At 44.4% G+C, this 115,654-nt stretch overlaps 1 protein-coding gene, 18 non-coding genes and 1 pseudogene across 19 annotated transcripts; 13 read left to right on the top strand and 7 right to left on the bottom strand.

Moving 5' to 3' along the window:
- Positions 1 to 12,234: 12,234 nt before the first annotated feature.
- Positions 12,235 to 12,347, top strand: trnal-caa (transfer RNA leucine (anticodon CAA)). The gene is made up of 2 exons: positions 12,235 to 12,272; positions 12,302 to 12,347. It is a non-coding gene; the product is annotated as a tRNA-Leu (tRNA).
- A 6,334-nt stretch (positions 12,348 to 18,681) lies between these two features.
- Positions 18,682 to 18,763, bottom strand: trnal-aag (transfer RNA leucine (anticodon AAG)). The gene has a single exon. It is a non-coding gene; the product is annotated as a tRNA-Leu (tRNA).
- Positions 18,764 to 42,131: 23,368 nt separating this feature from the next.
- Positions 42,132 to 42,244, top strand: trnal-caa (transfer RNA leucine (anticodon CAA)). The gene is made up of 2 exons: positions 42,132 to 42,169; positions 42,199 to 42,244. It is a non-coding gene; the product is annotated as a tRNA-Leu (tRNA).
- A 2,398-nt stretch (positions 42,245 to 44,642) lies between these two features.
- Positions 44,643 to 44,755, top strand: trnal-caa (transfer RNA leucine (anticodon CAA)). The gene is made up of 2 exons: positions 44,643 to 44,680; positions 44,710 to 44,755. It is a non-coding gene; the product is annotated as a tRNA-Leu (tRNA).
- A 2,687-nt stretch (positions 44,756 to 47,442) lies between these two features.
- trnal-caa (transfer RNA leucine (anticodon CAA)) lies at positions 47,443 to 47,555 on the top strand. Its single transcript has 2 exons — positions 47,443 to 47,480; positions 47,510 to 47,555. It is a non-coding gene; the product is annotated as a tRNA-Leu (tRNA).
- Positions 47,556 to 51,881: 4,326 nt separating this feature from the next.
- trnat-agu (transfer RNA threonine (anticodon AGU)) lies at positions 51,882 to 51,955 on the top strand. The gene has a single exon. It is a non-coding gene; the product is annotated as a tRNA-Thr (tRNA).
- A 3,990-nt stretch (positions 51,956 to 55,945) lies between these two features.
- Positions 55,946 to 56,017, top strand: trnae-uuc (transfer RNA glutamic acid (anticodon UUC)). The gene has a single exon. It is a non-coding gene; the product is annotated as a tRNA-Glu (tRNA).
- A 450-nt stretch (positions 56,018 to 56,467) lies between these two features.
- Positions 56,468 to 56,540, top strand: trnag-ccc (transfer RNA glycine (anticodon CCC)). The gene has a single exon. It is a non-coding gene; the product is annotated as a tRNA-Gly (tRNA).
- A 4,491-nt stretch (positions 56,541 to 61,031) lies between these two features.
- On the top strand, positions 61,032 to 68,124 carry LOC148630308 (uncharacterized). Its single transcript, XM_088624063.1, has 2 exons — positions 61,032 to 61,661; positions 64,840 to 68,124. The coding sequence occupies exons 1-2, from the start codon at positions 61,274 to 61,276 to the stop codon at positions 66,822 to 66,824; spliced, it is 2,373 nt and encodes a 790-aa protein (XP_088480189.1). The 5' UTR covers positions 61,032 to 61,273; the 3' UTR covers positions 66,825 to 68,124.
- A 10,668-nt stretch (positions 68,125 to 78,792) lies between these two features.
- Positions 78,793 to 78,848, top strand: LOC148630307 (U7 small nuclear RNA). Its single transcript, XR_015935266.1, has one exon. It is a non-coding gene; the product is annotated as a U7 small nuclear RNA (small nuclear RNA).
- A 306-nt stretch (positions 78,849 to 79,154) lies between these two features.
- LOC148630306 (histone H4-like) lies at positions 79,155 to 79,460 on the bottom strand (annotated as a pseudogene).
- A 746-nt stretch (positions 79,461 to 80,206) lies between these two features.
- Positions 80,207 to 80,295, top strand: trnay-gua (transfer RNA tyrosine (anticodon GUA)). The gene is given in 2 exon segments: positions 80,207 to 80,243; positions 80,259 to 80,295. It is a non-coding gene; the product is annotated as a tRNA-Tyr (tRNA).
- Positions 80,296 to 84,075: 3,780 nt separating this feature from the next.
- trnal-uag (transfer RNA leucine (anticodon UAG)) lies at positions 84,076 to 84,157 on the top strand. Its single transcript has one exon. It is a non-coding gene; the product is annotated as a tRNA-Leu (tRNA).
- A 5,313-nt stretch (positions 84,158 to 89,470) lies between these two features.
- Positions 89,471 to 89,542, top strand: trnaw-cca (transfer RNA tryptophan (anticodon CCA)). Its single transcript has one exon. It is a non-coding gene; the product is annotated as a tRNA-Trp (tRNA).
- Positions 89,543 to 93,334: 3,792 nt separating this feature from the next.
- On the bottom strand, positions 93,335 to 93,407 carry trnaf-gaa (transfer RNA phenylalanine (anticodon GAA)). The gene has a single exon. It is a non-coding gene; the product is annotated as a tRNA-Phe (tRNA).
- A 1,028-nt stretch (positions 93,408 to 94,435) lies between these two features.
- On the top strand, positions 94,436 to 94,507 carry trnad-guc (transfer RNA aspartic acid (anticodon GUC)). Its single transcript has one exon. It is a non-coding gene; the product is annotated as a tRNA-Asp (tRNA).
- A 621-nt stretch (positions 94,508 to 95,128) lies between these two features.
- On the bottom strand, positions 95,129 to 95,201 carry trnav-cac (transfer RNA valine (anticodon CAC)). The gene has a single exon. It is a non-coding gene; the product is annotated as a tRNA-Val (tRNA).
- A 1,340-nt stretch (positions 95,202 to 96,541) lies between these two features.
- On the bottom strand, positions 96,542 to 96,614 carry trnav-aac (transfer RNA valine (anticodon AAC)). The gene has a single exon. It is a non-coding gene; the product is annotated as a tRNA-Val (tRNA).
- Positions 96,615 to 96,723: 109 nt separating this feature from the next.
- On the bottom strand, positions 96,724 to 96,796 carry trnaf-gaa (transfer RNA phenylalanine (anticodon GAA)). The gene has a single exon. It is a non-coding gene; the product is annotated as a tRNA-Phe (tRNA).
- A 3,272-nt stretch (positions 96,797 to 100,068) lies between these two features.
- Positions 100,069 to 100,141, bottom strand: trnaf-gaa (transfer RNA phenylalanine (anticodon GAA)). The gene has a single exon. It is a non-coding gene; the product is annotated as a tRNA-Phe (tRNA).
- Between the last annotated feature and the right edge of the window lie 15,513 nt (positions 100,142 to 115,654).

The following is a 115,654-nucleotide window of genomic DNA, read 5'->3' as shown; positions in this document are numbered from 1 at the left end:
ATTTTCTTCTGTAGTAATTTCATTTGATTTTATATTAATCCTGATTTACAATTTTTGGACATGGTTCATCTTAAATAATTTGTAATTAGTTTCAGTTTTGGAAAATCGCGCCCAGTAGCTACTAAAACTGGTAATGTTTGCATAATGTGTAATGTAATAGTAGCATTTTGGGTGGGAAAACAAAAGGCATTTCTTGGTATGAATCCCAACACTTCATAAGCGGCGTTCGAGGATTTCTTGCTTCAGATAAAGCTGTCAATACATCATAGATTTTTACTCAATCAATATCAGCAGTGTTATCGCTACCGAACGCTAAATATAGATCCTGGCAATACTTCGTGAGATCTTCGTAAGAAAATCCAAAAAAGTACAGAAGCAATCAACGTTTCTTTTGGATCGAGCAGAGGATAATTATGAGACTCAAAATATGCCTGTCTTTTCTTTTTTCGAGGACAAATGGATTATTGAGGTGTAAAGATGGGTTCAAAACCAAAATCATCTGCTATTGCTGCTGTTTCTTTGATAGTTTCTTCAAATCCTTCAATTGATCATTGATATCGAGGAATAATATTATACAAATTGTGGTTTTCTGTTAATTGCCAATTTTATTGTAATTACATCTTCGTTTACAGATGTTTTGCATGTATCACAAGGTATAATAGTCGGCGTGTGTCCTCAGCTAAAATGTTTTAAAAAGTACGACAAAAGTTCAATATGCTTAACATCATTTATGGTTATATCTATATTAAAATGAAGGTAAATATACCAAGATATTAAAAAACAATTTTACAGTCCTAACCTAATTATGCTTGTGAAGTTTTCCAATAAATCCGAACTGTAATTTTGAAATATTATTGCTCATTACTTGCCCGGAGGAAGCCGGGTGGGTTTTGCTCTTGTCGCCCGACTTTATGACCATGACCATGGAACCGACTGCACCTGCTTTTTCTGAGATGCTTCCCCTCTCATGGCGAGATCTCGACTTCTTTAACACCTCTGGATAAAGATCTTCTGTGGAGCAGGTTTCAGACCTCTGCGTACAGCACCCTTGATGTCATTTTATTTTTACAGCAGCCGCATCCGGAAAGTTGTGTTTTTTACTTTTTATTTGAACAACAAAAATACATACAATACAAAAGAGCACATAAAACGTATCAAGAAAATCGTCAGGGGTTCATGCTATAATACTGTACTGTTTTCAGGTTCCCTCAGGAAAGGACAAGTGGCGACGTGATAGTAAACCAGCGACAGCTTTATTCTTTTATCGAAACCACACAAAACCAAACACAGGACATACACACACATGAGGAGACTGATGGAACACATTCACATCGTTCGGGTGGTAATTACTTAACAACAGGCTATACACTTATAAGGCTACACAGGACACTAAAACTACTATAACACCATTTACATATGCAGGGTCAGTTGCTGGTCATCGAGCTGACCCTCAGACTCTCCCTGGCTACAACTCCCAACCTGCTCCGCGGTACCATGAGTGCCTAGGTGCGCTTCCTCCTCACCACCGGGCCAGGGGGGTTACACTGTCCCCACCTGAAGCGTCTGGTGTCCCGCCGACATCGAACACACCCTCAGGCTATACTCATACTAGGCTAAAGGCTGTGGAACTCTGCGTGAGCAGCTGTTACGAAGCGGTGGTGGCCGGCGGCCCACCGTCACCCCATTGTAGGCCGGCTCTGGCCCTGGCTGCTCCTCCGGAGCCTCCCCGCGGGGCTCCTCCTCCCGGTCCCAGTAGGGGGCCAGGCGGTCTTGGTGCAGAACCACCACTCTCCCCCGGTGGCAGACCTTGCCTACCACCCCTAGGACCTCAGCGGCCCCCTCCCACAAAGGCGCCAGCTTAGGTCTGAGGCCTTTGCGGCGGTGCGGGCTGTACACCCAAACCAAGTCCCAGGGCAGGAAGGCAGGCCCCCTGCAGCGCAGGTCGTAGTGCCGCTTCTGCCGAACTCCCGCCTGAGTCAGATGGGTCCGGGTAAAGCTGTGCACCCGCCCCATCCACTGCTGCAGGTCCTACTCGTAGTCCGGTCCAGCTGGTGGTGCCGACTCATCTCCGGGCGGCGGGCCGAAGACCAGGTCCACCAGGGTTTGCATTTCCCGGCCCAGCATGAGTGAGGCCAGGGTACACCCGGTAGATTCCTGGACTGTGGTAAGCCCAGAGCTCGAGGGGGAGGTGGCGGTCCCAGTCCCATTGGTGACAGGACACCAGGGAGGCCAGCTGGGTGGGGAGCGTCCGATTAAACCGCTCCACAGACCCGTCGCTCTGGGGATGCAGCGGGATGGTCTGAGTCTTAGAGATCCCCAGGCGCTGGCACACTCTGGCGAAGACCTGGGACTTGAAGTTACTCCCCTGGTCCCTGGTGTAACTCCTCCGGCACCCCCAGCCTGGCAAACATCCCCTCCAGTAGTGCATCGGCCACCGTGGGGGCACTCTGGTCCGGGATGGCGTAGGCCTCCGGCCACTTCGTGAAATAGTCCATTGCTACCAGGATATAGTGGTTTCTGGCCTCGGTGCGCGGAAACAGGTCCAAAACATCCACCCCCACCTGCTCCATAGGAGCCCCCACCTGGTGTTGTTGGAGTTGGGCCCGAGAGCACTCAAGGGGACCCTTCTGCGCCACGCACACTGCACACGTTTGGCAGTACCGCTCCACGTCCCAGTGGCAAAGACCCCAATAAAAATGGCCTCGGAGATGCTGCAGGGTTTTTTTACAGCCGAAATGCCCCATGCCCGGCTGGCCATGCACCACTATGAGCACAGCCTCGCGGAGCAACTGTGGCACCACCTGCTGCCACTGTATCTCGCCACTGGAGGGTACCTGCCACCCCCGGCGCAGCACCCCGTCCTTTTCCTCCAAGGCCTCCTACAGGACGCAGAGGGCCTTGACGGACTTTGGGTGCTGGGGGAGCTCCTCTCGCGCAGGCCGCGCTCCTGCTGCCTTCCAGCGGAGCACCGGCCCCACGTCAGGATCAGCTGCCTGTTGCTGTGCCAGGTCTGACATGCCCACCCCCAGCGGCCCCTCCAGGGCTGTGGCCGAGGTGCTCGCCTCCGTCACTGTGCAGACGGCTCCCTCACACTGCTCCCACCGGGAGCAGTAGTGGCAGTCCGCAACCTCACAGGGGCGCCGCGAGAGAATGCCGGCATTGAGATGGCGAGATCCAGCACGGTGCACAACAGTGAAGTCATACTCCTGCAGGACCTCTATCCATCGCACCATCTGCGCCTCCGGCTCCTTAAAGTGGAGCAGCCAGGTGAGGGACGCATGGTCGGTCCTCAACAGGAATCGGGTCCCGAATAGGTATGGCCTGAAGCTCGCGACGGGTCACGCAGTAGTTCCGTTCAGCCTTATTCAAAGCCCGACTGTAGTAGGCAACTACCCACTCCCATCTGGCCCCTCCTGTGCCAGCACCACGCCCACCCCCAAGTCACTTGCATAGGTATCCAGGATATACGGTAACCACGGATCGGGATAGGCTAGCACGGAGGCCCCCACCAGAGCTTCACGTAACCGACCGAAAGCCGTCTCGCAGCCCGAGTCCAAGTCAAAACAGCGGCCCTTGTCGGTGAGGCAGTGCAGCGGTGGAGAGATGCTGGCAAAGTCCCGGACGAACCTCAGATAATACAAAGCCAACCCCAGAAAGCTGTACAGCTCTGCGACGGTGCGGGGAGTCGGCCATCCCCTCACTGCAGCAACCTTACCTGGGTCTGTAGCCACCCCTCGCGGTCCAACAACATGTCCGAAGAAGGTCCCCTCCCGCCGCAGGAGCTCTCAATTGTTGTGGTTGAGCCTCAGGCCAGCACGGCGGATGCAGGCCAGCACTGCCTGGAGGTTCGTCAAGGCCTGGTCGAAACCCTGGGCATGAACCAACAGATCGTCCAGATACAGCACACACTGGTTCCACGGGACCGATGCCAACACCCTCTGCATCAGCCTCTCGAACGTCGCCGGGGCATTGCACAGGCCAAAGGGAATGACAGTAAAGTGCCAGGGGCCCTGGCCGATGGAAAAGGCTGTCTTCGAGCGAGCATTGGGAGCGAGCGGTACCTGTCATTACCTGCTTAGTGAGCCCAAGATCTCATCAAGAATCGTATCCAGCAACAGCATTTGGCGCATTGTTCCATACTCCGACCACTCTCGGTGTAAACAGGTCCCTCCTTGAAATGCACTGGTCTCTGCTTGAAATGCACTTTCCTGCATTTGCTTTGGTGTAACTGGCTTCCCCTGCATGGGCAAATGTGAAGAAGATCCTTAGTAAGTCATTGAAGAAAACCGAGAAGAGGTCGGAGTGGCCTCTGTCGTTCATCAACGATTCACTCAGGCAGTACTCCGCCGTTTGTTCACATCGATAGGCTTTTTTTTGCCTTCATTCATGCAAGTAGTAAAAGCAGACACCCCTATTCTGCCGTGACACGGATTCGAACCGGGGTTGTTGCGGCCACAACGCAAAGTACTGACCACTATACAATCACGGCGAGTTACCAATACACACATGCAGGGCAGAAAAGGCTATGCTCTCTTGTGACAGGAGTCGGAAAAGTCCTGATGTTGCATTTCAACTGAGCCCCAGTATACATCGACCCTTCGACACTCTAAGTGCAAACAGCAATTACAGTTTGCTTGCATGACACACGGAAGAAGGCTGCATGCTCCCATATGGGCTAGTGGTTAGGATTCCTGGTTTTCACCCAGGCGGGCCAGGTTCATTTCCCGGTATGGGAATGTGTCAGTTTTGCCTCCTGCTTTCCAAAAGATCAGCACCGTGTACGAATGAGCCACACTAAAACCACTCGATCATGTGCAAAACGTACAAGAAGAAGGGGCGCGTGTTTCCAACCGAGGACCTCTCGCTTGTGAGCCGAAGTGATCATCACTGCAGCTCGGAAACCTGCAGGAGGTGGGAGGGGTGACTCTGGTAGATAGTGTTGACCTTCGGCAATAGAATTTATACTCTCCAAGATGATATTTGCACTTTCTGGAGAGGAGATTTTCTCCACTTCAGTAGCCCGATTGCGTCGATTGCGTGGAGAGGGCTGTAGAATGTGGCGTAGCCTTTCCTGCTCCGTCCATGACAGGCGTGCTGGTCTCTGGTGAGCACGGTCAATCAGCGCACTCCAACGAAGGCACTGGAAGCAGCTGAATAGCATTGGCGAAGCTCAGCGCTGGGTCACTGTGCATGGTTTCCCATCGTTTCCGTTGTGTAGTGGTTCTCACGTTTGCCTCACACGCGAAAGGTCCCTGGTTCAAAACCGGGTGGAAACACAGTGGCCACGCTCACTGTTTGGGGATTCCTAGTGTGGGGATCTAAGGGATCTGCACAGTGCATGTCGCAAAGCTTCCTGCTGTCACTTCAATGCGCATCCTGATGTCGAGTCGTGTGCTGTGCACAGGCTCTGAAAGTGATGAAAAGGTGCACGACGCTGTGAAAGAAAATGCAGAGAAGTGAAAGGCAGTCCTTTCTCTAAGGAGGTAGAAGGAGAGCAACTCGCTGTCGGGGAATCAAACCACGGTCTCTAACGAGGAAGACATCGCTCTCTGTCTCCCGGTATTTCACATCTGAACGGAAAACACAAACGACCAACTCGGAATGACATGCTTTTGATGCTTTTCAAAGCCTTCTTTGTGCACGACAACTGCGCCGCCTAGCAGATACAGCTTCGGCTGTGGAGACTTGTTCGGCTGGCGTTCTGGGAGTCGCGTTTTTCAGAATTGTATTGAGATCGTTTTCCACAGAGCTCAGATGTCAAAGCACAGCAGCAGCTCTTCACAGCGATCATCTATAACGCCCTTTCTCCCGCAGCTCCGTCCTTATTGGAAGGAAGCAAGAGTGAAATAGTGCAGGGAAATAGACTGTGTGTAGTGTCTATGTGAGTATTAATGATCATGAGATTACTGATAGTTTCAGTATTAATGCTAGTATTCATGTTAATATTAGTGAGAGTATATCTGGTAGTTTTACTAATAATACAAGTATACATGTGACTTTGTGATGATAGATACTTTTAAATTTAGTTTTAATGCTAGTTTTCATGTTAAATTTAGTGATAATTATACTGTTAGTGTCAGAGTATTAACACTCATCATCATGTTAGGTTTCATGACAGTATTACTGTTATTATACATATTATTAGTCTAGTAGTTGTTTTTGTCAGTGTTAGTAACAATGATAGGGTTTGATGATAGTGTTAGTGTTGTAATATTGGCAGTATCTGCATTAGTGTTAGTTATAGTGTATCTGTACCTAAGAGTGGATGCGGTGTCTATGTGTGTACAGATGCAGCCATTCAAAGTGAGCGGTACAGACACGTACCGCAGGTAAGATGACACGGGGTACCGCGGTGCGTGATTGGTTGACCGACAGGGGCACTCGTGGTCCGTTGGTCTGTCGTAGAAAGACTTACTGTAAACGTCTTTACTGTGCCCGTTGTAGATATTGAATTTTACCACTGAAGGGAAATTTTAGTAGCTGAGCATAAAAAGAATAGGAGCATACTGTAACGCGTGTGAAGGCCATAAACGATATTAATTTTGGAACATAAACATACAGTACATGGCTGGTCTTGGTACTTTAAAGAAAAAAATACACACCAGTATTCCATTTCTCCCTAAACATTGTAAGCTTCGAAGTCTTTAACTAACGTGATACTGGAGTCAACAAGCATACTTTTAGAATTTGATTAAAAGGGAATATAATATGGAATCGCGTATCTCAAGAATTTAATAACGGTATGATTATATCCGAGTACTGCGGCAGGGCTGTGTAGGGCTGTATCGGCTGCCTGTTCATGCGAGCTGTCTTGTAGCCTACTGGTCTAGGTGCGTGACTACCAGCTTGCAGGTTGTGTGTTCAAATCCAGCTGGTGCTGGACCTTTCAGTTTTATTTATTTATTTTTTAATCGCGTATATGGCGCTGAAATATGTGTGACGCACTGGTGGCCTGACACGGTGAGGTGCCCTGGCGCCATATATTTCATGGATATTATGGAATATGGATTTCTTAGTTATCTTTCTAGTTCACAGGTTTGCATGCATAATTTAATTTTGAAAGCCACTGAGACATCAGGTACTACTGTTGTATTTATGAAAAAGAAACAAAACAAAAAACATACTAACAACTGTGCCATCCTACTCCTTAGTTAATACATTTTATTATTCATAAACAGTTAACATTGTTAGCAAAATATTTTGAATTATATTTAACCCTATTTTTTCTTTAGTTTTGTATTTAACTTATTATATGATAGTATATTTGAACAATGAAAATATATTTTCACAAGATTTTACATTAAGCACTTAAAATTAATATGGTTAATAATAGTAAACTGTAACATGCTGTAGCAAGATCGGTTAAACTGCGAAGAAAATGCTTTCAGAGAAAATGTTTCAGGTGTGAAGAACATAGATCTCCAATGCAATTTCAACCAAACCTGTTCCCACACACCCTGCCCCCACTACCATTAGAATATACACAAACATTTTAGCGTTTCATTCTGAGCAGAAGACCCTCACACCTGAAGAGTGCTGGCTGTGACGAATTAAACCGGTTTTACAGGTTTCAATCACAGACCATGTGAGTAAAGTAACACACAGCGCCACTGGATTTGATAATACCTAACCAAAATCCGCAATATGGAAACAGAACCTGTGTGATTGTTGATAGATGATGTACTCGTAACATTTTTTCAAGACGAACTACAACATTTAAAAAATGACTTGTATGTACTTGATATCTCTAATCAATCCACGGGTTCCAGCACAAAACGAAAGTAAAACGCATACCGTTTCGCGCTTCTTATTAGTTGCTCAAAAGTAATTTGACCGTATGAAATGCATAATAGAAACCTAGAAACATATACGTGAGCAGTAGTATCGGTTTTAAGACATACCTCTCAAATACTGTAAATCAAGTTAAAAATATCTCAAGACCGATTCTGGTCGTAATGAAACCATGCAAGGGAGTTTTTATGTCCGTTGCAGTTCTTTTGCAACATGAATATAATTATATCGTTATTAATTTCTTGAGATGCGCGATTCCATATTATATTCCCTTTTAATCAAATTCTAAAAGTATGCTTGTTGACTCCGGTATCACGTTAGTTAAAGACTTCGAAGCTTACAATGTTTAGGGAGAAATGGAATACTGGTGTGTATTTTTTTCTTTAAAGTACCGAGACCAGCCATATACATGTTTATGTTAAGATTTCCCTTCAGTGGTAAAATTAGATATGAATATTCAATACTTAAACGGGCACAGTTAAGACATTAAATATACATATACATATTGTATACAGTACAGTTTGCATACGGTAATATGTTTATGTTACGCGATTAAAAAATAAATAAATAAAACTGGAAGGTCCAGCACCAGCTGGATTTGAATACACAACCTGCTAGCTGGTAGCCACGCACCTAGACCAGTAGGTACAAGACAGCTCGCATGAACAGGCAGGCAATACAGCCCTACACAGCCCTGCCGCAGTACACGGATATAATCATACCGTTATTAAATTCTTGAGATACGCGATTCCATATTATATTCCCTTTTAATCAAATTCTAAAAGTATGCTTGTTGACTCCGGTATCACGTTAGTTAAAGACTTCGAAGCTTACAATGTTTAGGGAGAAATGGAATACTGGTGTGTATTTTTTTCTTTTCATGATAGGTGTCGCATTTTAAATCATTTTCGTAGTTAGAAATTATGAAACGCCCTGTTAAAAGCAAGGAAGTTTTTATGCCCGTTGAAGTAAAACAAAATGCTTGACAAAGTATGGCTTGGACAGATTCCAAGTGCTTGTACAAATGTGCTAAAGAAATTATACTTTGAGTATACAGCTTGTCCAAAGTCATCCATTATTAATACTATTAGTAATATCTTCAGTAAAGGCTTTGATGCATAAATATTTCTGATAAAGGTAGGTTGTGTACTTTTGTCCAACTGAGCAATCTTGCTTTCATAAAATATACCAACATTTTAATGACTGATGATTAACATGCTGTAATACACAGTTCAAAATTAAATGCTGTAAATGAGACGTTAAGCTCCCCCTGGCGGTTTTACAAGGCGACGCCGGATAGTTAGTCACGTGACACACGTGAACCGCGTGATACCCCGGTGGGCGTGTCGCGGTATGCCGCGAAATACCTCACCCATTTTGAATGGCTGCATCTGAACATCCCCGACATAGAAGGTTGTGGAAGTGACTTAGAGATGTGCAGGTGCTCACAGAACACAATCCATCTTTTGCATCTTTTAAGTGCTCTTGATTAAACTATGCATAGAAAAACAGCAGTACTGATGATTTTCATGGACTGATGCACACTTGTTCTGTACAACTCCAGTGATAAAACCTTGTCTGTAAATATTGTAGAACGTAAAAGGGTGAAACAACGCTCCAACCGCAGGAATGGTAACAGAAAGGATAATTTTCTTATTTAATACGTCCTTTTGAGATGCCTTGTCAACGCACACAGACGTTAGAGCTGAACAAATATTTTGTACACAAGACAGCAGTGCGATATTAGAATTCCTGTCTTCTTGATGGATTCAGACTCCTTCTCAGAGGTCCATGCTCACCAAATAAGTTTACAGCTGTAGCGGCAATGCTTGTTAATAAGACAGAATTAACCATTGCTGAGCTTTCCTAAATGAGGCCCCATCTCACTCTCCCTCTCTGTGGTGCAGCCACTGAGAAAGTATTCATGCAGGCTGATTTAAGATGTTTTCTTTTGATAAGGGACAGCTCTTAAACGGAGATGCACTTAGCTAAGCCTAACTATCATGATCAATGGTCATCCATTGGCGCCTATCTGTCTAGGGAGTGCTGAATGGACATCTGGACTGTATTCCTAAGTGTCAGGAGTAAGTGACTCATATCTCACCTTGATCAACCAATCAGGGATTGGCAGGGCGTGGTAACACCACGTGGGTCTCCAATGCCAGCCAAACTCTCAACCAATCAGCACACATCTGTGTCTTGGTCAAAAAGGGAGCGCAAGCTCAGATCGGGGCTCTCCTTGGCCATTTCCGCGCATCCTCAGAGACAATCACGTGACAACTGCTGTTGTCTGCACTGGGACTTGGAAGCTCAGATCGGGGCTCTCCTTGGCCATTTTCGCGCATCCTCAGAGACAATCACGTGATAACTGCTGTTGTCTGCACTGGGACTTGGACTTTGTTCTAAGCGCGAGGCCGAGGATCCCGTACGTACTCAGAATTCTACCAACGTGAATGCTCTGCTTGATCAATGGCAGCCTACAGTTGGACCCTCGTCGACAACCTGAATAGCTTATTCAGAAGCAGCGCTGGTCCGGGAACGAACCAGCTTCTTCCCGGGCAAAAGAGTGACTTCTGAGGACTTGCGGTCACACTCTGTGCATAGATACTTTCTACTAGCCAGCCGGACTGCTGGTAGATCCCCTCGGAGCAACAACTGCCCTGCACGCCGCGGTTAAATTCCTCCGCCCGTCCAACTCCGAGCTGCACCTCGACTGGTTGGCCGGTAGCCAGAGGACGCTGGGACAACGCCCATTGGACAACCGCTGGAACCGAGGCTGCAACAGAGCCTGTCAGCTGGTTTGGTGTTCGTGCCGGGAAATTCCAAATCTATACACAGTGGATAAGTAAACTCCATGTTCTACATTGCGTCTCGAGAATTCAATTGTACCTCAACACAAGTTGTTATCAATTTAATTCATGAGTATTGCATTTACTTCCGAGTTTAGAGTAACAGTGGGTAATAACACTAATTAGCGATTTGGTAACTGAACGATATATATTGACATATATTCTCTGTTGTGTATCTCTTTGTGTTTGCATCTCTTCGAGATTATATACCTTGTATATTGATAACCCTCACAGTAAGGTCTGCCGCTTGTATCCAGGCAGACTGGTATATTTTTGGAGCAAAATTTATATTAATCACTGTATCTCGTGTATTGAACCCGTGTGTGTGCGTTGTTAGTTGTTCTGACGATTGATTTTCTAAAAGCCACAACGAACCACCTCGTGATTACTGCTACAATTAATAATTGTCTCAGTAAACCCATCAAACCTCTACACAGCTAAGGAAGAGTAGCTCGGAAAATACCCAACTCAACAAGCGAGCGCGTTGGTTGCTCTTGCTCTTAATGCAAGGAGCTGTTTTTTATTTTGCATTAATTATTATTAACCAGAAACAGCTGCACAACTGGTCGCATTTGTGATTGTCACTTCTCTGCTTCAGCAAGGTCAATAAAAGACTCTGAAAGTAGTAGAGAAAAACTGAATTAAAATCATATTAGCAATTCTGAGCGATATCTGCATACAGGCAATCCAATAAGAACGTTGAAATCTTTGAATATCATCTCTCTATATATTGCGCTGCTTTTTACTTGGAGTAAAACTATTGGATTGAAGGGTTTAAATGTATTGTTGTTATTTGGAGAAATCAATGAACTCTTGATTTTATATGTTTTAAAAGACGGTCATGCGCACAGAAAAAAGACAGTGCTGATTATTTTTCTGGAGACGGAGCACTGATGGCCTGTCCGAGCCAATTGATAAAGCCCACCCAGTGGATACTCTAGCAGAACGTGGAAGAACGTTCACCATTGTAACCAAGGCAACCACAGGAACAACATCAAGAAGCACAGTCAATTCCCCATTTAAATCTTTCGTGTAAGGTATGCCATGTGAAAGCATGAAGTTAATCCCCTGATCTCTTTTGAACATGGACAAGGTATTTCTGATGGAGCGCAATGAGCAAAGATTTAATAAGCTACTCCTGCCGATGATTCAGCATAAAGAAGTAAAAGCTTCACAAACAAAAGCAGCTCGCTACCATAGCCAATATTAAATGTACTTGGTGGCACATTACCATTTGCACTGGCTCAAAAGTGGTCTCGGCAGACGTTGTTCCCTACTTTACGTAGCGCCAAAGAGCATTTCCATTGAGAAAAAAAAAAATCTTTCTTGATGTTAAACATAGAGAGCCTGCCTTTTAGAAGTTCTCCCTCTAAACACCTTGTGCAGCCTCCCGACAGACTAACAAAAAGCGACTTTTCACCAACTCAATTTATAATACGCCCCTCAAAACTCACAACCGAATAACAATCCATCCGTATATTTGATTTCCAAGATCCATTCAAGGCAACTTGGGTCTTCGCAAGCAAATAATTTCAGGGAAGAACCTCAGTTTAGTCAACTACTGGTGCATTCAGCACACCACTTGCTTTCGCTTGTCAGGGTGGCCGAGTGGTCTAAGGCGCCAGACTCAAAGATATGTGTCTTTCCAGCTGGCTTGGGTGTTCTGGTCTCCAAATGGAGGCGTGGGTTCAAATCCCACTCCTGACAGCTTCCTTTTTTTACCTCTCTTGAATTGTTCCAGTGCTAGCTGACAGTGAATGACTGAAATATAAAAGCAGCAGAAGAAAGCAAGCAACTCAGTGCAATTTGTGAGTATTCTGCACTGTTAAAATGCACAGGTTTTCATACTTTTTGGAATTCGTAGCTCAAGAAGTGACTCCTGTTTCATTTTCTATTCACCAACTCGATTTGCATTCCGCCCCTCACACCTCACAACAGAATAACAAACGGCTTCATGTGCCACAGCATTCCCCTGTAGATTCGGTTTGCACTATGAATTAGGCGACCCCGAATGAAATATTTTAGTGTTGGCTCAAATGTGAGGAATTTCATGAACCCTCAAAAAGGAACGCTTGCAGAAAATGCCAGCAATTCAAAGCGTGTAGGCAGCATGAACAGACCAATTCTGCAATTTCTTTTATCGCGGGCGGTGCTTTCCGAGTCGATGGCTCTGCATTAGAAATGAGAAGTCCTGAACTCTAAACACGTTCTTGCCATAACTGCTACTCCTGCTGCTACTCCTTCGTCCTCGAAAAAAGAAAAGACAGGCATGTTTTGAGTCTCAAAATGATCTTCTGGATCCACAAGAAACATGTAAATTTGATTGATTCCGCAGTATTTTGGATGTACTGTACTTATAACTTCCATCGAAGAGAGATTTCATCAGTTGCATGAAATTGAAACTTTCGACTTTTTGTCTGGTATTGAAAATATGTTAAAAAAATATAAACAATTTTCTAACGAACAACTCATGAAGTATTGCCAGGATCTATATTTAGCATTCGGTAGTGATAACACTGCTGATATTGATTGAGTAGAAATCTATGATGTATTGACAGCTTCATCTGAAGCGAGAAGTCCTAGAACGCCATCTATGAAGTTTTAGGATTCATACCAAGAAATGCCTTTTGTTTCCCACCCCAACTGCTGCTTTTGCATTACACATTATGTGAACATTACCAGTTTTGGTAGCTTCTGGGCACGATTTTCCTAAACTGAAACTTATTACAAAATTCTTTCAGATGAACCATGTCCAAAAATTGTAAATCAGGACTAATTTTAATATTAAATGAAATTACTACAGAAGAAAAGGTTTAACTGAAATATGAATAAGACTATGCAAGCCTAAAAAATAGAAAAATTCAATTTATATAACTTATTTTTTATTTTTTGAGAAATGGGCTCACACACTGGAAGACAATAACGTTTCTCTTCGTTAGAGTATGTGAATAACAGTTTAACCCCAAATGTTTGTAATTGCGATTCTGTTAAAATTATATAAATCGTAAGAAATTATTAAGAAAGTAAGAAATTGTTTTATTTCACAAACTATAAGACAATGAAGAGAGTTTACTTCGCTTTTGTTCTTTTAACTTAAGAGTTCAGGGTCCAAATCCATCTGCGGACGGTTATGTTTCTTGAATTTCTTGTAATCATCAAAAGTCGTTGTTTTGGGCTTCAGTTTTTTCTCGAGTTATACCATGGATATTTTATACAATCAATACTTTTCATATTCTTTTGCATTTTCCTTCACATACAGAAAAAGTTCAAGGTGTTCATGTCACTGTGCTGCACATTTACGCTGGACCATCTGTAACAGTACAGGACACACAGTGAGGAATTCATGCAGCTTTCAGCTCAGTGCCGAGTCCAGAGGGAGGACTCGCTCGCTGAATGATCTCTCAGGAAATCCCGGAAGAGATTCAGAAGGCTCTCTATGAACACGATCAAAGAGTTCTCACTCAACAGAAGATTGCGATGTGAGTACAGTAATATAAAACACCTGAAGATGCCAGGGATTGAACCCCGGACCTGTGGAGCAGTAAGTGACTTGTAGCGCTGACATAAGAAATACTTACATAAAGTGCTTTTACTGACCATATTACAAATCACAGGAAGTAAGGTCTTAAAACATTGGGCAGTAGTGGGATTTAAACCCACACCCCTGAGAGAGTGGAGCCTAAAATCCAGCATATTAGACCATTCAGCCACACTACCTCTGGCCCCATCTCCTTTCCTCTCGTTGCTGAGTATAGGTGCCTTCATGCAATTGAGCCAGGTTTGAATCCCAGCCAATGCATCTCCAAATCTTTTCAATAATAATAATTATAATAATTGCTTACACTTATATAGCGCTTTTCTGGACACTCCACTCAAAGCGCTTTACAGGTAATGGTGACCCCCCTCCACCACCACCAATGTGCAGCATCAACCTGGATGATGCGACGGCAGCCATTGTGCGCCAGAACGCTCACCACACATCAGCTATCAGTGGGGAGGAGAGCAGAGTAATGTAGCCAATTCATAGAGGGGGATTATTAGGAGGCCATGATTAGTAAGGGCCAATTGGAAATTTGGCCAGGACACCGGGGTTACACCCCTACTCTTTTCGAGAAACGCCCTGGGATTTTTAATGACCACAGAGAGTCAGGACCTCGGTTTTACGTCTCATCCGAAGGACGGCACCTGTTTACAGTATAGTGTCCCCGTCACTATACTGGGGCATTAGGACCCACATGGACCGCAGGGTGAGCACCCCCTGCTGGCCCCACTAACACCTCTTCCAGCAGCAACCTTAGTTTTTCCCAGGAGGTCTCCCATCCAGGTACTGACCAGGCTCACACCTGCTTAGCTTCAGTGGGTTGCCAGTTGTGAGATGCAGGGTGATATGGCTAAGTGATATGGCTAAGTGCAGGTGATAAGAATCTGTGATCTTGTAGCACATCCTCTGAAACAAGCAATCGAAATTGGAAACGTCTTCTTCAACACTGAAAAGCTCAATTAGGACGAAGCAGTTGTACACAGGACAGCAGTAATATAATAATAATAATAAACTTTATTTTATATAGCGCCTTTAAAGGTGGCTTCTCAAAGCGCTTTACAGGATGACAATAACAATAAATAAGAAGACTACAACAATAAATAAGAAAATTTCACAAGAGGACACAATTATAATTACAACAATACAACAATAAAAATAGAGGAGACCGTGGAAGATGGTATTAAGAAGAGCAGAGGGGTGAAGAATGGAACCAGTTAAGTAAAGGCTTTTCTGAAGAAGAAGGTTTTGAGTCTGGATTTGAAGGAGTTTAGAGAAGGTGACTCTCTAATATCCTTGGGCAAAGAGTTCCAGAGCTTGGGGGCATAGCAGGAGAAGGCCCTGTCGCCCATACAATGTAGACGGGCTTGGGGGACAGTAAGGAGGGCAGAATTTGAAGAGCGGAGGTTGCGAGGTGGGGAGTAGGGCGATAAAAGTTCAGACAGGTATTGAGGTGCCAAGCCATGTAAAGCCTTGTAGGTGAGCATGAGGATTTTAAAGTCTACGCGGAATTTGACCGGAAGCCAGTGCAAGGACTCCAGGATAGGAGTAATGTGAACACTTGTACTAGACCTGGTCAGGATTCTGGCTGCTGAATTTTGGACATACTGCAGCTTGTTCAGAGTAGATTTAGATACACCAGGGAGCAGAGCATTGCAGTAGTCAATTCGGGAGAATACAAATATGTTGATCAGCTATTCAGCCACAGTTAATGATAGCATAGGGCGTAGTCTTGCGATATTTCTAAGGTGAAAAAAAGATGTTTTGACAGTATGCTGTACATGTGGGTCGAATGTTAAGCCAGAATCGAATATAACCCCAAGGTTTTTCAATTTTGATTGAAGCTCTAGTACAGAGCCATCTACAGACAGGGTTACAGGACTGGCTTTACGAAGTTGATGGGGGGGTACCAATAAGCATGACTTCAGTCTTGTCACAGTTAAGATGAAGGAAGTTTTGAGTCATCCAAATTTTTATGTCAGAGATGCAATTAGATAGAATAGAGATTCTATCTAATAGAGATTCTATCTAATAGTACCATATGTGTTCTTGATTAATTCAGGCTCATTCTCAGTGGTTCTTGCTCACCTAATATCTTAAAAGCTGAGGAGGAATGCTACGAAAAATACTAATCAAAATTCAAAATAATAATCATTATTAACCAGAAATGCAGAAAAACTGGTCACAATTGTGATTATGTCGCTTCTCTGCTTCAGCAAGGTCAATAAAGGACTCTCTGAAAGTAGTAAAGCACTAAAGCACTGCAAAACTGAATTCAAAATCATATTAGGAATTTTGAGTGGTGCCTGCTTACATGCAATCCAATACGGATGTTGTCTTTAAATAAGAACTCCCTATGTTTCCCTGCCTTTTCCCTGGAGTGAAACTATTGGATTGAAGGAATTCTTATGACAGGTTTACAAGGTGCCGTTGATATTTGGATAAGTCTATGAACTCGTGATTTTTATATACTTTAAATAACGGCCATACACACAGAATAAAATGACAGTACTGATGATTTTTCCTGAGATGAAGCACAGCTTATCTTTCCAAGACTGCTTATAAAGGCAAGCCAGTTGATACTTTAGCAGAACATGGAAAAACGTTCAGCTTCGTAACCAACAAATTCCCCATTTAGATCTGACATGTGAGGTATGCTTTGTGATTGCTTGAAGTGAAACCCACAATCTCTTTTGAACTTAGACAAGTTATTTCTGATGGAGCGCTATGCGGAAAGACATAATCAGCTCTACCCCTGAGGATGACTCGACTTGAAAATGCAGAACATTAACGTTTCACAGAAAAAAGGAGCACAACCGACATTAAAATTGAGGGCGCACTGTGATTTGCACTGACTCAAAAGTGATCTTGGTAGACAAACTTCCCTGCTGAAGGTGGAAACGATAATTTGTGTTGAGAAGAAGAAACACTTTTTTCTCCCTGCTTTGATGTTAAGCTGATAAAGTAGCTTTTAACACATTGCTCCATTTGGTGGTTGTAACACAAAAACTCTTAGCATCAGTGGGATTCAAGCCCACACCCCCAAAGAGACTGGAGCCTTAATCCAGCACCTTAGACCGCTCGGCCACGCTACCCGCTGTGTGCTGTCTCTTTGTCTCATTACTTGCCCGGAGGAAGCCGGGTGGGTTTTGCTCTTGTCGCCCGAATTAGTGGCGTTATGACAGTGGAACCGACTGCACCTGCTTTTTCTGAGATGCTTCCCCTCTCATGGCGAGGTCTCGACTTCTTTAACACCTCTGGATAAAGATCTTCTGTGGAGCAGGTTTCAGACCTCTGCATACAGCACCCTTGATGTCATTTTATTTTTACAGCAGACGCATCCAGATAAAATGCCAGATAAAAGCCATTTCTCATCCTTTCTCTTAGTGGTGGAGCTATGGCATGTAAATGAGGCAACTTGCAAGGCGAGCAGGCTCGGTGCACACCGAACGCAGATGTCTCAGAGCAGTTGAGACGTGTCCAAGTGGCTGTCAAAGGACAACACTTTGCCGGTGCCGTGACTGAGTTGGCTAAAGCGCCTGTCTAGTAAACAGGATATCCTGGGTCCGATTCCCAGCGGTGCCATTCTTCCTGTCTTACTGTACATAATTTATCCTTATGGGCAAATCCCATGCCTTTTAATTCAGGTGAATGCAAGTGTTCGTTTCCTTTCTGGAACAACTTGTTTTGAAATAAATCTATACAGCTTGCGAAAGATGAAACACAAATCAGTGAAGAAGAGGTGCTCCCAGCAGGCCAGCTAATACCAGCAAAGTTTTTTTTCACCCTGACCCATAGAATGGAGAAAAGCGAGGCGCCTGTGGCTCTGCAGTGTAATCAGTTCGCGAGTTCGGCGGTTAGCTGAAAGAGTGGTAAATGGAGCTCACCCCAGCCCGTCCTTATTCTTTTAAAGAGGATAAAAAATTACCTTTGCCGCCATTACTACCAGCTTTAAAAGACTGCCATGGGAATGGAAAAAAACACTCTACAGATGACTTTTCAACTTTGTAACTGCAACCAAAGGAAAATCAGCAAGAAGCAGGCTCCATTCCCCATTTAAATCTGTCGTGCGAGGCATGCTTTTTGAACGCATGAAGTAAATCCCACGATCGCTTTTGAACTTGGACAAAGTACTTCCAAAGGAGCGCTATGCGCAAAGATTTAACAAGCTCAACCCCCGCGACGATTCGGTGTGAAGAAGCAGAACATTCAAGTTTCACAGACAGAAGCAGCACGCCAGCACAGCCAACATTAAAACGGAGGGCACACTACGATTTGCATTGACACAAAAGTGATCTGGGCAGACGTCGTTCCCTGCATAACGCAAAAAGTGGCAAAGTGCTTTTGGGTTGAGAGAACGCAAGAAGGTTTTTGTTTTGTGCCTTGATGTCAAGCTGAGAAAGTATCTTTAAACACTTTGCTTAGTTTCTCGAGAGACTGCCAAAAAGCAGTTCCCTCCCTTTTGTCTGAAGCCAGCTGAAAGGGGGTCTCGCCAGAAGCACCTGGCAGCGGTGGGATTCGAACCCACGCCCCCAAAGAGACTGGAGCCTTAATCCAGCGCCTTAGACCACTCGGCCACGCTACCCACTGTGTACTGTCTCTTTGTCTCATTACTTGCCCGGAGGAAGCCGGGTGGGTTTTGCTCTTGTCGCCCGACTTAGTGGCGTTATGACCGTGGAACCGACTGCACCTGCTTTTTCTGAGATGCTTCCCCTCTCATGGCGAGATCTCGACTTCTTTAACACATCTGGATAAAGATCTTCTGTGGAGCAGGTTTCAGACCTCTGCGTACAGCACCCTTGATGTCATTTTATTTTTACAGCAGACGCATCCGGAAAGTTGTGTCTTTTACGTTTTATTTGAACAACAAAACTACATACAATACAAACAAGAGCACATATAACGTATCAAGAAAATCGTCAGGGGTTCATGCTATAATATTGTACTGTTTTCAGGTTTCCTCAGGAAAAGGTCAAGTGGCGACGTGATAGTAAACCAAACGACAGCTTTATTCTTTTATCGAAACCACACAAAACCAAACACAGGACATACAGACACATGAGGAGACTGATGGAACACGTTCACATCGTTAGGGTGGTAATTACTTAACAACAGGCTATACACTTATAAGGCTACACAGTACCATGAGTGCCTAGGTGCACTTCCTCCTCACCACCGGGCCAGGGGGGTTACACTGTCCCCACCTGAAGCGTCTGGCGTCCCGCCGACATCGAACACCCCACTCAGGCTATACTCATACTCTGCTAAAAGCTGTGGATCTCTGCGTGAGCGGCTGTTACGAAGCGGTGGTGGCCGGCGGCCCGCGGTCACCCCATTGTCGGCCGGCTCCGGCCCTGGCTGCTCCTCTGGAGCCTCCCCGCGGGGCTCCTCCTCCCGGTCCCAGTAGGGGGCCAGGCGGTCTCGGTGCAGAACCATCACTCTCCCCCGGTAGCAGACCTTGCCTACCACCCCGAGGACCTCAGCGGCCCCCTCCCACAAAGGCGCCAGCTTAGGTCTGAGGCCTTTGCGGCGGTGCGGGCTATACACCCAAACCAAGTCCCAGGGCTGGAAGGCAGGCCCCCTGCAGCGCAGGTCGTAGTTCTGCCGGACTCCCGCCTGAGTCAGATGGGTCCGAGTAAAGCTGTGCACCCGCCGCATCCGCTGCTGCAGGTCCTACTCGTAGTCCGGTCCAGCTGGTGGTGCCGACTCGTCTCCGGGAGGCGGGCCGAAGACCAGGTCCACCAGGGTTCGCATTTCCCGGCCCAGCATGAGTGAGGCCAGGGTACACCCGGTAGATTCCTGGACTGTGGTCCGATAAGCCCAGAGCTCGAGGGGGAGGTGGCGGTCCCAGTCCTGTTGGTGCCAGGACACCAGGGAGGCCCCTGCAGGGTTTTTTTACCGCCGAAGTGCCCCACACCCGGCTGGCCGTGCACCGCTCGGAGCACCGCGCCGCGGAGCGACCGAGGCACCACCAGCTGCCACCGTACCTCGCCACTGGAGGGTACCCGCCACCCCCGGCGCAGCACCCCGTCCTTTACCTCCAAGGCCTCCCACAGGGCGCAGAGGGCCTTGACGGACTTCGGGTGCGGGGCGAGCTCCTCTCACGTAGGCCGCACTCCTGCTGCCCTCCAGCGGAGTACCGGCCCCACGTCAGGATCAGCTGCCTGACGCTGCGCCAGGTCTGGCAGGCCCACCCCCAGCGGCCCCTCCCGGGCCGTGGCCGCGGTGCTCACCCCCGCCACGGTGCGGACAGCCTCCTCACGCTGCTCCCGCCGGGCGCAGTGATGGCAGTCCGCGGCCTCGCAGGGGCGCCGCGAGAGAGCGTCGGCATTGAGATGGCGAGACACCGCACGGTGCACGACAGTGAAGTCGTACTCCTGCAGGATCTCTATCCATCGCGCCATCTGCCCCTCTGGCTCCTTAAAGTGGAGCAGCCAGGTGAGGGACGCATGGTCGGTCCTCAACCGGAACCGGGTCCCGAACAGGTACGGCCTGAAGTGGTGGACCGCCGCCATCACCGCCAGCAGCTCGCGACGGGTCACGCAGTAGTTCCGCTCAGGCCTAGTCAGAGACTATAGTAGGCCACTACGCGCTCCCCATCCGGCCCCTCCTGCGCCAACACCGCACCCACCCCCGAGTCACTCGCGTCGGTGTCGAGAACATACGGCAACCGCGGGTCGGGGTAGGCCAGCACGGGGGCCCCCACCAGAGCTTCACTTAACCGGCCGAAGGCAGTCTCACAGCCCGAGTCCCAGTCAAAACGGCGGCCCTTGTCGGTGAGGCGGTGCAGCGGGGCAGCGATGCTGGCAAAGTCCCGGACGAACCTCCGGGTAGTACGAGGCCAACCCCAGAAAGCTGCGGAGCTCCGCGACGGTGCGTGGAGTCGGCCAGCCCCTCACTGCGGCGACCTTACCTGGGTCCGTAGCCACCCCTCGCGGTCCAACAACATGTCCCAGGAAGCTCACCTCCTGCAGCAGGAGCTCGCACTTGCGGGGGTTGAGCCTCAGGCCAGCACGGCGGATGCAGGCCAGCACCGCCTGGAGGTTTGTCAAGGCCTGGTCGAAGCCCAGGGCATGAACCAGCAGATCGTCCAGGTACAGCACACACTGGTTCCGCGGGACCGATGCCAGCACCCTCTCCATCAGCCTCTCGAATGTTGCCGGGGCATTGCACAGGCCAAAGGGCATGACAGTAAACTGCCAGAGGCCCTGGCCGACGGAAAAGGCCGTCTTTGGTCGAGCATCATGAGCGAGCGGTACCTGCCAGTAGCCGCAGCGGAGGTCCAGGGAGCTGAACCAGGTCGACCCGGTGATGTAGTCTAGGGCGTCATCTATCCTCGGCAGGGGGTAGGAATCTTTTCGGGTGACCTCGTTCAGCTTGCGGTAGTTGACGCAGAACCTCCACGAGCCGTCTTTTTTTTTGACCAGTACAGCTGGCGCCGACCACGGGCTCGCGGAGGGCTCAATCACCCCCGCTGCGGCCATCTCCTGGATCTTTTCCTCGGCAGCGGTCCACTTGGCGTGAACCATGCGTCCCGGTGGGATGCAGATGGGCCGAGTGTCGCCGGTGTTGATCTCGTGTTGGACCAGGGCAGTGCGGGTGCAGTCCTCATCTATCGCCGCAAAGAGATCCTCGTTCTGGGCGAGTAGCGCCTGGAGCCGCTGCCGCTGATCCTGATCGAGCCCCTCGCAGCTCCGCTGGTAGAGATCCTCAACGGCGCGCCTCGCTTCCACGCAACGCTCGGCTCCCGCCGCCGCCGCCTTGTCTGGCCCCCCGGCTGACTCGGGAGCAGGATCCAGCACGCTCGCTCCCCGGCTCACAGGCCTGGTCTGCCCCGGCGATTGCCGCCGCCGCCACTGCCTCTTTTTCTCCCGGCTCCGGCAAGCCCGCGTCCCTCGGCCTTCGCCGGGCCTGCCCTCCACCAGGTGAAGTCGCTCCCCCTGCCACACCAACTCCTGCCGGCTCAAGTCCAAACTGGCCCCCACTCGCTGCAGTGCATCCAGCCCCAGAATGCAGTCCTCCTGGATGGGTGCGAGGTAGCAGGGGTGGCGCACCATCGCTGCACCTAGACGGAAGGCAAGCACCTGTTTCCCCCGGACTGCAGCGAGCTGTCCCGTCACGGTCCTTAGCCGCAGGTTGGAGGCCTCCCATCCTGGGGGGTTGGTGCCCTCGGTGTCGGGGAGGACGCCCGGCCGGAGTAGGGTTACTGATGAACCGGTGTCGAGTAGGGCCAGGCAGGGTTGGTCCTCGATTTTGCAGTGGAGGTACAGGCCCCGGCTACAGCCGACTCGCCCCACGGTGGCGTGAGGGGCGCTGGTCTTAACAGCGCTCTCCGGAGCGGGGGTTGAGGTGTTCGAGGGGCGGCCTTCCCCACGCTGAGTCGCCCCATTCCCGTTTCCCTACGCCGATCGGGGAGTGCGAGGTTCGGGTGCCCGGCAGAACCGGGCTCGGTGTCCTCTCTTCCCGCAGCGGTTGCAAATCAGCGTGCGGGGCTGTTCTGCGGGGGTCGCTGCCCGGGCTGGCTCCTTTTCCCCCTCGCTGGATTCCTCCGTCGCCGTCTCGGTCATCCGGCAGGGTGCACTGCGTCTGCTGGCACTTCCAGTCAACCCGAACACGGCCTCAGCCCGTGTAGCAAGGGCCAAGGCCTGCTCCAGCGATGTTGGCCCGGCCAGCTGCACGTGGCGCCGCAGCTCCTCGGGTGAGAGGGCCTTGAGAAAAGCCTGGAAAGCCATCTCCCACTGCGCCTCCCGGGGGAAAGTTGGGTATCCTCGGCGGGCGAGGAACACGACATCAGCGGCAACCGGGCCCAGTCGCTCTCCTGGTCGGCGCCGCCACAGGGCCAGCCTCTCCCGCATCAAGTCCAGCGCCTCCTCTACACCGAAACGCAGCTGGAGAGCCGCCGCCAGCGCCGTGTATTCACCTCTGTCCTCCTCCCGGACGTCCAGGAGCACCTGGCAGGCTACTCCTTCCATCTCCGCCCGGCCCCAGCCATTCGTCCGGGCCGCGAGCTGGAACTGCGCCTCGGAGATTTCCCACGGCGCTTCCCCATTGTAGCTACCTGGTCGCACCCGCGCTGATGGGTGTGGGAATCGCTGATCGGCTCCGGCAGGGAGAGTATCCTCTATCTGGGTTGCCCGCTGACCAGGAGTAGCGGCCAGTCGCCCCAATTCTACCGGCAGAACCACTATTGAATAGCCCTGGGGCTGTGGCCACCTGTCGCACCCAGAAGTTGCTCAGGCTCCCTATGTGCGCTGCCGATGGGTTCTGTTTCTTCCAGCGTCAGCTGGCGCTTAACAGAATCAGGTAGTGTCTACCACGAGTTGTCCATTCTGCCCAATGTAGCGTTTGCAGGTTCTTTTCAGAACAAGGACGAGTGGAGACACAATTAACAAACAAGCATTAGCTTTATTCGTTTACAACCACACAAAACCAAGCACAGGATCTACACACACATGAGGAGACTGACGAACACGTACACACATTTAGGGTGGTAATTACCTAACAACACACTATACTTTTACAGGACTACACAGGGCACTAGAATTACTAGGACATTATTTACACAGGTAGGGTCAGCCGCTTGTCATCGTGCTGACCCTCAGACTCTCCCCGGCTACCACTCCCAGCATGCCCAGCGGTACTACGAGCGCCTAGGGGCGCTTCCTCCTCACCACCAGGCGAGGGCGTTACAATATGGACTCCCAGGAGGCTCCCATACTTCGGATTCTTGCGTTCTTATCAGAACATACTGATGCGCAAACATATTCATTACCATATTTCAAAGCATTGGAATAATATATGTCGTACAGCAACACAAAAACAGGAAGACAAGTATCACAGCTACTATAATCGGTGTTAGTAACTTAAAGAAAAACATTCCCCCTGGCCCAAACAGTGATTCTAACCAGGAGAGAAATGGGTGAGGCTGTAGAGTGAGGCATTAAAGCACATAACAAGATGCATTAAATTTCTTTAACTTTACAGTATGATTTATAAGTTTATACCACAAATTACTCATATCCCCCTCATTATCAGTTTCATTCAGCCAGTTTGTATACAAAGAGGCTTCGCGTTTAGATTCTTCCTCTTTCTGGGTGGTGACAGGCTTCCACATAAAAAGGAAAAAGGCTGTGCACATCAGTCCCAAGCATGTGATCCCCATCTATCCCTGTGGAGACATCACTCCTGCGCTTTGCTCAGTTCGTTTGTGACCTTTTTACAGTGGGAGGCATGAATTCAGGGCACCCTTTCCGTGACTTTCACAGCAGTCGCAGTGGTCAGCAGCCGTGGTACGGCCCCCTCCACCTGAGTGAACACCACTTCTTTTTCCTGAAGTCTTTCACCAGAAGAGTAATAACTCTTAGAAAAATCTACACATTGTTCCACTGCCTCAGCTGTGCCATTTTGCAGAACAATTGTAGCTGAAGTTGTAAAATTTCTCATTGGCCCGTTCCTGCAAAACATCTTATTATGAACAAACAAATCATAATAATAATGTGCATCTAGGGGAATCACTCCCAAGGGTAACCCCCCCTTAAAACTATATTGTTCTACCCATCAGGTTCTGCCACTAGATAAGAGAACCTTTCCCATGAAATCATTTTTTGACCTTCATGATCCCTTCAGGGCGTACAATTAGCACAGAAGCAGCAGCTTTAGTCCACATGTTTTTCCAGCAGGATATTAACAGTATGATTATAACGAATAATACCAGACACACAAATATGTATTGAACCAGAGACCCTCTCCAGGATCCTAGCACAGACTGTAGCCATGCACCAATGCCCCAATCATCTGGATTATAATTATGATATATATTTTTCTTCATCATAGATGTGCTTTGCTAAGTCATTAATTTGCTAATAATTGTCTAGAATACAAGTACTGTTTAGTCTTTGCTCACCGAAACAGCTGTCTATCACCTTAATAGAGAATGGCCTAAAACTGTGATTATAGCGAGGAGCATACAGTTATTTCCATTCTAATACATCTGAGTTACACTCAGACTAAAAGCAGGGCTATTTACCCATGCCAATAAACCTAAATAATCACCTCTACCAAAGGGGATTACTCCCATGAGCATCTTTTATAGCAATACAATCCCAACAGGAGCTCTGATTATTATTTGTGGCTGACTGATAAAGTATTGATTCCATATCCCCATTTATTAAAGTAAAACTCCTTACACTTAACAGGTACACTGTCACCCCCCCTCAGGAAGCTCAACAAACACAGAAACAGTGACAATATAATAATGTTCACTCAGTCTCTGGTGCAGTGGTTCGGTGTCGGCGCAATGCGTAGATCCAGCGATCTCATCCTGTCACTCAGATGGCAGAGTCGGTAGTCAGTTGCACTTGATATGGTCCTTCCCAGCAGGGTTGCAACATCTGGCAGGGTATACCTTCCTCACCTACACCCCACTCGCCAGGTATCAGGTCGTGTCTTCCCTCTACTGGAGGTCTCCAAGCGTCCAGCACCTGTTCACCAGCCCCATGCACCACTTCAATTAACAACCTACAATACTACAATAGAGAATTAGCAAATTCAACAATCCATTAGCCAAATTCATCCCTCCAGGAAGTTTTGTTGATTGGCTTGTGATGATATCAAACAGGCTCTATTACACAGTTCTGTTTGATCCAGCCCGCATTCCATGGCGTTCCTTCAGTCTGATGTCTAGTCGATCTTTTAGAGTTCTGTTCCTTCATTCCACTGTTCCAGCAGACTGAGGGTGATCTCAGTCCATCTCACCCCGAATAATCCAGCCACAGCCTGTCCCTTGATCATAATACAAGCGGTAGGTCAGTGCCCACCGAGGGCTTATCTCCATCATCAAGTGTTTGGTAGACACAGAGGCAGTGACAGCAACCCACTGGGAAAACAGATTATAAGAGCCAAGGTTTCCCTTTACAATTGTAAATTGTAAACATTTGCTACTGCCTGAAAGGTTTCTCAGGAGCAGGCCTTTTGAGCTGTAGCACCTGCACCTGAACTGTAGTTGAGTTCCTTTGATAAGCATCACATTGAGATACCACATAAGTGGCTACTGCTTCAAACACGGTCCCCACCCAGGTTTGGGTAACCAGCACACCATTTGACTCACACCCAGGTGTCCGACAGAGTGCATTTGTCGAGCTACAAAGGGCATTAGGCTGTGAGGGCCTGCAGAGTGTCCAGTGTGCTGGCAGCACCACACTCTTTTCTAACCATGTCCTTTTCTCTGCTTTAGAGGCCTCAGCCTGAATATCCTGTAGCTGTCCCCTTTTCCCCAACAGAGGTCTCACAGGGGTCTCAGACTCCTGTTCTACAAGTACTGCTCACCTGACAGCTACATCTGCAAAGTTGTTCCCTCGAGTTACTGGAAACATTTCTTTATTATGTGATTTACACTTTACCACAGCTACTTCAGTCAGCAGCTGCAAAGCTTCTAACAGTTCAGAGACAAACCCAGCATTCTTAACTGGAGTCCCTGCCATGTTGGGGAAATCCCTATTCCTTCACTGCCATCCAAAATTGTGGCATACACCAAATGTATATATACAGTCTATATAAATTGCTACAATTTTCCATTTAGCATATTTACAAGTTTCAATTAAATCTTTTCATTCGGTCTGCTAGTTCTACACCAGATTATTCACAGTTTATACAGCCAGGCAGGTAGCCTGCACAACACATAAACACGGGCCCTTGGCCACCACATCAAGGGGTCCTGAATAATAATAACCCACCAGACGATGCCTATCTCCATGCCTCCTGCACCAGCACAACAGCTCACGATCCATTTCTTTCACTTACACACAGATTACATACAGATGATCCGTCTGAGGGAATCCTGTCCAGGGCCAGTGCCTGCAAGAAAGCTTGTTTCAAAACATCAAAAATGGTTTCTGCTGCAGGGGTCAAGGCAATTTTGTCTTTAGACTGCATTACCCCCCTTAAACCAATACGTCACTAGACAAGCTCGTTCTGAGAAGGCATTCACCCTGGCTTTATCATGTAGTTGGTTTTATACTCCTTTTTTTCCTCTCAAGATCCAATACTTGGAGTAGCCCGGCCTTATGGATTCCCTCATTAGGTAAAACAATCACAATATCACATAACTCTATTGAGTTAGTTTACATAAATGCTATTTCATGCAGTAATTCCTTATAAAATGCTGCAGTCTGGGCCTAAAATAGGTCTGGGGTGTCCCCCACCCACATCAGTAGTTGAAACTGTACATCTTTACCCAAGCAGACTGTGACAGCTTATATTTGCTTTAAACACAACCCTTGCACTCCTTCTCCTGTAGCCTCCTGTTATCCGTTAGAAAACGTTATATCAGATCTTTATGCTGTTTTAGTCTAAAAACAGGACAGCTGTGCTCCTGTGCCCCACAGTTACTGCACACTGTAAGATTATTTCACTTTTATTTAAATCCTGAGATAAATTTAGGAAGGCTACAGAGGGGTTTACTCGATTAAAACTGTTAGTTCTCTCGTTTCAGCTTCTGACAAGTTCTTTAATTGTGAAATCAAGCGTCTTTCTTACAATTTCTCCAAAAAACACATTTTTTTAGTAACTGCACACCAGCTTATTAGTAGTTTTGTCTTTGAGGTTTTATATCTCGGTATAACATTCAAGTCGCACAATAATTTCGACAAACTGGCGGCTCCCTTTTCTCCTCCTTGGGAGTCTTTTTACCACCCATTTGCAGCGCTCCCACTTCTGCATGCATGCTTCGCGAGTTATTAAATCACATCTGTCTCTGTTCGTAATATCAGGAAAGCATAGTTGCACATTCTTGGCAACATCAGGTTTTAACCCACTCAAGTAAATTTGTTTTATTACTGTGGAAGTATCTTCATTCACTTCCTTTTCATCGGCTAACCCCGAGTATACTATCCATAAAGCTATAAACCTTTCTGTAAAATCTGAAAACATCCTCACTTCCTTCTGCTGACATGCTGTTACTTTTCTCTAATCAGTTTTCGGTGGGAAATGCTCTTTCCAAAATCTCCACACTAGTTCCCACCCTTCTCCCAGATTCTCTCTTAAGGCGTTCTATTTCTTCTTTTGCTTTCTCTTTTTCTACATATACAACTTCGTTTCGTTCAGCCATTGCTTTTAGCTTTTCCATCAGGGATTTTTGCATCTCATCTATGATATTCTGTTGAATTCTCAAATATTCTTCTAAATATTTTTATCCAAAGGTTCATACACTTTTCTACATTCCTGTTCAGCCTAAATTCCGTCTGACAGTCAATATTTCTTTTAAGTTTCACTTTGGATTAATCAAACTTTTTTTCCCTTCACACCAAACCATTTTCACGTCTCCCACGCGCCCCGCGGAATCCCCCAGTCGAGACAAACTGACGAACTATCACAATTCGGGAACACGGACCAGGTTCGAAATCCTGGCTTTAAACACACAGTTGAATCGAGTTACCATTTTCGGCTCTTCTGCGAGTACAATTCTAGTTACTACCTTCAGCCGTACTGCAGTCGTGTACCAGGATGCAACACCTGGATTTTTTCGAACGGGCAGGGCGAGATGCTATTCCTTCAGCAATCCCTCCTTTTCTACCCCACCTTCACAAAACAGGCATCTAAAACACATACACCATTAACTCAGTTTTCTGTTGTACTCGCTTCAGCTTCAGGAAAACCCTGAACCCACCACAGCAACATGGAGAGGACAAGGGACTTTTTAGAAAAGAGGAGTCCTTACCTCTTTTTAGAAGCGGCCGCCTAACTTTTCCTCTCCATGTCCGTGTGGTTTCATTTAGATGGATACTTCTTCATCATTTGGGTCACGTATCCACCAATCTGCCTCCTCCTTTTTAGAGGACGTTGTAAACCTTTAGGAACAATATGATCTAGCAACAAGGTTATGTCACTGTAATTAGGCTTAAGACAATCAAGAACAAGGCGCTTGCCTTTCTTCTAAATTCTTTACGATCATCAGGCAATTAAGGAAAAGACTTAACTAATGCAAATAATTCACTAGGAGACCAATGTCAATGTACTGTACATATGCTGGAGTTCCTTCTGGACCTGGAAAAGTGCACATTGGTATTTCACAAACAAGTGGATCCGGACCGCTTTCTAATTTCGGTGGAGACTTTTTCTTTTTAGTACGCATGGCCATGACTTTAGCTGCAGCTTGCTGTTCTTTAGTTTCAAGACTAGTCTTTTTTTAAGCTTCCCATTATTTCTGTGATTCCTCTTTCCATTAAATAAGTTTTCCAATTCATTTTCTTTCATTTCTTCTCCTTCTCTTCTAAGTTTCCCCTTCTTCAGGAAACTTCTTTTTCCTAAATCAACTTTCCTCTGTCCATTCTGATTCACTTACAAAGATCCTTCATAGTTATGGGCCCCTAATTATCATATATAAATTATGTGCAAGTTCCCTTACACCTTTTACCCTAGCTTTACAGTTCATGAACATAATTTTTTCCCTAACCCAGGCTATAATTGTTTCTCCGAATTTGTCGTACATGTACTTTTGCTGGACTGCTCGGTCCCATTTTCGTCTTTGAATTTTAATTTCCCATTTTTACCGATCGGTGCCTTACTTTAGAACCTTATCACATTAACTACTCCGCAGAGCAAAAACCACACGTCTGTGTTAAGATAAGTTCTTTATATGAGTCCCAGACTCATCAAACCCACGTGAGAACACCCCTGTGGCTCGCTTCTCAAACTATTAATTTTAAAGGATCACTTACTGACGTCAGACAGCTGCCAATTCTCCAGACGCGTCTCTGGAAGGATAAACAGTTTATCCTCCGAGGTTCGTCCAATTTGCTAAAATTGTCCGGGTCCGGATGGAGTTTCAGCAGCCGTTCGCGTTCAGGTTTGTGATCCCGGACGAGCCCCCAAACTGTAATGGAAATATAACTATCAAGGAAGCCACAAGAGAGAGTTCTCACCTGAGTAAGGTCTTTATTTCAATATTGCAATATTGGGAGCCCTGCTGCCACTTCGCCAAGTGCAACCAGAGACTCAATTTGTTACAAGCAGTACAGGGTTTTTATAAGACGTTGCGCTGTAAAAAAGTTCAGCACTTGGTCCCTTCTAAAACTTCCCCTTTCTCTAAGAGAAAACAGATTACATCATAGAGCGAGAGAAGAAAAACTAGATTTGTTATTCAAAGCTTATCAGTTACTTTCAGCTAATTCTAATGACCCAGACAGCATATATTATTTTGGTACATTGTCTTCTAAACTAACCTAAACAGTGTACTTTGTTGACAAACTGTTTTCTAAAATTCTGCACGTACTGTAGCATAACAGTTATATCCTTGAAATATTATCTAAAAGCACCAATATATTTTTTTGTAAAGCTCTATACATTTTTAAGAATCAATTAACTCATTAGATTTCCACTACAATTGATACAGTATTTTTGTCTTCTAAGTATCTTAATAAACTTTCAGCATAGCTTTCTACCCGTTTAGATTTATTTTTCTTGGGATTTTGGGATCAAACGTGGAAGGATTAGATTGTAATCGTTTTTATTTTTCAAATACGTTTTAGAAAAGTGTAATCTATACCTGCCCAGACTGTACGCCTTCCTAAACCCCGCCCTGACCACTTTCACTCCTGTCCTGCTCTTCCTCGCGCACCCCAGCCGGGCACTCTTCGGCCTCTGCCCGGGACGAATGTATATTTTGATCTTTACACCCGGCGTGGCACCGAGGGAGCGTCTGCATTTATAACTTAGTTTTTAAAATTAGTCAAGCAATTTGAAGCATCTCCTTTTACTTTTAAGTCCCTTAAATACATTGAGCACAGCTTTCTCACCACTTAAGATTGCTTTTTGATACCATCCTTACACAAAGCAGAAACTTTCCGATGACATACAGTACAAGTGGAAAGATTACAGATTTTAATCGTCTTTAATTTTGTTACGTTATACGTTTTAGGAACATTTCATCTAAACAAACACCACAAAACTATTCTCGATTGTATTTCTGAATGTTATGTTACATCTACAGTAGTTCACTGCTTTAAATACATCGAATTAAGAAAGTTAGATGTAGCACTTTAGATCTTTTTTTCTGAACCAGGGAAAATCTGATCAAGTTTCTCTATAACAATAATAAAAAACATTATTTTACATATCACCTTTAAAAGTGGCATCTCAAAGCAAAAAAGTAGATGGGAAAAACAGTTAAAAGGGACCGAAGTAAATACCAGACAAACGCAAACGCGTTTTTAATAAAAATGCTTTTATTCATTCAGCAGAGAGTGAGAGGGACATCCAGCAGAGAGAGACACACACACACAGGTTTCCATTGACAAAAGTAATTGTTTTTTTACATTCCTCTTGTCTAACAGGAATGTTTTGATTTTGGACAGACTGTTAGACGAGAGGAAAAGAGCACCTCCTTCTACGAAGCATTTCGTTGATCCGATCACAAATTATTTTCCAGTCGCATAAAGTAAGGGTTGAGAATCTCCGATTCAGCATGCTACTAATGGTTTCCCGGAGATTGCAAGGCAAGGCACTTTTGCCTCTGGACCCATCGAAATTTACAGACGTGGTCCACCCCCAGTAAATTTCAAAAGTCACAAGATTTCGAAACATGAGGGTGGCGTAGCGGTCGGCTCTTGCTTTCCCGTCTATGCCGATGCACTGCAAGTACAACCCCCCCTCCATCTCCTGAGTGATGGGTAGCAGTTGGACATCTGGGAGAATTATTCGTCCCACTGGCGTCTGTGAATTCCGCTGTGCTTCCTGGGGGGAGATAGACGGCGGGGACAGCATCAACCAATTCCCATGCGGTGGTGAACGGAGAGGCCGGGATGGAGTGTCCTGAGGCGGTGTGTGCTCTGCGGGGGGCAGAGCTTTCGCCAGGCATTGCAACCTGCGCGGCGGGGGGAGGCACTTTTCAGGAGACAGCTGCTCAACTGTTTGACTGCTGGAACATACTGTCTCCTTCCTCTGCATTTTCAGGAGTGTCTCTAGCCTCCCAGTCCTCCCCAGTAATGCATTGTACTGCTCCCACTGCTGCCGAAATGTCTCCACACAGGTGCTTCTTCTACAGGTTGGCACCCTGGCCAGTGGCCGAGAGCAGAGACCCACGGCCTGTGGCAAAATAACATAATTCATGTAAGAAATAAAGTCACACAGTAGTATTCATCAGTCGCGGAACAGAAGTCAAAATAAACTTTTCTTTTTTTCCGTCTTACCGCTTTCTTTTTTACTGTCCTGGTGGTAGATCGTTTCGCCCGTGCGGTGTTTTCTTGAAGAACAGGCTACGAAGAAATAATTATAATTGAATTTAAAATTCAAAACGGCAATAATACCTTGTAATATACGCTGTAATCACGTATTTCAGATGAAGTCTGCTGTATTTGCTTACCCTTCGCTCTTTGGAAGCTGGGGCGGCAGAAGCACCCCGTCTCTTCCCGTAAAAGGTCTTGGTCTCCATACTGTACTGTGGTCGCTGTAGTGCAGGTTCGCAGTTTTTTTTGTGATGGGAGCTCACCCAATCCCTTTGTGTATTTATGCTATATTCACATGTACGGCTAGAATGTTCATTGTCTTCCAATGAAAGGCGGGTGCCTCTTGCCGAAGTCGGGAGACATTAGAGGCTTGCCACACCCGGACTGTTAAACCAACGCATTAGCACGTCAAACCCCATTGAGGAGCCGGGCGCAATAATTGTTTTGTCCCTTGATTTTTCTGATCTGCATTAATTATGGAAATCGAGTTCCTGCTCTTTGCAGACGACCTGGTCCCGCTGTCGCCCACAGAACAGAGGCTGCGCCAGAACCTGGCGCTGCTGGAGCAGCACTGTCAGACCTGGGCGCCGACAGTCAATCTGGACAAGACCAGAGTTATGGTTTTCCAGAAAAAAAGCCAGACCTCAGGGAAACAGGTACAAATTCACACTTAACAACACATTAACACCTAACAACGGGAGCAGGGACGAATAAGGCCAGTACCCACTATTGTTAAACATACAGAAAAGAATATTAAAGTATTGAATATTAGTATTGGCTTTAGTATTAGCCATACAGAACATTAAAGTGCCCCTTTTCCATTCAGCAGGTGCCTGAGCCGCTGTGTCCTATCTTCTGACAGTCACCGTTGTGAATGTCTGTAGAGTGTATCTTATTTTTAGTACTAAAATAAATACTTAGTACTTTAGTACTAAGTACTAAAATACTAGTACCGAGGGAGCGTCTGCATTTATAACTTCGTTTTTAAAATTAGTCAAGCAATATGAAGCATCTCCTTTTACTTTTAAGTCCCATAAATACATTGAGCACAGCTACTCACCACTTAAGATTGCTTTTTGATACCATCCTTACACAAAGCAGAAACTTTCCGATGACATACAGTACAAGTGGAAAGATTACAGATTTTAATCGTCTTTAATTTTGTTACGTTATACGTTTTAGGAACGTTTCATCTAAACAAACACCACAAAACTATTCTCGATTGTATTTCTGAATGTTATGTTACACCTACAGTAGTTCACTGCTTTAAATACATCGAATTAAGAAAGTTATGTGTAGGACTTTAGATCTTTTTTTCTGAAGCAAGGAAAATCTAATCATGTTTCTCTATAACAATAATAAAAAACTTTATTTTACATATCACCTTTAAAAGTGGCATCTCAAAGCAATACAGTAGATCGAAAAACAGTTAAAAGGGACCAAAGTAAATACCAGACAAACACAAACGCGTTTTTAATAAAATGCTTTTATTCATTCAGCAGAGAGTGAGAGGGACATCCAGCAGAGAGAGACACACACACCGGTTTCCATTGACAAAATTGTTTTTTTTCAATTCCTCTTGTCAAACAGGAATGTTTTGTTTGTGGACAGACTGTTAGACTAGAGGAAAAGAGCGCCTCCTTCTACGAAGCATTTCGTTGATCCGATCACTAATTCTTTTCCAGTCGCACGAAGTAAGGGTTGTAAAGCGCGAAGTAAAGCGCTGATTCTTATGGAATGTGTTCCGCCGGGGATTCAAAAAAATTATTTGACAAAATTTGTTTTTTTTCAATTCCTCTTGTCTAACAGGAATGTTTTGTTTGTGGACAGACTGTCCACAAACGTGAGACTGTCTTTCTCAGACTTACATTCCCGAATGTCCCCCGCCCCGGTCAACAATCCTAGGAAGAACACGAAACAGCCTGTTAATAAAATGTTTACAATTTTGTTCGGTCAGTTCTTCCTCCCAGAATTTACAGATTGCATCGATCAGTTCCTGCTTTGTGACGGGCTTAGCAGTTTTCCGAACGTAGTCTTTCAACGAATGCCAAACCATCTCTATCGGATTTAGATCTGGGGATTCAGTTGGAGTTTTCACCCAGTTCACTCCTTCTGCTATAAGCCTCGCCCTTGCTACTGTGTGTTTCGGATCGTTGTCTTGAAAGAGACGGTGCCTTGATCCAAACTGCTCCCTGATATATGGGGCAGCATGCTGTGTGACCACAACTTCCTCGAAGAATACACGGTCCATAATTCCTTTGAAAATAAGAAGTGGTCCCGGGCCTCTTCTAGATATACCCCCCCAGACGTGAACCTTCAGTGGATGTTTGGGCTTTGGCTTGTCCACATATCTCCCCTTTTTGCAAAATGCCATTGTTGAAAACTGTTCCAGAGCCACTGTTGTTTCGTCGGTGAAAAGTACATCCTGAAATGCCTCCCCCTGTTCAATCCATTGGAGCGCTTGCTTGAGTCTTTCCTCTTTGTTTTTTTGCCTTATCATGGGGCATGTGTTGGTTTTTCTGTATCTCCATCCAAGCCTCCTGCGTACTCTTCTTATCGATGTCGGGCTAATGTTCGCACCGAGGTCAGCCCATAGCCGTCTTTGGACTTGCATCGCCGGTAGCTCATCATTTTCATCAGTCAGTTTGTCGACAGCTCGCACAATAAGACTTGGAAAAAAAAAGAGATCAGCAGTTAGTTTTAAAAATAATGTGCGTAGTTGTATTTACATGCAAGAAAGGTATTTTTAGAAATGTATTTACCTTTGAATCGTCCTCGGTTTAGATTCTCTTTGCCTCCTCTCCCCTTTATAATGCCATCTCACTGTGCTTTCAGAAACGAAGATGTCCATCGAAGCCAACTGCTGTACAATGTCCCGTGTTGACTTCCCATTTCTTTTCATCTTCATTATTTGGTGTGAGAGAGTCTTCGTGATTTTAGTCATTGTCCGTCCCCTTACCAAAGCTATACAGTGGTGCAGCTTGAATTCTGTACCTATATACTGTATGGTATGGTACAGATAAAACTTACACCATACCGATGAGCTAATGCCAGGGAAAGACACTCCTATTTTATTTAAAACACAATACACCAGGAAATGTGTCTGATGCATTAGCAAGTTAAAACAATTGGGTCGAAAACCTGGGCGTAACACCATTTCCTTTTTCTGATCATTCGCTTTCTGGATACACATTTCACCTGTCCTGTTCTTTGTTTTCCTGGTTTGCTGATTATGCCTGCTGTGGTCCACTCCTACCCTCACACCTAAAGAATACTATTTTAAATTTCTTGGCGCAGCTCATTAACCCTTGTATGTGCTGTCCGCGCCCAAAATGCAATTTAAAAAAAGTCAAAAACCGCGCTCAAAATGCAATTTAGAGCTTAATAAGATACACTCCACAGGCATTCACAACAGCAACATATGAAACGTTTATTTTTTAATCGCTGTCTAAGGAAATCTCAGTATAACTTTGTTCATGAACAAACAGTGGCATGTTACATTATTATTAGTTTTTTTGTTAACAAGGCTCGCCAGCTAATGTGAATTGAAACCTGTCTTGCTAGCTTTTAAAGTCGTGCATGTGTAAACCACAATTGAAATAGAGAAAAAAGACCTGACTGACAAGCCGATACATACTCTTAGAGTTTGATTAATAGGGAATATAATACAAAAATATAGTACTAAAAAAGGTACTACCAATTTTAAAGGTGATTTTACTTTTAAATAAAAATTTGAATCCCCTGCGGAACACATTCCATAAGAATCAGCGGTTTTACAGTACATATCGCCTTTAAAGGTGGCTTCTCAAAACGCTTTACAGGATAAAAACAACCAGAACAGCAACAACAACAATATTGTATTTCATTGCACTTTGAAAACCAAGTAATAACTTAACTATACGTGCAAACGTTTCATATGCTGCTGTTGTGAATGCCTGTGGAGTGTATCTTATTTGCCTAGCGAAGCGCTAGTTTAGTACTATAAAATACTATTAAAATCTGTAATCTTTCCACTTGTACTGTGAGTCATCGGAAAGTTTCTGCTTTTTGTAAGGATGGTATCAAAAAGCAATCTTAAGTGGTGAGAAAGCTGTGCTCAATGTATTTAAGGGACTTAAAAGTAAAAGGAGATGCTTCATATTGCTTGACTAATTTTAAAAACTAAGTTATAAATGCAGATGCTCCCTCGGTGCCGCGCCGGGTGTAAATATCAAAATATACATACCCAACACTGATTGTACCCATCTGTCATGCAAATAAAACACCTTGAATTGAATTGAATTGAGGGAGAGAGGGGGGAAGGGGGAGAGAGATAACCAGGACTCAAGGCAAATAAGATACACTCCACAGGCATTCACAACAGCAACATATGAAACGTTTGCACGTATAGTTAAGTTATTACTTGGTTTTCAAAGTGCAATGAAATACAATATTGTTGTAGTTGCTGTTCTGGTTGTTTTTATCCTGTAAAGCGTTTTGAGAAGCCACCTTTAAAGGCGATATATACTGTAAAACCGCTGATTCTTATGGAATGTTCCGCAGGGGATTCAAATTTTTATTTATTTTTTAATTGCGTATCTAAGGAAATCTCAGTATAACTTTGTTCATGAACAAACAGTGGCATGTTACATTATTATTCGTTTTTTTGTTAACAAGGCTCGCCAGCTAATGTGAATCGAAACCTGTCTTGCTAGCTTTTAAAGTCGTGCATGTGTAAACGACAATTCAAATAGAGAAAAAAAGACCTGACTGACAAGATTTAATTAATGCACATCAGTAAATCAAGGGACAAAACAACTATTGCGCCAGGGTCCTCAATGGGCTTTGACGTGCTAATGCGGTGGTTTAACAGTCCGGGTGTGGCAAGCCTCTAATGTCTCCCGACTTCGGCAAAAGGCACCCGCTTTTCATTGGAAGACAATGAACATTCTAGCCGTACATGTGAATATAGCATCAATACACCAAGGGATTGGGTGAGCTCCCATCACAAAAAAAACTGCGAACCTGCACTACAGCGACCACAGTACAGTATGGAGACCAAGACCTTTTACGGGAAGAGACGGGGTGCTTCTGCCGCCCCAGCTTCCAAAGAGCAAAGGGTAAGCAAATACAGCAGACTTCATCTGAAATACGTGATTACAGCGTATATTACAAGGTATTATTGCAGTTTTGAATTTTAAATTCAATTTTAATTATTTCTTCGTAGCCTGTTCTTCAAGAAAACACAGCACGGGCAAAACGATCTACCACCAGGACAGTAAAAAAGAAAGCGGTAAGACGGAAAAAAAGAAAAGTTTATTTTGACTTCTGTTCCGCGACTGATGAATACTACTGTGTGACTTTATTTCTTACATGAATTATGTTATTTTGCCACAGGCCGTGGGTCTCTGCTCTCGGCCACTGGCCAGGGTGCCAACCTGTAGAAGCAGCACCCGTGTGGAGACTTTTCGGCAGCAGTGGGAGCAGTACGACGCATTACTGGGGAGGATTGGGAGGCTAGAGACACTCCTAAAAATGCAGAGGAAGGAGACAGTATTTTCCAGCAGTCAAACAGTTGAGCAGCTGTCTCCCGAAAAGTGCCTCTCCCCGCCGCGCAGGTTGCACTGCCTGGCGGAAGCTCTGCCCCCCGCAGAGCACACACCGCCTCAGGACACTCCATCCCGGCCTCTCCGCTCACCACCGCGCAGGAATTTGTTGATGCTGTCCCCGCCGTCTATCTCCCCCCAGGAAGCACCATTTACAGAGCGGAATTCACAGACGCCAGTGGGACGAATAATTCTCCCAGATATCCAACTGTTACCCATCACTCAGGAGATGGAGGGGGGGGGTTGTACTTGCAGTGCATCGGCATAGACGGGAAAGCAAGAGCCGACCGCTACGCCGCCCTCGTGTTTCGAAATCTTGTGACTTTTGAAATTTACTGGGGGTGGACCACGTCTGTAAATTTCGATGGGTCCAGAGGCAAAAGTGCCTTGCCTTGCAATCTCCGGGAAACCATTAGTAGCATGGTGAATCGGAGATTCTCAACCCTTACTGCGTGCGACTGGAAAAGAATTAGTGATCGGATCAAGGAAATGCTTCGTAGAAGGAGGCGCTCTTTTCCTCTAGTCTAACAGTCTGTCCACAGCAAAACATTCCTGTTAGACAAGAGGAATTGAAAAAAAACAATTTTGTCAATGGAAACCGGTGTGTGTGTCTCTCTCTGCTGGATGTCCCTCTCACTCTCTGCTGAATGAATAAAAGCATTTTATTAAAAACACGTTTGTGTTTGTCTGGTATTTACTTTGGTCCCTTTTAACTGTTTTTCCCATCTACTTTTTTGCTTTGAGATGCCACTTTTAAAGGTGATATGTAAAATAATGTTTTTTATTATTGTTATAGAGAAACATGATCAGATTTTCCCTGGTTCAGAAAAAAATATCTAAAGTGCTACACATAACTTTCTTAATTCGATGTATTTAAAGCAGTGAACTACTGTAGGTGTAACATAACATTGAGAAATACAATCTCATATTTGAAAAATAAAAACGATTACAATCTAATCCTTCCACGTTTGATCCCAAAATCCCAAGAAATATAAATCTAAACGGGTAGAAAGGTATGCTGAAAGTTTATTAAGATACTTAGAAGACAAAGATACTGTATCAATTTATGTTGCATTAGCCTGATTATGATTAAAAAACACATATAATTAAACTCGCGTTTGCGATTTAAATCAGAACACAATTTAAATCAATATAAATGTTTATATTGTAACGCATACTGTCCAGCCTGCATTTCTCTATAAAAATTTACTCTATTGCACACACACACACACTAGAAGCAGGAAGCAGAAACAGGGACCATTGTCAGAAGGGAAGAAGGTGACTATTCATTGTTATCAAAAATGACTTAGAATCGATCATGTTGTGATATTTTGAAATATAAAAGTCAATTGATTGTCCATAATATCGCTATTCTATTTTTTTGAAGAAATGTTTGTTAAAAGAAAAGTCCAGCACCAGCTGGATTTGAACACACAACCCGTGAGTTGGTAATCGGGTACATAGACCAGTGGGCTACAAGGGAAGTTGCATGAAGAGAGAGGCGAAACAGCCCTACACATCCCTGTCGCAGTACACGACTATACTCATATCGTTATTAAATTCTTTAGATACGCGATTCCATATTATATTAGCAGAAAAGCTTAAAACTACCACTTTTTCACACGCTATTTCACATGCTAGTTATATACTTCGATGCTTAAAATCGTTAGGGAGAAATGGAATACCGCCGTGTATTTTTCCTTTAAAGTACCGATTCCTGGAATCTGACTGGCTGACACCCCTCTGAAGTGGTTCCATAAAATCTGGTATATGGAAAAGAAAGCGTTGCTACATACAAGTATCTGCTCTTGAGGATCCTTGTGATATTTTGAGCTCTAGTTGAATGATAAGTGTCGCATTTTAAATCATTTTCGTAGTTAGACATTATGAAACGCCCTGTTAAAAGCAAGGAAGTTTTTATGCCCGTTGAAGTAAAACAAAATGCCTGACAAAGTATGGCTTGGACAGATTCCGAGTGCTTGTACAAATGTGCTAAAGAAATTATACTTTGAGTATACAGCTTGTCCAAAGTCATCCATTATTAATACTATTAGTAATATCTTCAGTAAAGGCTTTGATGCATAAATATTTCTGATAAAGGTAGGTTGTGTACTTTTGTCCAACTGAGCAATCTTGCTTTCATAAAATATACCAACATTTTAATGACTGATGATTAACATGCTGTAATACACAGTTCAAAATTAAAAGCTCAAATGCTGTACATGAGAGGTTAAGCTCCCCCTGGCGGTTTTACAAGGTGACGCCGGATAGTTTCCGGGATGACGTCAAATGACGCGATTAACCGCGTGATACTGCGTGACACCGCGACACGCCCACCGGGGTATGCCGCGAAATACCCCACCCATTTTGAATTGCTGCATCTGTAATACCTTGTGATACATGCAAGTCATCTGTAAACGAAGATGTAATTACAATAAAATTGGCAATTCACAGAAAACCACAATTTGTATAATATTATTCCTCATTATCAATGATCAATTAAAGGATTTGAAGAAACAGCAGCAATATTAGATGATTTTGGTTTTGAACCCATTTTTACACCTCAATAATCCATTTGTCCTCGAAAAAAGAAAAGACGCATATTTTGAGTCTCATAATTATATGTGAATATGTGAATAACAGTTTAACCCCAAATGTCTGTAATTGTGATTCTGTTAAAATTCAAAAAAGCATCTATCAATAGTAAGAAATTATTAAGAAAGGAAGAAATTGTGTTATTTCATAAACTGTAAGACATGTAGACATTTACAGGTTATATCCTTTGCTTTGTCTTTTAACACAAGTGTTCAGGATCCAAGCCCATGTTTGGACGGTTGTGTTTCTCTTGTAATCATCAAATGTCATTATTTTGTCCTTCAGTTCTTTCTCGAGTTGTACCATGGATATTTTATACCATCGATACTTTTCATGCTCTTTTGCATTTTCCTTCACATATGGAAAAAAACTCAAGGCGTTCTTGTCACTGTGCTACACAGTACAGGACACGCAGTGAGTAATTCGCGCAGCTTTCAGAGGAATCCAGAGGGAGGACTCTTAATGCAAGGAGCTGTTTTTTTTTGCATTAATCATTATTAACCAGAAACAGCTGCACAACTGGTTGCATTTGTGATTATGTCACTTCTCTGCTTCAGCAAGGTCAATAAAAGACTCTGAAAGTAGTAGAGAAAAACTGAATTAAAATCATATTAGCAATTCTGAGCGATATCTGCATACAGGCAATCCAATAAGAACGTTGAAATCTTTGAATGTCATCTCTCTATATATTGCGCTGCTTTTTACTTGGAGTAAAACTATTGGATTGAAGGGTTAAAATGTATTGTTGTTATTTGGAGAAATCAATGAACTCATGATTTTATATGTTTTAAAAGACGGTCATGCGCACAGAAAAAAGACAGTGCTGATTATTTTTCTGGAGACGGAGCACTGATGACCTATCCGAGCCAATTTATAAAGCCCAGCCAGTGGATACTCTAGCAGAACGTGGAAGAACGTTCACCATTGTAACCAAGGCAACCACAGGAACAACATCAAGAAGCACAATCAATTCCCCATTTAAATCTTTCGTGTAAGGTATGCCATGTGAAAGCATGAAGTAAATCCCCTGATCTCTTTTGAACATGGACAAGGTATTTCTGATGGAGCGCAATGAGCAAAGATTTAATAAGCTACTCCTGCCGATGATTCAGCTTAAAGAAGTAAAAGCTTCACAAACAAAAGCAGCTCGCTACCACAGCCAATATTAAATGTACTTGGTGGCACATTACCATTTGCACTGGCTCAAAAGTGGTCTCGGCAGACGTTGTTCCCTACGTAAAGCTGAAAGCGCCAAAGAGCATTTCCATTGAGAAAAAAAAATCTTTCTTGATGTTAAACATAGAGAGCCTGCCTTTTAGAAGTTCTCCCTCTAAACACCTTGTGCAGCCTCCCGACAGACTAACAAAAAGCGCCTTTTCACCAACTCAATTAATAATACGCCCCTCAAAACTCACAACCGAATAACAATCCATCCGTATATTTGATTTCCAAGATCCATTCAAGGCAACTTGGGTCTTCGCAAGCAAATAATTTCAGGGAAGAAACTCAGTTTAGTCAACTACTGGTGCATTCAGCACACCACTTGCTTTTGCTTGTCAGGGTGGCCGAGTGGTCTAAGGCGCCAGACTCAAAGACATGTGTCTTTCCAGCTGGCTTGGGTGTTCTGGTCTCCAAATGGAGGCGTGGGTTCAAATCCCACTCCTGACAGCTTCTGCTTTTACCTCTCTTGAATTGTTCCAGTGCTAGCTGACAGTGAATGACTGAAATATAAAAGCAGCAGAAGAAAGCAAGCAACTCAGTGCAATTTGTGAGTATTCTGCACTGTTAAAATGCACAGGTTTTCATACTTTTTGGAATTCGTAGCTCAAGAAGTGACTCCTGTTTCATTTTCTATTCACCAACTCGATTTGCATTCCGTTCCTCACACCTCACAGCAGAATAAAAAAAAGGCTTCATGTGCCACAGCATTCCCCTGTAGATTCGGTTTGCACTATGAATTAGGCGACCCTGAATGAAATATTTTAGTGTTGGCTCAAATGTGAGGAATTTCATGAACCCTCAAAAAGGAACGCTTGCAGAAAATGCCAGCAATTCAAAGCGTGTAGGCAGCATGAACAGACCAATTCTGCAATTTCTTTTATCGCGGGCGGTGCTTTCCGAGTCGATGGCTCTGCATTAGAAATGAGAAGTCCTGAACTCTAAACACGTTCTTGCCATAACTGCTACTCCTGCTGCTACTCCTTCGTCCTCGAAAAAAGAAAAGACAGGCATGTTTTGAGTCTCAAAATGATCTTCTGGATCCACAAGAAACATGTACATTTGATTGATTCCGCAGTATTTTGGATGTACTGTACTTATAACTTCCATCGAAGAGAGATTTCATCAGTTGCATGAAATTGAAACTTTCGACTTTTTGTCTGGTATTGAAAATATGTTTAAAAAAAACCATAAACAATTTTCTAACAAACAACTCATGAATTATTGCCAGGATCTATATTTAGCGTTCGGTAGTGATAACACTGCTGATATTGATTGAGTAGAAATCTATGATGTATTGACAGCTTTATCTGAAGCGAGAAGTCCTAGAACGCCATCTATGAAGTTTAAGGATTCATACCAAGAAATGCCTTTTGTTTCCCACCCCAACTGCTGCTTTTGCTTTACACATTCTGTGAACATTACCAGTTTTGGTAGCTTCTGGGCACGATTTTCCTAAACTGAAACTTATTACAAAATTCTTTAAGATGAACCATGTCCAAAAATTGTAAATCAGGACTAATTTTAATATCAAATGAAATCACTACAGAGGAAAAGGCTTAACTGAAATATGAATAAGACTATGCAAGCCTGAAAAATAGAACAATTCAATTTATAGAACTTATTTTTTTATTTTTTGAGAGATGGGCTCACACACCGGAAGACACTAACGTTTCTCTTCGTTAGAGTATGTGAATAACAGTTTAACCCCATTTGTTTGTAATTGTGATTCTGTTAAAATTTAAAAAAGCATCTATCAATAGTAAGAAATTATCAAGAAAGTAAGAAATTGTGTTATTTCATAAACTGTAAGACATGAAGACATTTACAGGTTATATCCTTTGCTTTGTCTTTTAACGCAAGCGGTCAGGACCCAAGCCCATGGTCGGACGGTTGTGTTTCTCTTGTAATCATCAAATGTCATTGTTTTGTCCTTCAGTTCTTTCTCGAGTTGTACCATGGATATTTTATACCATCAATACTTTTCATGCTCTTTTGCATTTTCCTTCACATACGGAAAAAAAAGGCGTTCTTGTCACTGTGCTACACAGTACAGGACACGCAGTGAGTAATTCGCGCAGCTTTCAGAGGAATCCAGAGGGAGGACTCTTAATGCAAGGAGCTGGTTTTTTTTTCGCATTAATCATTATTAACCAGAAACAGCTGCACAACTGGTTGCATTTGTGATTGTAGCAGAACGTGGAAGAACGTTCACCATTGTAACCAAGGCAACCACAGGAACAACATCAAGAAGCACAATCAATTCCCCATTTAAATCTTTCGTGTAAGGTATGCCATGTGAAAGCATGAAGTAAATCCCCTGATCTCTTTTGAACATGGACAAGGTATTTCTGATGGAGCGCAATGAGCAAAGATTTAATAAGCTACTCCTGCCGATGATTCAGCTTAAAGAAGTAAAAGCTTCACAAACAAAAGCAGCTCGCTACCACAGCCAATATTAAATGTACTTGGTGGCACATTACCATTTGCACTGGCTCAAAAGTGGTCTCGGCAGACGTTGTTCCCTACGTAAAGCTGAAAGCGCCAAAGAGCATTTCCATTGAGAAAAAAAAATCTTTCTTGATGTTAAACATAGAGAGCCGGCCTTTTAGAAGTTCTCCCTCTAAACACCTTGTGCAGCCTCCCGACAGACTAACAAAAGGCGCCTTTTCACCAACTCAATTTATAATACGCCCCTCAAAACTCTCAACTGAATAACAATCCATCCGTATATTTAATTTCCAAGATCCATTCAATGCAACTTGGGTCTTCGCAAGCAAATAATTTCAGGGAAGAAACTCAGTTTAGTCAACTACTGGTGCATTCAGCACACCACCTGCTCTCGCTTGTCAGGGTGGCCGAGTGGTCTAAGGCGCCAGACTCAAGGACATGTGTCTTTCCAGCTGGCTTGGGTGTTCTGGTCTCCAAATGGAGGCGTGGGTTCAAATCCCACTCCTGACAGCGTCTGTTGTTACCTCTCTTGAATTGTTCCAGTGCTAGCTGACAGTGAATGACTAAAATATAAAAGCAGCAGAAGAAAGCAAGCAACTCAGTGCAATTTGTGAGTATTCTGCACTGTTAAAATCCATAGGTTTTCATACTTTTTGGAATTCGTAGCTCAAGAAGTGACTCCTGTTTCATTTTCTATTCACCAACTCGATTTGCATTCCGTTCCTCACACCTCACAGCAGAATAACAAACGGCTTCATGTGCCACAGCATTCCCCTGTAGATTCGGTTTGCACTATGAATTAGGCGACCCTGAATGCCAGCAATTCAAAGCGTGTAGGCAGCATGAACAGACCAATTCTGCAATTTCTTTTATCACTGGCTGTGCTTTTCGATGGCTCTGCATTAGAAATGAGAAGTGCTGAACTCTAAACACGTTCTTGCCATAACTTCTACTACTGCTGCTACTTCTTCGTCCTCGAAAAAAGAAAAGACAGGCATGTTTTGAGTCTCAAAATGATCTTCTGGATCCACAAGAAACATGTAAATCTGATTGATTCCGCAGTATTTTTGGATGTACTGTACTTATAACTTCCATCGAAGAGAGATTTCATCAGTTGCATGAAATTGAAACTTTCGACTTTTTGTCTGGTATTGAAAATATGTTTAAAAAAAACCATAAACAATTTTCTAACAAACAACTCATGAATTATTGCCAGGATCTATATTTAGCGTTCGGTAGTGATAACACTGCTGATATTGATTGAGTAGAAATCTATGATGTATTGACAGCTTTATCTGAAGCGAGAAGTCCTAGAACGCCATCTATGAAGTTTAAGGATTCATACCAAGAAATGCCTTTTGTTTCCCACCCCAACTGCTGCTTTTGCTTTACACATTATGTGAACATTACCAGTTTTGGTAGCTTCTGGGCACGATTTTCCTAAACTGAAACTTATTACAAAATTCTTTAAGATGAACCATGTCCAAAAATTGTAAATCAGGGCTAATTTTAATATCAAATGAAATCACTACAGAGGAAAAGGCTTAACTGAAATATGAATAAGACTATGCAAGCCTGAAAAATAGAACAATTCAATTTATAGAACTTATTTTTTTTATTTTTTGAGAGATGGGCTCACACACCGGAAGACACTAACGTTTCTCTTCGTTAGAGTATGTGAATAACAGTTTAACCCCATTTGTTTGTAATTGTGATTCTGTTAAAATTTAAAAAAGCATCTATCAATAGTAAGAAATTATCAAGAAAGTAAGAAATTGTGTTATTTCATAAATTGTAAGACATGAAGACATTTACAGGTTATATCCTTTGCTTTGTCTTTTAACGCAAGCGGTCAGGATCCAAGCCCATGTTCGGACGGTTGTGTTTCTCTTGTAATCATCAAATGTCATCATTTTGTCCTTCAGTTCTTTCTCGAGTTGTACCATGGATATTTTATACCATCAATACTTTTCATGCTCTTTTGCATTTTCCTTCACATACGGAAAAAAACTCAAGGCGTTCTTGTCACTGTGCTACACAGTACAGGACACGCAGTGAGTAATTCGCGCAGCTTTCAGAGGAATCCAGAGGGAGGACTTTTAATGCAAGGAGCTGGTTTTTTTTTCGCATTAATCATTATTAACCAGAAACAGCTGCACAACTGGTTGCATTTGTGATTATGTCACTTCTCTGCTTCAGCAAGGTCAATAAAAGACTCTTTAAGTAGTAGAGAAAAACTGAATTAAAATCATATTAGCAATTCTGAGTGATATCTGCATACAGGCAATCCAATAAGAATGTTGAAATCTTTGAATGTCATCTTTCTATATATTGCGCTGCTTTTTACTTGGAGTAAAACTATTGGATTGAAGGGTTAAAATGTATTGTTGTTATTTGGAGAAATCAATGAACTCGTGATTTTATATGTTTTAAAAGACGGTCATGCGCACAGAAAAAAGACAGTGCTGATTATTTTTCTGGAGACGGAGCACTGATGACCTATCCGAGCCAATTGATAAAGCCCACCCAGTGGATACTCTAGCAGAACGTGGAAGAACGTTCACCATTGTAACCAAGGCAACCACAGGAACAACATCAAGAAGCACAATCAATTCCCCATTTAAATCTTTCGTGTAAGGTATGCCATGTGAAAGCATGAAGTAAATCCCCTGATCTCTTTTGAACATGGACAAGGTATTTCTGATGGAGCGCAATGAGCAAAGATTTAATAAGCTACTCCTGCCTATGATTCAGCTTAAAGAAGTAAAAGCTTCACAAACAAAAGCAGCTCGCTACCACAGCCAATATTAAATGTACTTGAAGGCACATTACCATTTGCACTGGCTCAAAAGTGGTCTCGGCAGACGTTGTTCCCTACGTAAAGCTGAAAGCGCCAAAGAGCATTTCCATTGAGAAAAAAAAATCTTTCTTGATGTTAAACATAGAGAGCCTGCCTTTTAGAAGTTCTCCCTATAAACACCTTGTGCAGCTTCCCGACAGACTAACAAAAAGCGCCTTTTCACCAACTCAATTTATAATACACCCCTCAAAACTCAGAACCGAATAACAATACATCTGTATATTTGATTTCCAAGATCCATTCAAGGCAACTTGGGTCTTCGCAAGCAAATAATTTCAGGGAAGAAACTCAGTTTAGTCAACTACTGGTGCATTCAGCACACCACTTGCTTTCGCTTGTCAGGGTGGCCGAGTGGTCTAAGGCGCCAGACACAAGGACATGTGTCTTTCCAGCTGGCTTGGGTGTTCTGGTCTCCAAATGGAGGCGTGGGTTCAAATCCCACTCCTGACAGCTTCCGTTTTTACCTCTCTTGAATTGTTCCAGTGCTAGCTGACAGTGAATGACTGAAATATAAAAGCAGCAGAAGAAAGCAAGCAACTCAGTGCAATTTGTAAGTATTCTGCACTGTTAAAATGCACAGGTTTTCATACTTTTTGGATTTCGTAGCTCAAGAAGTGACTCCTGTTTCATTTTCTATTCACCAACTCGATTTGCATTCCGCCCCTCACACCTCACAACAGAATAACAAACGGCTTCATGTGCCACAGCATTCCCCTGTAGATTCGGTTTGCACTATGAATTAGGCGACCCCGAATGAAATATTTTAGTGTTGGCTCAAATGTGAGGAATTTCATGAACCCTCAAAAAGGAATGCTTGCAGAAAATGCCAGCAATTCAAAGCGTGTAGGCAGCATTAACAGACCAATTCTGCAATTTCTTTTATCGCGGGCGGTACTTTCCGAGTCGATGGCTCGCATTAGAAATGAGAAGTGCTGAACTCTAAACACGTTCTTGCCATTACTGCTACTCCTGCTGCTACTCCTTCGTCCTCGAAAAAAGAAAAGACAGGCATGTTTTGAGTCTCAAAATGATCTTCTGGATCCACAAGAAACATGTACATTTGATTGGTTCCGCAGTATTTTGGATGTACTGTACTTATAACTTCCATCGAAGAGAGATTTCATCAGTTGCATGAAATTGAAACTTTCGACTTTTTGTCTGGTATTGAAAATATGTTTAAAAAAAAACATAAACAATTTTCTAACAAACAACTCATGAATTATATCCCGGATCTATATTTAGCGTTCGGTAGTGATAACACTGCTGATATTGATTGAGTAGAAATCTATGATGTATTGACAGCTTTATCTGAAGCGAGAAGTCCTAGAACGCCATCTATGAAGTTTTAGGATTCATACCAAGAAATGCCTTTTGTTTCCCACCCCAACTGCTGCTTTTGCATTACACATTATGTGAACATTACCCGTTTTGGTAGCTTCTGGGCACGATTTTCCCAAACTGAAACTTATTACAAAATTCTTTAAGATGAACCATGTCCAAAAATTGTAAATCAGGACTAATTTTAATATCAAATGAAATTACTACAGAGGAAAAGGCTATTTTTTGAGAGATGGGCTCACACACCGGAAGACACTAACGTTTCTCTTCGTTAGAGTATGTGAATAACAGTTTAACCCCATTTGTTTGTAATTGTGATTCTGTTAAAATTCAATAAATCGTCTATCAACAGTAAGAAATTATAAAGAAAGTAAAAAATTGTTTTATTACATAAACTATAAGACAATGAAGAGAGTTTACTTTGCTTTTGTTCTTTTGACTTAAGCGTTCAGGATCTGAACCCATCTGCGGACGGTTGTGTTTCTTGAATCTCTTGTAATCATCAACAGTCGCTGTTTTGTGCTTCACTTTTTTCTCGAGTTGTACCATGGATATTTTATATGATCAATACTTTACATGCTCTTTTGCATTTTCCTTCACATACAGAAAAAGTTCAAGTTGTTCATATCACTGTGCTGCACATTTACGCTGGACCACCTGTAACAGTACAGGACACGCAGTGAGGAATTCGTGCAGCTTTCAGCTTTCATATGTGTTCTTGATTGATTCAGACTCGTTCTCAGTGGTTCTTGCTCACCAAATAACTAAAAAGCTGAGGAAGAACGCTACGAAAAATACTAATCAAAATACAAAATAATAATCAGTATTAACCAGAAACAGCAGAAAAACTGGTCACAATTGTGATTATGTCGCTTCTCTGCTTCAGCAAGGTCAATAAAGGACTCTCTGAAAGTAGTAAAGCACTAAAGCACTGCAAAACTGAATTCAAAATCATATTAGGAATTCTGAGTGGTGCCTGCTTACATGTAATCCAATACGGATGTTGTCTTTAAATAAGAATTCTCTATGTTTTCCTGCCTTTTCCCTGGAGTGAAACTATTGGATTGAAGGAATTCTTATGACAGGTTTACAAGGTGCCGTTGATATTTGGATAAGTCTATGAACTCGTGATTTTTATATACTTTAAATAACGGCCATACACACAGAATAAAATGACAGTACTGATGATTTTTCCTGAGATGAAGCACAGCTTATCTTTCCAAGACTGCTTATAAAGGCAAGCCAGTGGATACTTCAGCAGAACATGGAAAAACGTTCAGCTTTGTAACCAACAAATTCCCCATTTAGATCTGACATGTGAGGTATGCTTTGTGATTGCTTGAAGTGAAACCCACAATCTCTTTTGAACTTAGACAAGTTATTTCTGATGGAGCGCTATGCGGAAAGACATAATCAGCTCTACCCCTGAGGATGACTCGACTTGAAAATGCAGAACATTAACATTTCACAGAAAAAAGGAGCACAACCGACATTAAAATTGAGGGCGCACTGTGATTTGCACTGACTCAAAAGTGATCTTGGTAGACAAACTTCCCTGCTGAAGGTGGAAACGATAATTTGTGTTGAGAAGAAGAAACACTTTTTTCTCCCTGCTTTGATGTTAAGCTGATAAAGTAGCTTTTAACACATTGCTCCATTTGGTGGTTGTAACACAAAAACTCCTAGCAGCAGTGGGATTCAAGTCCACACCCCAAAAGAGACTGGAGCCTTAATCCAGCACCTTAGACCACTCGGCCACGCTACCCGCTGGGCACTTTTGTCTCATTACTTGCCCGGAGGAAGCCGGGTGGGTTTTGCTCTTGTCGCCCGAATTAGTGGCGTTATGACCGTGGAACCGACTGCACCTGCTTTTTCTGAGATGCTTCCCCTCTCATGGCGAGATCTCGACTTCTTTAACACCTCTGGATAAAGATCTTCTGTGGAGCAGGTTTCAGACCTCTGCGTACAGCACCCTTGATGTCATTTTATTTTTACAGCAGCCGCATCCGGAAAGTTGTGTCTTTTACGTTTTATTTGAACAACAAAACTACATACAATACAAACAAGAGCACATATAACGTATCGAGAAAATCGTCAGGGGCACATGCTATAATACAATGACACTTTATGAAAAATGATTACACAAAGTAAATAAAGATAAGGTCCGCACAGCTTGTTCTTACATTTCGAAAGAGTCCGTAAATACCCCTTTACGTCTATTTTGAACTGTTCAAATGTAGGACTCTTCCCAGACCATTTCACTTTATACCACATTCCTAAACGAGGATGCTTCTCCTGTTTTAGAACTATTTTGGGCGGTATGGCTTATACAGCACACCCACAGTATTCTAATGGTGGACTGCAGATCTGTGCTATAGTTCAGTCGAATTCAAAGGATCCAGCAATCGTACCGGATTTGTCTGGGATTCTGAAATGTCTCTTGCAAAAGTATTTGGGTTTGCTTGAACCTTTGATAAAAAAAGTGATCTGATCTGAGACTACCCAGCTTACAATCTCTGAGGTAGTTGTCACTAAACTCGGACGTGATGTGGCACACATGTGCCGTGTGCCTTTACTTTTGTAAAAAACTGGTATCGGGAAAAGTTTCTTAATATTTCTTTTGATTAGCATGCAAGAAAATGTGATCATTACCTATGGAATTTCCCGCCAGCGTGGAGCTTGAATTCACAACCTTGAGACTCAGTGCTCAACAGTCACAGAAGAGGTCAGCCTGGTCTTCAGTTTGCCAACGATAAGCTCCGGCAGTGCTCCTCTGTAAAGCAGATTGTTCGGATCGGTTATGTGGGACGGCACTTCGATACTAAGATCGTTTGCAGCACACGCATGGTTTCCCCCTTCACGCAAAAAACATAGACGAAGGAAACTCTCTTGTCTTGGGCTGCTGACTCCCGGATTTAAAGCGCTCTGGGTGCCAGCTATGTCTCTAACAAGCACACTATAAAGACAGGAATTACACTTTGCTCACGTCACGCATGGAATGGCGAGGCTACTTGTTCCAATATTATCTAGTCTCACCTCATATGGTGCCGATTCCTGGTTTTCATTTAAGAAAGAGCACTGCAAACACCGTAAACAGTGCAAAACGTGTGATGAAAGAAGTCTTTTCCCCCCTTTGTCTAAAGCGGAACACAGCGGAGTCATGCCGAGGGTTGTGAGATCAAGATTTCAGTGGAGCACTGTCGTCTACGTCTTTAGCTACATGAGTTGGACATCCTCTTGTACAGGGAAAGCAGATTGAGATCCTCTGACATGAAAAGTGACAGATAAAAGCCATTTCTCATCCTTTCTCTTAGTGGTGGAACTATCGCATGTAAATGAGGCAACTTGCAAGGCGAGCAGGCTCGGTGCACACCGAACGCAGATGTCTCAGAGCAGTTGAGACGTGTCCAAGTGGCTGTCAAAGGACAGCACTTTTCCGGCGCCGTGGCTTAGTTGGTTAAAGCGCCTGTCTAGTAAACAGGAGATCCTGGGTCCGATTCCCAGCGGTGCCTGTCTTACTATACAGAATTTATCCTTATGTGCAAATCCCATGCCTTTTAATTCAGGTGAATGCAAGTGTCCGTTTCCTTTCTGGAACAACTTGTTTTGAAAGAAATCTATACAGCTTGCGAAAGATGAAACACAAATCTTGCTTATCAGTGAAGAAGAGGTACTCCCAGCAGGCCAGCTAATACCAGCAAAGTTTTTTTTTACCCTAACCCAGAGAATGGAGAAAAGCGAGGCGCCTGTGGCTCTGCAGTGTAATCAGTTCGCGAGTTCGGCGGTTAGCTGAAAGAGTGGTAAATGGAGCTCGCCCCAGCCCGTCCTTATTCTTTTAAAGAGGATAAAAAATTAACTTCGCCGCCATTACTACCAGCTTTAAAAGACTGCCATGGGCACGGAAAAAAACACACTACAGATGACTTTTCTGGAACCGAAGCAGAGATTCCTTTACGAACCAACTGATAAAGCTCAGCCAGTGAATACTGTTAACAGAATGTGAAAGCACGATCAACTTTGTAACTGCAACCACAGGAAAAACAGCAAGAAGCAGGCTCCATTCCCCATTTAAATCTGTCGTGCTAGGCATGCTTTTTGCACGCATGAAGTAAATCCCACGATTGCTTTTGAACTTGGACAAAGTACTTCCAAAGGAGCGCTATGCGCAAAGATTTAACAAGCTCAACCCCCGCCGACGATTTGGTGTGAAGAAGCAGAACATTCAAGTTTCACAGACAGAAGCAGCACGCCAGCACAGCCAAAATTAAAACGCAGGGCACACTACGATTTGCATTGACACAAAAGTGATCTGGGCAGACGTCGTTCCCTGCATAACGCAAAAAGTGGCAAAGCGCTTTTGGGTTGAGAGGACGCAAGAAGGTTTTTGTTTTGTGCCTTGATGTCAAGCTGAGAAAGTATCTTTAAACACTTTGCTTAGTTTCTCGAGAGACTGCCAAAAAGCAGTTCCCTTCGTCTGAAGCCAGCTGAAAGGGGGTCTCGACAGAAGCACCTGGCAGCAGTAGGATTCAAACCCACACCCCCAAAGAGACCGGAGCCTTAACCCAGCGCCTTAGACCACTCGGCCACGCTACCTGCTGTGCACTGTCTCTTTGTCTCATTACTTGCCCGGAGGAAGCCGGGTGGGTTTTGCTCTTGTCGCCCAACTTAGTGGCGTTATGACCGTGGAACCGACTGCACCTGCTTTTTCTGAGATGCTTCCCCTCTCATGGCGAGATCTCGACTTCTTTAACACCTCTGGATAACCGGGGTAAAGTTAGCTTGAAGTTCGAAAACGATTTTGCCACGCCTGTAGCGTTTTCACGAAACCTCTTAGAATCGCGAGAATACTTGCTTTGTGCATAAAATACATTGTGAATGCTTTCTCAGCCTTTACTTTTTCGTTTATATTACATTTTTTGGACCAAGCACGAATATACTTTTGTCCATATCTTCGCAACGGAAGCACAGAACGCTTTCAAACCAAATGCATTTTAAAGACCACGACGTGGATATTTCCACAGCCTCTACATCAAAGTATCAGTGGGCTAATTATCTTTTTTTTAAACCTCCGAGAAATACTGTTCAATACGGCTTCATGCGAAAAACCCGTATATGACCATAGGAAGCATAACAGCGCAGTCTCCAATTACCCAGACTGTAAGCACGGGAATAAAGCTTTGTCTGAATTCTGAAACCCTTCCTTTACGTCCTGTTTTCATTCAGGTAAGAGTCAACTATATGCAAAATAGTACTGACAGCAGGAAGATTAAAATATTCTTTACTCAGCAGCTTATTAAAAACAGCTTCCATGATGTTCAAACCGATTTTTTACACAGAACACTGACACAGCTTTGCGTTCTGAATCTCTTTTTCTCGTGTGTTTATTTAATGTGGCACAATGTACTGGGATAGGGGTATTCTGTTCACAAACCAATAGCATTTAAACAACAGCACCCACAATGCTGCAAGTAAGTGTTTTACACACTAAGCAGAGAGCGATGTCTTCCTCGTTAGTATAGTGGCAAGTATCCCCACCTGTCACGCGGGAGACCAGGGTACATCAGGACATGCATTGAAGTGAAAGCAAGATGCGCTGCGACATCCACTGTGCAGATCCCACCACACTAAGAGGTGAGTGGGTCTGTTCGATCACAGCGCTAGGCGAATCCCCAAACATTGTGTGTGGCAACAAACGAAACGGGCCTGTTTTCGCCCGGTTTCAATCCGGGGAAATCGGGCCCAGTAGTGGCGGGATCTGTACAGTGCATGTCGCAATGCTTCAATGTGCTTCCTGATGTCCTACCCCGAGAACAGAAAAGACAGCATCCACAGCAACAACAGCTCAGGTCTCTGCACAGGAGCTAAGCTGCCCCCATCTCCTCTGCTCTGCTCTGCGGCTCCTGTGGAGTGGAGTCCTGCCTGGAGCCGTGTTTGCAGGCGGCGGCTCCCCGCACTCTGTGCGTCGTGTCCAAGAGCTCCTGGGAGGAAGAGAGAGCCCTCCCACTCGAGGGCTTTTCCACGGTCTGTGTGAGGAGGGGCGGGTGTTTCCAGTAGCTTATCGAGCGGAAACCTGGGGCGGCGGAGAGCTGTGATCGTGCAGACCTTGAGGTGTCACCTCTTTGTCTGCTTTCCCGCCCCCCCTCCGCCCAAGCTCTGCTCCAAAGTAGCCCGGCAACCCCTCACACCTGCACGTGTCACAACCTAAGGTGTGGTCATGAGACACCCATGGGGTGTTGTTCTGTTCTTGCTAATTGTTTCCTGCCCGTCGCAGGCAGGAGTCCATGCGAGGAAGATGTGCTGGACAGAGCTCAGAGGGCACAGCTGGGTGGCTTTCCTTCTGAGTGACGTTCCTGCAACACTCTCCCGCTCCTCTTGGTGCACTCATGCCGCAACACAGGAAGGCTGGAGCAGGTGGGTGTGGAGAGCGTTAGACTGAAGCTCTAAAGGTCCCTGGTTCGATCCCGGTTTCGGCATTTTGTTTCATCACGCCCTTTGTTCCTCTCTCCAGTGCCCCCTGCCTAAAGTGACGCGTCCCTTTCTCAGCCCGAAACGCAAGCGAGACACCAGCAGCAGTCCCTGCAGGTTTCCGTAGTGTAGTGGCTGTGACGTCAGCCTAACACCTGAAAAGTCCCCGGTTCGAGACTGGGCGGAAACAGCCTCGTTTTGCACGCTCCTGTAATTCACAGAGGTCTTGAGCGACCGGTCATTTGTTGCCAATGTGTTTCCGGTGCCTTCATGCACTCTTGTACCAAACGCACGTTCCTTCTGTACGCGGAGCCGATCATTTGCAATTGGGCTGTGCCGACAGACCAGGACAAGCTCTGTCGGCTCAAATGCAGCGCAGGACCCGCAAGAACAACAGAAAGATTAGCATCCAGCGGGGGCTTCTTAGTGAGCCCAAGATCTCATCAAGAATCGGCTCCAGCAACAGGGCTGGGCGCATTGTTCCATTCTCCGCCCACTCTCGGTGTAAACAAGTCCCTCCTGGTCTCTGCTTGAATTGCACTTTCCTGCGTTTGCTTTGGTGTAACTGGCTTCCCCTGCATGGGCGAATGTGAAGAAGATCCTTAGTAAGTCATTGAAGAAAACCGAGAAGAGGTCGGAGAGGCCTCTGTTGTTCATCAACGATCCAGTCAGGCAGTACTCCTCTGTAAAGCGCCGTTCGTTCACATCGATTTACTTTTTTTTGCCTTCATTCGTGCAAGTAGTAAAAGCAGAAGCCCCTATTCTGCCGTGACCCAGATTCTAACCGGGGTTGTTGCGGCCACAACGCAAAGTACTGACCACTATACGATCACAGCGAGTTACCGAGACACACGCGGCAGGGCGGAAAGGGCTGTGCTCTCTTCGTGTAACATAATTCGGGAAAGTCCTGATGTTGCATTTCAACTGAGCCCCAGTATACATCGACCCTTTGACACTCTGAGTGACAACTCTATTGCGTGTTTTCTCATATTTATGTAGTTTGCTTGCATGATGCCGGGAACAGCGGGGATGTGCGCTCCCATATGGTCTAGCGGCTAGGATTCCTGGTTTTCACCCAGGCGGCCCGAGTTCGACTCCCGGTATGGGAGCGTGTCAGTTTTGCCTCCTGCTTTCCAAAAGATCAGCGCCGTGTACGAAGGAGCCGCATTAAAACTACTCGAACGTGCAAAACGTGCAAGAAGAGGGGGCGCTTGTTTCCAGCCGAAACTTCTCGCGTGTGAGACGAGCTGATCATCGCTGCAGGAGGTGGGAGGGTTACTCTGGTAGACAGGGCTGACCTTCGGCAATAGGATTTATACTCTCCAAGATGATATTTGCACTTTCTGGAGAAGCGATTTTCTCCACTTCAGTAGCCCGATTTCGTCGATTGCGTGGAGAGGGCTGTAGAATGTGGCGCCGCCTTTCCTGCTCCGTCCATGACAGGCGTGCTGGTCTCTGGAGAGAGCACGGTCCATCAGCGCACTCCAATAAAGGCACTGGAAGCAGCTGAATCGCATTGGCGAAGCTCAGCACTGGGCCGCTGGGCACGTCTTACCACCGTTTCCGTAGTGTAGTGGTTATCACGTTCGCCTCCCATGCGAAAAGTCCTTGGTTTGAAACCAGGCAGAAACAGACCGGCTTCTTTTGTCGCCACGCACACTGTTTGGGGATTCGCCTAGCGCTGTGATCGAACAGACCCACTCACCTCTTAGTGTGGCGGGATCTGCACAGTGCATGTCGCAGCGCATCCTGCTTTCACTTCAATGCGCGTCCTGATGTACCCCAGTCTCCCGCGTGACAGGTGGGGATAATCACCACTATACTAACGAGGAAGACATCGCTCTCTCCGACCCCCGGCATCGTGTCCCGACCCACCGTGCTGGAAGCCGACGCGTGCTGTGATTCCTTTACGGAGCAGAAATGACAACCGAGGAGCCGAGAGATCATTTCAGCATTTCGCGTCTGAACGGAAAACACAAACGACCAACTCGGAATGACTTGCCTTTGACGCTTATCAAAGCGTTCTTTGTGCATCGAACAGACCCACTCACCTCTTAGAGTGGCGGGATCTGCACAGTGCATATCGCAGCGCTCCCTGCTTTCACTTCAATGCGCGTCCTGAGGTCGAGTCGTGTGGTGTGTGGAGGCTCTGAAAGCGAGAGCAAAGAAAAGGTGCACGGCGCTGTGGAAAGAAACACAGAGAAGTGAAAGCAAAAGGAGGTAGAAGGCTCTTGACAGCCGCTTCCTTTTCCCCCCCTTGCATTTTTCCTGTCTTGTTGTACTCGCTGACAACGACAGGAAGAGGAAAACGGAGAAACCGTTTTTTATTTGAACAACAAAAATAAATATTATACAAAAAAGAGCACATATGACGTATCAATAACATCGTCAGGGGCACGTGCTATAATCCAACTACACTTTCTGAAAATTCTACTATCCAGACAAATGTACATGCTGATCTACGGGCTCCTTTCTTCACTGAGCTGGTCATTTGAAATCCAGAAGGCAACACAGACGCGCTCCTATACCAAGAGCCAAACCTGGACCGCCTGGGTAAAAAAACAGGAAACCTAAGCACTAATCCATAGTGACAGCTTTTGAAAAGAAGCTCTAATATTCACAAATACGAAGACAAGGTTTAAAATACTCCATAGGTTTAAAATTCAGGAATATGAATGGTCAATTGTTTACAATTGGAGCTTTTATGTTTCGTATGATTTAGTGACTTTTTTTACAAAAAAACAGCACACCTAAATGACAAAGCCTTAGAACTACAGAGAAAAACAAATTGCGTTTAAAGTAAGTTTAAAGGCTCGAGATAACAGTGTAATATAAACGCAAATGTTTGTAGTCTTTGTGGCGCTTAATTTTTGTTGCTTTATCGAATTTCATGCAGTTTATTTCTGACATAAGACATAACAAGCTTGTGTAAAAAGCAGGGCAACAATTTTCATCGACCTTGAAATTGAAATTCTTAAAAAGTAAGTTAAATGCACATATAGTAAATATATTTTCTCATATAATGGTGTGTTTTTTTTGTCTAAAAATCGTTCATGAATGGTTTAACAGACAATTTGCATGATTAAAAAAATATATGTATGAATCTTAACGTTTTATACAATAACGTTTTATTGTGAACATGGGCCCTGTTTATCGATATCACCAGTATAGTTCTGGATTTTATTCTGCCTTCCTATGCACATATGAATTTTCTTTCACTCAACAGCTCGCATGTGTGGTTCTGTAACTTATTAGCGCCAGAGAGAAAAAGAACGTTGTTGGCTTTTAAATGATGAACCATTTGCGTTTATACAAAATGACAATGCGTTGTCGCAGACATTTGGACATACTCTGTTTAAACACCTGTTGTTTTCTTTAATATTGGCTCCTGTGCTTCGGACCATTTGTGAGAGGAGAAGACACTGAAAAAGTCGTGAGAAAGTGGATTTTACACCTGCGCCAGTGCTGTAGTGGTATCATAAAGACGCCCATACAAATCCATCACAAGCTGGAAGCTCTGGAAGGCAACATAAAAGATTGCTCTGTCCGTTGGTGGATTAGGTATGCTCGTTTTTTTCAATGTAAAATGTAATGTACAAGGATCAAATCTGATTCAAAATCCATGAGAGGAAGGGAAGATATCACTTACAAAAAATAAGAACTGAATATTTGGATCCGGGGCCTCATACTTATCAAATTATTAAAATAATAGTTATTAAAATATCAGATTGTGTTTCTGCAACATTTCGTGCACCGGACGCCGTATTTAACAATAAAAAAACAGTCACAACGAGGGCTTTACACGCAGTCCGGGGTATTTTCCCCTTTTATATTTTTGCCACTTTATATCGAACCTGTTACACTCCCAAAAGTGCAGAGTAGCTTGTAAATAAAAATGTACAATTCACCGCTGGTATAAACAGATGTGGGCCTTGTTTGCCTTTGTAAGCATTTGTTTAAAAAATAAGTTCACAATACGTTAAAAACACAAAAAACACAAATTTAATAATATAACGATACAAAATCAATACCAAATCATTATGCCAATTAAGTACCTATCCTTTGAAAACAGAGAACACCTTTATATCTACAAAAAAAAAAACGTGACATTTGTATATACTTTTGAATTACAAAGCAGACAGAGTAGTCCCTGAATTCAAAGATCAGATTGTGGCCAAAACAAGACAATCAGACAGGAGTTGAATTCGGAACAAGAGCCTCTGCTTTGTGGTTTATTGAGCTTTTGATCAACGTCTGAGTGAAAAACATTTGTTATTTCAACTCTTTGATTGAAGCACACAAGAAGCACATTCCTCCAAGCCAGAGTCAAACCAGCAACCTAAGGATGCTTCGCTATTTCCACTACAGTCCTCTGCTCTACCAACTGAGCTATCTGTTTCTGGCACATACTGCCCAATGTTGTCCAATGTTTTGGGTGATTTAAATCACAGTTCGACATCAAGTTTTCAACTCGTTTCCTTAGTCTTGTTTACCTTGAATTTAAGCCACGAATCAGGTTTCTACAGTATGAGCTTCCAGAGATATTACAAAATGTTTGATGGGGCATCAATCATTCCAGGCGGATATTGACACCTTTTTTTCTCGAGGGATCATATTAAACATTTCATTAGAATCGAGAGGAAGATCGCCATGAGACACAAAACAGTTTCTTTTTGTCTTTATTAGAAAGTAGCATTTGTGCTACATTAATAATATTTTCATGGAAATATAGAAGTTGTAATTTTTAAAACTTATATTTGAATCAAAATGTGGTTTTGAGTTAAATATTAGCGTGTTCATGGAATTAGTTTGTGTTTGTCATTACTATATATATATTGCCATGTTACCAGAATTTGTAGCTGAAGTTTAATACTTGGGTTTTTTATGATGATTAGCCATTTGTTTATTACAATATTGTATAAAATGCATAATTTGAACTATATATTTTTCAGGGGTGAATAATTGTATATTCTCAGAATAAATTTCTAAACCAAATCATTGGCTTGATTTACTAGTTTCTACACCTATGAGACCTATCTTTGATGTATAATAGACCTTTAACTATATAGGTATAATAGTCCTCTAAATGTATCCGTATAATAAAACTCCAACCATTTATGTATAATGGACATACTGAATAATCAGAGATGTGTAATTGACATATAATGATATACGTATATTAAAATTTCATTCTAGACCAATTACGGACCACATTTATACATCTAAGGTATGCGTTTAATCAACGTACTGTACATCAGGAAAATAAAGTATATGCTCAGTAGAGGGGTTGTCATATTTTGTCTGTTAATCAAACATAAACAACAATTATGGACAACCATTTTTTGCCAAGGTTGTGAAAATTATAATGCCTTCAAAGTCACATTTAAACTTTCTGTAAAATTAAAAAAAAAACACAGAAATACAAGCGGGCACTGATTTGTGTTCATGATACTCAAATGTAACAAATCCTGCTCTGGAAATTGTCTCTTCTCCCCTTGTGAGCCACAATCCCACCAAAAGGTCTCTGTGTGTCTCTGTTTGGGAGATGTCAAGATGCTGAGCCCGTGCTGTGCTTCAGTGGCGGGTGTAGAAGACACGCTGTTGTACACGGAATGCAAATTGAGCTCCTTGGACATGAAAATTGACAGATGGTTAAACCTTTTCTCAATAAACAGGAGATCCTGTGTCCGAAGTCCTGAGGTGTCTTTCTTCCTGTCTTGTCATACAGAATGTATCATTAAGGACGACCACATATGGCTTGATTTTGTTAAATTCAAGTATTTATTTCCTTTCTTGGAACCACTTGTTTTTCGAGAATTTCTAACAATTGGTGAAATATGAAAGAGAAATCTTCTATTCTTTAACCAAAAACCTGCATAGGGAGATAAAAATCCAATTGAAAAAATCCACTTGAGAAGTTTTCGTTGGGGGGGATGGTTGTGGAAGGGCAAAAAAATCCATCTGTTCCGTTACGAACGGCGAACGTCGCAGGTGATTCACTCCTCTTGACTAGGTGGCGCTAGGAGGTGCAGAGAAGTTTATATCCGGCTGAAGAAACTCCTCTTTCTCAGCTCCGCTTCTCTATTGTTTTGAAGCTGCGGTCGCGCTAACGAATGACGTCATTATACTGCGCGACCCTGCATGTACTTCAACCACGTGTGGGTGACTGAATAATTTTCTTTAGATAAAGAAAGTTGTTGTTTTTCTTTAAAATAACTTCAGGTTCTGAATACGTAACGTCTTGTCGACTGTGTTTATGCTTGAACAGAGCACAGCCCTGACAACAGGATCTGTGAAGAATAAAAAATAAGTTGTTCTGTTTAAACTTCGGAAGTCAGCCTTTGTTTCTGACCGACTGAAGAAGGATGGCGGAGTGCTTGTTAAATCTGCAAACCCAGCTTGACTCGTTCATGCAGGTTTTGCTCAAATCGATCGTGTATGAAGTGTCAGAAGTTTTCCGAAACATGATGTCTGACTCTGAGGACGAGTTTCAAGACAAACTCTGCAGCGTCTCCCAAACTCTGGTGAGACGGGCCGTGTTTAAAATCACACAGTGTGTGGAAGAAAGTGTCGGGAGTGAAATGGCGCAGCTTAAGAAGGAGAACGAGAGCCTGAAGCGGAGATTGCAGCAGTGCGAGAAGGAGTCGGGAGCAGGAGGAGATAAGGAACAGACAGATCGTGTTGGACACACGCTTCCCTGTGAAGTCACTGCAGAAATAAAAGAAGAAATGGACACAGAACTGCAGCTCTCAGGTCAGTGTGGTGACTTGTATGTAGTCAGTATGTGTGTTTAAAACCAGTGTCTATAACTTTCTCACTGGTGAGATTTTTTTTAAATAAACTTTATTTTAAAGAAAACATTTCGCAAGAGTAAACATTCTCGTTATCTAACAAACTATCAAAGTGTCATAAAAACTTTCCTCAGTGGTGAGAATATAGTGGAGAGATGCAGGGTGACGTGGGAAAGACTTGTGTGATGTAGCAGCGGGATTCTTTATTGGAAACTGAACTGTTTTGTCCGGTTACGGTGCTGAAAACACCTAGTTCACATTCAACAATTTTTTCACTTAATTCATTTGTACTCCAACGTCATTAGGAAACAACATTTATAAATGAACAAGTAATAGGTTTATTCCATGCTGAAAAAAGAAGAGAGAAAAAACACGGCTCCACGGCCGAAACGTTTTGTTTTTTCTCTCTTCTTTTTTCAGCATGGAATAAACCTATTACTTGTCCCTTTGCAGCCTACGCATGCTGACGCAGCTATCCACATGAAAATTTGTAAATATTGTATTACCGTTGTATTGGTCTAAATTTTTACTAAGTATACTAATGATTGTGTATATAAACATTATTTAATTGGTTTAAGTATTACTGTCGTCCAGGGTCTGTGTCTGTATTGAGTCCTTGAATATTAATCCAGTGTGTCTATATTAACCCCTCTCTTTCTCAATGCAGTGTTAGTGTAGTGTCCAGAAAGTGTCTGTATTAACCCCTCACTCAGTGCAGTGTTAATGACCTGTAGTGTGCAGTGTGTCTGTATTAACACCTTTCTTTGATTGCAGTGTTAATGTCCTATAGTGTCCAGTCAGTCTGTGTTAACCCCTCTCTCAGTGCAATGTTAATGAACTGTAGTGTCCAGTCTGTATGTATCTATTAACCCCTCTCTCTCAGTGCAGTGTTAATGTACTGTTATGTCCAGTCAGTGTGTCTGTATTAACCCCTCTCAGTGCAGTACTAATATCCTGTTGTGTGCACAGTGTGTCTGTATTAACCCCTCTCTCTCAGTACAGTGTTAATGCACTGTAGTGTCCAGTCACTGTGTCTGTATTCACCCCTCTCTCTCAGTGCAGTCTTTATGTCCTGCAGTGTCCAGTCAGTGTCTGTATTAACCTGCCTCTCTCTGTGCAGTTTTAAAGTAATGTAATGTGCAGTCAGTGTGTGTCTATTAACCCTTTTCTCTCAATGCAGTGTTAATGTACTGTGTTGTGCAGTCAATGTGTCTGTATTAACCCCTCTCTCAGTGCAGTGGTAATATGCGCTAAGTTCCAGTTTGTCCATGTCTGTATTAACCCCTCTCTCTTTCAGTGCAGTGTTAATGTACTGTGGTGTCCAGTCAGTGTGTCTGTATTAACCCCTCTCTCTTTCAGTGCAGTGTTCATGTACTGTAGTGTCCAGTCAGTGTGTCTGTATTAACCCCTCTCTCTTTCAGTGCAGTGTTAATGTCCTGTAGTGTCCAGTCAGTGTCAGTATTAACCCCTCTCTCTCAGTGCAGTGTTAATGTGCTGTAGTGTCTAGTCCGTATGTATCTATTAACCCCTCTCTCAGTGCACTGTTAATTTACTGTTATGTCCAGTCAGTGTGTCTGTATTAATCCCTCTTTCAGTGCAGTGTTAATGCACTGGAGTGTCCAGTCAGTGTGTGTGTGTGTATTAAACCCTTTCTCTGATTGCAGTGTTAATGTACTGGAATGTCCAGTCAGTCAGTGTGTCTGCATTGATCCCTCTCTTTCTCAATGCAGTGTTAATCTACTGTATGGTCCAGTCAGCATGTCTGTATTAACCTCTGTTTCGGTGCAGTGTTAATGTACTGTAGTGTCCAGTCAGTGTGTCTGTATTAACCCCTCTCTCTCTCAGTGCAATGTTAATGTGCTTTAGTGTCCAGTCAATGTGTCTGTATTAACCTCTCTCTCTCTCAGTGCAGTGTCAATGTAAATGTAATGTAATAGTGATATTATTACAGTAGTCTTACTTTTTACATGGTAGTTAGGTTTCTGACAAAGCTAAATCAGAACATGCCCTTATACCCACATATTCTGCTATGTTTAAACAACCCAAATTGATTGTGAGTGTACTTGTAAGCGTGTGTGTAGTTTAAAGCTTTTAAGATCACATGGCCTCAGCTATCACTACTATGCTGATGATACTCAGATATACATCCATACCAAACCTGACGCTGATGTGGCTGTCTCTATTCTATTTATTTGCATCCCCGATATAGAAACTTGGGTGACTCAAAATTTCCTTCATTTAACTGTGACAAGACTGAAATCATGCTTATTGGCACCACCCATCACCTTTGTACAACCAATGTGTAACTCTATCTGCAGATGGTCTTGTACTTGAGCTTCAGTCTAAATTGAAAAACTTGGGGATGATATTTGACGTTCGACCCACATGTGCAGCATGTTGTCAGAACATCTTTCATTCACCTCATAAATATTGCTCAACTACGCCCTATGTTATCACTAACTGTGGCTGAAAAGTGTTGTCTAATCTTGAATGGACTACTGTAATGCTCTACTCTCTGGGGTTTCTAAATCCACATTGAACAAACTTTAGTATGTCCAAAATTCAGCAGCCAGAACCCTGACCACGTCTAGTACAAATGATCACATTACTCCTATCCTGGAGTCCTAGCACTGGCTTCCTGTCAAGTTTCATATCGACTTAAAAATCCTCCTGCTCACCTATAAGACTCTCCATGTCTTGGTTTTGCACCTCCATACTGGTCTGATATTATCACCCTACTCCCTACCTTGCAATCTTCGCTCTTCTAATTGTGTTCATCTATTTGTTCCCCAGTCTGTCTACACTCTATGGGTGACATGGCCTTCTCCTGTTTTGCCCCAAGCTCTGGAACTCTCTCCCCAAGGATATCAGAGAGTCACCTTCTCTAAACTCCAAATCCAGACTCAAAAACTTTTTCCTCAGAAGAGACTTTATTTAACTGTTCTGTACCCCTCTGTTCCTACTGTGCTTAGGACCACTGTCTACTGTCTCTTCTAACTGTGTGTTCTCATCGTGCTAATTTTGTGTATTTTTTGTAATTGGCATTCTGTAAAATGCTTTGAGAAGCCACCTCTAAAGGTATAAAACTATAAAATAGTTTATTCTTATAAAGGTTGTGTCTTCTTGTCCTGTGTTTACAGGCTCAGAGGCCAGTGTTCTCTCCGACACTGGGGAAAGGGCTCTCCTTGAACAGCAGGAGGAGTGGGGCTCCAGTCTGATGCAGGAGACAGAGCTCACTGCTGCAGCAGGGAAAGAGGCACTTAGTGAGCAGCACACAGACAGCAAACAGAGTGTCAAGGATCTGGACTCTGTGCCCATGATGAAGACGGAGCCTGAGAGTGAGACACCGGGGCTCTTAGTATGTGATGATTTTACAGAGAAGATGAATAATCTGGACACAATCAATATTACACAAAGTTGTAATGAACTGGGCTGTGTCTCTGTACAAGAGCACAGTGAAGAACTGGATGTTTTAAATCTTACAGAGCAGGATATGGATCCCAAGTTGATTGAACCTGCAGAGCAGCAGACTGATGTCCCTGGTGAAGAGAACAGTACTGAGTTACAGCACCGAGAGGAGAGTCAGTACAGGGAGGAGCAACGGCAGCTCCTACAGGGCTTGATAATTAGGCCTTGTTCTGTTCAAGTGGAGAGACTGTCATTGCACAGTCTCAAACAATCATATGATCCCTTAGCATCTGATGACTTTACACACGGGTTTAATAATCTGGTTACTGAAAAAATCGTTGAAAGTTTTAATGAACTGGAGAGTGTGTCTGTTCTTGGGCAAAGAGAGGAACAACTGAATGAACTGGATGGTTTAAGTCTCAGAGAGCTGGAGATGGAGTCCCAGATGATTCACACTTCTGAGCAGCACACTGAAGGACACAATGGAGAAAACAAATCTCAGTTTCAGCACACAGAGCAAGACCATTCCATGGAGCATTTGCAGAATAAGAGACCCCAAAACGATCAGAGGATGAGGAAGAATCACTCAAGGCCTTGCTCAGATGGAGTGGACAAACTGCCATTATGGCAAAGGGAGAAGCAGCGTTTCTGTCATTCTAGCACTTCAAAACCCTACCAGCACTTTCACACAGGAAAGAGACTGTTCAGCTGTAGTCAGTGTGGGAAGAGTTTTAGTCAGTCAAGTAGCTTAATAGTCCACCAGCGCATTCACACAGGAGAGAGACCATTCAGCTGCAGTCAGTGTGGGAAGAGTTTTAGACAGTCAGGTAGCTTAATAACCCACCAGCACATTCACACAGGAGAGAGACCATTCAGCTGTAGTCAGTGTGGGAAGAGTTTTAGTCGGTCGAGTAGCTTAATAGCCCACCAGCACATTCACACGGGAAAGAGACCATTCAGCTGCAGTCAGTGTGGGAAGAGTTTTAGTCAGTCAAGTAGCTTAATAGTCCACCAGCGCATTCACACAGGAGAGAGACCATTCAGCTGCAGTCAGTGTGGGAAGAGTTTTAGACAGTCTAGTAGCTTAATAGTCCACCAGCGCATTCACACAGGAGACAGACCATTCAGCTGCAGTCAGTGTGGGAAGAGTTTTAATCAGTCAAATAGCTTAATAGCCCACCAGCACATTCACACAGGAAAGAGACCATTCAGCTGCAGTCAGTGTGGGAAGAGTTTTAGTCGGTCAGGGGACTTAAAAACCCACCACCACATTCACACAGGAGAGAGACCTTTCAGTTGCAGTCAGTGTGGGAAGAGTTTTAGTAAGTCAAGTCACTTAAAAAGGCACCAGCACATTCACACAGGAGAGAGACCATTCAGCTGCAGTCAGTGTGGGAAGAGTTTTAGTCAGAAAAACTCCTTACAAACACACCAGCACAGTCACACAGGAGAGAGACCATTCAGCTGCAGTCAGTGTGGGAAGAGTTTTAGTCGGTCAAGTAACTTAGTAACTCACCAGCGCATTCACACAGGAGAGAGACCGTTCAGCTGCAGTCAGTGTGGGAAGAGTTTTAGTCGGAAAAACTCCTTACAATCACACCAGCACAGTCACACAGGAGAGAGACCATTCAGCTGCAGTCAGTGTGGGAAGAGTTTTAGTCGGTCAAGTGACTTAAAAACCCACCAGCGCATTCACACAGGAGAGAGACCATTGTAGCGGCAGGGTTTATTAAAATACAGGAATTAAGTTTGCTGCTCCCTTGCCAGTCTCTCTCTCCCTCATCTCAAGTGGTGCTTGATACAGAGAGGCCATTCCATTTGGTTCACATTTAAGGTGTTTTTCTAGCTGATAGAGTGTTCTGATAAGGAACAACTCCCAAAGCTGAGACACATCAGCCACCCTAATTAATGGTCATCTCTGGTGCCTCACTGTCTGGGAGATTCCAAGGGAGAGTCTCATCCCAAGTGGTTTACAACCCCAAGGTCAGAGTTCATGGTTAATCATCCTCACACGGGGCACCAATAAATGTAGGCATCTTCTCACGAGGCACCAATAACTGTAGGGACTTGTGCATTTACTGGGCCAATTGTTAATTGTAGCAGTAAGTCACAAAATGATTCTCGAATGCCCATGGAACTTTCAACCAATGAGCGACCGTAGTTCCTCCAGGTAAAACTCCAGCTCCTCCTGGACATCCTCAGACTCAGCTCAGACAGTCACGTAATGGCCAATGTGTCCGAGTGCCAGGACTTTTCCTTGTTCTAAGAGTCGAGAACGGAGGTTGCCAGCGTAACCAAAGGATCCACCCGAGGTTAGCCCAGCAGCAAGCCTCGTGAACCCACCGCAAACGCTCACCTGATCAACGAGTGAACTACGGTCGGAGCTGTGGACAGCTGAATATCAGTATTCAGGACTCGCGCTACATCGGGAACGAACCGGTCTTCTTCCTGTCTAAAGAGTGTGACTTGCTCAGATCTGTAGTCATTTTTCTGTGTGCAATCTCTCATTAGTTTAAGCCAACACTGACTAGCCAGTCTTCAGAGAGCATCAGCAGCGCACCGCAGCAGAAATCTCTCTTATTCTTCTTCTCTCACGTTGAACCAGCACTGCCTGGCACCAGCAGAGCCAGAGAGGGCCAGAGAGCACCGATTGCATGCAGCAACAGCCTGCCACTGCTTCTTTGCGTCCGCGGGAGATCTGAATCCCCACAGAGCGGATGAGTATTCAACATTCTGCATTACAGCTCGAGAATTCAATTGTTACCTCAACCTGAGTTGATATCAATTTAATTCCTATGAGTCACATACTTGCTTTTGAGTATCTAATGTACAAGTTTTAACAAAGTTCATTTACAAAACGGTCTAAATGAATGATATACGGAATGTATGTCCCTCTTGGTTTGTAACTCTTTGTGATTGAATATATACCTTTTGTATTCTGCTAACCCTCACTATAAGATCTGTTATGTTGATATGCACATCTTATGTAATAATAAATGTATTCTCGTGTATTAGTATCCATGTGTGTGTGCGTTGCTGAGTTATCCTGCTGGGTCGGTCTTATAATAACCATCAAAGAATCATTTTGTGACTTACTGCTACAATTAATAATTGTCCTGTTAAATGCACAAGACACCTACATTTATTTGTGCCTCGTGAGAGGATGCCTTCAAGCTCCTCCACTCAGGACAGTAGGCTCTACTGTACACAGAGAGGGGTGGGGGTGTGGATTAAGACGATACCCTGGCTTCTCTCCAGACACAGCTGGGTGAGCTCCTCCAGTAAGGACAGGAACCTCTTCTGTACACAAAGAGGGATGGGAGGGGGGAACAAGTTGATACCCTGGCTTCTCTCCAAACACAGCTGGATGAGCTCCTCCAGTCAGGACAGGAGGCACTACTGTACACAGAGAGAGGTGGGGGTGTGGAACAAGCCGATACCCTGGCTTCTCTACAGACAGAGCTGGATGAGCTCCTCCAGTCAGGACAGGAGGCTCTACTGTACAAAGAGAGCTGTGGGGGTGTGGAACAAGCTGATACTCTGGCTCCTCTCCAGACACAGCTAGATCAGCTCCTCCCGTCAGGACAGGAGGCGCTACTGTACACAGAGGGGGGTGGGAGAGGGGAACAAGCTGATACCCTGGTGTCTTTCCAGGCACAGCTGGGTGGGCACCTCCAGTCAGGACAGGAGGCTCAACTGTACACAGAGTGGGGTGGGAGAAGGGAACAAGCTGCCCAGCCCTGTTGTTGAAGCCGATACCCTGGCTTCTCTCTGGACACAGCTGGGTGAGCTCCTCCAGTCAGGAAAGGAGGCTCTACTGTACGCAGAGGGGCCGGAGGGGGTAACAAGCTGATAACCTGGCATCTCTCCAAACACAGCTGGATGAGATCCTCCAAGCAGGACAGGAAGCTCTACTGTACACAGAGAGGGATGGGAGAGGTGAACAAGCCAATACCTTGGCTTCTCTCCAGGCAAAGCTGGGTGAGCTCCTCAAGTCAGGACAGGAGGGTCTACTGTACACAGAGGGGGGTGGGAGGAGGGAACAAGCTGATACCCTGGCTTCTTTCCAGACGCAGCTGGATAGGCTCCTCCATTCAGGACAGGAGGCTCTACTGTACACAGAGACGTGCCTGGGTGTGGATCAAGCTGGTACTTTGGTATCTCTTCAGACACAGCTGGATGAGGTCCTCCAGTCAGGACAGGAGGCTCTACTGTACACAGAGAGGGGTGGGAGAAGGGAACAAGCTGATACCTGTTTGTCCTTATCCAGTGCAGGACAAGCCAACACAAGGGTGCACATTTGCGAACATCCAGCCACGCATTGATTTCGAAAGAAGCTCCTTTCCAAAGAATTGCAAATGAAAGATCCTTTAGTCCTCCTCAGGGGACACAGAACCCCCGCCAAACAGCTTCAAGTAGCGTGTCAGGTGCCATTGCTTTAGCTTATGGCCATATCACCCTGAACATATCTGATCTTGGAAGCTAAGCAGGGTCAGGTCTGGTTAGTATTTCGATGGGAAACCGCCTGGGAATGCCAGGTGCTGTAAGCTCTTGCTCTCTCAGCCAGCAGAGGTCGCCATTGGTGCCGTAGGCTTTAGGAGGAAAGCCTGAAGTATGGACATTTAACATTTCCAAGAAAAGTGATCTATAGCCTAATTTCTAGAGATGTTTTGTTGCTATGGCATGTGTGTGACTCATACATATAAAAAAACCTGTTTGTAAAACGAATATCGAAGCTGCCTCTAAATCTGTAAATGAATATCAGTCAATAAACCACTTGTTTTTCATATAACTATACATATATTCACTTATTACTGATTTCATTCATTGAGCACGGATGCACGGATACAATAGAGGTACAGCCATTCACTGTTTGACATGTCTGCACTGGTACAGAACCTAGCAATCAGAAAATGGGTGAAACTGTCTTTAGAATTAGCATACAGTACCGAGGCCCCCCATGACCAAATAAAGGCTAACCTCTATAATCATCCTAAGTAATGCAAACTACAACAAAAAGACCCACTTTGAAAAGGGAATGAATGTCCGGAAGGAGTAGTGTAACCAGCTTGAATTGGTTCTCTGGACCTATAAGTAAATAATAGAATAGAACTATATAGAACTAGTAGTGTCATCGATTCCTTTCAAACTGGGACCCTATAGCAAGCACATGATTCGTGGTGTCGGAAATCTTCTGTATCTGATATTGGACCAAGCACATCGGGGGAGAGCTCGAACGCAGTCCCCCACTACCACAAGCATCTTGAGATATTGACCTATGCCCTCTATTTCCCACAGATTTTCTGCTTCCTCCCTCCCTTCTTTCCACAGATCTCTGAGGTAATAGTTCTCTCGGGTGATGAACAGGGCCAGGCTACCTGCTGCCTTGACTGGGACCCCGATGCCTTTGAACACCCCCATGTTCCTCACTCTCCACAGAGCGTCTTTCCCACTGTTCACCACGGCCCAGATCCTGTCAAACATGTCAGGAGGAAGTTTGTCAGGAGAGATGCCGTATATAACGAAAGCAGCGGTCAGGGAAAATTGGGGCAAGAGAGCTTGCAACCAGTGTTCAAACTGGACCCAGAAGGTCTTAGCAAAAAAGCAGGACCACAGGAGATGGGTCACAGTCTTCTGCTCATCGCAGCCCACCCTAACGCAGCGAGGGCTGGGGGTGAGGCCCCTACGGTACAAGAAAGTTCATACCGGTAAGCACTGGTGGACGACACTCCAGGCTAAATCTCTGTGAATGTTGCACATAAACTTAGAGGATGTGTGTTTCCACAACTTCCTTGTTTGGGCTGATGTTAAAATGCCCACAGGGGTCTGCCTATTGTTCTGGGGTGCAACGAAATCTTCCAGTTTTTGGACGCTGACATCTTGGAGGGGAATATGGCCAATTGGGTGAGATCTTAGAAAACTTTTAACTGTCCCATAAATTGCAGGGCATGTGTCAGAGACTGGGACATCCAGCTTGGGTCTGACACCCCACACTCTGAACACCTCCCTACCTACCCAGAGCCTGGAAAAAAGTCCAGGTACGTGCTGCAGGTGCTGTTGCAAAGCCTCTCAGCACAGAGGCCAGGAAAATGCACAGCAGCTTCGTAGCAATATCTGGGACGGACTTCCCCCCTGAGAGTAGCGACCTGTACATTATTTCCCTTCTGAGTCTTTCCTGCTTCCCACCCCATAGAAATTGAAACATCAATCTCCTCAGCACCGCCGCAACACGGTGTGGGATTGGGAAGGTAGAAGCCAGAAAATTCAAGACAGGCAAGAGCTCAGCTTTGATGACCAGCACCTTCCCTGTCATGGTGAGGTCTCGGTCCTTCCATTGCATCAGTTTTTTGTTTAAGATTGGCAATTTGTTCTGCCAATTTACTGTTCCCATCTCTTCTCTCAAATACACCCCCAGGACCTTAATTCTCTTCTCTTGCAGCCTGAGATCATGTCCTTCTTTTGGCTCCCTCCAGTTCTGATAAAAATATCTCACTCTTAGATTTGTTAATTTTTGCAGAGGAAGCCAAAGTGAAACGATCACAGCACTGCAGAGCTCTGCTAATTGAGGCATTGTCAGAGAGGAGCAGGGTGACGTCATCCATGTATAGAGATGTCTTTACCTCTCCTCCCCCACTTCCAGGCACTGGTATCCCATTAATGGCCTGATCCTGGCGCAAGGCACAGGCTAAGGGCTCCATAGCCAAAACGAATAACAAGGGGGATAATGGGCAGCCCTGCCTCACCCCTGAACAGACTTCAAAGGGGCGTGATCTATTGCCATTAACCATGACTCTGCTGTTGCTACCTGTGTACAGCAGGTTAATCCACTTTCTCATGATGGGGCCAAACTTCATGTGCTCAAGTACCGATGTTAAGTACTGCCGGTTTAGGCGGTCAAAGGCCTTTTCTAGGTCTACACCTAAAATGCACAGAGAGAGAGAGAGCGATCCTCTGAGTACAGACAGACATCCCTCAACAAGGCCAGGTTGTCGCTCATCAGGCGTCCTGCTATCCCACAAGTCTGTTCTTTCCCTACCAGTGAGGCCACTACATTTTGTAGGCGCAGGAAAAGGGCTTTGGACAGGATCTTAGTGTCCACGCCTAACAGGCTGAGGGGTCTCCAGTTCTTTAAGTCATTCTTTGCTCCTTTCTTAAACAAGAGAGAGATAGTGCCTTCTCTTAAGGAGTCAGGCAGCAATTCTGTCTTATAGCTTTCCTCGAATAGGAGCAGTAGCGGATCCTGAAGCAGATCTCAAAAGGTGCAATAAAATTCCTTAGGAACCCGTCAGCACCCGGAGTTTTCCCCTTCTTTAAGCTCTCCATAGCTTGTCTCAGCTCTTCTACTTTCAAATCCCTCTCAAGTACTTCCCTATCTTCTTCACTCAAAACGTTTTCTAGCTTTGAGGTAAAAAAATGAATTTCTTCATCCTTTACCTCTGTAGAGCAGTACAGTCTTGAGTAGAAGGCCTCGGTGCAGGAGAGGATAGCACTCGGCTCTGTTCTCTCTCGTCCCTCCTCATCAACTACACTTTCCATGACAGACTTGGAGCCTACCACTTTCCTGAAAAAGAAGCGAGTACACTTCTCATTTTCTTCCAAGAACTGCACTCTGCGTCTTAGCAGCACTCCTCGACTACTCTCTTCCGCTATGCTCCGGATGTCCATTTTTAAAAGGGTGATATCCTCGAGCACATCGAAGCCACTGTGCAGCATCGTGTAGAGACGCTGCAGCTGCCTCTGTTTCCTGGCTAGCACTCCTCTCCGTCTGGCAGCAGCCTTCCTTCCCTCAGCCATGAAAAAGGCCTTTGTCCTCACCTTCACCTCCTCCCACCACTCTCCTACTGACCCGTACAGACACTGCAAGGACAGCCACTGTGATAGTTTATCCTTGTAGCAGGATACTACCCCCTCGTTTTCTAGCAGCTTTGTGTTGAGTTTCCAGAGGCCTGGGCCAAAGACAGTCCCACCCTGGAGTTCCACTCTACACCCTAAAGCCTGATGATCTGAGAAGAAGACAGGCTGAAGAGTGACCCCTACAACTTTCACTCTCTCTGAGACAAAGCAATAGTCAATTCTGGAGCTGCTATTCCTCCCTGACCATGTATATCCTGCTGTTGTGGGATATATACATCTATATGTGTCTGAGAGTTTAAAGTCTTGAACTAAGTTTTGCAGGGCCAGTGAGCTGGAATCCAATTTTATCGGAGAGCTAGACTGCCTGTCTGTGTGCTCTAAGATACAATTAAAATCCCCTCCCACTATCACATCTGTGCTACATAACAATAGGGGAGAGAGTGCCTTGAGTAGCTCCACCCTTCCTCCCACGTCAGTAGGGCAATACACATTGATTAGCCGCAGGTTAATGGTCCCCCATTCCACATCCGCACACAGCAACCTGCCATCTATGACCAGTGAGCTGGAATCCAATTTTATCTGCCTTTTGGCTAAGATCAAGTTCAAGTGGCATGCCCGCAGTTCTTGTCTTTCCAAAGGTCTAGAAGGTACTCGTGGCCTGCCCGTGGTGCTTACTTTCTTCCTCGAGACTCGGAAGCACTATCCGCTCCCTCTCTCTCTATTCTCCTGCGCCTGCACCTAGCTGGGCTTTGCCCACAAGGACAAAGGCCAGGGCTCCCTCGCTGCTCCTTTAGCAGCTAAACCCTCCTCTCCACAGGACTTTGCTCTCTCTTTCTCTCCTTTTTTCTTTTTTCTCCTTTCCAGATGGCAGACAAGAAGACACTGATCCGGTTCCACTGGACCAAGAAAACAGAGACGATGCCAACTGCGAAATCCTTTTTCATTACCTTCCTGAGAGGGATCCTGCAGTTGGTGGCCGGAGATCTCTACTGCCTGCAAGACAACAAGGCAGAGAGATACATGGAGGCCTACATGGCCATGGACGCCTCATATGAAAAGGCAACGAAAATGATCAGAGAAAAAGGTAAGCACCCTGGTTTCTCTGGTTTGTCTTTTGAGGAAGACAAACCAGAGGACCATCACAGTCAACATCGAAGCCGACAGGGGGTACCTGTAACGCTGCTCTGTAGAGGTGAAAAGGATCCGATGCAGATGCAGGAGTCGCAGGGAGGTAAGTAAACGTACCGAGCAAATCCAGGAGCTGAGTCGTAGTCCGAAGGTGAAGGTAAGTCGAGATCCGGTAAAGGCACTGGTGGCGAACAATCCAAAACGTGAGACAGAATCGTAGTCGAAAAGAGAGCTACAGGGCAATGAAAGCAAACAATCCAAGGGGCGAGACGAGATCCGAAGTCCGAAGGCAAAAGGTGCAGGCAGAATTCCAGGAAGGCAAAAGAGGGGTAAGAACGCTAGGCTGAGCAACAAGTAGAGAACTCAATACCGAGCAACGGGAATCAGGTACGAATAGTATAAATAACCCGGCGTGCCGCACGGTAGAGCAATTGCAGGTGTGTTAACTCGTGCGGCGGCGCTTGTTAGTAGTAATCCAGACAAAGGGAGAGAGGTGAGAACAAAGAACCCACACCTCCCCCGCAGAGAACCGAAACTGCCGAGGCCACACCCCCAGCTGCACCAGTGCCACAAGATGGCCGCCAGGACGACGGACAAAATGGCTGACCAGAGGTAGGGCCCTGGATAACTCCCAGCAAGAAGGGAAAGAGGATCCAACTTCGGAAGGACAAAAGAAAAGAGTGGTAAGGGAGAATCGTTTCCTCGTCCTAGAGGAAACGGAACTTTCTTCCCCCGAGGCCCAGGAACAACCGGAGGAGGCAGCCCAGGAAATGGAAACCCTCCCCCCCGAGGCCCAAAGACGACAGGAAGTGACAGCCCAGGAAATGGAACCCCCCTCCCCCGAGTCCCACGGACAACAGGAGGAGGCAGCCCAGGAAGAGGTTACCCCCTCCCCCGAGGCCCAGGGACAACAGGAAGAGGCAGCCCAGGAAGTCGGAACCCCCCTCCCCCAAGGCCCAGGAGCAACTGGAGGTCCCCGAAACTCCTGGAGAAAGGGAAGAAAAAAGCCTTCCCGAAGCAGTGGCGGAGAGTATCCTCGAGGAAGACGAGGATTACTTTGAAGCCGCCCTGGAGCCGGGACTGATGGTAGGGCTGGACCTGTCCAGCATGTTTACCTTTCAGTCCCCAGCGAGACCTGGAGGGAGCCCAGCATATTCCCCCCAGGACCCGAATGAGAGGAGTTACATCTAGGCTAAACAGTGCACAGATGTAGACTCCCAAGTTTTCCACTGTAAGCACAAAGAGAGGAGGTTCAACTTTCACTTGTTTAATCATGACTGTGAAACTTATCTTTCTAACAACTAACGTGAGAGGGCTAAGAGACCCGATGAAAAGACAGGGAGTCTTTCATCATCTGGCCTCAAAGTCTTTCTCAGTTTGTTCTTACAGGAGGTCCACCTGAAGGATGAAAGCGACCAGCTGACATTCACCAGGGAATGGACGAAGGGAGAATCATGCTGGAGCGTAGGAGGGGTCCACTCTTCCGGAGTGGGAATCCTCCTCGGAAACCCAGAGATGACGCTGGTTTCCTCCTTCTCGGTGGTGCAGGGCCGGATCCTGGTCGCAGACATCGACTGGAGGGGGCAGAAGTTGAGAGCAATTAACGTCTATGCTCCGACGGAACCCTCTCTCCGGAAGGAAGTGTTTGCTGACCTGGCCAGCTGCTGCACCACCAACAGACAGGTGGTGCTTGGCGGGGACTTCAATGTCGACCGGGAGAAGGGGAGCGACGCTAGCTCGGCAGAGCTGGAGTCGCTACTCAAGCAGTTCTCCCTGGTAGACGGTTTCAGACGGTGCCGCCCTAACGACGCCAGAACGACATGGAAAAACTCCCGGGGAGTGTGCAGCCGCCTGGACTACATCTTTCTGCACACGACCTGCTCCCTGGAGTCGGCGACGGTGTCCCCGGAGTGGTAATCCAGCCACAAGCGCTTGACGGTGGTGGTTAACACCAACCTGCCAGCATTCGGTCGTGGGTACTGGAAGCTGAACCGGGAGATACTGGAGGAAGACGACTTCAAGGCACTGTTCCGTAAAGACTACGCGAGCTGGGTCGATCTGAGAGACGGCTACAGCTCCATGGTGGAATGGTGGGAGTCGGTGAAAGACAGGACCCGAACCCTGGCGCAGACGTACTGTAGATGGAAGGCGGCCAGGGAGAGGAAGGAAGCTGCACGACTCCAGAGACAACTAGAGGAGGAGTACAGCTCGGCTAACGGGGGAGGAGCCTTCAATTCAGCCCGGGCACGGGACCTGAAGGAGAGGCTCCGCAAACTCAATCAGGTCCGAGGAGGTCAGAAAAAGAGGGTGATCCACGGCCTGAGACGGGGAGATGGAGAGGAAGTGCTGGACAAGAGCGACAAGGTAGAAGCGGCCACCGCTTTCTACAATGAGCTCTTTTCAGAAAAGCAAACGGAGGTGGAGGCAGGTGATGCTTTTCTGGAGGAGCTGAAGGCACGAGTACCGGAGGAGGTGAGGGAGGACTTGGAGGGTCTGATCGCGGCCGAGGAGCTGAAGGCGGCGCTCTTGTCCATGGAGAATGGCAAGGTGCCAGGGCCGGACGGACTCCCCAAGGAATTCTACACCTGCTTCTGGGACACCCTGGCGGCAGATCTGGTGGAAGTGGATCTTCCGCCGGGGGAAACTCGGAGACACCATGAGGGAGGGCATCATCTCCTCTTCAAGAGCCCTTAGCAGAGACGGTGAGACGGGACCCTGTCATCGACGGCCGGGAGATACCGGGAGGCGCGGGGGAAACCCTGAAGATCTCCCAGTATGCCGACGACACAACGCTGTTCCTGAGGTCGGACAGGGGGTTGAGGAGGGCCCTGCAGGTCATGGAGCAATACTCCAGAGCCTCGGGGTCGAAACTCAACCGCCGAAAGAGAAAACTGAAGTTCTTCGGGCCCTGGAAGCACAGGACGACAGCGCCGGAGGGTCTCAAGCTCTGCACGGAGCCCCTCAAAATACTGGGGGTTTCCTTCCAGAGCCAGGACAACGAGACCAACAACTGGACCGAGAGGATCGCCAAGGTGAATGCGAAGCTGGGTCTGTGGAAAACGCGGTCGCTGTCCTACACAGGGAAAGTGATGGTGTTGAAAGCAGACATCCTGCCGGCTTTGGTTTACCTGGCGGTGGTGTACCCGCTGCCGGCCAGACTCAGACGAGCGCTGCAAGGGATTATCTTCGGCCTCGTCTGGGGCGGCAAGTACGAGTACATCACTCGAAAACCGGATGTGTCAGCCGGTCGAGGAAGGGGTTCGAGATGTCCCACATTTCCCCCTGAAACTCGACTGCATCTTCTACTGCAACCTCTGTCGGGCGCTGCAGGAGCCCATTGGCCACAAGTACCAGTACTTTGTCAGGCTGTGGCTCTCCGTCCCGATGAGGCACTTGGTCCAGTGGTCAAACACTGGGCCCAAGGCAGAGAGGCGACCGAAGTTCTACACCCACGCTGTCAAGTGGAGCAGGAGGCCAACCACAGAGCCCTGTACAAAGAGGTGAGGGGGCATTTGGTCGCTGACGAAAGGCTGCAGGTTCCCAGACAAGTCTGGGAAAGGACACAGCCCAAAGAACTTGACAACCAACTGAAGGACCTCAACTGGATGGCTGTGCACAAGAGACTGGCTACCAGAGAGGTCCTCTACAGACACTCGCTAACCAGGAATCCGCATTGCCCCCGGGACACGTGTTTTGTCGAGGAGACTCAGGAGCACGTGTTCTGGAGCTGCCTCTTCGCCAAGGCGGTGTGGGGCAGAATGGACAACATTATCCAACTCCTGGGAAAGGATGCAGTGCTCAGTTACCAGTACATTCTGCTGGGGGCTGGCACCCACCAGACTGGACAAGGGGACACAGGACCTGTGGGGGCTGCTACTGTCCCTCACAAAACAAGGACTGTGGAAGGTGAGGAACACTCTCATCCGGCACAACATAAAGTGGGGGGCGAGGGAGCTGGAGAAGAGGATCCTGGCGGACCTCAGGAGGAGGACGAAGCACCACGTCGCCAAATGGGGTTTCCCCACGGCGAGGGAGCGCTGGAATGGACTTTGGGCCCTATACAGAGATTAAAGGACAATAGCAAGTGGTAGATTTGGAGGGACTCTCTTAATTGCGCAAATCCGCCCCCACTCGCAAAGATTGATAACGGACAATCAATCTCCGTTCCGCCGTTGTTTTTTATTACATGGAGTGTTAATATGTGTGAGATGTTCCTTTTGAGATGTTTTTTTTGCAGAATAAAGTATATTTTGTAGAACAAAAAACATCTTATGACAAGGTTTACAAGTTATCTGTTGAACTACATTCTCATAGGTGTGGTCACATTCCAGATCATTTGTTTACGTTTTTGTTTCTGGAGCAACTGTTAGATGAAATGTGCTAATATGTAACCTAACTCCAGTGTGAATAACTAGAAGAGGGGAGCAGCTCCATTCCATACCATGGGAGCTTTGAGATTGGCTGGGCCAGATCTCTCATTTGCATATCTGATTTGGAAATATAACACTAAACCCCTTCTTGCATGGATTTAACTTGCACCCAAGAGTCCCCTACTGTGTATTGCTACTTATTTTTTATGATAAGTGGTGATTACCAGTTGACAGGTTTTATTTGTTGAATTATAAATGGTTTTGTATTATCATCCTGAATGGCCTGTACTCAAGGTTTGGTAGGGTATGTGTTTTCATTTCATTTACCAAATTGAATTTTTGCTCTTTTAGTATTTGTCTAGAAGGCTTTCTGAAGTCAGGAACCCCATTTATTTGGTGAAAAAGGATTCTGTATTAATATTAATATTTCTCATACAACATAAATAGGGTCTTTTATGAATAAAAAGATCTTGCACTTGGAAATCTTGATAAAGCTGTGTGCTTCCATACACTCAAGCAGTTTTGATTCCTAATATTTGACCTTAGGTGTGGGAACGGGTCTTTTTTGCCATTTGATTTCCAATTGATCAGCACAGTATAGAAAATAGACCCATAAAGCAACCTCAGCAGTGACAAATGTCACTGTGTCACTTGGGTTTATACGTCGGGGTCCGGTAGTGAAGCTCCGCTCCTGTTTAGCCTCCGAAGCCGTACAGGGTGCGGCCCTGGCGGTTTAGCGCGTACACCACGTCCATGGCAGTGACGGTCTTCCTCTTGGCGTGCTTGGCGTGCTCTGTGTAGGTGACGTTCTCCAGGAACACCTTCAGCACCCCGCGGGTCTCCTCGTAGTTCAGCCTGGAGATCCGCTTCACTCCCTAATGGCGAGCCAGGCTGCGGATTGCGGGCTTGGTGATTCCCTGGATGTTGTCGCAGAGAACCTTACGGTGACGCTTAGCACCTCCTTTCCCGAGTCCCTTTCCGCCTTTGCCTCTTCCAGACATCTTCTAGTTATCAGCTGTGAACACGACACACACTGCTCATCTTTTATGTATAATAGACATCTTTCTTTGATGTCTATTATACATCAAAGAAAGATTTTTATAGGTGTAGAAACTAGTAAATAAAGCCAATGATTTGTTTTAGAAATGTATTCTTAAAATATACAATTATTCACACCTGAACAATATGTAGTTCAAATTATACATTATATACAATATTGTATTCAAATGTCTAATCATCATAAAAAACACAACTAGTAAACTTCAGTTACAAATTCTAGTAACATGGCAATATATATAGTAATGACAAACACAAACTAATTACATGAACACGCTAATATTTAACTCAAAACCACATTTCGATTCAAATATAAATTTTTAAAATTTACAACTTCTTTATTTCCACGAAAATATTATGTAGCACAAACGCTACTTTCTAATAAAGACAGAAAGAAACTGTTTGTTTTGTGTCTACTGGTGATCTTCCTCTCGATACTAATGAAATGTTTAATATGATCCCTCGAGAAAAAAAAGGAATCAATTTCCGCCTGGAATGATTGATGCCCCATCAAACATTTTGTAATATCCCTGGAAGTTTATACAGTAGAATCCTGGTTCGTGGCTTAAATTCAATGTAAATGAGACTAAGGAAACGAGTTGGAAACTTGATGTCGAAGTGGGATTTAAATCACCCATTTCACATTTTACTTCATTGGGCAGTATGTGCCAGAGAGCAATGCCACCGCATCTCTTCGATAGCTCAGTTGGTAGAGCGGAGGACTGTAGTGGAGTCAACAGGGAATCCTTAGGTCGCTGGTTTGATTCCGGCTCGAAGGAAGGTGCTTTTCATGTAATTTAATCAAAGAGTTAAAAAAGCGACTGTTTTATTCAGACATTGATCAAAAGCTCAATAATCGACTAAGCAAAGGCTCCTGTTCCGAATTCAGCCCACGTCTGATTGTCTTTTTTTTGCCAAGATCTGATCTTTGAATTAAGGGACTACACTGTCTGCTTTGTAATTCAAAAATACATACAAATGTCAAGTTTTTTGTAGATATAAAGGTGTTCTCTGTTTTCAAAGGATAGTTACTTAATTGGCATAATGATTTGGTATTGATTTTGTATCGTTGTATTATAAAGTTTGTGCTTTCTGTGTTTTTATCGTATTGTGAACTTATTTTTTAAACAAATGCTTACAAAGGCAAACACGGCACACATCTGTTTATACCAGCGGTGAATTGTACATTTTTATTAAGTACAAGCTACTGTGCACTTCTGGGAGTATAACAGGTTCGATTTAAAGTGGCAAAAATATAAAAGGGGAAAATACCCCAGACTGCGTGTAAAGCCCTCGTTGTGACTGTTTTAGATAAAAATGGCGTACTGTGCACGAAATTTTGCAGAAACACAATCTGATATTTTGATAATTATTATTTTAATAATTTTATAAGTATGAGGCCCCGGATCCAAATCTTCAGTTCTGATTTTTTTAAGTGATATCTTTCCTTCCTGTCGTGGAAGTCACACGATGTGAGCAATTGTTTTTTTTTACGTTACGATCCAAAGAGCCTCAGACTCACTGTAACCAAACCAGGATGGATTCTGCTGGGAGCCGGACTGAGCTCATTCTCACTCCCTGTGCTGAAAACAGAATAAGCTCTTCCCCGAACATCGTCTACAGCTGCTGGATTGTGCTCTGCATCTTACTGCTCCGGCAGTTACTTTGACGAAAGACAAATCACTTGTGCGCTTTTAACCTTCTCGCAGCTACGGGCGAGACTGACGCTCACGATATGAAGGCACCCGCTGGTATACCTTCTCTAACTTTCAGTCGCGACAGACTTCGCTTTTTAAAAAAAAAAAGTAGATATAGCCCTGAAAAAAGCATTAGCTTTATCAGTTTTATATTAATCTATTTTGAATCAAAGTTTGATATTTTGTTTTATTTTTTATTGCATTTTACATAATAATAATAATCATTATTGCTTACACTTATATAGCGCTGTTCTGGATACTCCACTCAATGCGCTTTACAGGTAATGGGGACTCCCCGCCACCACCACCATTCTCCTGAATGATCACAGAGAGTCAGGACCTTGGTTTTACGTCTCAGCCGAAGGACGGCACCTGTTTACAGTTTAGCGTCCCCGTCATTGTACTGGGGTATCAGGACCCGCATGGACCGCAGGGTATGCGCCCAGCGACAGAAACCAGACGTGTGTCGGGCTCGGCTGCGAGCAGGACAATGACGTCACGGGGACAAAGTAGAGGAAATCAAAACAGTTCTATAAAAGACCTGTGTCAGCTGTTGGTTTGCAGTCTGGACTCTAAATCCTCCGATCCGATTTTAAATCTCTCTAATACCTGAGCTGCGGCTTCTTCCGAGTATTTATTCGTATACTTATTATGTGTAAGTGTATAGATGAAACCTTTCATAGTGTAACGCTTACGGCCGACAGGCACTGTGTAAGAGCCGGTGTACCAGAGCAGGTGACGTCACTGCCCTTCCCTGTGATAGCAGGACCACAGCCCGTGGGATGTGGGGAGATCTCTCTTCAGCTCACCGGGCTGGGTTGCTGCAGAGAGACATGGGAGTCCCGGGTTCGAGCGCCCGACGGTGGGGGGCCGACCTAATGCGCCCTTGTTGCGTTACAATATATTGTTCAGTTTAAATCAAAATGCTTTACTAATACAAGAGAGAAGTATAGTATGAAGGATGTGACAAATGTATGATTTCACGGAACAAAACGGTTTTTATTTGCATTCGAAATGAAGCAGAATTTTAGCGCAACACACAAGCCCTTTGTCTTTTTTAGTGATTTTTAAACAGACGTAGAAAACGCGTTTTTTTAACACTATAATAGCAGGGTCAGTGGCGTAATGAATAACGCGTTAGGCCTTGTGTCAGAAAATTATGGGTTCGACTGCCATCTGGCTTGTTGAGTTTATACCACTTACATTCTTTTATATAAATGAACTGCACCTGAAAGCTATAGAAAACACTTTGGGTAAGTTGTCTGCAGCCTCCTGCATCGACAACTTACCCAAAACACTGTACTGTCTGGAGATCAGCTCCAGCTCTGAACTCAATTGCAATGAAAAACCATGCGTAACAAAACTGGAGAACAGCTGAACTTGTGCTCAGTTCGGTGATGAGGGTTCAGAACTGTCGTTGTTGTAATTAGCACGAACTGCACAGGCTCTGAATCAGACCATGTCAATTAGTCTGATCAGTGTAGGACACGTTAATGTAGAATTATTAATAGGTTTATTAGTTAGTTAGTTCAGGTTTACCCACCTGAACTAATGTAGAATTATTACTTGGTCTGTCTCTTGTTTGTATATAAATGAATGTCTCTGACAACTTAATGTTAGTTTTACGATGTAGGTCAGGCGTTGACATATGCACGAGTATACGAAATGTCTCACTCCTGATTCAACTCATGTTCTATAGGAGATTGGCGATTCCTCCTGTTTCTCGTACAACCATATCAGAACAGAAGCCCGTGTCACCCAGCTGTGATTCAAGATCGACTCGCATCTTTATCCCTTTTTTGTTCATGATCATTATTTTCTTTAGTTATGATCAATATTGAACTTTTTTTAAATGAAATGACAATAATCAAACATGCAGGCAGATTTTTGAAAAGTATTCGGAATTGACAGGGTGCCCCTTTGGAACAGTCGTCAGAAAATGTGAGAAAATGAAAGTTATGTAAGCTCTCACACAAAGCATTGAAGATTGGAATCTGAGTGTAAAAAAGCTACCTGTCTCCCAATGATAGGCAGGGATACACACCATGACTCGAATAGACTCAGCGAACTTTAACACCTATGATATTACGAGTGCTTTGCACGTGTCGAATTTCAAGAAGGAACTACTACAACAGTTTGGACATAATTCAATACCACCGGCAAAGTCCAATGCCGGCAACTTCTGAGAAAATAATGTTCACTCATGGAATTTGGTCTTTGAATGGCTGGCGGGAAAATTCATTTATACTCCTTTTGCACCCTCAGCTGAAACATGTTAAAATAACAACGCAGATTTGTTGGAGAACCTGACAAGAATTATTGGGTTAGTACTGTATGTATTCTTGTATATTTACTTTAATTTTAATATAAATGTAAACATGCATGCTTTATAAGCTATTGTAATTTTAAAATATGTTAGCTGAGGATGCGAGGGGGGCTATTATACCTTGTGAAACACGCAAGGAACCGTAAAAAAGGCTGATATTTGAATAAAATTGGCGATCACAAGAAAACCACAATTTATGTGGTATTATCATCAATATCCTTCAAAATCGACGTTCAAATGAAGGATTTGAAGAAACTATGAAAAAAGCAATAGTAGTAGGAGAGGATTTTGATTTTTGCTCTTCAAGTCAGTAGATCGACGTAGAGTTGCGCCCCTACAAACAGCACAAAGGATGAAACCCACCTCCTTCGTTATTGCTATGTTTGTGCCGGTGAAAGTAGCGTTTGTGCTATTGAAAGCATCTCGGAAGGTGAAGGTGCAGTCACTTCCACATGTCATGATATCATTAGATCCGACGACAAGAGCTGAAGCCCCCCAGTCCAAGCCAGCAATGTGAGGAAGATGGACATGGAGGAAGGTAGCGTGGCCGAGCGGTCTAAGGCGCTGGATTTAGGCTCCAGTCTCTCTGGGGGCGTGGGTTCGAATCCCACCGCTGCCAAATGTTAGTGTTTTAAGACCTGCAATACGATCAGTAAAAGTGCTTTTTGTTAGGCTGCAGGAGGTGTTAAGAGATAGACTTTCTAAAAGACAGGCTTAACATCAAGGCAGAAAAAATATTTTGTTTTCTCAACAGAAATTCTCTTTGGTACGTTCAGCTTTATGTAGGGAACAACATCTGCCAAGATCACTTTTGAGGCAGTGCACATGATAGTGTACCGGCAAGTACAGTACATTTAATATTGGCTGTGGTGGTGAGCTGCTTTTGTCTGTGAAACTTTTAATTCTTCACGCCGAATTGTTGGCAGGGGTAAAGCTAATTAAATCTTTGAACAAAGCGCTCCATCAGAAGTACTTTGTTCGTGATCAAAAGAGATCAGAGGATTAACTTCATGAATTCACATAGCATACCTTACAGGAAAGATTTAAAAGGGGAATTGATTGTGCTTCCTGATGTTGTTCCTGTGGTTTCTTTGGATACAAAGGTGAATGTTCTTTGACGTTCTGCTAGAGTATCCACTGGGTGAGCTTTATCAATTAGCTCGGATAGGTCATCGGTGCTCCGTCTCCGGAAAATAATCAGCACTGTCGATCACGAGTTTACAGATTTCTCCAAATAACAACTATACATTTTAACCCAGCGGTTAGCATTCCTTCAATCCAATAGTTTTACTCTGGGTAAAAAGCAGCGCAATCTACAGAGAGATGATATTCAAATATTTTAACGTTCTTATTGGAATACCTGTATGGAGATATCGCTCAGAATTCCTAATATGATTTTGAGTTCAGTTTTGCTTTACTACTTTCAGAGTCTTTTATTGACCTTGCTGAAGCAGAGAAGTGACATAATCACAAATGCGACCTACCTGTGCTGCTGTTTCTGGTTAATAATTATTATTGCGAGGAAAAAAAAACAGCTCCTTGCATTAAGAGCAAGAGCAACCAACGCGCTCTCTTGTTGATTTGGGTTTTTTCCGTGGTGCTCTTCCTCAGATGCAAAGTTATTTGGCGAGCAAGGACCTCTGAGAAGGAGCCTGAATCCGTCAAGAACTCTGAAATTCTAATATCGCACTACCGTCTTGTGTACAGAGATCTGCCTTTTTGAGTGTTTTGGTGTTTAAGAGCACACTTCCTACCTCGAATGTTAGTTTCAGGAGATGTGTTACCAGATCACAGATCATCTTGAAAAGATTTGGGATGCACTGGCTCAGTTATTTGAAGGAACCTATACCACCAACGCACTTCTGAGAAGCACCTGCACATTTTCGCAATCCTCTCTCTCACCTACAAAGTTATGAAGACACAGACGACCAACAAAAACTAATTTGATTCACTCAATTATTTGTCCATCTCTAAAGCCTGTGTGTATTGACTAGGCAATTCAAAAGCACATATTAAATAAGAACACGATCCTTCTTGTTACCATTCACGTGGTTGGAGCGTTGTTTCGCCCTTTAACATTCTTCTACAATATTTACAAAAGGGCTTTATCACTGGAGTTGTGTGCATCAGTCCATGAACATCAACTGTACTGCTGTTTTTCTATGCGTAATTTAATTGCAAGCACTTAAAAGATGCAAAAAGGTTTCAAAGAAAACATAATTGAAAGACAGTCGAGTAAGGAGGTAGAAAAACGCACTCCCCCATTGAAGAATCAACCACCGTCGCCCATGTGACTGGATATAAAAATAAATTATTCATTTCAATTATTCATGAAGGGTGGATTGTGGTCAGTAAACATATGCACATCTTTAAGTCAGTTCCACCATCAGTGCAATAGGGGATGTAGCTCAGTGGTAGAGTGCATGCTTTTCATGTATGAAGTCCTGAGTTCAATCTCTGGTGTCTCCAGATGTCTTATATTATTGTGCTCACATCGCAATCTTCTGTTGAGTAAGAACTCTTTGCTCGTGTTCATAGAGAGCCAGGTTTACACAATTAAGTTCAGTCACACACGAAGTGCTACAGTCTTGCTCTGCTGTTTTAAATGTACCTCCAAAGCATTTCATTGTGTTAACTACCAAATGATTTGAACTAATTTTACGTCATATTCAGGAAATCCAGAGAAGGTCATCAGACTTTTAGTGGCTGTTGAAGAAAACACCTGTTGAATCTCACCAGGGATTTCTTGAGAGATCATTCAGCGAGCAAGTCCTCCCTCTGGACTCCAAATATTTTGGGTTAAACTGTTATTCACATACTCTAACGAAGAGAAACGTTAGTGTCTTCCGGTGTGTGAGCCCATTTCTAAAAAAAAAAAGTTATATAAATTGAATTGTTCTACTTTTTAGGCTTGCATAGTCTTATTAATATTTCAGTTAAATCTTTTTTTCTGTAGTAACATCAGTTGATATTAATATTAGTCCTGATTTATAATTTTTTTGTCATGGTTGATCTTAAATAATTTTGTATTTAGTTTCAGTTTTGAAAAATCATGCAGAGAAGCTACCAAAACTGGTAATGTTCATATAATGTGTAATGCAATAGCAGCATTTTGGGTTGAAAACAAAAAGTATATCTTGGTATGAATCCTAACACTTCATAGACAGCGTTCTAGGACTTCTCACTTCAGATAAAGTTGTCAATACATCATAGATTTCTACTCAATCAATATCAGCAGTGTTATCGCTACCGAACGCTAAATATAGATCCTGGCAATACTTCGTGAGATCTTCGTAAGAAAATCCAAAATACTACGGAAGGAATCAAATTTATATGTTTCTTTGGATCGAGAAGATGATCATTATGAGACTCAAAACATGCCTGTCTTTTCTTTTTTCGAGGACAAATGGATTATTGAGGTGTAAAGATGGGTTCAAAACCAAAATCACCTGCTATCACTGCTGTTTCTTCAAATCCTTCAACTGATCATCGATATCGAGGAATAATATATAGTTTCTTCAAATCCTTCAACTGATCATCGACATAGAGAAATAATATTATACAATTGTGGTTTTCTGTTAATTGCCAATTTGACTAATTACATCTTCGTTTACAGATGTCTTGCATGTATCACAAGGTATAATAGTCGTCGTGCGTCCTCAGTTAAAATGTACGACAAAAGTACAACATTTATGGTTACATCCATATTAAAATGAAGGTAAATATACCAAGATATTAAAATACAATTGTACAGTCCTAACTTAATAATGCCTGTGAAGTTTTCCAACAAATCCGAACTGTAATTTTGAAATATTATAGCTGAGAATGTAAAGAGAGTACAAAGATCAAATTCAATGAGTGAAAATGCACCAGTAGTTCTCTAAGCTGAGTTTCTTCCCTGAACATGACTTGCTTGCGAAGCACCAAGCAGCCTTGAACGGATCGCGGAAATCAAATATACAGTACAGATGGATTCAGAGTGTGCTTTCCAACTTTTGTGCAACATTTTCCTTTGATAGGGTGGAGTTGTCTTCACAATCTGGGTTAAATAAAAAGGAGTGACGTCAGTGTTAAACAGCTTTCCTTCTTGGAGAACAATGGTACAAACTCAGATGCATTTTATCAAGTCGAGGTCATTCTCTTCGATAAATTCATTCAGAAGCTGAAATATGTGCTCTCCTGTAGTTCCTGTTGGTAGCGGTTTACAGAACAGAAAGTCTTCATGAGGCATACCCTCAAACTCGAATCTAACGTAAACGAGCAAATTGGCCAAATCGACTACAGACTCATCTAATTGCAGTGAAAAACATCTGCTCATCTTAACGCGCTCTATCAGTGTACTTTTGATATAATCCTTCATTTCAATAATTCTATAAATGACTGTGTCTTTCAGGGGGAGGGGGGCAGCAGGTTGAGCTGTTTAGCAGCTTTTTTTCCACACATAATATGTGTCAGCTCTTTTGCCAACTGTAAATAAGGTTCTTCAAAAATAGTGTAGCTTACCTGCTTTAGCAATCCGCAAGCTTTTTCCGCGTTTCCGTTTTTATTTCCGTATTTATTTAAAGTTTTTATTTCATGCGCATGGGAGCGAAACACAGAGACGCTCGGTGTATTTTTCTCAAATTCGAACAGTTCTTAAATATTTTTCTATCACGCTTTCGTGTGCTCACAAGATTGCCTGCGTTCGTAGCACGTATTTCTATGCATTCCTGTGTTTACAATGTTGGCATTGTTCCAAAATCACGCTAATTCTCCTTTCTCCCTATTTGCTGGAGATACAATAGCTTTTTTTAAATACAATTGGTCACTTGCATCCGTAGCACGCATTCCTATAGAGTGGTATAGAATTACAGAGTATCTCTTGTGTCCACTGAAGTATTAGCACGCACTGTATCGTAGTATGTAGCCTGCGTATTCGACAAGTATTAAAATACAAAATATGAAAACCCGTCCCGATTTTTCAGTGCACACTACACAGTTCCAGGGTCATTTGGCGTACCACCTGGTGGCATTCCACGTACCACTGCCGGTACGCGTACCACAGTTTGAGAACTACTGATCTACAGTATCTATAAATCTCTTACACGTCATTTACAATGGCTTTTCAACTAATAGCCCGTGCAGGGATCAAACCCTAACTGTTGGTACAGTACGAGTTGCGTAAGGCTCTGTAACGCGCAGATGAGAAACTAACCTCTGCTTCTTCATTATATACACAGTGAGCTATATATGCGAGCTTACTGCCTCCTACGGGCTCTGTATTTGATTGCGGTACAAGACCGGCCGTGGAGATAAAGTGAGACGGGTGTGTACATTAAAAGGCTCATAGTGTCCCTGGGAGGGCTCAAACCACCACCCTTTTGGTTAACAACCGAACCACAAAGACTCATGTACAGCTTAACACTTCTCGGTCTCAGTGAAAGTGATACACTCCGTAAAATTTCCAGAGATTCATTTATTTTTAAAGGAAAATCACCAACAGCGGCCGAGATCTACTGGAGTTTTTTCATTGTATACTGCGATTTCTGAAGGGTACTCTGTGAAAATACGAGTTTTGACGAGAAGGGATGGACATATAAGGTCAAAAGTCTTGAGGAATTGAACCTTAAGGTGAAGACTGCGGGTTCAGTAGCAGCAGAACCTGATCAGTATCAGTTGACTCCGATATACTTTGAAAATGAACTTGGGGATTTAGAGTCAGACGTGCTACCGTTGCACCATGGGGTACTTAATTAAAAAAAAAATAGAAAAAAAATCAGTGTTCCTGGATCTGTAATTGAGAACAACACCTGCACAAGAGCTGCGCAGGAAGAATAAAATGTGGTCTGTGAAGAAGAGACTCTCTTCGGAGAGCTGCGCTCTTCACAGGAGATTTTTTTTTTTGTGAAGCTGATTTGTCTCCTTTGGGAAATTCAACAGCTCTGACAACCGTGACTTCGTGGCGCAACGGTAGCGCGCCTGACTCCAGATCAGAAGGCTGCGTGTTCAAATCATGTCGAGGTCAGCTGTTACTTTTTCAGGTTCTGCTGGTCCTGAACACGGAATTCACCCCATGCAGTTGAGTTCTATCTGTACACCACATAGATAATCAAAACAAAATAGAGCAGTACAGGACACGCAGTGTGGAGCTCACACAGGCTTACAGTCTCCAGCATTGGAGTGGAGGGGAAAAAAGAACTTTGTTTTTTTTTTAAGAGAAAAGGCACAGTTCACATCTGCTTAACATCACGTCCAACTTTAGAGACAGCTACATCAGATAATGGAATCCCGGAAGTTTCAGATAACTTTTTTTAATACAGGTTCAAGCAAACCTGAAAGTTAATGAGTTTCCGGACACTTTTGTTTTATTAAAAAGTGTCTGAAGCCTGAAACTGTAATTTGAAAACAAAACCCGCTATTGGACATTAGCAGGTGCTTTTTGTAACGATTTGCTATTTCATGCTGGAAAACAAAGGAAACAGACCCAACGTTTGCTTTCAGGTGCGGTTCATTACATAATATACATCTATTACTGAGGAGCTTGAATAAAATTTACACGAACCAGGTATAGGTCGAATCTACAATCTTATGATCCGGAATCAGACGCGTTGTTTATTAAACCGCTGGCATTTCACATGACCTGAATTCCCCCAAAGTGTGCTCAGCGCCGCTACTAGTCATGCACCGCTCCGTCTAAAATTTCAAAGTGAGAAACATGTGTTTTCTGATTTTTTATGAGTTTTAAAATATAATCTCTTTAAATCAGACAAGGGGTTTATGTTTCGCACTGAAATTCCGATTGACTGAGAATTCAAAGAAAGACTGTTTTCTTCCACAACACCGTATAATTATCATATCCACCAGACTCTCCAACCTCTCCAGATCTTGCTGGTCGAGCAATTGCTCCGATAAATTAGGTCACGTATCATGTTAAATCATTTCTTCTCAACACAACATTTCCTGGTGCACGTTTTCTCTATGAAAAAAAGATATTTTTCCGTTGCACGATTTCTCGTTTTTTATCAAAGCGTACAGAAATAAAAAAGAAGAAGAAATAGTGTCGCAAAAGAACTCTGTCGCCCTTGGGAGATGTCAAACGCATTGGACATGAAAATGGCAGATAAAAGCCAGTTCTCTTCGTTTCTCAGTGTCGGGGCTGCTATGTAAAAGAGGCAATTTGCTCTGAGCGCAGGTTCAGCGCTTACTGAACGCAGATGTCTCAGAGCGGTGTGTCCAAGCGGCTGTAAAAGGTGATGGGTACCCTGTCACTGTAGCCTAGTTGGTTAAAGCGCTTCTCTATTAAACAAAAGAACCGAGATTCAAATCCCAGCCGTGTCTTTCTTCCTATCTTGTAGTACAGAACGTATCATTTCGGGCAATCACAAAGGGCTTGATTTCGTTAAATGCATGTGTTCATTTCCTTTCTGGAAAACTTGTTTTTGATGAAATTCACACAGCTTGCGAAAAATGAAATTCAATTCTTGGTTATCAGTGCAGAAGAAATATTACAGGCTGGCAAAATAAACGGGAAGAGATTTTTTTTTAACCGAAAACTTGTGATTCGAGAAATGACCTTACCAGTCGGTGAGCGCGTTCGGCTGTTAACCGAAAGGTTGGTGGTTCGAGTCCACCCAGGGACGGGGTTCTTTTGCAATATAAACATTGTCTTCAGTCGATTGGATTTCTCAGCGAAACCTTAACCATTTTAATATTTGCAGGAAATGCGAGTGTTTAACACGTGTCAGGGTCACCGGGAAATGTCCAATAATGCCCAACATTGCAACTCCCCAGAAAACCATATTCACTCAAAAAAAATTATCGTCGAATCTTCATTTATACTCCAGTTATCCAGAATCCTCTGCTGAAATATTTTAAAAATACAATGCAGGTTTGTTTGAGAACTTGACAAGCATTCTTACAATAGCACTGTGCAGTTGGATTTTGATATTTTGACATATTTACCTTAATTTTAAACATAAATACTATACAGTCTATTGTAATTTTAAAATATGTTAGCTGAGGATGCAAAGGGGTGAAAGGGAAAGGTCAGAGGGTATAGTAAAAACAAGGTTAGGATTGGTGGAGGTGGTAGGGGTGTTGATGGTTTTTCTCTTGTCATGGAAATATAACTATTAATTTTAAAGGATCACTTACTGACGTCAGACAGCTGCCAATTCTCCAGACGCGTCTCTGGAAGGATAAACAGTTTATCCTCCGAGGTTCGTCCAATTTGCTAAAATTGTCCGGGTCCGGATGGAGTTTCAGCAGCCGGTCGCGCTCAGGTTTGTGATCCCGGACGAGCCCTCAAATTGTCATGGAAATATAACTATCAAGGAAGCCACAAGAGAGAGTTCTCACCTGAGTAAGGTCTTTATTTCAATATTGCAATATTGGGAGCCCTGCAAAGTGCAACCAGAGACTCAATTTGTTACAAGCAGTACAGGGTTTTTATAAGACGTTGCGCTGTAAAAAAGTTCAGCACTTGGTCCCTTCTAAAACTTCCCCTTTCTCTAAGAGAAAACAGATTACATCATAGAGCGAGAGAAGAAAAACTAGATTTGTTATTCAAAGCTTATCAGTTACTTTCAGCTAATTCTAATGACCCAGACAGCATATATTGTTTTGGTACATTGTCTTCTAAACTAACCTAAACAGTGTACTTTGTTGACAAACTGTTTTCTAAAATTCTGCACGCACTGTAGCACAGCAGTTACATCCTTGAAATATATTATCTAAAAGCACCAATATATTTTTTCAAAGCTCTCTACATTTTTAAGAATCAATTTACTTATTAGATTTCCACTTCACCGGCATCATGCAAGCAAACTACATAAATATGAGAAAACACGCAAGAGAGTTGTCACTCAGAGTGTCGAAGGGTCGATGTATACTGGGGCTCAGTTGAAATGCAACGTCAGGACTTTTCCGAATTATGTCACACGAAGAGAGCACAGCCCTTTCCGCCCTGCCGCGTGTGTCTCGGTAACTCGCTGTGATCGTATAGTGGTCAGTACTTTGCGTTGTGGCCGCAACAACCCCGGTTCGAATCCGGGTCACTGCAGAATAGGGGCGTCTGCTTTTACTACTCGCACGAATGAAGGCAAAAAAAAGCCAATCGACGTGAACGAACGGCGCTTTACAGAGGAGTACTGCCTGACTGGATCGTTGATGAACGACAGAGGCCACTCCGACCTCTTCTCGGTTTTCTTCAATGACTTACTAAGGATCTTCTTCACATTCGCCCATGCAGGGGAAGCCAGTTACACCAAAGCAAACGCAGGAAAGTGCATTTCAAGCAGAGACCAGGAGGGACTTGTTTACACCGAGAGTGGGCGGAGAATGGAACAATGCGCCCAGCCCTGTTGCTGGAGCCGATTCTTGATGAGCTCTTGGGCTCACTAAGAGGCCCCCGCTGGATGCTAATCTTTCTGTTGTTCTTGCAGGTCCTGCGCTGCTTTTGAGCCGACAGAGCTCGACCTGGTCTGTCGGCACAGCCCAATTGCAAATGATCGGCTCCGCGTACAGAAGGAACGTGCGTTTGGTACAAGAGTGCACGAAGGCACCGGAAATACATTGGGAACAAATGACCGGTCGCTCAAGACCTCTGTGAAGTACAGGAGCGTGCAAAACGAGGCCGTTTCCGCCCGGTCTCAAACCGGGGACCTTTCGCGTGTTAGGCGAACGTGATAGCCGCTACACTACGGAAACCTGTAGGGACTGCTGCTGGTGTCTCGCTTGCGTTTCGGGCTGAGAAAGGGACGCGTCACTTTAGGAAGGGGGCGCTGGAGAGAGGAACAAAGGTCGCGATGAAACAAAATGCCGAAACCCGGGATCGAACCAGGGACCTTTAGATCTTCAGTCTAACGCTCTCCCAACTGAGCTATTTCGGCAGTGCGCAAAGCCCACAGCCACCTGCTCCAGCCTTCCTGTGTTGTGGCATGAGCGCACCAAGAGTAGCGGGAGAGTGTTGCAGGAACGTCACTCAGAAGGAAAGCCACCCAGCTGCGCCCTCTGAGCTCTGTCCAGCGCATCTTCCTCGCATGGACTCCTGCCTGCGACGGGCAGGAAACAATTAGCAAGAACAGAACGACACCCCATGGGTGTCTCATGACCGCACCTTAGGTTGTGACACGTGCAGGTGTGAGGGGTTGCCGGGCTACTTTGGAGCAGAGCTTGGGCGGAGGGGGGGCGGGAAAGCAGACAAAGAGGTGACACCTCAAGGTCTGCACGATCACAGCTCTCCGCCGCCCCAGGCTTCCGCTCGATAAGCTACTGGACACACCCGCCCCTCCTCACACAGACCGTGGAAAAGCCCCCGAGTGGGAGGGCTCTCTCTTCCTCCCAGGAGCTCTTTGACACGACGCCCAGACAGGGCGCGGGGAGCCGCCGCCTGCAAACACGGCTCCAGGCAGGTCTCCACTCCGCAGGAGCCGCAGAGCAGAGGAGATGAGGGCAGCTTAGCTCCTGTGCAGAGACCTGAGCTGTTGTTGCTGTGGATGCTGTCTTTTCTGCACTCGGGGTAGGAGTGAATGTTGAGTTGCCCTTAGAAATGAAGCAGAGCACTTCAACGGCACGGGTGTGTGTGTGTGTGTGTGCGCCTTGGTGATTCTGGGAGACAGATCGAACCTGGGCTAAAAGAGAGGGGGCTTAGCCCTCTTCCATTTGCTAGTTCAAAGTTGTACAACCCCTTTGTATCTGCTAGGCGGCGCAGTCGTCGTGCACAAAGAACGCTTTGAAAAGCGTCAAAGGCAAGTCATTCCGAGTTGGTCGTTTGTGTTTTCCGTTCAGACGCGAAATGCTGACATGATCTCTCGGCTCCTCGGTTGTCATTTCTGCTCCATAAAGGGATCACAGCACGCGTCGGCTTCCAGCATGCTGGGTCGGGACACGATGCCGGGGGTTGGAGAGAGCGATGTCTTCCTCGTTAGTATAGTGGCAAGTATCCCCGCCTGTCACGCGGGAGACCGGGGTTCGATTCCCCGACGGGGAGTAGCTTTTCTTTCACCTCCTTAGAGAAATGACTGCCTTTCACTTCTCTGTTTTCTTTCACAGCGTCGTGCACCTTTTCATTGCTCTCGCTTTCAGAGCCTCCGCACGGCAGTCGACTCGACATCAGGAAGCACATTGAAGTGAAAGCAGGAAGCGCTGCGACATGCGCTGTGCAGATCCCGCCACACTAAGAGGTGAGTGGGTCTGTTCGATGCACATAGAACGCTTTGAGAAGCGTCAAAGGCAAGTCATTCCGAGTTGGTCGTTTGTGTTTTCCGTTCAGACGCGAAATGCTGAAATGATCTCTCGGCTCCTCGGTTGTCATTTCTGCTCCGTAAAGGAATCACAGCACGCGTCGGCTTCCAGCACGGTGGGTCGGGACACGATGCCGGGGGTCGGAGAGAGCGATGTCTTCCTCGTTAGTATAGGACCTGTCACCTGTCCCCACCTGTCACGCGGGAGACTGGGGTGCATCAGGACGCGCCTTGAAGTGAAAGCAGGATGCGCTGTGACATGCACTGTGCAGATCCCGCCACACTAAGAGGTGGGTCCAGTGGGTCTGTTCGATCACAGCGCTAGGCGAATCCCCAATCCCCTTTTGTGCCTTGCGACAAAAGATGTCTGTTTCCGCCCGGTTTCGAACCGGGGACCTTTCGCGTGTGAGGCGAATGTGATAACCACTACACTACAGAAACGGTGGTAAGATGTGCCCAGCGGCCCAGCGCTGAGCTTCGCCAATGCGATTTAGCTGCTTCCAGTGCCTTTATTGGAGTGCGCTGATGGACCGTGCTCTCTCTCCAGAGACCAGCACGCCTGTCATGGACGGAGCAGGAAAGGCGGCGCCACATTCTACAGCCCTCTCCACGCAATCGACGAAATCGGGCTACTGAAGTGGAGAAAATCGCCTCTCCAGAAAGTGCAAATATCATCTTGGAGACTATAAATCCTATTGCCGAAGGTCAGCCCTGTCTACCAGAGTAACCCTCCCACAGCGATGATCAGCTCGTCTCACACGCGAGAAGTTTCGGTTGGAAACAAGCGCCCCCTCTTCTTGCACGTTTTGCACGTTCGAGTAGTTTTAATGCGGCTCTTTCGTACACGGTGCTGATCTTTTGGAAAGCAGGAGGCAAAACCGAGTCGAACCGCCTGGGTGAAAACCAGGAACCCTAACCGCTAGACTATATGGCAGCGAACAACCATGCTGTTCCCGGCATCATGCAAGCAAACTACATAAATATGAGAAAACACGCAAGAGAGTTGTCACTCAGAGTGTCGAAGGGTCGATGTATACTGGGGCTCAGTTGAAATGCAACGTCAGGACTTTTCCGAATTATGTCACACGAAGAGAGCACAGCCCTTTCCGCCCTGCCGCGTGTGTCTCGGTAACTCGCTGTGATCGTATAGTGGTCAGTACTTTGCGTTGTGGCCGCAACAACCCCGGTTCGAATCCGGTTCACGGCAGAATAGGGGCGTCTGCTTTTACTACTCGCACGAATGAAGGCAAAAAAAAGCCAATCGATGTGAACGAACGGCGCTTTACAGAGGAGTACTGCCTGACTGGATCGTTCATGAACGACAGAGGCCACTCCGACCTCTTCTCGGTTTTCTTCAATGACTTACTAAGGATCTTCTTCACATTCGCCCATGCAGGGGAAGCCAGTTACACCAAAGCAAACGCAGGAAAGTGCATTTCAAGCAGAGACCAGGAGGGACTTGTTTACACCGAGAGTGGGCGGAGAATGGAACAATGCGCCCAGCCCTGTTGCTGGAGCTGATTCTTGATGAGCTCTTGGGCTCACTAAGAGGCCCCCGCTGGATGCTAATCTTTCTGTTGTTCTTGCAGGTCCTGCGCTGCTTTTGAGCCGACAGAGCTCGTCCTGGTCTGTCGGCACAGCCCAATTGCAAATGATCAGCTCCGCGTACAGAAGGAACGTGCGTTTGGTACAAGAGTGCACGAAGGCACCGGAAATACATTGGGAACAAATGACCGGTCGCTCAAGACCTCTGTGAAGTACAGGAGCGTGCAAAACAGGGCTGTTTCCGCCCGGTCTCGAACCGGGGACCTTTCGCGTGTTAGGCGAACGTGATAGCCGCTACACTACGGAAACCTGCAGGGACCGCTGCTGGTGTCTCGCTTGCGTTTCGGGCTGAGAAAGGGACGCGTCACTTTAGGCAGGTGGCGCTGGAGAGAGGAACAAAGGGCGCGATGAAACAATATGCCGAAACCCGGGATCGAACCAGGGACCTTTAGATCTTCAGTCTAACGCTGTCCCAACTGAGCTATTTCGGCGGTGCGCAAAGCCCACAGACACCTGCTCCGCCTTCCTGTGTTGTGGAATGAGCGCACCAAGAGTAGCGGGAGAGTGTTGCAGGAACGTCACTCAGAAGGAAAGCCACCCAGCTGCGCCCCCTGAGCTCTGTCCAGCGCATCTTCCTCGCATGGACTCCTGCCTGCGACGGGCAGGAAACAATTAGCAAGAACAGAACGACACCCCATGGGTGTCTCATGACCGCACCTTAGGTTGTGACACGTGCAGGTGTGAGGGGTTGCCGAGCTACTTTGGAGCAGAGCTTGGGCGGAGGGGGAGCGGGAAAGCAGACAAAGAGGTGACACCTCAAGGTCTGCACGATCACAGCTCTCCGCCGCCCCAGGCTTCCGCTCGATAAGCTACTGGACACACCCGCCCCTCCTCACACAGACCGTGGAAAAGCCCCCGAGTGGGAGGGCTCTCTCTTCCTCCCAGGAGCTCTTGGACACGACGCACAGACAGGGCGCGGGGAGCCGCCGCCTGCAAACACGGCTCCAGGCGGGACTCCACTCCGCAGGAGCCGCAGAGCAGAGGAGATGAGGGCAGCTTAGCTTCTGTGCAGAGACCTGAGCTGTTGTTGCTGTGGATGCTGTCTTTTCTGCACTCGGGGTAGGAGTGAATGTTGAGTTGCCCTTAGAAATGAAGCAGAGCACTTCAACGGCACGGGTGTGTGTGTGTGCGCGCCCTGGTGATTCTGGGAGACAGATCGAACCTGGGCTAAAAGAGAGGGGGCTTAGCCCTCTTCCATTTGCTAGTTCAAAGTTGTACAACCCATTTGTATCTGCTAGGCGGCGCAGTCGTCGTGCACAAAACGATTTGAAAAGCGTCAAAGGCAAGTCATTCCGAGTTGGTCGTTTGTGTTTTCTGTTCAGACGCGAAATGCTGAAATGATCTCTCGGCTCCTCGGTTGTCATTTCTGCTCCGTAAAGGGATCACAGCACGCGTCGGCTTCCAGCATGCTGGGTCGGGACACGATGCCGGGGATTGGAGAGAGCGATATCTTCCTCGTTAGTATAGTAGCAAGTATCCCCGCCTGTCACGCGGGAGACCGGGGTTCGATTCCCCGACGGGGGGTAGCTTTTCTTTCACCTCCTTAGAGAAATGACTGCCTTTCACTTCTCTGTTTTCTTTCACAGCGTCGTGCACCTTTTCATTGCTCTCGCTTTCAGAGCCTCCGCACGGCACACGACTCGACATCAGGAAGCACATTGAAGTGAAAGCAGGAAGCGCTGCGACATGCACTGTGCAGATCCCGCCACACTAAGAGGTGAGTGGGTCTGTTCGATGCACAAAGAACGCTTTGAGAAGCGTCAAAGGCAAGTCATTCCGAGTTGGTCGTTTGTGTTTTCCGTTCAGACGCGAAATGCTGAAATGATCTCTCGGCTCCTCGGTTGTCATTTCTGCTCCGTAAAGGAATCACAGCACGCGTCGGCTTCCAGCACGGTGGGTCGGGACACGATGCCGGGGGTCGGAGAGAGCGATGTCTTCCTCGTTAGTATAGGACCTGTCACCTGTCCCCACCTGTCACGCGGGAGACTGGGGTACATCAGGACGCGCCTTGAAGTGAAAGCAGGATGCGCTGTGACATGCACTGTGCAGATCCCGCTACACTAAGAGGTGGGTCCAGTGGGTCTGTTCGATCACAGCGCTAGGCGAATCCCCAATCCCCTTTTGTGCCTGGCGACAAAAGATATCTGTTTCCGCCCGGTTTCGAACAGGGGACCTTTCGCGTGTGAGGCGAACGTAATAACCACTACACTACAGCAACGGTGGTAAGACATGCCCAGCGGCCCAGTGCTGAGCTTCGCCAATGCGATTCAGCTGCTTCCAGTGCCTTTATTGGAGTGCGCTGATGGACCGTGCTCTCTCTCCAGAGACCAGCACGCCTGTCATGGACGGAGCAGGAAAGGCGGCGCCACATTCTACAGCCCTCTCCACGCAATTGACGAAATCGGGCTACTGAAGTGGAGAAAATCGCCTCTCCAGAAAGTGCAAATATCATCTTGGAGACTATAAATCCTATTGCCGAAGGTTAGCCCTGTCTACCAGAGTAACCCTCCCACAGCGATGATCAGCTCGTCTCACACGCGAGAAGTTTCGGTTGGAAACAAGCGCCCCCTCTTCTCGCACGTTTTGCACGTTCGAGTAGTTTTAATGTGGCTCTTTCGTACACGGTGCTGATCTTTTGGAAAGCAGGAGGCAAAACCGAGTCGAACCGCCTGGGTGAAAACCAGGAACCCTAACCGCTAGACTATATGGCAGCGAACAACCATGCTGTTCCCGGCATCATGCAAGCAAACTACATAAATATGAGAAAACACGCAAGAGAGTTGTCACTCAGAGTGTCGAAGGGTCGATGTATACTGGGGCTCAGTTGAAATGCAACGTCAGGACTTTTCCGAATTATGTCACACGAAGAGAGCACAGCCCTTTCCGCCCTGCCGCGTGTGTCTCGGTAACTCGCTGTGATCGTATAGTGGTCAGTACTTTGCGTTGTGGCCGCAACAACCCCGGTTCGAATCCGGGTCACGGCAGAATAGGGGCGTCTGCTTTTACTACTCGCACGAATGAAGGCAAAAAAAAGCCAATCGATGTGAACGAACGGCGCTTTACAGAGGAGTACTGCCTGACTGGATCGTTCATGAACGACAGAGGCCACTCCGAGCTCTTCTCGGTTTTCTTCAATGACTTACTAAGGATCTTCTTCACATTCGCCCATGCAGGGGAAGCCAGTTACACCAAAGCAAACGCAGGAAAGTGCATTTCAAGCAGAGACCAGGAGGGACTTGTTTACACCGAGAGTGGGCGGAGAATGGAACAATGCGCCCAGCCCTGTTGCTGGAGCCGATTCTTGATGAGCTCTTGGGCTCACTAAGAGGCCCCCGCTGGATGCTAATCTTTCTGTTGTTCTTGCAGGTCCTGCGCTGCTTTTGAGCCGACAGAGCTCGTCCTGGTCTGTCGGCACAGCCCAATTGCAAATGATCGGCTCCGCGTACAGAAGGAACGTGCGTTTGGTACAAGAGTGCACGAAGGCACCGGAAATACATTGGGAACAAATGACCGGTCGCTCAAGACCTCTGTGTGTCTCGAACCGGGGACCTTTCGCGTGTTAGGCGAACGTGATAGCCGCTACACTACGGAAACCTGCTGGGACCGCTGCTGGTGTCTCGCTTGCGTTTCGGGCTGAGAAAGGGACGCGTCACTTTAGGCAGGGGGCGCTGGAGAGAGGAACAAAGGGCGCGATGAAACAAAATGCCGAAACCCGGGATCGAACCAGGGACCTTTAGATCTTCAGTCTAACGCTCTCCCAACTGAGCTATTTCGGTAGTGCGCAAAGCCCGCAGCCACCTGCTCCAGCCTTCCTGTGTTGTGGCATGAGCGCACCAAGAGTAGCGGGAGAGTGTTGCAGGAACGTCACTCAGAAGGAAAGCCACCAAGGTGCGCCCTCTGAGCTCTGTCCAGCACATCTTCCTCGCATGGACTCCTGCCTGCGAGGGGCAGGAAACAATTAGCAAGAACAGAACGACACCCCATGGGTGTCTCATGACCGCACCTTAGGTTGTGACACGTGCAGGTGTGAGGGGTTGCCGGGCTACTTTTGAGCAGAGCTTGGGCGGAGGGGGGGCGGGAAAGTAGACAAAGAGGTGACACCTCAAGGTCTGCACGATCACAGCTCTCCGCCGCCCCAGGCTTCCGCTCGATAAGCTACTGGACACACCCGCCCCTCCTCACACAGACCGTGGAAAAGCCCCCGAGTGGGAGGGCTCTCTCTTCCTCCCAGGAGCTCTTGGACACGACGCACAGACAGGGCGCGGGGAGCCGCCGCCTGCAAACACGGCTCCAGGCAGGACTCCGCTCCGCAGGAGCCGCAGAGCAGAGGAGATGGGGGCAGCTTAGCTCCCGTGTAGAGACCTGAGCTGTTGTTGCTGTGGATGCTGTCTTTTCTGTTCTCGGGGTAGGACATCAGGAAGCACATTGAAGCGTTGCGACATGCACTGTACAGATCCCGCCACTACTGGGCCCGATTTCCCTGGATCGAAACCGGGCGGACACAGGCCCGTTTCGTTTGTTGCCATGCACACTGTTTGGGGATTCGCCTAGCGCTGTGATCGAACAGACCCACTCACCTCTTAGTGTGGCGGGATCTGCACAGTGGATGTCGCAGCGCATCCTGCTTTCACTTCAATGCATGTCCTGATGTACCCTGGTCTCCCGCGTGACAGGTGGGGATACTTGCCACTATACTAATGAGGAAGACATCGCTCTCTTCTTAGTGTGCAAAACACTTACTTGCAGCATTGTGGGTGCTGTGGTTTAAATGCTATTGGTTTGTGAACAGAATACCCCTATTCCAGTGCATTGTGCCACATTAAATAAACACACGAGAAAAAGAGATTCAGAACGCAAAGCTGTGTCAGTGTTCTGTGTAAAAAATCGGTTTGAACATCATGGGAGCTGTTTTTAATAAGCTGCTGAGTAATGAATATTTTAATCTTCCTGCTGTCAGTAGTATTGTGCATATAGTTGACTCTTACCTGAATGAAAACAGGACGTAAAGGAAGGGTTTCAGAATTCAGACAAAGCTTTATTCTCGTGCTTACAGTCCGAGTAATTGGAGACTGCGCTATTCTGTTGCCTATGGTCATATACGGGTTTTTCGCATGAAGCCGTATTGAACAGCATTTCTCGCGTTGTGAACTTGTGTATACAGCGGTCCCCCGGGTTCCACTTAGTGCGTAATTATGCATCGATGAAAAACCGGAGGTTTAAAAAAAGATAATTAGCTCACTGATACTTTGATGTAGAGGCTGTGGAAATATCCACGTCGTGGTCTTTAAAATGCATTTGGTTTGAAGGCGTTCTGTGCTTCCGTTGCGAAGATATGGACAAAAGAATATTCGTGCTTGGTCCAAAAACTGTAATATAAACGAAAAAGTTAAGGCTGAGAAAGCATTCACAATGTATTTTATGCACAAAGCAAGTATTCTCGCGAATCTAAGAGGTTTCGTGTAAACGCTACAGGCGTGGCAAAATCGTTTTCGAACTTCAAGCTAACTTTACCCCCGGTGTTTTACGCTGCTCCTTTCTACACTGAACTGGTCATTTGGACACCGTAAGACAAGAGAGACACATTTCTATGTAATCAGGAAACCAGGAATCCTAACCGTTAGCCCGTTAGTGCCACAGAAAAAAAAACGTTTCAGCAAGATAAAATTGCAGGGTAAACACATTTTTTTCTTTTTCGTAGCGCTTGTGTTTTGTTTGATTTAGCGAATTTTATACACTTTATTTCTGACACATGACTTAAAAGGCTGGTAGAGTATATTTAATACAAAAGCGCTGAACAACAATTTTCATCTACCGTATTGTCATGTTTTTTAAAAAAGCAAGTTAAATGCATGTATAGTAAATGTTTTTTTTTCATATAATAGTGTTTATGGTCTGATAAACGTAATTCATTATTTAACGGACATTTGGTATAATTAAAAAAATACTCATTCACGAATGTAAACATTTTTTACAATAACGTGTTCTATTATACATGCAGCAATATCACCAGACAGTTTAATGGTCTGTCGTCCTTTTACAGTTCTGGGTTTTATTCTGTCTTCAGATGCACCAGATGTATTTTTAAAATACGTAAATAACAATTCTGGTGCAGCAAAGCATTCTGATTAATTCAGATTCACTCTTCACGTGTGTTATAGATATCATATTGTAGCGTTTGGCAGGTTCTTTTTCAGAACTAAAGAACAGTGGAGACGCGATTAACCAAGCACTGGCTTTATTTTACAACCACCCCAAAACCAAACACAGGATCTACACACACATGAGGAGACTGACGAACACGTACACACGGTGGTAATTACCTAACAACACACTCTACTTTTACAGGACTACACAGGGCACTAGAATTACTAGGACATTATTTACACAGGTAGGGTCAGCCGCTGGTCATCGTGCTGACCCTCAGACTCTTCCCGGCTACCACTCCCAGCATGCCCAGCGGTACTACGAGCGCCTAGGGGCGCTTCCTCCTCACCACCAGGCGAGGGCGTTACAATATAATGTTTTTGTATCCACGCAAAATCTCGCATGAAGTTGATAAACTTTGCTTGTAACATATTTAACAAGGCACAGTGCCAAACTATTAAAATACATCAGAAAAGAACCCGAACTCATCTAATTGATGTATTTGAAACGAACGGGTGGGAGACTTTAATATGGCGTTCTGGAAATTCACTTTTAGGAGTTTTCGGAAGTCTGGACCCAGATATACAGTGAGGGAGGAGTGCTTGACTTCCTGCTTTCAGCTCGTGCATTGTTTCTACGTGTGAAAACCAACAGAGAGAGCTTTATCGGTTCACAGAAACGTCCCAGCAGTTTTCTAGGTTAAGATGGAAGAATAAATGTAATAAATGGAGATGTTATTGCTGCTGGGGAGTATGAAGGCGGTTTAGCGAGGCGGTGGCGTGTGGAGGGAGGAGACGCGCATTCCGCACGGGCAGCGCAGAGCAATGAGTCACACCTGCTGCGCGCTGAGTCCTGTCCTATATAACCGCTGAGCCCGGACACAGCCTCTCCAGCCAGTGCTGGAGTTTTTTTTTTAAATAATACTTCAGAAAGTGCAGGAACTGACTCTCTTGCTCAGTTGAGGCTATAGGAATCTGTGTTTCTCTCAGGCTGTCAGGAATAGCGCTTATTATATTTTTTTCTCAGGCTAAACAGTATCATTGGGCTGAATTTCAGTTAAACGCCTAGTTTAGAAAGATCAAGAATGAGTTAGGGAAGACAGAGGTGGAGACTAATGGAAGTTATGAAAGCCATTAATGGGTTGTCTCTGCTTGAGCTTGATTTAGACCTTAGTAGTGCAAAGTCTAGGGGTTAATTGCAACAAACTGAAAGTGAAGTACTAACAGGCGTTCAACCCGTGTTTAGTACGCAGCTGTGGTCTGAAGTTGTGCTCCACCTTAAGTCCAATTGCAATGAACGTTGCTATTGTGCTTAGTCCAGCACCGTACTAACCCTGTTCTCAATTGCAACGAACACAGAGTAATAGTTGTTGCCCTCTAGAAGTGACTAAACTAGTGAATTATTTTAAACCACCTCTTAATATGGCTTGAGCAACTTAGTACCATACTTGGTGTAACGATGAATTGCATTAGAAGGCTCCAGAATATAGTGGAAATAATATCGTTACCACGTACTGAATTTATGCATCCGTCGCTTGAAAACATTGTAATATTTAATTAAAATTGCTTAACACTCATACCACATTTATTCATAATGAAGCTGATTAATATGTGTATTTACAAAAGTGACATTTACTAATTATGTTGAATGTTAATCATTACTAGTAGCTGTGAAGTTTAAGGTGCTAGGGAGTGAAGAGAACAGAACTTAAACTATTATTTATATAAATGTAGCGTGAGGCTTTAATGTGTTCTATAAAATCGAGGAGTCAACTGGATAGATTTGTTAAATATTTTAGTGATGGGTCTCCGTATTTGTGGTTATCAGAGGAAAGCAGGGATGAGGAGGAAATAGGTGGCACCCAAGCATGTTAAAGGAAAAAACTCGGCATCTTAAGTGATTTATTATGGTTTACAGTCCCTTTTCTGTCCTGTGGCTGTGATCCAATGACTGTGTTGAAACAGCCAGGGTTGTGCTAGCTCTTGATGGACTGGTATGCAAACCAAATGACAGACAAGCAAAGCAATGTTTTACAATTCTGAAAGCTCGTTCAATGTGGCTTCTTGTGTTTTTATGACTCCTGTTATAGTGCTGGTCTTGTAATGTTGTTGGATTGTGCACAGGTGTCAGAAGATACCGTTATAAAGGATAAGCATGAGTTAGCAAAACAACACGCCAGCAAGCACTTCCCCACTTTGAAAGGAAGATGCTGGAACTGATTCTGAGAAGGTCAGACGAACAATAATTGTTGTATTTATTTGCTCAGGTAGTTTTATAAGTTTAATTTTCAGTAAAGTTCTGTTAAAAATAAATTAATGTCAAATTAATACAGTAGTGTCCTGTCTCAAGCCCACAGCTGCAGTTCTCATTTGTTTTGTGACTTATTGCAATTGAGTATCCCTCATTTGGTGAATTGTAGCCTCAATGCAATTCTTACATTTTAAAACTATATTTAAACTAAATTTCCTGACTAATTTTAAACAAGAGACAAAGTAATTAGCGTGGTCTATGAATTAACCTACTTATCAGATGCAATGTTCTGATGCACAGTCCCTTGCAATTCGGGCTAAATAGTACAACAACAATGCTGAGCCCTGTGAACTGGATTAAGCACAAGATGAGCTGAGCTCCAACTTGGTTCCAAATGTTTATTAAGCACAAGTTGAGCTGAACTGAAAGGAAGACATTGGAACTGACTAGAAAATAACTTAATTTGAAATGTACGCTCCTACTGATACAGGAGAGGGAGAAAATCAAAGTTCTGAAAAGTAAGCACAAAGCACACCCTGCTAAAGAAATGTATTGCCTTAAAAAAAATGCTTAGGTCAGAGGAACAATTGTTTTTTTTTTTGCACAAGTTTAATTTCCAGTTCTGTTAAAAATTAAACTTAACTTTACTGGTTATTAGTCGGTGTGTTTTGTAATGATTTAGCTATAACGATGTGTCCACTTATTCATCTGGAGTGTTAAACAAAATTAATGCTGCAATAATACAGTAGTGTTTAATTTCAAATGCACAGCTGTGGTTCTCATTTGTTTCATGACTAATTACAATTGGGTATCTCATTTAATAATGACGTAGCCTCATCAGGTGAATTGTAGCCTAAATGCAATTCTTAAATTAAAAACTAACTGATTTGTCAGGAAATTTAGTTTGAATATAAAGAAGAAACAGAAAAGTAATTGTATATTAATGTGGCCTATGTATTATTCTACTAATCAGAAGTGTTCTGATGTACAGTCCTCTCCAGTTCGGGCTAATTAGTTCAACAAGGCCAAGCCCTTGGAACCGGATTAGGCACAAGTTGAGCTGAGCTCCATCTTTGTTCCACATGTTTTTGCTGCAATTGAACTCGGAGCGGGAGATGATCTCCAGAATGTACCGTACTAACTTAGCACGCGGCTGTGTTTTAACTTGGGATGTCCATTGCAATTGACCCTGTGGGTTTATATACATGGGTTTCTCTGCATACACTACCATAAGGGAGGAATGGTGAGTTGGAGGGAGGGCACCAGTTTGGTTTATCAAGAATACACCAAACTGAGTAGAACTACAGATCCAACCATTCAAAATTTGCAGTAAATAGCAGTGCTTGTTCTGCAAAGAACTGTAGGATATCGCATGATGTATCAAAGTAGGGTGAAATATCTTGTAAAACCGCCAGGCGGAGCTATGAAAGCTTAATGTCTCATGTGCAGCATTTGCGCTGTTGCTAGAAAATGTATTTCTAAATATCACAAGATGTTCAAAGTTAAGTGATTTATTAATAACAACTAATCATTTCAAACTGCTTGTATTCTAAAATTGTATTTTGTTTGCGGGTGATTTGTCACTGTTTTCACAAACTTCAATTTATTAAACATCTTAGATATGGTGTTCCAGACCTCTGTTTACTTTCTGAAACTCCATCGATATTTCCTGTTTTCACACAGATAAGAATAAACTGCACGTGCAAATCTTTTCACAAGTGTAAAGATGTTCTGTGCTCAATAGCTCTTTAACACAGTACACATTATGTCATAGCTTTCTGAAGTCTGACAATCGTAAAAAGTTACCAAATAATATTGGTGAAACTGTTACCTGTCCTGGATAAAGCAATTAGAAAATAGTTGGATTTACACTTGTAAGAAAATTTCTGATTTTAATGGGACATGTTTAGTCTTTTCTTTTCAGCTTGAAATTAACTCTTGCCTACTATGTATATTCCATTGCAGCCATTTTAATGCAATGCAGCTCCATACTTCTCACAAAGTCTAGGCTAGGTGTTACACCCCACTGTGTTTATGTAGATTAGACAGTTCTACTTGGGGAGGGGAAGGAACTTTCAGTTTTCTGGTGTCATTGTTGGCCTTTAACATAAGGCAATCAGCAATCAAATGTCCTGTTTTTTCTTAAGTTGAACAAAGATGTGCCACATGCATACAGTGTCATGTTGTATATTTTTAATGCTACTACAGTACAGCTTGTGGGAAATACATTTGTCCTGTATCAAAGTTTAACTTACCCTACATTACAAACTGAGTGAATTCAACAGAATCGACGGCTAAAAGCAACATGTCAAAATGTTCCCAAAATAACAAAAAGTGAACGAGTTGAGGATTCGATAATAGAGTAATCATAACAATAACTCCCGAGTTGTTTAATGCAATCCAAATGAAAGAAGGACACTTAAATAAACATGAAAAGACTATTTGTTCATTGACGAAAAGTAATGTCGCACTCTCTCTTGTTTAATCTGATTGTTTTATTGCTGCACAGACTAAAACCAGAGAGAAATAGCACCTCTTTCTTTGAAGCATTTTGTTTATCCTATCATGTATCGGTTTCCAATCATACAAAGTAAGTTCTGAGAATCTCCAATTCAACATACCTATGTTTTCCTGGAGAATGCAAAGCCCTTTTGCCTCTGGACCAGTCAAAATTTATGGATGTGGTTCACCCCCAGTCCCAAAATTGCTAAACAGAAGAGTGGCGTAGCGGTCGGCTCTGGCTGTCCCCTCTGTGCCGACACACTGCACATTCAATCTCTCCTTCTCTTGACTGATGGGCAAAAGGTGGACATCTGGGAGAACTGTACGTGGCATCTGTGAGTTCTGCTGTGTAGATGGTGCTTCCTGAGGGGAGAGAGACAGTGGGGACGGCACCAGCCAATTCATTAGTGGTGGTGAGCAGAGAGGACAGGATGGAGTGTCCTGAAGGGGTGTGCTCTGCTGGGGGTGGAGAGTCGTATGGAGATACGCATTGCACCAGGTACAGCAACCTGTGTGGCAGGGAGGGGCACTTTTCAGGAGATGAAGGTCTGTTTGGAGACGGCTGACACCCTAGTGTTTGACTGCTGGAACATACAGATGCAGCCATTCAAAATGCGTGGGCGATACCGCATTATTTTCCAGTACGCTGTACGCAGTCTACCGCGAGTTACCGTAAATTCTCCTATAATACGGCAAGCAAAATTATAGTATCCGGAATTTCCGCAAGGTGGAGCTAATAAACTCAACCTCTCATGTTTGAGCTGTCGCCATCAAAGTCTTTAACGAAGATATTACTAATAGTAGTAATAATGAATGACCTTGGACGAGCTGTAAGTGTAAACTCAAAGTATTGGCCTGGTCAACATTCTTTTTTTCATTGACCGTCTTTGTAAAAGTAACACCACAGCATTTCGCAATCATGCATTTGTTTCCAATCATGCAAAGTACAGTAATTTTTGAGAATCAATTCACCATGCCTTTCACATGCTCATAAAAGAGATTGATTTAGGAACCTAAACATATTACCGTATGCAAACTGTACTGTATACAGTATGTATATGTATATTTAATGTCTTAACTGTGCCCTTTAAGTATTGAATATTTATATGGAATTTTACCACTGAAGGGAAATCTTAGTGCCTGAGCATAAAAAGAATAGGAGCATACTGCAACGCGTGTGAAGGCCATAAACGATATTAATTTTTGAACTTAAACATACAGTATATGGCTGGTCTCGGTACTTTAAAGAAAACATACACACCAGTATTCCATTTCTCACTAAACATTTTAAGCATCGAAGTCTTTAACTAACGTGATACCGGAGTCAACAAGCATACTTTTAGAATTCGATTAAAAGGGAATATAATATGGAATCGTGTATCTCAAGAAATTAATAACGATATGATTATAGTCGTGTACTGCGACAGGGCTGTGTAGGGCTGTTTCGCCTCTCTCTTCATGTGACTTCCCTTGTAGCCCACTGGTCTACGTGCCCGATTTCCAACTCACGGGCTGTGTGTTCAAATCCAGCTGGTGCTGGACTTTTCTTTTAACAAACATTTCTTCGAAAAAATAGAATAGCAATATTATGGACAATCAATTGACTTTTATATTTCAAAATATCACAACATGATCGATTCTAAGTCATTTTTGATAACAATGAATAGTCACCTTCTTCCCTTCTGACAACGGTCCCTGCTTCTGATTCCTGCTTCTATTGTGTGTGTGTGTAATAGAGTAAATTTTTATAGAGAAATGGAGGCTGGACAGTATGCGTTACAATATAAACATTTATATTGATTTAAATCGTGTTTTGATTTAAATCGAAAACGCATGTTTAATTATATGTGTTTTTTTAATCATAATCAGGCTAATGCAACATAAATTGATACAGTATCTTTGTCTTCTAAGTATCTTAATAAACTTTCAGCATAGCTTTCTACCCGTTTAGATTTATTTTTCTTGGGATTTTGGGATCAAACGTGGAAGGATTAGATTGTAATCGTTTTTATTTTTCAAATACGTTTTAGAAAAGTGTAATCTATACCTGCCCAGACTGTACGCCTTCCTAAACCCCGCCCTGACCACTTTCACTCCTGTCCTGCTCTTCCCCGCGCACCCCAGCCGGGCACTCTTCGGCCTCTGCCCGGGACGAATGTATATTTTGATCTTTACATCCGGCGTGGCACCGAGGGAGCGTCTGCATTTATAACTTAGTTTTTAAAATTAGTCAAGCAATATGAAGCATCTCCTTTTACTTTTAAGTCCCTTAAATACATTGAGCACAGCTTTCTCACCACTTAAGATTACTTTTTGATACCATCCTTACACAAAGCAGGAACTTTCCGATGACATACAGTACAAGTGGAAAGATTACAGATTTTAATCGTCTTTAATTTTGTTACGTTATACGTTTTAGGAACATTTCATCTAAACAAACACCACAAAACTATTCTCGATTGTATTTCTGAATGTTATGTTACATCTACAGTAGTTCACTGCTTTAAATACATCGAATTAAGAAAGTTAGATGTAGCACTTTAGATCTTTTTTTCTGAACCAGGGAAAATCATGTTTCTCTATAACAATAATAAAAAACATTATTTTACATATCACCTTTAAAAGTGGCATCTCAAAGCAAAAAAGTAGATGGGGAAAAACAGTTAAAAGGGACCAAAGTAAATACCAGACAAACGCAAACGCGTTTTTAATAGAAATGCTTTTATTCATTCAGCAGAGAGTGAGAGGGACATCCAGCAGAGAGAGACACACACACAGGTTTCCATTGACAAACGTAATTGTTTTTTTACATTCCTCTTGTCTAACAGGAATGTTTTGTTTCTGGACAAACTGTTAGACGAGAGGAAAAGAGCACCTCCTTCTACGAAGCATTTCGTTGATCCGATCACGAATTATTTTCCAGTCGCACAAAGTAAGGGTTGAGAATCTCCGATTCACCATGCTATTAATGGTTTCCCGGAGATTGCAAGGCAAGGCACTTTTGCCTCTGGACCCATCGAAATTTACAGACGTGGTCCACCCCCAGTAAATTTCAAAAGTCACAAGATTTCGAAACACGAGGGCGGCGTAGCGGTCGGCTCTTGCTTTCCCGTCTATGCCGATGCACTGCAAGTACAACCCCCCCTCCATCTCCTGAGTGATGGGTAGCAGTTGGACATCTGGGAGAATTATTCGTCCCACTGGCGTCTGTGAATTCCGCTGTGCTTCCTGGGGGGAGATAGACGGCGGGGACAGCATCAACCAATTCCCATGCGGTGGTGAACGGAGAGGCCGGGATGGAGTGTCCTGAGGCGGTGTGTGCTCTGCGGGGGGCAGAGCTTCCGCCAGGCATTGCAACCTGCGCGGCGGGGAGAGGCACTTTTCGGGAGACAGCTGCTCAACTGTTTGACTGCTGGAAAATACTGTCTCCTTCCTCTGCATTTTCAGGAGTGTCTCTAGCCTCCCAGTCCTCCCCAGTAATGCATCGTACTGCTCCCGCTGCTGCCGAAAAGTCTCCACACAGGTGCTGCTTCTACAGGTTGGCACCCTGGCCAGTGGCCGAGAGCAGAGACCCACGGCCTGTGGCAAAATAACATAATTCATGTAAGAAATAAAGTCACACAGTAGTATTCATCAGTCGCGGAACAGAAGTCAAAATAAACTTTTATTTTTTTCCGTCTTACCGCTTTCTTTTTTACTGTCCTGGTGGTAGATCGTTTCGCCCGTGCGGTGTTTTCTTGAAGAACAGGCTACGAAGAAATAATTATAATTGAATTTAAAATTCAAAACGGCAATAATACCTTGTAATATACGCTGTAATCACGTATTTCAGATGAAGTCTGCTGTATTTGCTTACCCTTCGCTCTTTGGAAGCTGGGGCGGCAGAAGCACCCCGTCTCTTCCCGTAAAAGGTCTTGGTCTCCATACTGTACTGTGGTCACTGTAGTGCAGGTTCGCAGTTTTTTTTGTGATGGGAGCTCACCCAATCCCTTGGTGTATTTATGCTATATTCACATGTACGGCTAGAATGTTCATTGTCTTCCAATGAAAGGCGGGTGCCTCTTGCCAAAGTCGGGAGACATTAGAGGCTTGCCACACCCGGACTGTTAAACCAACGCATTAGCACGTCAAACCCCATTGAGGAGCCGGGCGCAATAATTGTTTTGTCCCTTGATTTACTGATCTGCATTAATTATGGAAATCGAGTTCCTGCTCTTTGCAGACGACCTGGTCCCGCTGTCGCCCACAGAACAGAGGCTGCGCCAGAACCTGGCGCTGCTGGAGCAGCACTGTCAGACCTGGGCGCCGACAGTCAATCTGGACAAGACCAGAGTTATGGTTTTCCAGAAAAAAAGCCAGACCTCAGGGAAACAGGTACAAATTCACACTTAACAACACATTAACACCTAACAACGGGAGCAGGGACGAATAAGGCCAGTACCCACTATTGTTAAACATACAGAAAAGAATATTAAAGTATTGAATATTAGTATTGGCTTTAGTATTAGCCATACAGAACATTAAAGTGCCCCTTTTCCATTCAGCAGGTGCCTGAGCCGCTGTGTCCTATCTTCTGACAGTCACCGTTGTGAATGTCTGTAGAGTGTATCTTATTTTTAGTACTAAAATAAATACTTAGTACTTTAGTATTAAGTACTAAAATACTAGTACCGAGGGAGCGTCTGCATTTATAACTTCGTTTTTAAAATTAGTCAAGCAATATGAAGCATCTCCTTTTACTTTTAAGTCCCTTAAATACATTGAGCACAGCTACTCACCACTTAAGATTGCTTTTTGATACCATCCTTACACAAAGCAGAAACTTTCCGATGACATACAGTACAAGTGGAAAGATTACAGATTTTAATCGTCTTGAATTTTGTTACGTTATACGTTTTAGGAACGTTTCATCTAAACAAACACCACAAAACTATTCTCGATTGTATTACTGAATGTTATGTTACACCTACAGTAGTTTACTGCTTTAAATACATCGAATTAAGAAAGTTATGTGTAGGACTTTAGATCTTTTTTTCTGAAGCACGGAAAATCTAATCATGTTTCTCTATAACAATAATAAAAAACTTTATTTTACATATCACCTTTAAAAGTGGCATCTCAAAGCAATACAGTAGATCGAAAAACAGTTAAAAGGGACCAAAGTAAATACCAGACAAACACAAACGCGTTTTTAATAAAATGCTTTTATTCATTCAGCAGAGAGTGAGAGGGACATCCAGCAGAGAGAGACACACACACCGGTTTCCATTGACAAAATTGTTTTTTTTCAATTCCTCTTGTCAAACAGGAATGTTTTGTTTGTGGACAGACTGTTAGACTAGAGGAAAAGAGCGCCTCCTTCTACGAAGCATTTCGTTGATCCGATCACTAATTCTTTTCCAGTCGCACGAAGTAAGGGTTGTAAAGCGCGAAGTAAAGCGCTGATTCTTATGGAATGTGTTCCGCCGGGGATTCAAAAAAATTATTTGACAAAATTTGTTTTTTTTCAATTCCTCTTGTCTAACAGGAATGTTTTGTTTGTGGACAGACTGTTGTGGACAACTTCGGATCGTTGTCTTGAAAGAGACGGTGCCTTGATCCAAACTGCTCCCTGATATATGGGGCAGCATGCTGTGTGACCACAACTTCCTCGAAGAATACACGGTCCATAATTCCTTTGAAAATAAGAAGTGGTCCCGGGCCTCTTCTAGATATACCCCCCCAGACGTGAACCTTCAGTGGATGTTTGGGCTTTGGCTTGTCCACATATCTCCCCTTTTTGCAAAATGCCATTGTTGAAAACTGTTCCAGAGCCACTGTTTCGTCGGTGAAAAGTACATCCTGAAATGCCTCCCCCTGTTCAATCCATTGGAGCGCTTGCTTGAGTCTTTCCTCTTTGTTTTTTTGCCTTATCATGGGGCATGTGTTGCTTTTTCTGTATTTCCATCCAAGCCTCCTGCGTACTCTTCTTATCGATGTCGGGCTAATGTTCGCACCGAGGTCAGCCCATAGCCGTCTTTGGACTTGCATTGCCGGTAGCTCATCATTTTCATCAGTCAGTTTGTCGACAGCTCGCACAATAAGACTTGGAAAAAAAAAGAGATCAGCAGTTAGTTTTAAAAATAATGTGCGTAGTTGTATTTACATGCAAGAAAGGTATTTTTAGAAATTTATTTACCTTTGAATCGTCCTCGGTCTAGATTCTCTTTGCCTCCTCTCCCCTTTATAATGCCATCTCACTGTGCTTTCAGAAACGAAGATGTCCATCGAAGCCAACTGCTGTACAATGTCCCGTGTTGACTTCCCGTTTCTTTTCATCTTCATTATTTGGTGTGAGAGAGTCTTCGTGATTTTAGTCATTGTCCGTCCCCTTACCAAAGCGATACAGTGGTGCAGCTTGAATTCTGTACCTATATACTGTATGGTATGGTACAGATAAAACTTACACCATACCGATGAGCTAATGCCAGGGAAAGACACTCCTATTTTATTTAAAACACAATACGCCAGGAAATGTGTCTGATGCATTAGCAAGTTAAAACAATTGGGTCGAAAACCTGGGCGTAACACCATTTCCTTTTTCTGATCATTCGCTTTCTGGATACACATTTCACCTGTCCTGTTCTTTGTTTTCCTGGTTTGCTGATTATGCCTGCTGTGGTCCACTCCTACCCTCACACCTAAAGAATACTATTTTAAATTTCTTGGCGCAGTTCATTAACCCTTGTATGTGCTGTCCGCGCCCAAAATGCAATTTAAAAAAAGTCAAAAACCGCGCTCAAAATGCAATTTAGAGCTTAATAAGATACACTCCACAGGCATTCACAACAGCAACATATGAAACGTTTATTTTTTAATCGCTGTCTAAGGAAATCTCAGTATAACTTTGTTCATGAACAAACAGTGGCATGTTACATTATTATTAGTTTTTTTGTTAACAAGGCTAGCCAGCTAATGTGAATTGAAACCTGTCTTGCTAGCTTTTAAAGTCGTGCATGTGTAAACGACAATTGAAATAGAGAAAAAAGACCTGACTGACAAGCCGATACATACTCTTAGAGTTTGATTAATAGGGAATATAATACAAAAATATAGTACTAAAAAAGGTACTACCAATTTTAAAGGTGATTTTACTTTTAAATAAAAATTTGAATCCCCTGCGGAACACATTCCATAAGAATCAGTGGTTTTACAGTACATATCGCCTTTAAAGGTGGCTTCTCAAAACGCTTTACAGGATAAAAACAACCAGAACAGCAACAACAACAATATTGTATTTCATTGCACTTTGAAAACCAAGTAATAACTTAACTATACGTGCAAACGTTTCATATGTTGCTGTTGTGAATGCCTGTGGAGTGTATCTTATTTGCCTAGCGAAGCGCTAGTTTAGTACTATAAAATACTATTAAAATCTGTAATCTTTCCACTTGTACTGTGAGTCATCGGAAAGTTTCTGCTTTTTGTAAGGATGGTATCAAAAAGCAATCTTAAGTGGTGAGAAAGCTGTGCTCAATGTATTTAAGGGACTTAAAAGTAAAAGGAGATGCTTCATATTGCTTGACTAATTTTAAAAACTAAGTTATAAATGCAAATGCTCCCTTGGTGCCGCGCCGGGTGTAAATATCAAAATATACATACCCAACACTGATTGTACCCATCTGTCATGTAAATAAAACACCTTGAATTGAATTGAATTGAGGGAGAGAGGGGGGAAGGGGGAGAGAGATAACCAGGACTCAAGGCAAATAAGATACACTCCACAGGCATTCACAACAGCAACATATGAAACGTTTGCACGTATAGTTAAGTTATTACTTGGTTTTCAAAGTGCAATGAAATACAATATTGTTGTTGTTGCTGTTCTGGTTGTTTTTATCCTGTAAAGTGTTTTGAGAAGCCACCTTTAAAGGCGATATATACTGTAAAACCGCTGATTCTTATGGAATGTGTTCCGCAGGGGATTCAAATTTTTATTTATTTTTTAATTGCGTATCTAAGGAAATCTCAGTATAACTTTGTTCATGAACAAACAGTGGCATGTTACATTATTATTCGTTTTTTTGTTAACAAGGCTCGCCAGCTAATGTGAATCGAAACCTGTCTTGCTAGCTTTTAAAGTCGTGCATGTGTAAACGACAATTCAAATAGAGAAAAAAAGACCTGACTGACAAGATTTAATTAATGCACATCAGTAAATCAAGGGACAAAACAACTATTGCGCCAGGGTCCTCAATGGGCTTTGACGTGCTAATGCGGTGGTTTAACAGTCCGGGTGTGGCAAGCCTCTAATGTCTCCCGACTTCGGCAAAAGGCACCCGCCTTTCATTGGAAGACAATGAACATTCTAGCCGTACATGTGAATATAGCATAAATACACCAAGGGATTGGGT

Source organism: Lepisosteus platostomus, unplaced genomic scaffold (assembly GCF_059453375.1).
Source record: "Lepisosteus platostomus isolate fLepPlt1 unplaced genomic scaffold, fLepPlt1.hap1 Scaffold_99_H1, whole genome shotgun sequence".
Lineage (NCBI taxonomy): Eukaryota > Metazoa > Chordata > Actinopteri > Semionotiformes > Lepisosteidae > Lepisosteus > Lepisosteus platostomus.
This window is presented reverse-complemented; position numbering and strand designations above follow the sequence as displayed.

Excerpts from the sequence above, each read along its gene's own strand:
- LOC148630308 (XM_088624063.1), top strand. The coding sequence starts at position 61,274 with ATGGCGGAGTGCTTGTTAAATCTGCAAACCCAGCTTGACTCGTTCATG. Across the intron at positions 61,662-64,839 it reads CACAGAACTGCAGCTCTCAG|GCTCAGAGGCCAGTGTTCTC; the intron begins GTCAGTGTGGTG and ends CTGTGTTTACAG.